Here is a 144,179-nt window from a genome sequence, read left to right as displayed (position 1 = left end):
TCTGGACTCACAGCACTGCATCCCCAGTGGTGCCAGTGCACTCTCTGGACTCACTGCACCGCATCCCCAGTGGTGCCAGTGCACTCTCTGGACTCACTGCACTGCATCCCCAGTGCTGCCAGTGCACTCTCTGGACTCACTGCACTGCATCCCCAGTGGTGCCAGTGCTCTCTCAGGACTCACCGGGGTGCATCCTCAGTTGTGCCAGTGCACTCTCTGGACTCACCGGGGTACATCCCCAGTGGTGCCAGTGCACTCTCTGGACTCACTGCACCGTATCCCCTGTGGTGCCAGTGCACTCTCTGGACTCACTGCAGCTGCATCCCCAGTGGTGCCAGTGCACTCTCTGGACTCACTGCACCGCATCCCCAGTGGTGCCAGTGCACTCTCTGGACTCACTGCACCGCACCCGCAGTGGTGCCAGAGCACTCTCTGGACTCACTGCACTGCATCCCCAGTGGTGCCAGTGCACTCTCTGGACTCACTGCACTGCATCCCCAGTGGTGCCAGTGCTCTCTCAGGACTCACCGGGGTGCATCCCCAGTTGTGCCAGTGCACTCTCTGGACTCACTGCAGTGCATCCCCAGTGGTGCCAGTGCACTCTCTGGACTCACAGCACTGCATCCCCAGTGGTGCCAGTGCACTCTCTGGACTCACTGCACTGCATCCCCAGTGGTGCCAGTGCACTCTCTGGACTCACTGCAGTGCATCCCCACTGGTGCCAGTGCATCCTCTGGACTCACCGGGGTGCATCCCCAGTGGTGCCAGTGCACTCTCTGGACTCACTGCACTGCATCCCCAGTGGTACCAGTGCACTCTCTGGACTCACTGCACTGCATCCCCAGTGGTGCCAGTGCACTCTCTGGACTTACTGCACTGCATCCCCAGTGGTGCCAGTGCACTCTCTGGAGTCACTTCAGTGCATCCCCAGTGGTGCCAGTGCACTCTCTGGACTCACTGCACTGCATCCCCAGTGTTGTCAGTGATCTCTCTGGACTCACTGCAGTGCATCCCCAGTGGTGCCAGTGCACTCTCTGAACTCACTGCACCGCATCCCCAGTGGTGCCAGTGCACTCTCTGGACTCACTGCACTGCATCCCCAGTGGTGCCAGTGCACTCTCTGGACTCACTGCAGTGTATCCCCAGTGGTGCCAGTGCACTCTCTGGACTCACTGCACCGCATCACCACTGGTGCCAGTGCACTCTCTGGACTCACTGCACTGCATCCCCAGTGGTGCCAGTGCACTCTCTGGACTCACTGCAGTGCATCCCCAGTGGTGCCAGTGCACTCTCTGGACTCGCTGCACTGCATCCCCAGTGGTGCCAGTGCACTCTCTGGACTCGCTGCACTGCATCCCCAGTGGTGCCAGTGCACTCTCTGGACTCACCGGAATGCATCCCCAGTGGTGCCAGTGCACTCTCTGGACTCACCGTGGTGCACCCCCAGTGGTGCCAGTGCACTCTCTGGACTCACTGCAGTGCATCCCCAGTGGTGACAGTGCACTCTCTGGACTCGCTGCACTGCATCCCCAGTGGTGCCAGTGCACTCTCTGGACTCGCTGCACTGCATCCCCAGTGGTGCCAGTGCACTCTCTGGACTCACTGCACTGCATCCCCAGTGGTGCCAGTGCACTCTCTGGACTCACTGCACTGCATCCCCAGTGGTGCCAGTGCTCTCTCAGGACTCACCGGGGTGCATCCCCAGTTGTGCCAGTGCACTCTCTGGACTCACCGGGGTACATCCCCAGTGGTGCCAGTGCACTCTCTGGACTCACTGCACCGTATCCCCTGTGGTGCCAGTGCACTCTCTGGACTCACTGCACTGCATCCCCAGTGGTGCCAGTGCACTCTCTGGAGTCACTTCAGTGCATCCCCAGTGGTGCCAGTGCACTCTCTGGACTCACTGCACTGCATCCCCAGTGTTGTCAGTGATCTCTCTGGACTCACTGCAGTGCATCCCCAGTGGTGCCAGTGCACTCTCTGAACTCACTGCACCGCATCCCCAGTGGTGCCAGTGCACTCTCTGGACTCACTGCACTGCATCCCCAGTGGTGCCAGTGCACTCTCTGGACTCACTGCAGTGTATCCCCAGTGGTGCCAGTGCACTCTCTGGACTCACTGCACCGCATCACCACTGGTGCCAGTGCACTCTCTGGACTCACTGCACTGCATCCCCAGTGGTGCCAGTGCACTCTCTGGACTCACTGCAGTGCATCCCCAGTGGTGCCAGTGCACTCTCTGGACTCGCTGCACTGCATCCCCAGTGGTGCCAGTGCACTCTCTGGACTCGCTGCACTGCATCCCCAGTGGTGCCAGTGCACTCTCTGGACTCACCGGAATGCATCCCCAGTGGTGCCAGTGCACTCTCTGGACTCACCGTGGTGCACCCCCAGTGGTGCCAGTGCACTCTCTGGACTCACTGCAGTGCATCCCCAGTGGTGACAGTGCACTCTCTGGACTCGCTGCACTGCATCCCCAGTGGTGCCAGTGCACTCTCTGGACTCGCTGCACTGCATCCCCAGTGGTGCCAGTGCACTCTCTGGACTCACTGCACTGCATCCCCAGTGGTGCCAGTGCACTCTCTGGACTCACTGCACTGCATCCCCAGTGGTGCCAGTGCTCTCTCAGGACTCACCGGGGTGCATCCCCAGTTGTGCCAGTGCACTCTCTGGACTCACCGGGGTACATCCCCAGTGGTGCCAGTGCACTCTCTGGACTCACTGCACCGTATCCCCTGTGGTGCCAGTGCACTCTCTGGACTCACTGCAGCTGCATCCCCAGTGGTGCCAGTGCACTCTCTGGACTCACTGCACCGCATCCCCAGTGGTGCCAGTGCACTCTCTGGACTCACTGCACCGCACCCCCAGTGGTGCCAGAGCACTCTCTGGACTCACTGCACTGCATCCCCAGTGGTGCCAGTGCACTCTCTGGACTCACTGCACTGCATCTCCAGTGGTGCCAGTGCTCTCTCAGTACTCACCGGGGTGCATCCCCAGTTGTGCCAGTGCACTCTCTGGACTCACTGCAGTGCATCCCCAGTGGTGCCACTGCACTCTCTGGACTCACTGCTGCTGCATCCCCAGTGGTGCCAGTGCACTCTCTGGACTCACTGCACTGCATCCCCAGTGGTGCCAGTGCACTCTCTGGACTCACTGCAGTGCATCCCCACTGGTGCCAGTGCACTCTCTGGACTCACCGGGGTGCATCCCCAGTGGTGCCAGTGCACTCTCTGGACTCACTGCACTGCATCCCCAGTGGTACCAGTGCACTCTCTGGACTCACTGCACTGCATCCCCAGTGGTGCCAGTGCACTCTCTGGACTTACTGCACTGCATCCCCAGTGGTGCCAGTGCACTCTCTGGAGTCACTTCAGTGCATCCCCAGTGGTGCCAGTGCACTCTCTGGACTCACTGCACTGCATCCCCAGTGTTGTCAGTGATCTCTCTGGACTCACTGCAGTGCATCCCCAGTGGTGCCAGTGCACTCTCTGGACTCACTGCACCGCATCCCCAGTGGTGCCAGTGCACTCTCTGGACTCACTGCACTGCATCCCCAGTGGTGCCAGTGCACTCTCTGGACTCACTGCAGTGTATCCCCAGTGGTGCCAGTGCACTCTCTGGACTCACTGCACCGCATCACCACTGGTGCCAGTGCACTCTCTGGACTCACTGCACTGCATCCCCAGTGGTGCCAGTGCACTCTCTGGACTCACTGCAGTGCATCCCCAGTGGTGACAGTGCACTCTCTGGACTCGCTGCAGTGCATCCCCAGTGGTGCCAGTGCACTCTCTGGACTCACTGCAGTGCATCCCCAGTGGTGCCAGTGCACTCTCTGGACTCACTGCACTGCATCTCCAGTGGTGCCAGTGCACTCTCTGGACTCAATGCAGTGCATCCCCAGTGGTGCCAGTGCACTCTCTGGACTCACCGGGGTGCACCCCCAGTGGTGCCAGTGCACTCTCTGGACTCACCGGGGTGCACTCCCAGTGGTGCCAGTGCACTCTCTGGACTCACTGCACTGCATCTCCAGTGGTGCCAGTGCACTCTCTGGACTCACTGCACTGCATCCCCAGTGGTGCCAGTGCACTCTCTGGACTCACCGGGGTGCACCTCCAGTGGTGCCAGTGCACTCTCTGGACTCACTGCAGTGCATCCCCAGTGGTGCCAGTACACTCTCTGGACTCACTGCACTGCACCCCCAGTGGTGCCAGTGCACTCTCTGGACTCACTGCACTGCATCTCCAGTGGTGCCAGTGCACTCTCTGGACTCACCGGGGTGCACCCCCAGTGGTGCCAGTGCACTCTCTGGACTCACTGCAGTGCATCCCCAGTGGTGCCAGTGCACTCTGTGGACTCGCTGCACTGCATCCCCAGTGGTGCCAGTGCACTCTCTGGACTCGCTGCACTGCATCCCCATTGGTGCCAGTGCACTCTCTGGACTCACCGGGGTGCATCCCCAGTTGTGCCAGTGCACTCTCTGGACTCACTGCACCGTATCCCCAGTGGTGCCAGTGCACTCTCTGGACTCACTGCAGCTGCATCCCCAGTGGTGCCAGTGCACTCTCTGGACTCACCGGGGTGCATCCACAGTGGTGCCAGTGCACTCTCTGGACTCACTGCACCGCACCCCCAGTGGTGCCTGAGCACTCTCTGGACTCACTGCACTGCATCCCCAGTGGTGCCAGTGCACTCTCTGGACTCACTGCACTGCATCCCCAGTGGTGCCAGGGCTCTCTCAGGACTCACCGCGGTGCATCCCCAGTTGTGCCAGTGCACTCTCTGGACTCACTGCACTGCATCCCCAGTGGTGCCAGTGCACTCTCTGGACTCACTGCTGCTGCATCCCCAGTGGTGCCAGTGCACTCTCTGGACTCACCGGGGTGCATCCCCAGTGGTGCCAGTGCACTCTCTGGACTCAGTGCACTGCATCTCCAGTGGTGCCAGTGCACTCTCTGGACTCACTGCAGTGCATCCCCAGTGGTGCCAGTGCACTCTCTGGACTCACAGCACTGCATCCCCAGTGGTGCCAGTGCACTCTCTGGACTCACTGCACCGCATCCCCAGTGGTGCCAGTGCACTCTCTGGACTCACTGCACTGCATCCCCACTGGTGCCAGTGCACTCTCTGGACTCACCGGGGTGCATCCCCAGTGGTGCCAGTGCACTCTCTGGACTCACTGCACTGCATCCCCAGTGCTGCCAGTGCACTCTCTGGACTCACTGCACTGCATCCCCAGTGGTGCCAGTGCACTCTCTGGACTCACTGCACTGCATCCCCAGTGGTGCCAGTGCACTCTCTGGACTCACTGCACTGCACCCCCAGTGGTGCCAGTGCCCTCTCTGGACTCACCGGGGTGCACCCCCAGTGGTGCCAGTGCACTCTCTGGACTCACTGCAGTGCATCCCCAGTGGTGCCAGTGCACTCTCTGGACTCGCTGCACTGCATCCCCAGTGGTGCCAGTGCACTCTCTGGACTCACTGCACTGCATCCCCAGTGGTGCCAGTGCACTCTCTGGACTCACTGCACCGCATCACCACTGGTGCCAGTGCACTCTCTGGACTCACTGCACTGCATCCCCAGTGGTGCCAGTGCACTCTCTGGACTCACTGCAGTGCATCCCCAGTGGTGCTAGTGCACTCTCCGGACTCACTGCACTGCATCCCCAGTGGTGCCAGTGCACTCTCTGGACTCGCTGCACTGCATCCGCAGTGGTGCCAGTGCACTCTCTGGACTCGCTGCACTGCATCACCAGTGGTGCCAGTGCACTCTCTGGACTCACTGCACTGCAGCCCCAGTGGTGCCAGTGCACTCTCTGGACTCACTGCAGTGCATCCCCAGTGGTGCCAGTGCACTCTCTGGACTCGCTGCACTGCATCCCCAGTGGTGCCAGTGCACTCTCTGGACTCACCGGGGTGCACCCCAGTGGTGCCAGTGCACTCTCTGGACTCACTGCAGTGCATCCCCAGTGGTGCCATTGTACTCTCTGGACTCACCCGGGTGCATCTCCAGTGGTGCCAGTGCACTCTCTGGACTCACTGCACTGCATCCGCAGTGGTGCCAGTGCACTCTCTGGACTCACTGCAGTGCATCCCCAGTGGTGCCAGTGCACTCTCTGGACTCACTGCACCGCATCCCCACTGGTGCCAGTGCACTCTCTGGACTCACTGCACTGCATCCCCAGTGGTGCCAGTGCACTCTCTGGACTCGCTGCACTGCATCCCCAGTGGTGCCAGTGCACTCTCTGGACTCGCTGCACTGCATCCCCAGTGGTGCCAGTGCACTCTCTGGACTCACCAGGGTGCACCCCCAGTGGTGCCAGTGCACTCTCTGGACTCACTGCAGTGCATCCCCAGTGGTGACAGTGCACTCTCTGGACTCACTGCAGTGCATCCCCACTGGTGCCAGTGCACTCTCTGGACTCACCGGGGTGCATCCCCAGTGGTGCCAGTGCACTCTCTGGACTCACTGCACTGCATCCCCAGTGGTACCAGTGCACTCTCTGGACTCACTGCACTGCATCCCCAGTGGTGCCAGTGCACTCTCTGGACTCACTGCACTGCATCCCCAGTGGTGCCAGTGCACTCTCTGGAGTCACTTCAGTGCATCCCCAGTGGTGCCAGTGCACTCTCTGGACTCACTGCACTGCATCCCCAGTGTTGTCAGTGATCTCTCTGGACTCACTGCAGTGCATCCCCAGTGGTGCCAGTGCACTCTCTGGACTCACTGCACCGCATCCCCAGTATTGCCAGTGCACTCTCTGGACTCACTGCACTGCATCCCCAGTGGTGCCAGTGCACTCTCTGGACTCACTGCAGTGTATCCCCAGTGGTGCCAGTGCACTCTCTGGACTCACTGCACCGCATCACCACTGGTGCCAGTGCACTCTCTGGACTCACTGCACTGCATCCCCAGTGGTGCCAGTGCACTCTCTGGACTCACTGCACTGCATCCCCAGTGGTGCCAGTGCACTCTCTGGACTCGCTGCACTGCATCCCCAGTGGTGCCAGTGCACTCTCTGGACTCGCTGCACTGCATCCCCAGTGGTGCCAGTGCACTCTCTGGACTCACCGGAATGCATCCCCAGTGGTGCCAGTGCACTCTCTGGACTCACCGGGGTGCACCCCCAGTGGTGCCAGTGCACTCTCTGGACTCACTGCAGTGCATCCCCAGTGGTGACAGTGCACTCTCTGGACTCGCTGCACTGCATCCCCAGTGGTGCCAGTGCACTCTCTGGACTCGCTGCACTGCATCCCCAGTGGTGCCAGTGCACTCTCTGGACTCACTGCACTGCATCCCCAGTGGTGCCAGTGCACTCTCTGGACTCACTGCACTGCATCCCCAGTGGTGCCAGTGCTCTCTCTGGACTCACCGGGGTACATCCCCAGTGGTGCCAGTGCACTCTCTGGACTCACTGCACCGTATCCCCTGTGGTGCCAGTGCACTCTCTGGACTCACTGCAGCTGCATCCCCAGTGGTGCCAGTGCACTCTCTGGACTCACTGCACCGCATCCCCAGTGGTGCCAGTGCACTCTCTGGACTCACTGCACCGCACCCCCAGTGGTGCCAGAGCACTCTCTGGACTCACTGCACTGCATCCCCAGTGGTGCCAGTGCACTCTCTGGACTCACTGCACTGCATCCCCAGTGGTGCCAGTGCTCTCTCAGGACTCACCGGGGTGCATCCCCAGTTGTGCCAGTGCACTCTCTGGACTCACTGCAGTGCATCCCCAGTGGTGCCAGTGCACTCTCTGGACTCACTGCTGCTGCATCCCCAGTGGTGCCAGTGCACTCTCTGGACTCACTGCACTGCATCCCCAGTGGTGCCAGTGCACTCTCTGGACTCACTGCAGTGCATCCCCACTGGTGCCAGTGCACTCTCTGGACTCACCGGGGTGCATCCCCAGTGGTGCCAGTGCACTCTCTGGACTCACTGCACTGCATCCCCAGTGGTACCAGTGCACTCTCTGGACTCACTGCACTGCATCCCCAGTGGTGCCAGTGCACTCTCTGGACTTACTGCACTGCATCCCCAGTGGTGCCAGTGCACTCTCTGGAGTCACTTCAGTGCATCCCCAGTGGTGCCAGTGCACTCTCTGGACTCACTGCACTGCATCCCCAGTGTTGTCAGTGATCTCTCTGGACTCACTGCAGTGCATCCCCAGTGGTGCCAGTGCACTCTCTGGACTCACTGCACCGCATCCCCAGTGGTGCCAGTGCACTCTCTGGACTCACTGCACTGCATCCCCAGTGGTGCCAGTGCACTCTCTGGACTCACTGCAGTGTATCCCCAGTGGTGCCAGTGCACTCTCTGGACTCACTGCACCGCATCACCACTGGTGCCAGTGCACTCTCTGGACTCACTGCACTGCATCCCCAGTGGTGCCAGTGCACTCTCTGGACTCACTGCAGTGCATCCCCAGTGGTGCCAGTGCACTCTCTGGACTCGCTGCACTGCATCCCCAGTGGTGCCAGTGCACTCTCTGGACTCACTGCAGTGCATCCCCAGTGGTGCCAGTGCACTCTCTGGACTCACTGCACTGCATCTCCAGTGGTGCCAGTGCACTCTCTGGACTCAATGCAGTGCATCCCCAGTGGTGCCAGTGCACTCTCTGGACTCACCGGGGTGCACCCCCAGTGGTGCCAGTGCATTCTCTGGACTCACCGGGGTGCACTCCCAGTGGTGCCAGTGCACTCTCTGGACTCACTGCACTGCATCTCCAGTGGTGCCAGTGCACTCTCTGGACTCACTGCACTGCATCCCCACTGGTGCCAGTGCACTCTCTGGACTCACCGGGGTGCACCTCCAGTGGTGCCAGTGCACTCTCTGGACTCACTGCAGTGCATCCCCAGTGGTGCCAGTACACTCTCTGGACTCACTGCACTGCACCCCCAGTAGTGCCAGTGCACTCTCTGGACTCACTGCACTGCATCTCCAGTGGTGCCAGTGCACTCTCTGGACTCACCGGGGTGCACCCCCAGTGGTGCCAGTGCACTCTCTGGACTCACTGCAGTGCATCCCCAGTGGTGCCAGTGCACTCTCTGGACTCGCTGCACTGCATCCCCAGTGGTGCCAGTGCACTCTCTGGACTCGCTGCACTGCATCCCCATTGGTGCCAGTGCACTCTCTGGACTCACCGGGGTGCATCCCCAGTTGTGCCAGTGCACTCTCTGGACTCACTGCACCGTATCCCCAGAGGTGCCAGTGCACTCTCTGGACTCACTGCAGCTGCATCCCCAGTGGTGCCAGTGCACTCTCTGGACTCACCGGGGTGCATCCACAGTGGTGCCAGTGCACTCTCTGGACTCACTGCACCGCACCCCCAGTGGTGCCAGAGCACTCTCTGGACTCACTGCACTGCATCCCCAGTGGTGCCAGTGCACTCTCTGGACTCACTGCACTGCATCCCCAGTGGTGCCAGGGCTCTCTCAGGACTCACCGCGGTGCATCCCCAGTTGTGCCAGTGCACTCTCTGGACTCACTGCACTGCATCCCCAGTGGTACCAGTGCACTCTCTGGACTCACTGCTGCTGCATCCCCAGTGGTGCCAGTGCACTCTCTGGACTCACCGGGGTGCATCCCCAGTGGTGCCAGTGCACTCTCTGGACTCACTGCACTGCATCTCCAGTGGTGCCAGTGCACTCTCTGGACTCACTGCAGTGCATCCCCAGTGGTGCCAGTGCACTCTCTGGACTCACAGCACTGCATCCCCAGTGGTGCCAGTGCACTCTCTGGACTCACTGCACCGCATCCCCAGTGGTGCCAGTGCACTCTCTGGACTCACTGCACTGCATCCCCACTGGTGCCAGTGCACTCTCTGGACTCACCGGGGTGCATCCCCAGTGGTGCCAGTGCACTCTCTGGACTCACTGCACTGCATCCCCAGTGCTGCCAGTGCACTCTCTGGACTCACTGCACTGCATCCCCAGTGGTGCCAGTGCACTCTCTGGACTCACTGCACTGCATCTCCAGTGGTGCCAGTGCACTCTCTGGACTTACTGCACTGCATCCCCAGTGGTGCCAGTGCACTCTCTGGACTCACTGCACTGCACCCCCAGTGGTGCCAGTGCCCTCTCTGGACTCACCGGGGTGCACCCCCAGTGGTGCCAGTGCACTCTCTGGACTCACTGCAGTGCATCCCCAGTGGTGCCAGTGCACTCTCTGGACTCGCTGCACTGCATCCCCAGTGGTGCCAGTGCACTCTCTGGACTCACTGCACTGCATCCCCAGTGGTGCCAGTGCACTCTCTGGACTCACTGCACCGCATCACCACTGGTGCCAGTGCACTCTCTGGACTCACTGCACTGCATCCCCAGTGGTGCCAGTGCACTCTCTGGACTCACTGCAGTGCATCCCCAGTGGTGCTAGTGCACTCTCCGGACTCACGGCACTGCATCCCCAGTGGTGCCAGTGCACTCTCTGGACTCGCTGCACTGCATCCGCAGTGGTGCCAGTGCACTCTCTGGACTCGCTGCACTGCATCACCAGTGGTGCCAGTGCACTCTCTGGACTCACTGCACTGCAGCCCCAGTGGTGCCAGTGCACTCTCTGGACTCACTGCAGTGCATCCCCAGTGGTGCCAGTGCACTCTCTGGACTCGCTGCACTGCATCCCCACTGGTGCCAGTGCACTCTCTGGACTCACCGGGGTGCACCCCAGTGGTGCCAGTGCACTCTCTGGACTCACTGCAGTGCATCCCCAGTGGTGCCATTGTACTCTCTGGACTCACCCGGGTGCATCTCCAGTGGTGCCAGTGCACTCTCTGGACTCACTGCACTGCATCCGCAGTGGTGCCAGTGCACTCTCTGGACTCACCGTGGTGCACCCCCAGTGGTGCCAGTGCACTCTCTGGACTCACTGCAGTGCATCCCCAGTGGTGACAGTGCACTCTCTGGACTCGCTGCACTGCATCCCCAGTGGTGCCAGTGCACTCTCTGGACTCGCTGCACTGCATCCCCAGTGGTGCCAGTGCACTCTCTGGACTCACTGCACTGCATTCCCAGTGGTGCCAGTGCACTCTCTGGACTCACTGCACTGCATCCCCAGTGGTGCCAGTGCTCTCTCAGGACTCACCGGGGTGCATCCCCAGTTGTGCCAGTGCACTCTCTGGACTCACCGGGGTACATCCCCAGTGGTGCCAGTGCACTCTCTGGACTCACTGCACCGTATCCCCTGTGGTGCCAGTGCACTCTCTGGACTCACTGCAGCTGCATCCCCAGTGGTGCCAGTGCACTCTCTGGACTCACTGCACCGCATCCCCAGTGGTGCCAGTGCACTCTCTGGACTCACTGCACCGCACCCCCAGTGGTGCCAGAGCACTCTCTGGACTCACTGCACTGCATCCCCAGTGGTGCCAGTGCACTCTCTGGACTCACTGCACTGCATCCCCAGTGGTGCCAGTGCTCTCTCAGGACTCACCGGGGTGCATCCCCAGTTGTGCCAGTGCACTCTCTGGACTCACTGCAGTGCATCCCCAGTGGTGCCACTGCACTCTCTGGACTCACTGCTGCTGCATCCCCAGTGGTGCCAGTGCACTCTCTGGACTCACTGCACTGCATCCCCAGTGGTGCCAGTGCACTCTCTGGACTCACTGCAGTGCATCCCCACTGGTGCCAGTGCACTCTCTGGACTCACCGGGGTGCATCCCCAGTGGTGCCAGTGCACTCTCTGGACTCACTGCACTGCATCCCCAGTGGTACCAGTGCACTCTCTGGACTCACTGCACTGCATCCCCAGTGGTGCCAGTGCACTCTCTGGACTTACTGCACTGCATCCCCAGTGGTGCCAGTGCACTCTCTGGAGTCACTTCAGTGCATCCCCAGTGGTGCCAGTGCACTCTCTGGACTCACTGCACTGCATCCCCAGTGTTGTCAGTGATCTCTCTGGACTCACTGCAGTGCATCCCCAGTGGTGCCAGTGCACTCTCTGGACTCACTGCACCGCATCCCCAGTGGTGCCAGTGCACTCTCTGGACTCACTGCACTGCATCCCCAGTGGTGCCAGTGCACTCTCTGGACTCACTGCAGTGTATCCCCAGTGGTGCCAGTGCACTCTCTGGACTCACTGCACCGCATCACCACTGGTGCCAGTGCACTCTCTGGACTCACTGCACTGCATCCCCAGTGGTGCCAGTGCACTCTCTGGACTCACTGCAGTGCATCCCCAGTGGTGACAGTGCACTCTCTGGACTCGCTGCAGTGCATCCCCAGTGGTGCCAGTGCACTCTCTGGACTCACTGCAGTGCATCCCCAGTGGTGCCAGTGCACTCTCTGGACTCACTGCACTGCATCTCCAGTGGTGCCAGTGCACTCTCTGGACTCAATGCAGTGCATCCCCAGTGGTGCCAGTGCACTCTCTGGACTCACCGGGGTGCACCCCCAGTGGTGCCAGTGCACTCTCTGGACTCACCGGGGTGCACTCCCAGTGGTGCCAGTGCACTCTCTGGACTCACTGCACTGCATCTCCAGTGGTGCCAGTGCACTCTCTGGACTCACTGCACTGCATCCCCAGTGGTGCCAGTGCACTCTCTGGACTCACCGGGGTGCACCTCCAGTGGTGCCAGTGCACTCTCTGGACTCACTGCAGTGCATCCCCAGTGGTGCCAGTACACTCTCTGGACTCACTGCACTGCACCCCCAGTGGTGCCAGTGCACTCTCTGGACTCACTGCACTGCATCTCCAGTGGTGCCAGTGCACTCTCTGGACTCACCGGGGTGCACCCCCAGTGGTGCCAGTGCACTCTCTGGACTCACTGCAGTGCATCCCCAGTGGTGCCAGTGCACTCTCTGGACTCGCTGCACTGCATCCCCAGTGGTGCCAGTGCACTCTCTGGACTCGCTGCACTGCATCCCCATTGGTGCCAGTGCACTCTCTGGACTCACTGCAGTGCATCCCCAGTTGTGCCAGTGCACTCTCTGGACTCACTGCACCGTATCCCCAGTGGTGCCAGTGCACTCTCTGGACTCACTGAAGCTGCATCCCCAGTGGTGCCAGTGCACTCTCTGGACTCACCGGGGTGCATCCACAGTGGTGCCAGTGCACTCTCTGGACTCACTGCACCGCACCCCCAGTGGTGCCAGAGCACTCTCTGGACTCACTGCACTGCATCCCCAGTGGTGCCAGTGCACTCTCTGGACTCACTGCACTGCATCCCCAGTGGTGCCAGGGCTCTCTCAGGACTCACCGCGGTGCATCCCCAGTTGTGCCAGTGCACTCTCTGGACTCACTGCACTGCATCCCCAGTGGTGCCAGTGCACTCTCTGGACTCACTGCTGCTGCATCCCCAGTGGTGCCAGTGCACTCTCTGGACTCACCGGGGTGCATCCCCAGTGGTGCCAGTGCACTCTCTGGACTCAGTGCACTGCATCTCCAGTGGTGCCAGTGCACTCTCTGGACTCACTGCAGTGCATCCCCAGTGGTGCCAGTGCACTCTCTGGACTCACAGCACTGCATCCCCAGTGGTGCCAGTGCACTCTCTGGACTCACTGCACCGCATCCCCAGTGGTGCCAGTGCACTCTCTGGACTCACTGCACTGCATCCCCACTGGTGCCAGTGCACTCTCTGGACTCACCGGGGTGCATCCCCAGTGGTGCCAGTGCACTCTCTGGACTCACTGCACTGCATCCCCAGTGCTGCCAGTGCACTCTCTGGACTCACTGCACTGCATCCCCAGTGGTGCCAGTGCACTCTCTGGACTCACTGCACTGCATCCCCAGTGGTGCCAGTGCACTCTCTGGACTCACTGCACTGCACCCCCAGTGGTGCCAGTGCCCTCTCTGGACTCACCGGGGTGCACCCCCAGTGGTGCCAGTGCACTCTCTGGACTCACTGCAGTGCATCCCCAGTGGTGCCAGTGCACTCTCTGGACTCGCTGCACTGCATCCCCAGTGGTGCCAGTGCACTCTCTGGACTCACTGCACTGCATCCCCAGTGGTGCCAGTGCACTCTCTGGACTCACTGCACCGCATCACCACTGGTGCCAGTGCACTCTCTGGACTCACTGCACTGCATCCCCAGTGGTGCCAGTGCACTCTCTGGACTCACTGCAGTGCATCCCCAGTGGTGCTAGTGCACTCTCCGGACTCACTGCACTGCATCCCCAGTGGTGCCAGTGCACTCTCTGGACTCGCTGCACTGCATCCGCAGTGGTGCCAGTGCACTCTCTGGACTCGCTGCACTGCATCACCAGTGGTGCCAGTGCACTCTCTGGACTCACTGCACTGCAGCCCCAGTGGTGCCAGTGCACTCTCTGGACTCACTGCAGTGCATCCCCAGTGGTGCCAGTGCACTCTCTGGACTCACTGCACCGCATCCCCAGTGGTGCCAGTGCACTCTCTGGACTCACCGGGGTGCACCCCAGTGGTGCCAGTGCACTCTCTGGACTCACTGCAGTGCATCCCCAGTGGTGCCATTGTACTCTCTGGACTCACCCGGGTGCATCTCCAGTGGTGCCAGTGCACTCTCTGGACTCACTGCACTGCATCCGCAGTGGTGCCAGTGCACTCTCTGGACTCACTGCAGTGCATCCCCAGTGGTGCCAGTGCACTCTCTGGACTCACTGCACCGCATCCCCACTGGTGCCAGTGCACTCTCTGGACTCACTGCACTGCATCCCCAGTGGTGCCAGTGCACTCTCTGGACTCGCTGCACTGCATCCCCAGTGGTGCCAGTGCACTCTCTGGACTCGCTGCACTGCATCCCCAGTGGTGCCAGTGCACTCTCTGGACTCACCAGGGTGCACCCCCAGTGGTGCCAGTGCACTCTCTGGACTCACTGCAGTGCATCCCCAGTGGTGACAGTGCACTCTCTGGACTCACTGCAGTGCATCCCCACTGGTGCCAGTGCACTCTCTGGACTCACCGGGGTGCATCCCCAGTGGTGCCAGTGCACTCTCTGGACTCACTGCACTGCATCCCCAGTGGTACCAGTGCACTCTCTGGACTCACTGCACTGCATCCCCAGTGGTGCCAGTGCACTCTCTGGACTCACTGCACTGCATCCCCAGTGGTGCCAGTGCACTCTCTGGAGTCACTTCAGTGCATCCCCAGTGGTGCCAGTGCACTCTCTGGACTCACTGCACTGCATCCCCAGTGTTGTCAGTGATCTCTCTGGACTCACTGCAGTGCATCCCCAGTGGTGCCAGTGCACTCTCTGGACTCACTGCACCGCATCCCCAGTGGTGCCAGTGCACTCTCTGGACTCACTGCACTGCATCCCCAGTGGTGCCAGTGCACTCTCTGGACTCACTGCAGTGTATCCCCAGTGGTGCCAGTGCACTCTCTGGACTCACTGCACCGCATCACCACTGGTGCCAGTGCACTCTCTGGACTCACTGCACTGCATCCCCAGTGGTGCCAGTGCACTCTCTGGACTCACTGCAGTGCATCCCCAGTGGTGCCAGTGCACTCTCTGGACTCGCTGCACTGCATCCCCAGTGGTGCCAGTGCACTCTCTGGACTCGCTGCACTGCATCCCCAGTGGTGCCAGTGCACTCTCTGGACTCACCGGAATGCATCCCCAGTGGTGCCAGTGCACTCTCTGGACTCACCGGGGTGCACCCCCAGTGGTGCCAGTGCACTCTCTGGACTCACTGCAGTGCATCCCCAGTGGTGACAGTGCACTCTCTGGACTCGCTGCACTGCATCCCCAGTGGTGCCAGTGCACTCTCTGGACTCGCTGCACTGCATCCCCAGTGGTGCCAGTGCACTCTCTGGACTCACTGCACTGCATCCCCAGTGGTGCCAGTGCACTCTCTGGACTCACTGCACTGCATCCCCAGTGGTGCCAGTGCTCTCTCAGGACTCACCGGGGTGCATCCCCAGTTGTGCCAGTGCACTCTCTGGACTCACCGGGGTACATCCCCAGTGGTGCCAGTGCACTCTCTGGACTCACTGCACCGTATCCCCTGTGGTGCCAGTGCACTCTCTGGACTCACTGCAGCTGCATCCCCAGTGGTGCCAGTGCACTCTCTGGACTCACTGCACCGCATCCCCAGTGGTGCCAGTGCACTCTCTGGACTCACTGCACCGCACCCCCAGTGGTGCCAGAGCACTCTCTGGACTCACTGCACTGCATCCCCAGTGGTGCCAGTGCACTCTCTGGACTCACTGCACTGCATCCCCAGTGGTGCCAGTGCTCTCTCAGGACTCACCGGGGTGCATCCCCAGTTGTGCCAGTGCACTCTCTGGACTCACTGCAGTGCATCCCCAGTGGTGCCAGTGCACTCTCTGGACTCACTGCTGCTGCATCCCCAGTGGTGCCAGTGCACTCTCTGGACTCACTGCACTGCATCCCCAGTGGTGCCAGTGCACTCTCTGGACTCACTGCAGTGCATCCCCACTGGTGCCAGTGCACTCTCTGGACTCACCGGGGTGCATCCCCAGTGGTGCCAGTGCACTCTCTGGACTCACTGCACTGCATCCCCAGTGGTACCAGTGCACTCTCTGGACTCACTGCACTGCATCCCCAGTGGTGCCAGTGCACTCTCTGGACTTACTGCACTGCATCCCCAGTGGTGCCAGTGCACTCTCTGGAGTCACTTCAGTGCATCCCCAGTGGTGCCAGTGCACTCTCTGGACTCACTGCACTGCATCCCCAGTGTTGTCAGTGATCTCTCTGGACTCACTGCAGTGCATCCCCAGTGGTGCCAGTGCACTCTCTGGACTCACTGCACCGCATCCCCAGTGGTGCCAGTGCACTCTCTGGACTCACTGCACTGCATCCCCAGTGGTGCCAGTGCACTCTCTGGACTCACTGCAGTGTATCCCCAGTGGTGCCAGTGCACTCTCTGGACTCACTGCACCGCATCACCACTGGTGCCAGTGCACTCTCTGGACTCACTGCACTGCATCCCCAGTGGTGCCAGTGCACTCTCTGGACTCACTGCAGTGCATCCCCAGTGGTGCCAGTGCACTCTCTGGACTCGCTGCACTGCATCCCCAGTGGTGCCAGTGCACTCTCTGGACTCACTGCAGTGCATCCCCAGTGGTGCCAGTGCACTCTCTGGACTCACTGCACTGCATCTCCAGTGGTGCCAGTGCACTCTCTGGACTCAATGCAGTGCATCCCCAGTGGTGCCAGTGCACTCTCTGGACTCACCGGGGTGCACCCCCAGTGGTGCCAGTGCACTCTCTGGACTCACCGGGGTGCACTCCCAGTGGTGCCAGTGCACTCTCTGGACTCACTGCACTGCATCTCCAGTGGTGCCAGTGCACTCTCTGGACTCACTGCACTGCATCCCCAGTGGTGCCAGTGCACTCTCTGGACTCACCGGGGTGCACCTCCAGTGGTGCCAGTGCACTCTCTGGACTCACTGCAGTGCATCCCCAGTGGTGCCAGTACACTCTCTGGACTCACTGCACTGCACCCCCAGTAGTGCCAGTGCACTCTCTGGACTCACTGCACTGCATCTCCAGTGGTGCCAGTGCACTCTCTGGACTCACCGGGGTGCACCCCCAGTGGTGCCAGTGCACTCTCTGGACTCACTGCAGTGCATCCCCAGTGGTGCCAGTGCACTCTCTGGACTCGCTGCACTGCATCCCCAGTGGTGCCAGTGCACTCTCTGGACTCGCTGCACTGCATCCCCATTGGTGCCAGTGCACTCTCTGGACTCACCGGGGTGCATCCCCAGTTGTGCCAGTGCACTCTCTGGACTCACTGCACCGTATCCCCAGAGGTGCCAGTGCACTCTCTGGACTCACTGCAGCTGCATCCCCAGTGGTGCCAGTGCACTCTCTGGACTCACCGGGGTGCATCCACAGTGGTGCCAGTGCACTCTCTGGACTCACTGCACCGCACCCCCAGTGGTGCCAGAGCACTCTCTGGACTCACTGCACTGCATCCCCAGTGGTGCCAGTGCACTCTCTGGACTCACTGCACTGCATCCCCAGTGGTGCCAGGGCTCTCTCAGGACTCACCGCGGTGCATCCCCAGTTGTGCCAGTGCACTCTCTGGACTCACTGCACTGCATCCCCAGTGGTGCCAGTGCACTCTCTGGACTCACTGCTGCTGCATCCCCAGTGGTGCCAGTGCACTCTCTGGACTCACCGGGGTGCATCCCCAGTGGTGCCAGTGCACTCTCTGGACTCACTGCACTGCATCTCCAGTGGTGCCAGTGCACTCTCTGGACTCACTGCAGTGCATCCCCAGTGGTGCCAGTGCACTCTCTGGACTCACAGCACTGCATCCCCAGTGGTGCCAGTGCACTCTCTGGACTCACTGCACCGCATCCCCAGTGGTGCCAGTGCACTCTCTGGACTCATTGCACTGCATCCCCACTGGTGCCAGTGCACTCTCTGGACTCACCGGGGTGCATCCCAGTGGTGCCAGTGCACTCTCTGGACTCACTGCACTGCATCCCCAGTGCTGCCAGTGCACTCTCTGGACTCACTGCACTGCATCCCCAGTGCTGCCAGTGCACTCTCTGGACTCACTGCACTGCATCTCCAGTGGTGCCAGTGCACTCTCTGGACTTACTGCACTGCATCCCCAGTGGTGCCAGTGCACTCTCTGGACTCACTGCACTGCACCCCCAGTGGTGCCAGTGCCCTCTCTGGACTCACCGGGGTGCACCCCCAGTGGTGCCAGTGCACTCTCTGGACTCACTGCAGTGCATCCCCAGTGGTGCCAGTGCACTCTCTGGACTCGCTGCACTGCATCCCCAGTGGTGCCAGTGCACTCTCTGGACTCACTGCACTGCATCCCCAGTGGTGCCAGTGCACTCTCTGGACTCACTGCACCGCATCACCACTGGTGCCAGTGCACTCTCTGGACTCACTGCACTGCATCCCCAGTGGTGCCAGTGCACTCTCTGGACTCACTGCAGTGCATCCCCAGTGGTGCTAGTGCACTCTCCGGACTCACTGCACTGCATCCCCACTGGTGCCAGTGCACTCTCTGGACTCGCTGCACTGCATCCGCAGTGGTGCCAGTGCACTCTCTGGACTCGCTGCACTGCATCACCAGTGGTGCCAGTGCACTCTCTGGACTCACTGCACTGCAGCCCCAGTGGTGCCAGTGCACTCTCTGGACTCACTGCAGTGCATCCCCAGTGGTGCCAGTGCACTCTCTGGACTCACTGCACCGCATCCCCACTGGTGCCAGTGCACTCTCTGGACTCACTGCACTGCATCCCCAGTGGTGCCAGTGCACTCTCTGGACTCGCTGCACTGCATCCCCAGTGGTGCCAGTGCACTCTCTGGACTCGCTGCACTGCATCCCCAGTGGTGCCAGTGCACTCTCTGGACTCACCAGGGTGCACCCCCAGTGGTGCCAGTGCACTCTCTGGACTCACTGCAGTGCATCCCCAGTGGTGACAGTGCACTCTCTGGACTCGCTGCACTGCATCCCCAGTGGTGCCAGTGCACTCTCTGGACTCGCTGCACTGCATCCCCAGTGGTGCCAGTGCACTCTCTGGACTCACTGCACTGCATCCCCAGTGGTGCCAGTGCACTCTCTGGACTCACTGCACTGCATCCCCAGTGGTGCCAGTGCTCTCTCAGGACTCACCGGGGTGCATCCCCAGTTGTGCCAGTGCACTCTCTGGACTCACTGCACCGTATCCCCAGTGGTGCCAGTGCACTCTCTGGACTCACTGCAGCTGCATCCCCAGTGGTGCCAGTGCACTCTCTGGACTCACTGCACCGCATCCCCAGTGGTGCCAGTGCACTCTCTGGACTCACTGCACCGCACCACCAGTGGTGCCAGAGCACTCTCTGGACTCACTGCACTGCATCCCCAGTGGTGCCAGTGCACTCTCTGGACTCACTGCACTGCATCCCCAGTGGTGCCAGTGCTCTCTCAGGACTCACCGGGGTGCATCCCCAGTTGTGCCAGTGCACTCTCTGGACTCACTGCAGTGCATCCCCAGTGGTGCCAGTGCACTCTCTGGACTCACTGCTGCTGCATCCCCAGTGGTGCCAGTGCACTCTCTGGACTCACTGCAGTGCATCTCCAGTGGTGCCAGTGCACTCTCTGGACTCACTGCAGTGCATCCCCACTGGTGCCAGTGCACTCTCTGGACTCACCGGGGTGCATCCCCAGTGGTGCCAGTGCACTCTCTGGACTCACTGCACTGCATCCCCAGTGGTACCAGTGCACTCTCTGGACTCACTGCACTGCATCCCCAGTGGTGCCAGTGCACTCTCTGGACTTACTGCACTGCATCCCCAGTGGTGCCAGAGCACTCTCTGGAGTCACTTCAGTGCATCCCCAGTGGTGCCAGTGCACTCTCTGGACTCACTGCACTGCATCCCCAGTGGTGTCAGTGATCTCTCTGGACTCACTGCAGTGCATCCCCAGTGGTGCCAGTGCACTCTCTGGACTCACTGCAGTGCACCCCCAGTGGTGCCAGTGCACTCTCTGGACTCACTGCACTGCATCCCCAGTGGTGCCAGTGCACTCTCTGGACTCACTGCAGTGTATCCCCAGTGGTGCCAGTGCACTCTCTGGACTCACTGCACCGCATCACCACTGGTGCCAGTGCACTCTCTGGACTCACTGCACTGCATCCCCAGTGGTGCCAGTGCACTCTCTGGACTCACTGCAGTGCATCCCCAGTGGTGCCAGTGCACTCTCTGGACTCGCTGCACTGCATCCCCAGTGGTGCCAGTGCACTCTCTGGACTCACTGCACTGCATCCCCACTGGTGCCAGTGCACTCTCTGGACTCACTGTACTGCATCCCCAGTGGTGCCAGTGCACTCTCTGGACTCACTGCACTGCATCCCCAGTGGTACCAGTGCACTCTCTGGACTCACTGCAGTGCATCCCCAGTGGTGCCAGTGCACTCTCTGGACTCACTGCACTGCATCTCCAGTGGTGCCAGTGCACTCTCTGGACTCACTGCAGTGCATCCCCAGTGGTGCCAGTGCACTCTCTGGACTCACCGGGGTGCACCCCCAGTGGTGCCAGTGCACTCTCTGGACTCACCGGGGTGCACTCCCAGTGGTGCCAGTGCACTCTCTGGACTCACTGCACTGCATCTCCAGTGGTGCCAGTGCACTCTCTGGACTCACTGCACTGCATCCCCAGTGGTGCCAGTGCACTCTCTGGACTCACCGGGGTGCACCCCCAGTGGTGCCAGTGCACTCTCTGGACTCACTGCAGTGCATCCCCAGTGGTGCCAGTACACTCTCTGGACTCACTGCACTGCACCCCCAGTGGTGCCAGTGCACTCTCTGGACTCACTGCACTGCATCTCCAGTGGTGCCAGTGCACTCTGGACTCACCGGGGTGCACCCCCAGTGGTGCCAGTGCACTCTCTGGACTCACTGCAGTGCATCCCCAGTGGTGCCAGTGCACTCTCTGGACTCGCTGCACTGCATCCCCAGTGGTGCCAGTGCACTCTCTGGACTCGCTGCACTGCATCCCCATTGGTGCCAGTGCACTCTCTGGACTCACCGGGGTGCATCCCCAGTTGTGCCAGTGCACTCTCTGGACTCACTGCACCGTATCCCCAGTGGTGCCAGTGCACTCTCTGGACTCACTGCAGCTGCATCCCCAGTGGTGCCAGTGCACTCTCTGGACTCACCGGGGTGCATCCCCAGTGGTGCCAGTGCACTCTCTGGACTCACTGCACCGCACCCCCAGTGGTGCCAGAGCACTCTCTGGACTCACTGCACTGCATCCCCAGTGGTGCCAGTGCACTCTCTGGACTCACTGCACTGCATCCCCAGTGGTGCCAGGGCTCTCTCAGGACTCATCGCGGTGCATCCCCAGTTGTGCCAGTGCACTCTCTGGACTCACTGCACTGCATCCCCAGTGGTGCCAGTGCACTCTCTGGACTCACTGCTGCTGCATCCCCAGTGGTGCCAGTGCACTCTCTGGACTCACCGGGGTGCATCCCCAGTGGTGCCAGTGCACTCTCTGGACTCACTGCACTGCATCTCCAGTGGTGCCAGTGCACTCTCTGGACTCACTGCAGTGCGTCCCCAGTGGTGCCAGTGCACTCTCTGGACTCACAGCACTGCATCCCCAGTGGTGCCAGTGCACTCTCTGGACTCACTGCACTGCATCTCCAGTGGTGCCAGTGCACTCTCTGGACTCACCGGGGTGCACCCCCAGTGGTGCCAGTGCACTCTCTGGACTCACTGCAGTGCATCCCCAGTGGTGCCAGTGCACTCTCTGGACTCGCTGCACTGCATCCCCAGTGGTGCCAGTGCACTCTCTGGACTCGCTGCACTGCATCCCCATTGGTGCCAGTGCACTCTCTGGACTCACCGGGGTGCATCCCCAGTTGTGCCAGTGCACTCTCTGGACTCACTGCACCGTATCCCCAGAGGTGCCAGTGCACTCTCTGGACTCACTGCAGCTGCATCCCCAGTGGTGCCAGTGCACTCTCTGGACTCACCGGGGTGCATCCACAGTGGTGCCAGTGCACTCTCTGGACTCACTGCACCGCACCCCCAGTGGTGCCAGAGCACTCTCTGGACTCACTGCACTGCATCCCCAGTGGTGCCAGTGCACTCTCTGGACTCACTGCACTGCATCCCCAGTGGTGCCAGGGCTCTCTCAGGACTCACCGCGGTGCATCCCCAGTTGTGCCAGTGCACTCTCTGGACTCACTGCACTGCATCCCCAGTGGTGCCAGTGCACTCTCTGGACTCACTGCTGCTGCATCCCCAGTGGTGCCAGTGCACTCTCTGGACTCACCGGGGTGCATCCCCAGTGGTGCCAGTGCACTCTCTGGACTCACTGCACTGCATCTCCAGTGGTGCCAGTGCACTCTCTGGACTCACTGCAGTGCATCCCCAGTGGTGCCAGTGCACTCTCTGGACTCACAGCACTGCATCCCCAGTGGTGCCAGTGCACTCTCTGGACTCACTGCACCGCATCCCCAGTGGTGCCAGTGCACTCTCTGGACTCACTGCACTGCATCCCCACTGGTGCCAGTGCACTCTCTGGACTCACCGGGGTGCATCCCCAGTGGTGCCAGTGCACTCTCTGGACTCACTGCACTGCATCCCCAGTGCTGCCAGTGCACTCTCTGGACTCACTGCACTGCATCCCCAGTGGTGCCAGTGCACTCTCTGGACTCACTGCACTGCATCTCCAGTGGTGCCAGTGCACTCTCTGGACTTACTGCACTGCATCCCCAGTGGTGCCAGTGCACTCTCTGGACTCACTGCACTGCACCCCCAGTGGTGCCAGTGCCCTCTCTGGACTCACCGGGGTGCACCCCCAGTGGTGCCAGTGCACTCTCTGGACTCACTGCAGTGCATCCCCAGTGGTGCCAGTGCACTCTCTGGACTCGCTGCACTGCATCTCCAGTGGTGCCAGTGCACTCTCTGGACTCACTGCACTGCATCCGCAGTGGTGCCAGTTCACTCTCTGGACTCACTGCAGTGCATCCCCAGTGGTGCCAGTGCACTCTCTGGACTCACTGCACCGCATCCCCACTGGTGCCAGTGCACTCTCTGGACTCACTGCACTGCATCCCCAGTGGTGCCAGTGCACTCTCTGGACTCGCTGCACTGCATCCCCAGTGGTGCCAGTGCACTCTCTGGACTCGCTGCACTGCATCCCCAGTGGTGCCAGTGCACTCTCTGGACTCACCAGGGTGCACCCCCAGTGGTGCCAGTGCACTCTCTGGACTCACTGCAGTGCATCCCCAGTGGTGACAGTGCACTCTCTGGACTCGCTGCACTGCATCCCCAGTGGTGCCAGTGCACTCTCTGGACTCGCTGCACTGCATCCCCAGTGGTGCCAGTGCACTCTCTGGACTCACTGCACTGCATCCCCAGTGGTGCCAGTGCACTCTCTGGACTCACTGCACTGCATCCCCAGTGGTGCCAGTGCTCTCTCAGGACTCACCGGGGTGCATCCCCAGTTGTGCCAGTGCACTCTCTGGACTCACTGCACCGTATCCCCAGTGGTGCCAGTGCACTCTCTGGACTCACTGCAGCTGCATCCCCAGTGGTGCCAGTGCACTCTCTGGACTCACTGCACCGCATCCCCAGTGGTGCCAGTGCACTCTCTGGACTCACTGCACCGCACCCCCAGTGGTGCCAGAGCACTCTCTGGACTCACTGCACTGCATCCCCAGTGGTGCCAGTGCACTCTCTGGACTCACTGCACTGCATCCCCAGTGGTGCCAGTGCTCTCTCAGGACTCACCGGGGTGCATCCCCAGTTGTGCCAGTGCACTCTCTGGACTCACTGCAGTGCATCCCCAGTGGTGCCAGTGCACTCTCTGGACTCACTGCTGCTGCATCCCCAGTGGTGCCAGTGCACTCTCTGGACTCACTGCACTGCATCCCCAGTGGTGCCAGTGCACTCTCTGGACTCACTGCAGTGCATCCCCACTGGTGCCAGTGCACTCTCTGGACTCACCGGGGTGCATCCCCAGTGGTGCCAGTGCACTCTCTGGACTCACTGCACTGCATCCCCAGTGGTACCAGTGCACTCTCTGGACTCACTGCACTGCATCCCCAGTGGTGCCAGTGCACTCTCTGGACTTACTGCACTGCATCCCCAGTGGTGCCAGAGCACTCTCTGGAGTCACTTCAGTGCATCCCCAGTGGTGCCAGTGCACTCTCTGGACTCACTGCACTGCATCCCCAGTGGTGTCAGTGATCTCTCTGGACTCACTGCAGTGCATCCCCAGTGGTGCCAGTGCACTCTCTGGACTCACTGCAGTGCACCCCCAGTGGTGCCAGTGCACTCTCTGGACTCACTGCACTGCATCCCCAGTGGTGCCAGTGCACTCTCTGGACTCACTGCAGTGTATCCCCAGTGGTGCCAGTGCACTCTCTGGACTCACTGCACCGCATCACCACTGGTGCCAGTGCACTCTCTGGACTCACTGCACTGCATCCCCAGTGGTGCCAGTGCACTCTCTGGACTCACTGCAGTGCATCCCCAGTGGTGCCAGTGCACTCTCTGGACTCGCTGCACTGCATCCCCAGTGGTGCCAGTGCACTCTCTGGACTCACTGCACTGCATCCCCACTGGTGCCAGTGCACTCTCTGGACTCACTGTACTGCATCCCCAGTGGTGCCAGTGCACTCTCTGGACTCACTGCACTGCATCCCCAGTGGTACCAGTGCACTCTCTGGACTCACTGCAGTGCATCCCCAGTGGTGCCAGTGCACTCTCTGGACTCACTGCACTGCATCTCCAGTGGTGCCAGTGCACTCTCTGGACTCACTGCAGTGCATCCCCAGTGGTGCCAGTGCACTCTCTGGACTCACCGGGGTGCACCCCCAGTGGTGCCAGTGCACTCTCTGGACTCACCGGGGTGCACTCCCAGTGGTGCCAGTGCACTCTCTGGACTCACTGCACTGCATCTCCAGTGGTGCCAGTGCACTCTCTGGACTCACTGCACTGCATCCCCAGTGGTGCCAGTGCACTCTCTGGACTCACCGGGGTGCACCCCCAGTGGTGCCAGTGCACTCTCTGGACTCACTGCAGTGCATCCCCAGTGGTGCCAGTACACTCTCTGGACTCACTGCACTGCACCCCCAGTGGTGCCAGTGCACTCTCTGGACTCACTGCACTGCATCTCCAGTGGTGCCAGTGCACTCTGGACTCACCGGGGTGCACCCCCAGTGGTGCCAGTGCACTCTCTGGACTCACTGCAGTGCATCCCCAGTGGTGCCAGTGCACTCTCTGGACTCGCTGCACTGCATCCCCAGTGGTGCCAGTGCACTCTCTGGACTCGCTGCACTGCATCCCCATTGGTGCCAGTGCACTCTCTGGACTCACCGGGGTGCATCCCCAGTTGTGCCAGTGCACTCTCTGGACTCACTGCACCGTATCCCCAGTGGTGCCAGTGCACTCTCTGGACTCACTGCAGCTGCATCCCCAGTGGTGCCAGTGCACTCTCTGGACTCACCGGGGTGCATCCCCAGTGGTGCCAGTGCACTCTCTGGACTCACTGCACCGCACCCCCAGTGGTGCCAGAGCACTCTCTGGACTCACTGCACTGCATCCCCAGTGGTGCCAGTGCACTCTCTGGACTCACTGCACTGCATCCCCAGTGGTGCCAGGGCTCTCTCAGGACTCATCGCGGTGCATCCCCAGTTGTGCCAGTGCACTCTCTGGACTCACTGCACTGCATCCCCAGTGGTGCCAGTGCACTCTCTGGACTCACTGCTGCTGCATCCCCAGTGGTGCCAGTGCACTCTCTGGACTCACCGGGGTGCATCCCCAGTGGTGCCAGTGCACTCTCTGGACTCACTGCACTGCATCTCCAGTGGTGCCAGTGCACTCTCTGGACTCACTGCAGTGCGTCCCCAGTGGTGCCAGTGCACTCTCTGGACTCACAGCACTGCATCCCCAGTGGTGCCAGTGCACTCTCTGGACTCACGGCACCGCATCCCCAGTGGTGCCAGTGCACTCTCTGGACTCACTGCACTGCATCCCCACTGGTGCCAGTGCACTCTCTGGACTCACCGGGGTGCATCCCCAGTGGTGCCAGTGCACTCTCTGGACTCACTGCACTGCATCCCCAGTGGTACCAGTGCACTCTCTGGACTCACTGCACTGCATCCCCAGTGGTGCCAGTGCACTCTCTGGACTCACTGCACTGCATCCCCAGTGGTGCCAGTGCACTCTCTGGACTTACTGCACTGCATCCCCAGTGGTGCCAGTGCACTCTCTGGACTCACTGCACTGCATCCCCAGTGGTGCCAGTGCCCTCTCTGGACTCACCGGGGTGCACCCCCAGTGGTGCCAGTGCACTCTCTGGACTCACTGCAGTGCATCCCCAGTGGTGCCAGTGCACTCTCTGGACTCGCTGCACTGCATCCCCAGTGGTGCCAGTGCAATCTCTGGACTCACTGCACTGCATCCCCAGTGGTGCCAGTGCACTCTCTGGACTCACTGCACCGCATCACCACTGGTGCCAGTGCACTCTCTGGACTCACTGCACTGCATCCCCAGTGGTGCCAGTGCACTCTCTGGACTCACTGCACTGCATCCCCAGTGGTGCCAGTGCACTCTCTGGACTCACTGCACTGCATCCCCACTGGTGCCAGTGCACTCTCTGGACTCACTGTACTGCATCCCCATTGGTGCCAGTGCACTCTCTGGACTCACTTCACTGCATCCCCAGTGGTACCAGTGCACTCTCTGGACTCACTGCAGTGCATCCCCAGTGGTGCCAGTGCACTCTCTGGACTCACTGCACTGCATCTCCAGTGGTGCCAGTGCACTCTCTGGACTCACTGCAGTGCATCCCCAGTGGTGCCAGTGGAGTCTCTGGACTCACCGGGCTTCATCCCCAATTGTGCCAGTGCACTCTCTGGACTCACTGCACTGCATCCCCAGTGGTGCCAGTGCACTCTCTGGACTCACTGCACTGCATCCCCAGTGGTGCCAGTGCACTCTCTGGACTCACTGCAGTGCATCCCCAGTGGTGCCAGTGCACTCTCTGGACTCACTGCACTGCATCCCCAGTGGTGCTAGTGCACTCTCTGGACTCACTGCAGTGCATCCCCAGTGGTGCTAGTGCACTCCCCGGACTCACTGCACTGCATCCCCAGTGGTGCCAGTGCACTCTCTGGACTCGCTGCACTGCATCCGCAGTGGTGCCAGTGCACTCTCTGGACTCGCTGCACTGCATCACCAGTGGTGCCAGTGCACTCTCTGGACTCGCTGCACTGCATCCCCAGTGGTGCCAGTGCACTCTCTGGACTCACCGGGGTGAACCCCAGTGGTGCCAGTGCACTCTCTGGACTCACTGCAGTGCATCCCCAGTGGTGCCATTGTACTCTCTGAACTCACCGGGGTGCATCCCCAGTGGTGCCAGTGCACTCTCTGGACTCACTGCACTGCATCCCCAGTGGTGCCAGTGCACTCTCTGGACTCACTGCACTGCATCCCCAGTGGTGCCAGTGCACTCTCTGGACTCACTACCGTGCATCCCCAGTGGTGCCAGTGCACTCTCTGGACTCACTGCACTGCATCCCCAGTGGTGCCAGTACACTCTCTGGAGTCACTTCAGTGCATCCCCAGTGGTGCCAGTGCACTCTCTGGACTCACTGCACTGCATCCCCACTGGTGCCAGTGCACTCTCTGCACTCACTGCACTGCATCCCCACTGGTGCCAGTGCAGTCTCTGGAGTAACAGCAGTGCATCGCCACTGGTGCCAAAGCACTCTCTGGACTCACTGCAGTGCATCCCCAGTGGTGCCACTGCACTCTCTGGACTCACTGCAGTGCATCCCCAGTGGTGCCAGTGCACTCTCTGGACTCATTGAAGTGCATTCTCAGTGGTGCCAGTGCACTCTCTGGACTCACTGCAGTGCATCCCCAGTGGTGCCAGTACACTCACTGGACTCACTGCACTGCATCCCCAGTGGTGCCAGTGCACTCTCTGGACTCACTAAACTGCATCCCCAGTGGTGCCACTGCACTCTCTGGACTCACTGCACTGCTTCCCCAGTGGTGCCAGTGCACTCACTGGACTCACTGCAGTGCATCCCCAGTGGTGCCAGTGCACTCTCTGGGCTCACTGCAGTGCATTCTCAGTGGTGCCAGTGCACTCTCTGGACTCACTGCACTGCATCCGGAGTGGTGCCAGTGCGCTCTCTGGAGTCACAGCACTGCATCCCCAGTGGTGCCAGTGCAATCTCTGGACTCACTGCACTGCATCCCCAGTGGTGCCAGTGCACTCTCTGGACTCACTTCAGTGCATCCCCAGTGGTGCCAGTGCACTCTCTGGACTCGCTGCACTGCATCCCCAGTGGTGCCAGTGCACTCTCTGGACTCACTGCACTGCATCCCCTGTGGTGCCAGTGCACTCTCTGGACTCACTGTACTGCATCCCCAGTGGTGCCAGTGCACTCTCTGGACTCACTGCACTGCATCCCCAGTGGTACCAGTGCACTCTCTGGACTCACTGCAGTGCATCCCCAGTGGTGCCAGTGCACTCTCTGGACTCACTGCAGTGCATCTCCAGTGGTGCCAGTGCACTCTCTGGACTCACTGCACCGCACCCCCAGTGGTGCCAGTGGAGTCTCTGGACTCACCAGGCTTCATCCCCAATTGTGCCAGTGCACTCTCTGGACTCACTGCACTGCATCCCCAGTGGTGCCAGTGCACTCTCTGGACTCACTGCACTGCATCCCCAGTGGTGCCAGTGCCCTCTCTGGACTCACCGGGGTGCACCCCCAGTGGTGCCAGTGCACTCTCTGGACTCACTGCAGTGCATCCCCAGTGGTGCCAGTGCACTCTCTGGACTCACTGCACCGCATCCCCACTGGTGCCAGTGCACTCTCTGGACTCACTGCACTGCATCCCCAGTGGTGCCAGTGCACTCTCTGGACTCACTTCAGTGCATCCCCAGTGGTGCCAGTGCACTCTCTGGACTCGCTGCACTGCATCCCCAGTGGTGCCAGTGCACTCTCTGTACTCACTGCACTGCATCCCCACTGGTGCCAGTGCACTCTCTGGACTCACTGTACTGCATCCCCAGTGGTGCCAGTGCACTCTCTGGACTCACTGCACTGCATCCCCAGTGGTGCCAGTGCACTCTCTGGACTCACTGCAGTGCATCCCCAGTGGTGCCAGTGCACTCTCTGGACTCACTGCACTGCATCTCCAGTGGTGCCATTGCACTCTCTGGACTCACTGCAGTGCATCCCCAGTGGTGCCAGTGGAGTCTCTGGACTCACCGGGCTTCATCCCCAATTGTGCCAGTGCACTCTCTGGACTCACTGCACTGCATCCCCAGTGGTGCCAGTGCACTCTCTGGACTCACTGCACTGCATCCCCAGTGGTGCCAGTGCACTCTCTGGACTCACTGCAGTGCATCCCCAGTGGTGCCAGTGCACTCTCTGGACTCACTGCACTGCATCCCCAGTGGTGCTAGTGCACTCTCTGGACTCACTGCACTGCATCCCCAGTGGTGCCAGTGCACTCTCTGGACTCGCTGCACTGCATCCGCAGTGGTGCCAGTGCACTCTCTGGACTCGCTGCACTGCATCACCAGCGGTGCCAGTGCACTCTCTGGACTCACTACCGTGCATCCCCAGTGGTGCCAGTGCACTCTCTGGACTCACTGCACTGCATCCCCAGTGGTGCCAGTGCACTCTCTGGACTCACTACCGTGCATCCCCAGTGGTGCCAGTGCACTCTCTGGACTCACTGCACTGCATCCCCAGTGGTGCCAGTACACTCTCTGGAGTCACTTCAGTGCATCCCCAGTGGTGCCATTGCACTCTCTGGACTCACTGCACTGCATTCCCAGTGGTGCCAGTGCACTCTCTGGACTCACTGCACTGCATCCCCAGTGGTGCCAGTGCAATCTCTGGACTCACTGCACCGCTTCCCCAGTGGTGCCAGTGCACTCTCTGGACTCACTGCACTGCACCCCCATTGGTGCCAGTGCACTCTCTGGACTCACTGCACTGCATCCCCAGTGGTGCCAGTGCACTCTCTGGACTCACTGCACTGCATCCCCAGTGGTGCCAGTTCACTCTCTGGACTCACCGGGGTGCACCCCCAGTGGTGCCAGTGCACTCTCTGGACTCACTGCAGTGCATCCCCAGTGGTGACAGTGCACTCTCTGGACTCGCTGCACTGCATCCCCAGTGGTGCCAGTGCACTCTCTGGACTCGCTGCACTGCATCCCCAGTGGTGCCAGTGCACTCTCTGGACTCACCGGAATGCATCCCCAGTGGTGCCAGTGCACTCTCTGGACTCACCGGGGTGCACCCCCAGTGGTGCCAGTGCACTCTCTGGACTCACTGCAGTGCATCCCCAGTGGTGACAGTGCACTCTCTGGACTCGCTGCACTGCATCCCCAGTGGTGCCAGTGCACTCTCTGGACTCACTGCACTGCATCCCCAGTGGTGCCAGTGCACTCTCTGGACTCACTGCACTGCATCCCCAGTGGTGCCAGTGCTCTCTCAGGACTCACCGGGGTGCATCCCCAGTTGTGCCAGTGCACTCTCTGGACTCACCGGGGTACATCCCCAGTGGTGCCAGTGCACTCTCTGGACTCACTGCACCGTATCCCCAGTGGTGCCAGTGCACTCTCTGGACTCACTGCAGCTGCATCCCCAGTGGTGCCAGTGCACTCTCTGGACTCACAGCACCGCATCCCCAGTGGTGCCAGTACACTCTCTGGACTCACTGCACCGCACCCCCAGTGGTGCCAGAGCACTCTCTGGACTCACTGCACTGCATCCCCAGTGGTGCCAGTGCACTCTCTGGACTCACTGCACTGCATCCCCAGTGGTGCCAGTGCTCTCTCAGGACTCACCGGGGTGCATCCCCAGTTGTGCCAGTGCACTCTCTGGACTCACTGCAGTGCATCCCCAGTGGTGCCAGTGCACTCTCTGGACTCACTGCTGCTGCATCACCAGTGGTGCCAGTGCACTCTCTGGACTCACTGCACTGCATCCCCAGTGGTGCCAGTGCACTCTCTGGACTCACTGCAGTGCATCCCCACTGGTGCCAGTGCACTCTCTGGACTCACCGGGGTGCATCCCCAGTGGTGCCAGTGCACTCTCTGGACTCACTGCACTGCATCCCCAGTGGTACCAGTGCACTCTCTGGACTCACTGCACTGCATCCCCAGTGGTGCCAGTGCACTCTCTGGACTTACTGCACTGCATCCCCAGTGGTGCCAGTGCACTCTCTGGAGTCACTTCAGTGCATCCCCAGTGGTGCCAGTGCACTCTCTGGACTCACTGCACTGCATCCCCAGTGGTGCCAGTGATCTCTCTGGACTCACTGCAGTGCATCCCCAGTGGTGCCAGTGCACTCTCTGGACTCACTGCACCGCATCCCCAGTGGTGCCAGTGCACTCTCTGGACTCACTGCACTGCATCCCCAGTGGTGCCAGTGCACTCTCTGGACTCACTGCAGTGTATCCCCAGTGGTGCCAGTGCACTCTCTGGACTCACTGCACCGCATCACCACTGGTGCCAGTGCACTCTCTGGACTCACTGCACTGCATCCCCAGTGGTGCCAGTGCACTCTCTGGACTCGCTGCACTGCATCCCCAGTGGTGCCAGTGCACTCTCTGGACTCACTGCACTGCATCCCCACTGGTGCCAGTGCACTCTCTGGACTCACTGTACTGCATCCCCAGTGGTGCCAGTGCACTCTCTGGACTCACTGCACTGCATCCCCAGTGGTACCAGTGCACTCTCTGGACTCACTGCAGTGCATCCCCAGTGGTGCCAGTGCACTCTCTGGACTCACTGCACTGCATCTCCAGTGGTGCCAGTGCACTCTCTGGACTCACTGCAGTGCATCCCCAGTGGTGCCAGTGCACTCTCTGGACTCACCGGGGTGCACCCCCAGTGGTGCCAGTGCACTCTCTGGACTCACCGGGGTGCACTCCCAGTGGTGCCAGTGCACTCTCTGGACTCACTGCACTGCATCTCCAGTGGTGCCAGTGCACTCTCTGGACTCACTGCACTGCATCCCCAGTGGTGCCAGTGCACTCTCTGGACTCACCGGGGTGCACCCCCAGTGGTGCCAGTGCACTCTCTGGACTCACTGCAGTGCATCCCCAGTGGTGCCAGTACACTCTCTGGACTCACTGCACTGCACCCCCAGTGGTGCCAGTGCACTCTCTGGACTCACTGCACTGCATCTCCAGTGGTGTCAGTGCACTCTCTGGACTCACCGGGGTGCACCCCCAGTGGTGCCAGTGCACTCTCTGGACTCACTGCAGTGCATCCCCAGTGGTGCCAGTTCACTCTCTGGACTCGCTGCACTGCATCCCCAGTGGTGCCAGTGCACTCTCTGGACTCGCTGCACTGCATCCCCATTGGTGCCAGTGCACTCTCTGGACTCACCGGGGTGCATCCCCAGTTGTGCCAGTGCACTCTCTGGACTCACTGCACCGTATCCCCAGTGGTGCCAGTGCACTCTCTGGACTCACTGCAGCTGCATCCCCAGTGGTGCCAGTGCACTCTCTGGACTCACCGGGGTGCATCCCCAGTGGTGCCAGTGCACTCTCTGGACTCACTGCACCGCACCCCCAGTGGTGCCAGAGCACTCTCTGGACTCACTGCACTGCATCCCCAGTGGTGCCAGTGCACTCTCTGGACTCACTGCACTGCATCCCCAGTGGTGCCAGGGCTCTCTCAGGAATCACCGCGGTGCATTCCCAGTTGTGCCAGTGCACTCTCTGGACTCACTGCACTGCATCCCCAGTGGTGCCAGTGCACTCTCTGGACTCACTGCTGCTGCATCCCCAGTGGTGCCAGTGCACTCTCTGGACTCACCGGGGTGCATCCCCAGTGGTGCCAGTGCACTCTCTGGACTCACTGCACTGCATCTCCAGTGGTGCCAGTGCACTCTCTGGACTCACTGCAGTGCATCCCCAGTGGTGCCAGTGCACTCTCTGGACTCACAGCACTGCATCCCCAGTGGTGCCAGTGCACTCTCTGGACTCACTGCACCGCATCCCCAGTGGTGCCAGTGCACTCTCTGGACTCACTGCACTGCATCCCCACTGGTGCCAGTGCACTCTCTGGACTCACCGGGGTGCATCCCCTGTGGTGCCAGTGCACTCTCTGGACTCACTGCACTGCATCCCCAGTGGTACCAGTGCACTCTCTGGACTCACTGCACTGCATCCCCAGTGGTGCCAGTGCACTCTCTGGACTCACTGCACTGCATCTCCAGTGGTGCCAGTGCACTCTCTGGACTTACTGCACTGCATCCCCAGTGGTGCCAGTGCACTCTCTGGACTCACTGCACTGCATCCCCAGTGGTGCCAGTGCCCTCTCTGGACTCACCGGGGTGCACCCCCAGTGGTGCCAGTGCACTCTCTGGACTCACTGCAGTGCATCCCCAGTGGTGCCAGTGCACTCTCTGGACTCGCTGCACTGCATCCCCAGTGGTGCCAGTGCACTCTCTGGACTCACTGCACTGCATCCCCAGTGGTGCCAGTGCACTCTCTGGACTCACTGCACCGCATCACCACTGGTGCCAGTGCACTCTCTGGACTCACTGCACTGCATCCCCAGTGGTGCCAGTGCACTCTCTGGACTCACTGCAGTGCATCCCCAGTGGTGCCAGTGCACTCTCTGGACTCGCTGCACTGCATCCCCAGTGGTGCCAGTGCACTCTCTGGACTCACTGCACTGCATCCCCAGTGGTACCAGTGCACTCTCTGGACTCACTGTACTGCATCCCCAGTGGTGCCAGTGCACTCTCTGGACTCACTGCACTGCATCCCCAGTGGTACCAGTGCACTCTCTGGACTCACTGCAGTGCATCCCCAGTGGTGCCAGTGCACTCTCTGGACTCACTGCACTGCATCTCCAGTGGTGCCAGTGCACTCTCTGGACTCACTGCAGTGCATCCCCAGTGGTGCCAGTGGAGTCTCTGGACTCACCGGGCTTCATCCCCAATTGTGCCAGTGCACTCTCTGGACTCACTGCAGTGCATCCCCAGTGGTGCCAGTGCACTCTCTGGACTCACTGCACTGCATCCCCAGTGGTGCTAGTGCACTCTCTGGACTCACTGCAGTGCATCCGCAGTGGTGCTAGTGCACTCCCCGGACTCACTGCACTGCAATCCCAGTGGTGCCAGTGCACTCTCTGGACTCGCTGCACTGCATCCGCAGTGGTGCCAGTGCACTCTCTGGACTCGCTGCACTGCATCACCAGTGGTGCCAGTGCACTCTCTGGACTCACTGCACTGCAGCCCCAGTGGTGCCAGTGCACTCTCTGGACTCAATGCACTGCATCCCCAGTGGTGCCAGTGCACTCTCTGGACTCGCTGCACTGCATCACCACTGGTGCCAGTGCACTCTCTGGACTCACCGGGGTGCACACCAGTGGTGCCAGTGCACTCTCTGGACTCACTGCAGTGCATCCCCAGTGGTGCCATTGTACTCTCTGAACTCACCGGGGTGCATCCCCAGTGGTGCCAGTGCACTCTCTGGACTCACTGCACTGCATCCCCAGTGGTGCCAGTGCACTCTCTGGACTCACTACCGTGCATCCCCAGTGGTGCCAGTGCACTCTCTGGACTCACTGCACTGCATCCCCAGTGGTGCCAGTACACTCTCTGGAGTCACTTCAGTGCATCCCAGTGGTGCCAGTGCACTCTCTGGACTCACTGCAGTGCATCCCCACTGGTGCCAGTGCACTCTCTGGACTCACTGCACTGCATCCCCAGTGGTGCCAGTGCAGTCTCTGGAGTAACTGCAGTGCATCCCCACTGGTGCCAAAGCACTCTCTGGACTCACTGCAGTGCATCCCCAGTGGTGCCACTGCACTCTCTGGACTCACTGCAGTGCATCCCCAGTGGTGCCAGTGCACTCTCTGGACTCATTGAAGTGCATTCTCAGTGGTGCCAGTGCACTCTCTGGGCTCACTGCAGTGCATCCCCAGTGGTGCCAGTACACTCACTGGACTCACTGCACTGCATCCCCAGTGGTGCCAGTGCACTCTCTGGACTCACTAAACTGCATCCCCAGTGGTGCCACTGCACTCTCTGGACTCACTGCACTGCTTCCCCAGTGGTGCCAGTGCACTCATTGGACTCACTGCAGTGCATCCCCAGTGGTGCCAGTGCACTCTCTGGGCTCACTGCAGTGCATTCTCAGTGGTGCCAGTGCACTCTCTGGACTCGCTGCACTGCATCCCTAGTGGTGCCAGTGCACTCTCTGGAGTCACAGCACTGCATCCCCAGTGGTGCCAGTGCAATCTCTGGACTCACTGCACTGCATCCCCAGTGGTGCCAGTGCACTCTCTGGGCTCACTGCAGTGCATTCTCAGTGGTGCCAGTGCACTCTCTGGACTCACTGCACTGCATCCGGAGTGGTGCCAGTGCGCTCTCTGGAGTCACAGCACTGCATCCCCAGTGGTGCCAGTGCAATCTCTGGACTCACTGCACTGCATCCCCAGTGGTGCCAGTGCACTCTCTGGACTCACTTCAGTGCATCCCCAGTGGTGCCAGTGCACTCTCTGGACTCGCTGCACTGCATCCCTAGTGGTGCCAGTGCACTCTCTGGACTCACTGCACTGCATCCCCTGTGGTGCCAGTGCACTCTCTGGACTCACTGTACTGCATCCCCAGTGGTGCCAGTGCACTCTCTGGACTCACTGCACTGCATCCCCAGTGGTACCAGTGCACTCTCTGGACTCACTGCACCGCACCCCCAGTGGTGCCAGTGGAGTCTCTGGACTCACCGGGCTTCATCCCCAATTGTGCCAGTGCACTCTCTGGACTCACTGCACTGCATCCCCAGTGGTGCCAGTGCACTCTCTGGACTCACTGCACTGCATCCCCAGTGGTGCCAGTGCCCTCTCTGGACTCACCGGGGTGCACCCCCAGTGGTGCCAGTGCACTCTCTGGACTCTCTGCAGTGCATCCCCAGTGGTGCCAGTGCACTCTCTGGACTCACTGCACCGCATCCCCACTGGTGCCAGTGCACTCTCTGGACTCACTGCACTGCATCCCCAGTGGTGCCAGTGCACTCTCTGGACTCACTTCAGTGCATCCCCAGTGGTGCCAGTGCACTCTCTGGACTCGCTGTACTGCATCCCCAGTGGTGCCAGTGCACTCTCTGGACTCACTGCACTGCATCCCCACTGGTGCCAGTGCACTCTCTGGACTCACTGTACTGCATCCCCAGTGGTGCCAGTGCACTCTCTGGACTCACTGCACTGCATCCCCAGTGGTGCCAGTGCACTCTCTGGACTCACTGCAGTGCATCCCCAGTGGTGCCAGTGCACTCTCTGGACTCACTCCACTGCATCTCCAGTGGTGCCAGTGCACTCTCTGGACTCACTGCAGTGCATCCCCAGTGGTGCCAGTGGAGTCTCTGGACTCACCGGGCTTCATCCCCAATTGTGCCAGTGCACTCTCTGGACTCACTGCACTGCATCCCCAGTGGTGCCAGTGCACTCTCTGGACTCACTGCACTGCATCCCCAGTGGTGCCAGTGCACTCTCTGGACTCACTGCAGTGCATCCCCAGTGGTGCCAGTGCACTCTCTGGACTCACTGCAATGCATCCCCAGTGGTGCTAGTGCACTCTCTGGACTCACTGCAGTGCATCCCCAGTGGTGCTAGTGCACTCTCTGGACTCACTGGACTGCATCCCCAGTGGTGCCAGTGCACTCTCTGGACTCGCTGCACTGCATCCGCAGTGGTGCCAGTGCACTCTCTGGACTCGCTGCACTGCATCACCAGTGGTGCCAGTGCACTCTCTGGACTCACTGCACTGCATCCCCAGTGGTGCCAGTGCACTCTCTGGACTCACTGCAGTGCATCCCCAGTGGTGCCAGTGCACTCTCTGTACTCGCTGCACTGCATCCCCAGTGGTGCCAGTGCACTCTCTGGACTCACCGGGGTGCACCCCAGTGGTGCCAGTGCACTCTCTGGACTCACTGCAGTGCATCCCCAGTGGTGCCATTGTACTCTCTGGACTCACCGGGGTGCATCCCCAGTGGTGCCAGTGCACTCTCTGGACTCACTGCACTGCATCCCCAGTGGTGCCAGTGCACTCTCTGGACTCACTGCACCGCATCCCCACTGGTGCCAGTGCACTCTCTGGACTCACTGCACTGCATCCCCAGTGGTGCCAGTGCACTCTCTGGACTCACTTCAGTGCATCCCCAGTGGTGCCAGTGCACTCTCTGGACTCGCTGCACTGCATCCCCAGTGGTGCCAGTGCACTCTCTGGACTCACTGCACTGCATCTCCAGTGGTGCCAGTGCACTCTCTGGACTCACTGCACTGCATCCCCAGTGGTGCCAGTGGAGTCTCTGGACTCACCGGGCTTCATCCCCAATTGTGCCAGTGCACTCTCTGGACTCACTGCACTGCATCCCCAGTGGTGCCAGTACACTCTCTGGACTCACTGCACTGCATCTCCAGTGGTGCCAGTGCACTCTCTGGACTCACTGCAGTGCATCCGCAGTGGTGCCAGTGCACTCTCTGGACTCACTGCACTGCATCCCCAGTGGTGCCAGTGCACTCTCTGGACTCACTGCAGTGCATCCCCAGTGGTGCTAGTGCACTCCCCGGACTCACTGCACTGCATCCCCAGTGGTGCCAGTGCACTCTCTGGACTCGCTGCACTGCATCCGCAGTGGTGCCAGTGCACTCTCTGGACTCGCTGCACTGCATCACCAGTGGTGCCAGTGCACTCTCTGGACTCACTGCACTGCAGCCCCAGTGGTGCCACTGCACTCTCTGGACTCACTGCACTGCATCCCCAGTGGTGCCAGTGCACTCTCTGGACTCACTGCACCGCATCCCCAGTGGTGCCAGTGCACTCTCTGGACTCACTGCACCGCATCCCCAGTGGTGCCAGTGCACTCACTGGACTCACTGCACCGATCCCCAATGGTGCCAGTGCACTCTCTGGACTCACTGCACCGCACCCCCAGTGGTGCCAGTGCACTCTCTGGACTCACTGCACTGCATCCCCAGTGGTGCCAGTGCACTCTCTGGACTCACCGGGGTGCACCCCCAGTGGTGCCAGTGCACTCTCTGGACTCACTGCACTGCATCTCCAGTGGTGCCAGTGCACTCTCTGGACTCACTGCACTGCATCCCCAGTGGTGCCAGTGCACTCTCTGGACTCACCAGGGTGCACCCCCAGTGGTGCCAGTGCACTCTCAGGACTCACTGCACTGCATCCCCAGTGGTGCCAGTGCACTCTCTGGACTCGCTGCACTGCATCCCCAGTGGTGCCAGTGCACTCTCTGGACTCACCGGGGTGCATCCCCAGTGGTGCCAGTGCACTCTCTGGACTCACTGCACTGCATACCCAGTGGTGCCAGTGCACTCTCTGAACTCACTGCACCGTATCCCCGGTGGTGCCAGTGCACTCTCTAGACTCACTGCACTGCATCCCCAGTGGTGCCAGTGCACTCTCTGGACTCACTGCACTGCATCCCCAGTGGTGCCAGTGCACTCTCTGGACTCACTGCACTGCATCCCCAGTGGTGCCAGTGCTCTCTCAGGACTCACCGGGGTGCATCCCCAGTTGTGCCAGTGCACTCTCTGGACTCACTGCACTGCATCCCCACTGGTGCCAGTGCACTCTCTGGACTCACTGCAGCTGCATCCCCAGTGGTGCCAGTGCACTCTCTGGACTCACTGCACTGCATCCCCAGTGGTGCCAGTGCACTCTCTGGACTCACTGCACTGCATCCCCAGTGGTGCCAGTGCAATCTCTGGACTCACTGCAGTGCATCCCCAGTGGTGCCAGTGCTCTCTCAGGACTCACCGGGGTGCATCCCCAGTTGTGCCAGTGCACTCTCTGGACTCACTGCACTGCATCCCCAGTGGTGCCAGTGCAATCTCTGGACTCACTGCAGTGCATCCCCAGTGGTGCCAGTGCACTCTCTGGACTCACTGCACTGCATCTCCAGTGGTGCCAGTGCACTCTCTGGACTTACTGCACTGCATCCCCAGTGGTGCCAGTGCACTCTCTGGACTCACTGCACTGCATTCCCAGTGGTACCAGTGCAATCTCTGGACTCACCGGGGTGCATCCCCAGTGGTGCCAGTGCACTCTCTGGACTCACTGCACTGCATCCCAAGTGGTGCCAGTGCACTGTCTGCACACACTGCACTGCATCCCCAGTGGTGCCAGTGCACTCTCTGGATTCACTGCAGTGCATCCCCAGTGGTGCCAGTGCACTCTCTGGACTCACTGCACTGCATCCCCAGTGGTGCCAGTGCTCTCTCAGGACTCACCGGGGTGCATCCCCAGTTGTGCCAGTGCACTCTCTGGACTCACCAGGGTGCATCCCCAGTGGTGCCAGTGCACTCTCTGGACTCACTGCACCGTATCCCCAGTGGTGCCAGTGCACTCTCTGGACTCACTGCAGCTGCATCCCCAGTGGTGCCAGTGCACTCTCTGGACTCACCGGGGTGCATCCCCAGTGGTGCCAGTGCTCTCTCAGGACTCACTGGGGTGCATCCCCAGTTGTGCCAGTGCACTCTCTGGACTCACTGCACTGCATCCCCAGTGGTGCCAGTACACTCTCTGGACTCACTGCACTACATCCCCAGTGGTGCCAGTGCACTCTCAGGACTCACTGCACTGCATCCCCAGTGGTGCCAGTGCACTCTCTGGACTCGCTGCACTGCATCCCCAATGGTGCCACTGCACTCTCTGGACTCGCTGCACTGCATCCCCAGTGGTGCCAGTGCACTCTCTGGACTCACCGGGGTGCATCCCCAGTGGTGCCAGTGCACTCTCTGGACTCACTGCACTGCATACCCAGTGGTGCCAGTGCACTCTCTGAACTCACTGCACCGTATCCCCGGTGGTGCCAGTGCACTCTCTAGACTCACTGCACTGCATCCCCAGTGGTGCCAGTGCACTCTCTGGACTCACTGCACTGCATCCCCAGTGGTGCCAGTGCACTCTCTGGACTCACTGCACTGCATCCCCAGTGGTGCCAGTGCTCTCTCAGGACTCACCGGGGTGCATCCCCAGTTGTGCCAGTGCACTCTCTGGACTCACTGCACTGCATCCCCACTGGTGCCAGTGCACTCTCTGGACTCACTGCAGCTGCATCCCCAGTGGTGCCAGTGCACTCTCTGGACTCACTGCAGTGCATCCCCAGTGGTGCCAGTGCACTCTCTGGACTCACTGCACTGCATCCCCAGTGGTGCCAGTGCAATCTCTGGACTCACTGCAGTGCATCCCCAGTGGTGCCAGTGCTCTCTCAGGACTCACCGGGGTGCATCCCCAGTTGTGCCAGTGCACTCTCTGGACTCACTGCACTGCATCCCCACTGGTGCCAGTGCACTCTCTGGACTCACTGCAGCTGCATCCCCAGTGGTGCCAGTGCACTCTCTGGACTCACTGCAGTGCATCCCCAGTGGTGCCAGTGCACTCTCTGGACTCACTGCACTGCATCCCCAGTGGTGCCAGTGCAATCTCTGGACTCACTGCAGTGCATCCCCAGTGGTGCCAGTGCACTCTCTGGACTCACTGCACTGCATCCCCAGTGGTGCCAGTGCACTCTCTGGACTCACTGCACTGCATCTCCAGTGGTGCCAGTGCACTCTCTGGACTTACTGCACTGCATCCCCAGTGGTGCCAGTGCACTCTCTGGACTCACTGCACTGCATTCCCAGTGGTACCAGTGCAATCTCTGGACTCACCGGGGTGCATCCCCAGTGGTGCCAGTGCACTCTCTGGACTCACTGCACTGCATCCCAAGTGGTGCCAGTGCACTGTCTGCACACACTGCACTGCATCCCCAGTGGTGCCAGTGCACTCTCTGGATTCACTGCAGTGCATCCCCAGTGGTGCCAGTGCACTCTCTGGACTCACTGCACTGCATCCCCAGTGGTTCCAGTGCTCTCTCAGGACTCACCGGGGTGCATCCCCAGTTGTGCCAGTGCACTCTCTGGACTCACCAGGGTGCATCCCCAGTGGTGCCAGTGCACTCTCTGGACTCACTGCACCGTATCCCCAGTGGTGCCAGTGCACTCTCTGGACTCACTGCAGCTGCATCCCCAGTGGTGCCAGTGCACTCTCTGGACTCACCGGGGTGCATCCCCAGTGGTGCCAGTGCTCTCTCAGGACTCACTGGGGTGCATCCCCAGTTGTGCCAGTGCACTCTCTGGACTCACTGCACTGCATCCCCAGTGGTGCCAGTGCACTCTCTGGACTCACTGCACTACATCCCCAGTGGTACCTGTGCACTCTCTGGACTCACTGCAGTGCATCCCCAGTGGTGCCAGTGCACTCTCTGGACTCACTGCACTGCATCTCCAGTGGTGCCAGTGCACTCTCTGGACTTACTGCACCGCACCCCCAGTGGTGCCAATGCACTCTCTGGACTCACTGCACTGCATCCCCAGTGGTGCCAGTGCCCTCTCTGGACTCACCGGGGTGCACCCCCAGTGGTGCCAGTGCACTCTCTGGACTCACTGCAGTGCATCCCCAGTGGAGCCAGTGCACTCTCTGGACTCACTGCACCGCATCCCCACTGGTGCCAGTGCACTCTCTGGACTCACTGCACCGCAACCCCTGTGGTGCCAGTGCACTCTCTGGACTCACCGGGGTGCACCCCCAGTGGTGCCAGTGCACTCTCTGGACTCACTTCAGTGCATCCCCAGTGGTGCCAGTGCACTCTCTGGACTCGCTGCACTGCATCCCCAGTGGTGCCAGTGCACTCTCTGGACTCACTGCACTGCATCCCCTGTGGTGCAAGTGCACTCTCTGGACTCACTGTTCTGCATCCCCAGTGGTGCCAGTGCACTCTCTGGACTCACTGCACTGCATCCCCAGTGGTACCAGTGCACTCTCTGGACTCACTGCAGTGCATCCCCAGTGGTGCCAGTGCACTCTCTGGACTCACTGCACTGCATCCCCAGTGGTGCCAGTGCACTCTCTGGACTCACTGCACCGCACCCCCAGTGGTGCCAGTGGAGTCTCTGGACTCACCGGGCTTCATCCCCAGTGGTGCCAGTGCACTCTCTGGACTCACTGCACTGCATCCCCAGTGGTGCCAGTGCACTCTCTGGACTCACTGCACTGCATCCCCAGTGGTGCCAGTGCACTCTCTGGACTCACTGCACTGCATCTCCAGTGGTGCCAGTGCACTCTCTGGACTTACTGCACTGCATCCCCAGTGGTGCCAGTGCACTCTCTGGACTCACTGCACTGCATCCCCTGTGGTACCAGTGCAATCTCTGGACTCACCGGGGTGCATCCCCAGTGGTGCCAGTGCACTCTCTGGACTCACTGCACTGCATCCCCAGTGGTGCCAGTGCACTCTCTGGACTCACTGCACTGCATCCGCAGTGGTACCAGTGCACTCTCTGGACTCACTGCACTGCATCTCCAGTGGTGCCAGTGCACTCTCTGGACTCACTGCAGTGCATCCCCAGTGGTGCCAGTGAACTCTCTGGACTCACTGCACTGCATCCCTAGTGGTGCCAGTGCACTCTCTGGACTCACTGCACTGCATAACCAGTGGTGCCAGTGCACTGTCTGCACACACTACACTGCATCCCCAGTGGTGCCAGTGCACTCTCTGGATTCACTGCAGTGCACCCCCAGTGGTGCCAGTGCACTCTCTGGACTCACTGCACTGCATCCCCAGTGGTGCCAGTGTTCTCTCAGGACTCACCGGGGTGCATCCCCAGTTGTGCCAGTGCACTCTCTAGACTCACCGGGGTGCATCCCCAGTGGTGCCAGTGCACTCTCTGGACTCACTGCACCGTATCCCCAGTGGTGCCAGTGCACTCTCTGGACTCACTGCAGCTGCATCCCCAGTGGTGCCAGTCCACTCTCTGGACTCACCGGGGTGCATCCCCAGTGGTGCCAGTGCACTCTCTGGACTCACTGCACCGCACCCCCAGTGGTGCCAGAGCACTCTCTGGACTCACTGCACTGCATCCCCAGTGGTGCCAGTGCACTCTCTGGACTCACTGCACTGCATCCCCAGTGGTGCCAGTGCTCTCTCAGGACTCACCGGGGTGCATCCCCAGTTGTGCCAGTGCACTCTCTGGACTCACTGCACTGCATCCCCAGTGGTGCCAGTGCACTCTCTGGACTCACTGCTGCTGCATCCCCAGTGGTGCCAGTGCACTCTCTGGACTCACCGGGTTGCATCCCCAGTGGTGCCAGTGCACTCTCTGGACTCACTGCACTGCATCTCCAGTGGTGTCAGTGCACTCTCTGGACTCACTGCAGTGCATCCCCAGTGGTGCCAGTGCACTCTCTGGACTCACTGCACCGCATCCCCAGTGGTGCCAGTGCACTCTCTGGACTCGCTGCACTGCATCCCCACTGGTGCCAGTGCACTCTCTGGACTCACCGGGGTGCATCCCCAGTGGTGCCAGTGCACTCTCTGGACTCACTGCACTACATCCCCAGTGGTACCAGTGCACTCTCTGGACTCACTGCAGTGCATCCCCAGTGGTGCCAGTGCACTCTCTGGACTCACTGCACTGCATCTCCAGTGGTGCCAGTACACTCTCTGGACTTACTGCACCGCACCCCCAGTGGTGCCAATGCACTCTCTGGACTCACTGCGCTGCATCCCCAGTGGTGCCAGTGCCCTCTCTGGACTCACCGGGGTGCACCCCCAGTGGTGCCAGTGCACTCTCTGGACTCACTGCAGTGCATCCCCAGTGGTGCCAGTGCACTCTCTGGACTCACTGCACCGCATCCCCAGTGGTGCCAGTGCACTCTCTGGACTCACTGCACCGCAACCCCTGTGGTGCCAGTGCACTCTCTGGACTCACTGCACTGCATCCCCAGTGGTGCCAGTGCACTCTCTGGACTCACTTCAGTGCATCCCCAGTGGTGCCAGTGCACTCTCTGGACTCGCTGCACTGCATCCCCTGTGGTGCCAGTGCACTCTCTGGACTCACTGTACTGCATCCCCAGTGGTGCCAGTGCACTCTCTGGACTCACTGCACCGCACCCCCAGTGGTGCCAGTGCACTCTCTGGACTCACTGCACTGCATCTCCAGTGGTGCTAGTGCACTCTCTGGACTCACTGCAGTGCATCCCCAGTGGTGCTAGTGCACTCTCTGGACTCACTGCACTGCATCCCCAGTGGTGCCAGTGCACTCTCTGGACTCGCTGCACTGCATCCGCAGTGGTGCCAGTGCACTCTCTGGACTCGCTGCACTGCATCACCAGTGGTGCCAGTGCACTCTCTGGACTCACTGCACTGCATCCCCAGTGGTGCCAGTGCACTCTCTGGACTCACTGCAGTGCATCCCCAGTGGTGCCAGTGCACTCTCTGGACTCGCTGCACTGCATCCCCAGTGGTGCCAGTGCACTCTCTGGACTCGCCGGGGTGCACCCCAGTGGTGCCAGTGCACTCTCTGGACTCACTGTACTGCATCCCCAGTGGTGCCAGTGCACTCTCTGGACTCACTGCACTGCATCCCCAGTGGTGCCAGTGCACTCTCTGGACTCACTACCGTGCATCCCCAGTGGTGCCAGTGCACTCTCTGGAGTCACTGCACTGCATCCCCAGTGGTGCCAGTACACTCTCTGGAGTCACTTCAGTGCATCACCAGTGGTGCCAGTGCACTCTCTGGACTCACTGCACTGCATCCCCAGTGGTGCCAGTGATCTCTCTGGACTCGCTGCACTGCATTCCCAGTGGTGCCAGTGCACTCTCTGGACTCACTGCACTGCATCCCCAGTGGTGCCAGTGCAATCTCTGGACTCACTGCACCGCTTCCCCAGTGGTGCCAGTGCACTCTCTGGACTCACTGCACCGCACCCCCATTGGTGCCAGTGCACTCTCTGGACTCACTGCACTGCATCCCCAGTGGTGCCAGTGCACTCTCTGGACTCACTGCAGTGCATCCCCAGTGGTGCCAGTTCACTCTCTGGACTCACTGCAGTGTATCCCCAGTGGTGCCAGTGCTCTCTCTGGACTCACCGGGTGCATCCCCAGTGGTGCCAGTGCACTCTCTGGACTCACTGCACTGCATCCCCAGTGGTGCCAGTGCACTCTCTGGACTCACTGCACTGCATCCCCTGTGGTGCCAGTGCACTCTCTGGACTCACTACCATGCATCCCCAGTGGTGCCAGTGCACTCTCTGGAGTCACTTCAGTGCATCCCCAGTGGTGCCATTGCACTCTCTGGACTCACTGCACTGCATCCCCAGTGGTGCCAGTGATCTCTCTGGACTCACTGCACTGCATTCCCAGTGGTGCCAGTGCACTCTCTGGACTCACTGCACTGCATCCCCAGTGGTGCCAGTGCAATCTCTGGACTCACTGCACCGCTTCCCCAGTGGTGCCAGTGCACTCTCTGGACTCAGCCGGGTTGCATCCCCAGTGGTGCCAGTGCACTCTCTGGACTCACTGAAGGGCATCCCCAGTGGTGTGAGTGCACTCTCTGGACTCACTGCAGTGTATCCCCAGTGGTGCCAGTGCACTCTCTGGACTCACTGCACCGCATCCCCAGTGGTGCCAGTGCACTCTCTGGACTCACTGCACTGCATCCCCACTGCTGCCAGTGCACTCTCTGGACTCACCGGGGTGCATCCCCAGTGGTGCCAGTGCACTCTCTGGACTCACTGCACTACATCCCCAGTGGTACCAGTGCACTCTCTGGACTCACTGCAGTGCATCCCCAGTGGTGCCAGTGCACTCTCTGGACTCACTGCACTGCATCTCCAGTGGTGCCAGTGCACTCTCTGGACTCACCGGGGTGCACCCCCAGTGGTGCCAGTGCACTCTCTGGACTCACTTCAGTGCATCCCCAGTGGTGCCAGTGCACTCTCTGGACTCACTGCACCGCATCCCCACTGGTGCCAGTGCACTCTCTGGACTCACTGCACCGCAACCCCTGTGGTGCCAGTGCACTCTCTGGACTCACTGCACTGCATCCCCAGTGGTGCCAGTGCACTCTCTGGACTCACTTCAGTGCATCCCCAGTGGTGCCAGTGCACTCTCTGGACTCGCTGCACTGCATCCCCAGTGGTGCCAGTGCACTCTCTGGACTCACTGCACTGCATCCCCTGTGGTGCCAGTGCACTCTCTGGACTCACTGCACTGCATCCCCAGTGGTGCCAGTGCACTCTCTGGACTCACTGCACTGCATCCCCAGTGGTACCAGTGCACTCTCTGGACTCACTGCAGTGCATCCCCAGTGGTGCCAGTGCACTCTCTGGACTCACTGCACTGCATCTCCAGTGGTGCCAGTGCACTCTCTGGACTCACTGCACCGCACCCCCAGTGGTGCCAGTGGAGTCTCTGGACTCACCGGGCTTCATCCCCAATTGTGCCAGTGCACTCTCTGGACTCACTGCACTGCATCCCCAGTGGTGCCAGTGCACTCTCTGGACTCACTGCACTGCATCCCCAGTGGTGCCAGTGCACTCTCTGGACTAACTGCAGTGCATCCCCAGTGGTGCCAGTGCACTCTCAGGACTCACTGCACTGCATCCCCAGTGGTGCTAGTGCACTCTCTGGACTCACTGCAGTGCATCCCCAGTGGTGCTAGTGCACTCTCTGGACTCACTGCACTGCATCCCCAGTGGTGCCAGTGCACTCTCTGGACTCACTGCACTGCATCCGCAGTGGTGCCAGTGCACTCTCTGGACTCGCTGCACTGCATCACCAGTGGTGCCAGTGCACTCTCTGGACTCACTGCACTGCATCCCCAGTGGTGCCAGTGCACTCTCTGGACTCACTGCACTGCATCCCCAGTGGTGCCAGTGCACTCTCTGGACTCGCTGCACTGCATCCCCAGTGGTGCCAGTGCACTCTCTGGACTCACCGGGGTGCACCCCAGTGGTGCCAGTGCACTCTCTGGACTCACTGCACTGCATCCCCAGTGGTGCCAGTGCACTCTCTGGACTCACTGCACTGCATCCCCAGTGGTGCCAGTGCATTCTCTGGACTCACTACCGTGCATCCCCAGTGGTGCCAGTGCACTCTCTGGAGTCACTGCACTGCATCCCCAGTGGTGCCAGTGCACTCTCTGGAGTCACTTCAGTGCATCCCCAGTGGTGCCATTGCACTCTCTGGACTCACTGCACTGCATCCCCAGTGGTGCCAGTGATCTCTCTGGACTCACTGCACTGCATTCCCAGTGGTGCCAGTGCACTCTCTGGACTCACTGCACTGCATCCCCAGTGGTGCCAGTGCAATCTCTGGACTCACTGCACCGCTTCCCCAGTGGTGCCAGTGCACTCTCTGGACTCACTGCACCGCACCCCCATTAATGCCAGTGCACTCTCTGGACTCACTGCACTGCATCCCCAGTGGTGCCAGTGCACTCTCTGGACTCACTGCACTGCATCCCCAGTGGTGCCAGTTCACTCTCTGGACTCACTGCAGTGTATCCCCAGTGGTGCCAGTGCTCTCTCTGGACTCACCGGGGTGCATCCCCAGTGGTGCCAGTGCACTCTCTGGACTCACTGCACTGCATCCCCAGTGGTGCCAGTGCACTCTCTGGACTCACCGGGGTGCATTCCCCGTTGTGCCAGTGCACTCTCTGGGCTCACTGCACTGCATCCCCACTGGTGCCAGTGCACTCTCTGGACTCACCGGGGTGCATCCCCAGTGGTGCCAGTGCACTCTCTGGACTCACTGCAGTGCATCCCCAGTGGTACCAGTGCACTCTCTGGACTCACTGCAGTGCATCCCCAGTGGTGCCAGTGCACTCTCTGGACTCACTGCACTGCATCTCCAATGGTGCCAGTGCACTCTCTGGACTCACTGCACTGCATCCCCAGTGGTGCCAGTGCACTCTCTGGACTCACTGCACTGCATCCCCAGTGGTACCAGTGCACTCTCTGGACTCACCGGGGTGCATCCCCAATGGTGCCAGTGCACTCTCTGGACTCACTGCACCGCACCCCCAGTGGTGCCAATGCACTCTCTGGACTCACTGCACTGCATCCCCAGTGGTGCCAGTGCCCTCTCTGGACTCACCGGGGTGCACCCCCAGTGGTGCCATTGCACTCTCTGGACTCACTGCACTGCATCCCCAGTGGTGCCAGTGATCTCTCTAGACTCACTGCACTGCATTCCCAGTGGTGCCAGTGCACTCTCTGGACTCACTGCACTGCATCCCCAGTGGTGCCAGTGCAATCTCTGGACTCACTGCACCGCTTCACCAGTGGTGCCAGTGCACTCTCTGGACTCACCGGGTTGCATCCCCAGTGGTGCCAGTGCACTCTCTGGACTCACTGCACTGCATCTCCAGTGGTGTCAGTGCACTCTCTGGACTCACTGCAGTGTATCCCCAGTGGTGCCAGTGCACTCTCTGGACTCACTGCACCGCATCCCCAGTGGTGCCAGTGCACTCTCTGGACTCACTGCACTGCATCCCCACTGCTGCCAGTGCACTCTCTGGACTCACCGGGGTGCATCCCCAGTGGTGCCAGTGCACTCTCTGGACTCACTGCACTACATCCCCAGTGGTACCAGTGCACTCTCTGGACTCACTGCAGTGCATCCCCAGTGGTGCCAGTGCACTCTCTGGACTCACTGCACTGCATCTCCAGTGGTGCCAGTGCACTCTCTGGACTCACCGGGGTGCACCCCCAGTGGTGCCAGTGCACTCTCTGGACTCACTGCAGTGCATCCCCAGTGGTGCCAGTGCACTCTCTGGACTCACTGCACCGCATCCCCACTGGTGCCAGTGCACTCTCTGGACTCACTGCACCGCAACCCCTGTGGTGCCAGTGCACTCTCTGGACTCACTGCACTGCATCCCCAGTGGTGCCAGTGCACTCTCTGGACTCACTTCAGTGCATCCCCAGTGGTGCCAGTGCACTCTCTGGACTCACTGCACTGCATCCCCAGTGGTGCCAGTGCACTCTCTGGACTCACTGCACTGCATCCCCTGTGGTGCCAGTGCACTCTCTGGACTCACTGCACTGCATCCCCACTGGTGCCAGTGCACTCTCTGGACTCACTGCACTGCATCCCCAGTGGTACCAGTGCACTCTCTGGACTCACTGCAGTGCATCCCCAGTGGTGCCAGTGCACTCTCTGGACTCACTGCAGTGCATCTCCAGTGGTGCCAGTGCACTCTCTGGACTCACTGCACCGCACCCCCAGTGGTGCCAGTGGAGTCTCTGGACTCACCGGGCTTCATCCCCAATTGTGCCAGTGCACTCTCTGGACTCACTGCACTGCATCCCCAGTGGTGCCAGTGCACTCTCTGGACTCACTGCACTGCATCCCCAGTGGTGCCAGTGCACTCTCTGGACTAACTGCAGTGCATCCCCAGTGGTGCCAGTGCACTCTCAGGACTCACTGCACTGCATCCCCAGTGGTGCTAGTGCACTCTCTGGACTCACTGCAGTGCATCCCCAGTGGTGCTAGTGCACTCTCTGGACTCACTGCACTGCATCCGCAGTGGTGCCAGTGCACTCTCTGGACTCGCTGCACTGCATCACCAGTGGTGCCAGTGCACTCTCTGGACTCACTGCACTGCATCCCCAGTGGTGCCAGTGCACTCTCTGGACTAACTGCAGTGCATCCCCAGTGGTGCCAGTGCACTCTCAGGACTCACTGCACTGCATCCCCAGTGGTGCTAGTGCACTCTCTGGACTCACTGCACTGCATCCCCAGTGGTGCCAGTGCACTCTCTGGACTCACTGCACTGCATCCGCAGTGGTGCCAGTGCACTCTCTGGACTCGCTGCACTGCATCACCAGTGGTGCCAGTGCACTCTCTGGACTCACTGCACTGCATCCCCAGTGGTGCCAGTGCACTCTCTGGACTCACTGCAGTGCATCCCCAGTGGTGCCAGTGCACTCTCTGGACTCGCTGCACTGCATCCCCAGTGGTGCCAGTGCACTCTCTGGACTCACCGGGGTGCACCCCAGTGGTGCCAGTGCACTCTCTGGACTCACTGCACTGCATCCCCAGTGGTGCCAGTGCACTCTCTGGACTCACTGCACTGCATCCCCAGTGGTGCCAGTGCACTCTCTGGACTCACTACCGTGCATCCCCAGTGGTGCCAGTGCACTCTCTGGAGTCACTGCGCTGCATCCCCAGTGGTGCCAGTACACTCTCTGGAGTCACTTCAGTGCATCCCCAGTGGTGCCATTGCACTCTCTGGACTCACTGCACTGCATCCCCAGTGGTGCCAGTGATCTCTCTGGACTCACTGCACTGCATTCCCAGTGGTGCCAGTGCACTCTCTGGACTCACTGCACTGCATCCCCAGTGGTGCCAGTGCAATCTCTGGACTCACTGCACCGCTTCCCCAGTGGTGCCAGTGCACTCTCTGGACTCACTGCACCGCACCCCCATTAATGCCAGTGCACTCTCTGGACTCACTGCACTGCATCCCCAGTGGTGCCAGTGCACTCTCTGGACTCACTGCACTGCATCCCCAGTGGTGCCAGTTCACTCTCTGGACTCACTGCAGTGCATCCCCAGTGGTGCCAGTGCACTCTCTGGACTCACCGGGGTGCATTCCCCGTGGTGCCAGTGCACTCTCTGGACTCACTGCACTGCATCCCCACTGGTGCCAGTGCACTCTCTGGACTCACCGGGGTGCATCCCCAGTGGTGCCAGTGCACTCTCAGGACTCACTGCACTGCATCCCCAGTGGTACCAGTGCACTCTCTGGACTCACTGCAGTGCATCCCCAGTGGTGCCAGTGCACTCTCTGGACTCACTGCACTGCATCTCCAGTGGTGCCAGTGCACTCTCTGGACTCACTGCACTGCATCCCCAGTGGTGCCAGTGCACTCTCTGGACTCACTGCACTGCATCCCCAGTGGTACCAGTGCACTCTCTGGACTCACCGGGGTGCATCCCCAATGGTGCCAGTGCACTCTCTGGACTCACTGCACCGCACCCCCAGTGGTGCCAATGCACTCTCTGGACTCACTGCACTGCATCCCCAGTGGTGCCAGTGCCCTCTCTGGACTCACCGGGGTGCACCCCCAGTGGTGCCAGTGCACTCTCTGGACTCACTGCAGTGCATCCCCAGTGGTGCCAGTGCACTCTCTGGACTCACTGCACCGCATCCCCAGTGGTGCCAGTGCACTCTCTGGACTCACTGCACCGCAACCCCTGTGGTGCCAGTGCACTCTCTGGACTCACTGCACTGCATCCCCAGTGGTGCCAGTGCACTCTCTGGACTCACTGCACTGCATCCCCAGTGGTGCCAGTGCACTCTCTGGACTCGCTGCACTGCATCCCCAGTGGTGCCAGTGCACTCTCTGGACTCACTGCACTGCATCCCCACTGGTGCCAGTGCACTCTCTGGACTCACTGTACTGCATCCCCAGTGGTGCCAGTGCACTCTCTGGACTCACTGCACTGCATCCCCAGTGGTACCAGTGCACTCTCTGGACTCACTGCACTGCATCCCCAGTGGTGCCAGTGCACTCTCTGGACTCACTGCAGTGCATCTCCAGTGGTGCCAGTGCACTCTCTGGACTCACTGCACCGCACCCCCAGTGGTGCCAGTGGAGTCTCTGGACTCACCGGGCTTCATCCCCAATTGTGCCAGTGCACTCTCTGGACTCACTGCACTGCATCCCCAGTGGTGAAAGTGCACTCTCTGGACTCACTGCACTGCATCCCCAGTGGTGCCAGTGCACTCTCTGGACTCACTGCAGTGCATCCCCAGTGGTGCCAGTGCACTCTCTGGACTCACTGCAGTGCATCCCCAGTGGTGCTAGTGCACTCTCTGGACTCACTGCACTGCATCCCCAGTGGTGCCAGTGCACTCTCTGGACTCGCTGCACTGCATCCGCAGTGGTGCCAGTGCACTCTCTGGACTCGCTGCACTGCATCACCAGTGGTGCCAGTGCACTCTCTGGACTCACTGCACTGCAGCCCCAGTGGTGCCAGTGCACTCTCTGGACTCACTGCAGTGCATCCCCAGTGGTGCCAGTGCACTCTCTGGACTCACTGCACTGCATCCCCAGTGGTGCCAGTGCACTCTCTGGACTCACCGGGGTGCACCCCAGTGGTGCCAGTGCACTCTCTGGACTCACTGCAGTGCATCCCCAGTGGTGCCATTGTACTCTCTGGACTCACCCGGGTGCATCCCCAGTGGTGCCAGTGCACTCTCTGGACTCACTGCACTGCATCCCCAGTGGTGCCAGTGCACTCTCTGGACTCACTGCACTGCATCCCCAGTGGTGCCAGTGCACTCTCTGGACTCACTACCGTGCATCCCCAGTGGTGCCATTGCACTCTCTGGACTCACTGCACTGCATCCCCAGTGGTGCCAGTGATCTCTCTGGACTCACTGCACTGCATTCCCAGTGGTGCCAGTGCACTCTCTGGACTCACTGCACTGCATCCCCAGTGGTGCCAGTGCAATCTCTGGACTCACTGCACCGCTTCCCCAGTGGTGCCAGTGCACTCTCTGGACTCACTGCACCGCACCCCCATTGGTGCCAGTGCACTCTCTGGACTCACTGCAGTGCATCCCCAGTGGTGCCAGTGCACTCTCTGGACTCACTGCACTGCATCCCCACTGGTGCCAGTTCACTCTCTGGACTCACTGCAGTGTATCCCCAGTGGTGCCAGTGCTCTCTCTGGACTCACCGGGGTGCATCCCCAGTGGTGCCAGTGCACTCTCTGGACTCACTGCACTGCATCCCCAGTGGTGCCAGTGCACTCTCTGGACTCACAGAGGTGCATGCCCCGTGGTGCCAGTGCACTCTCTGGACTCACTGCACTGCATCCCCAGTGCTGCCAGTGCACTCTCTGGACTCACCGGGGTGCATCCCCAGTGGTGCCACTGCACTCTCTGGACTCACTGCACTGCATCCCCAGTGGTGCCAGTGCACTCTCTGGACTCACTGCACCGCATCCCCAGTGGTGCCAGTGCACTCTCTGGGCTCACGGCACCGCATCCCCAGTGGTGCCAGTGCACTCTCTGGACTCACTACACTGCATCCCCAGTGGTACCAGTGCACTCTCTGGACTCACCGCAGTGCATCCCCAGTGGTGCCAGTGCACTCTCTGGACTCACTGCACCGATCCCCAATGGTGCCAGTGCACTCTCTGGACTCACTGCACCGCACCCCCAGTGGTGCCAGTGCACTCTCTGGACTCACTGCACTGCATCGCCAGTGGTGCCAGTGCACTCTCTGGACTCACCGGGGTGCACCCCCAGTGGTGCCAGTGCACTCTCTGGACTCACTGCACTGCATCTCCAGTGGTGCCAGTGCACTCTCTGGACTCACTGCACTGCATCCCCAGTGGTGCCAGTGCACTCTCTGGACTCACCGGGGTGCACCCCCAGTGGTGCCAGTGCACTCTCTGGACTCACTGCAGTGCATCCGCAGTGGTGCCAGTGCACTCTCTGGACTCGCTGCACTGCATCCCCAGTGGTGCCAGTGCACTCTCTGCACTCACTGCACTGCATCCCCAGTGGTGCCAGTGCACTCTCTGGACTCACCGGGGTGCATCCCCAGTGGTGCCAGTGAACTCTCTGGACTCACTTCAGTGCATCCCCAGTGGTGCCAGTGCTCTCTCTGGACTCACTGCACTGCATCCCCAGTGGTGCCAGAGCACTCTCTGGACTCACTGCACTGCAGCCCCAGTGGTGCCAGTGTACTCTCTGGACTCACCGGCGTGCATCCCCAGTGGTGCCAGTGCACTCTCTGGAGATACTACACTGCATCCCCAGTGGTGCCAGTGCACTCTCTGTACTCACTGCACTGCATAACCAGAGGTGCCAGTGCACTCTCTGGACTCACTGCACCGCACCCCCAGTGGTGCCAGTGCACTCTCTGGACTCACTGCACTGCATCCGCAATGGTGCCAGTGCACTCTCTGGACTCACTGCACCGCACCCCCAGTGGTGCCAGTGCACTCTCTGGACTCACTGCTCTGCATCCCCAGTGGTGCCAGTGCACTCTCTGGACTCACCGGGGTGCACCCCCAGTGGTGCCAGAGCACTCTCTGCACTCACTGCACTGCATCCCCATTGGTGCCAGTGCACTCTCTGGACTCACCGGGGTGCATCCCCAGTGGCGCCAGTGCACTCTCTGGACTCACTGCAGTGCACCCCCAGTGGTGCCAGTGCAATCTCTGGACTCACTGCACTGCATCCCCAGTGGTGCCAGTGCACTCTCTGGACTCACTGCAGTGCTTCCCCAGTGGTGCCAGTGCACTCTGTGGACTCACCGGGGTGCATCCCCAGTGGTGCCAGTGCACTCTCTGGACTCACTGCAGTGCATCCCCAGTGGTGCCAGTGCACTCTCTGGACTCACTTCAGTGCATCCCCAGCGGTGCCAGTGCACTCTCTGGACTCACTGCACTACATCCCCAGTGGTGCCAGTGCACTCTCTGGAGTTACGACACTGCATCCCCAGTGGTGCCAGTGCACTCTCTGTACTCACTGCACTGCATAACCAGTGGTGCCAGTGCACTCTCTGGACTCACTGCAGTGCATCCTCAGTGGTGCCAGTGCACTCTCCGGACTCACTGCACTGCATCCCCAGTGGTGCCAGTGCACTCTCTGGACTCACCAGGGTGCATCCCCACTGGTGCCAGTGCACTCTCTGGACTCACTGCACCGCACCCCCAGTGGTGCCAGTGCACTCTCTGGACTCACCGGGGTGCATCCCCAGTGGTGCCAGTGCACTCTCTGGACTCACCGGGGTGCATCTCCAGTGGTGCCAGTGCACTCTCTGGACTCACTGCAGTACATCCCCAGTGGTGCCATTGCACTCTCTGGACTCACTGCACTGCATCCCCAGTGGTGCCAGTGCACTCTATGGACTCACCGGGGTGCATCCCCACTGGTGCCAGTGCACTCTCTGGACTCACTGCACTGCATTCCCAGGGGTGCCAGTGCGCTCTCTGGACTCACTGCACTGCATCCCCACTGGTGCCAGTGCACTCTCTGGACTCACTGCACTGCATCCCCAGTGGTGCCAGTGCACTCTCTGGACTCACTGCAGTGCATCCCCAGTGGTGCAGTGCACTCTCTGGACTCACTGCAGTGCATCCCCAGTGGTGCCAGTGCACTCTCTGGACTCACTGCACTGCATCCCCCGTGGTGCCAGTGCACTCTCTGGACTCACTGCACTGCATCCCCAGTGATGCCAGAGCACTCTCTGGACTCACTGCACTGCATCTCCAGTGGTGCCAGTGCACTCTCTGGACTCACTGCAGTGCATCCCCAGTGGTGCCAGTGCACTCTCTGGACTCACTGCACTGCATCCCCAGTGGTGCCAGTGCACTCTCTGGACTTACTGCAGTGCATCCCCAGTGGTGCCAGTGCACTCTCTGGACTCACTGCACTGCATCCCCCGTGGTGCCAGTGCACTCTCTGGACTCACTGCACTGCATCCCCAGTGGTGCCAGTGCACTCTCTGGACTCACCGGGGTGCATCCCCAGTGGTGCCAGTGCACTCTCTGGACTCACCGGGGTGCATCTCCAGTGGTGCCAGTGCACTCTCTGGACTCACTGCAGTACATCCCCAGTGGTGCCATTGCACTCTCTGGACTCACTGCACTGCATCCCCAGTGGTGCCAGTGCACTCTATGGACTCACCGGGGTGCATCCCCACTGGTGCCAGTGCACTCTCTGGACTCACTGCACTGCATTCCCAGGGGTGCCAGTGCGCTCTCTGGACTCACTGCACTGCATCCCCACTGGTGCCAGTGCACTCTCTGGACTCACTGCACTGCATCCCCAGTGGTGCCAGTGCACTCTCTGGACTCACTGCAGTGCATCCCCAGTGGTGCAGTGCACTCTCTGGACTCACTGCAGTGCATCCCCAGTGGTGCCAGTGCACTCTCTGGACTCACTGCACTGCATCCCCCGTGGTGCCAGTGCACTCTCTGGACTCACTGCACTGCATCCCCAGTGATGCCAGAGCACTCTCTGGACTCACTGCACTGCATCTCCAGTGGTGCCAGTGCACTCTCTGGACTCACTGCACTGCATCCCCAGTGGTGCCAGTGCACTCTCTGGACTCACTGCAGTGCATCCCCAGTGGTGCAGTGCACTCTCTGGACTCACTGCAGTGCATCCCCAGTGGTGCCAGTGCACTCTCTGGACTCACTGCACTGCATCCCCCGTGGTGCCAGTGCACTCTCTGGACTCACTGCACTGCATCCCCAGTGATGCCAGAGCACTCTCTGGACTCACTGCACTGCATCTCCAGTGGTGCCAGTGCACTCTCTGGACTCACTGCAGTGCATCCCCAGTGGTGCCAGTGCACTCTCTGGACTCACTGCACTGCATCCCCAGTGGTGCCAGTGCACTCTCTGGACTCACTGCAGTGCATCCCCAGTGGTGCCAGTGCACTCTCTGGACTCACTGCACTGCATCCCCAGTGGTGCCAGTGCACTCTCTGGACTCACCGGGGTGCATCCCCAGTGGTGCCAGTGCACTCTCTGGACTCACTGCACTGCATCCCCAGTGGTGCCAGTGCACTCTCTGGAGTCACTGCAGTGCATCCTCAGTGGTGCCAGTGCACTCTCTGTACTCACTGCACTGCATAACCAGAGGTGCCAGTGCACTCTCAGGACTCACCGGGGTGCATCCCCAGTGGTGCCCGTGCACTCTCTGGACTCACTGCACTGCATCCCCAGTGGTGCCAGTGCACTCTCTGGACTCACCGTGTGCATCCCCAGTGGTGCCAGTGCACTCTTCTGGACTCACTGCACTGCATCCCCAGTGGTGCCAGTGCACTCTAGGGACACACTTCAGTGAATCCCCAGTGGTGCCAGTGCACTCTCTGGACTCACTGTACCGCATCCCCAGTGGTGCCAGTGCACTCTCTGGAGTCACTGCACTGCTTCCCCTGTGGTGCCAGTGAACTCTCTGGACACACTTCAGTGCATCCCCAGTGGTGCCAGTGCACTCTCTGGACTCACTGCACTGCATCCCCAGTGGTGCCAGTGCACTCTCTGGACTCACCAGGGTGCATCCCCACTGGTGCCAGTGCACTCTCTGGAGTTACTACACTGCATCCCCAGTGGTGCCAGTGCACTCTCTGGACTCACTGCACTGCATCCCCAGTGGATCCAGTGCACTCTCTGGACTCACTGTACTGCATCACCAGTGGTGCCAGTGCACTCTATGGACTCACCGGGGTGCATCCGCAGTGGTGCCAGTGCACTCTCTGGACTCACTGCACCGCATCCACAGTGGTGCCAGTGCACTCTCTGGACTCACTGCACCACATCCCCGGTGTTGCCAGTACACTCTCTGGAACACTGCACTGCATCCCCAGTGGTGCCAGTGCACTCTCTGGACTCACTGCACCGCATCCACAGTGGTGCCAGTGCACTCTCTGGACTCACTGCACCGCATCCTCAGTGTTGCCAGTGCACTCTCTGGACTCACTGTACTGCATCACCAGTGGTGCCAGTGCACTCTATGGACTCACCGGGGAGCATCCCCAGTGGTGCCAGTGCACCCTCTGGACTCACTGCACCGATCCCCAATGGTGCCAGTGCACTCTCTGGACTCACTGCACCGCACCCCTAGTGGTGCCAGTGCACTCTCTGGACTCACTGCACGGCATCCCCAGTGGTGCCAGTGCACTCTCTGGACTCACCGGGGTGCACCCCCAGTGGTGCCAGTGCACTCTCTGGACTCACTGCACTGCATCCCCAGTGGTGCCAGTGCACTCTCTGGACTCACCGGGGTGCACCCCCAGTGGTGCCAGTGCACTCTCTGGACTCACTGCACTGCATCCCCACTGGTGCCAGTGCACTCTCTGGACTCGCTGCACTGCATCCCCAGTGGTGCCAGTGCACTCTCTGGACTCGCTGCACTGTATCCCCAGTGGTGCCAGTTCACTCTCTGGACTCACTGCAGTGCATCCCCAGTGGTGCCAGTGCACTCTCTGGACTCACTGTACTGCATCCCCAGTGGTGCCAGTGCACTCTCTGAACTCACTGCACCGTATCCCCAGTGGTGAAAGTGCACTCTCTGGACTCACTGCACCGCACCCCCAGTGGTGCCAGTGCACTCTCTAGACTCACTGCACTGCATCCCCAGAGGTGCCAGAGCACTCTCTGGACTCACTGCACTGCATCCCCAGTGGTGCCAGTGCACTCTCTGGACTCACTGCACTGCATCCCCAGTGGTGCCAGTGCTCTCTCAGGACTCACCGGGGTGCATCCCCAGTTGTGCCAGTGCACTCTCTGGACTCACTGCACTGCATCCCCAGTGGTGCCAGTGCACTCTCTGGACTCACTGCAGCTGCATCACCAGTGGTGCCAGTGCACTCTCTGGAGTCACCGGGGTGCATCCCCAGTGGTGCCATTGCACTCTCTGGACTCACTGCACCGCATCCCCAGTGGTGCCAGTGCACTCTCTGGACTCACTGCACCGCACCCCCAGTGGTGCCAGTGCACTCTCTGGACTCACTGCACTGCATCCCCAGTGGTGCCAGTGCACTCTCTGGACTCACTTCACTGCATCTCCAGTGGTGCCAGTGCACTCTCTGGACTTACTGCACTGCATCCCCAGTGGTGCCAGTGCACTCTCTGGACTCACTGCACTGCATCCCCAGTGGTACCAGTGCAATCTCTGGACTCACCGGGGTGCATCCCCAGTGGTGCCGGTGCACTCTCTGGACTCACTGCACTGCATCCCCAGTGGTGCCAGTGCACTCTCTGGACTCACTGCACTGCATCCCCAGTGGTGCCAGTGCACTCTCTGGACTCACTGCACTGCATCTCCAGTGGTGCCAGTGCACTCTCTGGACTCACTGCAGTGCATCCCCAGTGGTGCCAGTGCAACCTCTGGACTCACTGCAGTGCATCCCCAGTGGTGCCAGTGCACTCTCTGGACTCACTGCAGTGCATCCCCAGTGGTGCCAGTGCACTCTCTGGACTCACTGCACCGCATTCCCAGTGGTGCCAGTACACTCTCTGGACTCACTACACCGCATCCCCAGTGGTGCCAGTGCACTCTCTGGACTCACTGCACCGCACCACCAGTGGTGCCAGTGTACTCTCTGGACTCACCGGGGTGCATCCCCAGTGGTGCCAGTGCACTCTCTGGACTCACTGCACTGCATCTCCAGTGGTGCCAGTGCACTCTCTGGACTCACTGCACTGCATCCCCAGTGGTGCCAGTGCACTCTCTGGAGTCACTGCACTGCATCCCCAGTGGTGCCAGTGCACTCTCTGGACTCACTGCAGTGCATCGCCAGTGGTGCCAGTGATCTCTCTGGACTCATTTCAGTGCATCCCCAGTGGTGCCAGTGCACTCTCTGGACTCACTGCACTGCATCCCCAGTGGTGCCAGTGCACTCTCTGGACTCACCGGGGTGCATCCCCAGTGGTGCCAGTGCACTCTCTGGAGTTACTACACTGCATCCATAGTGGTGCCAGTGCACTCTCTGGACTCACCGGGGTGCATCCCCAGTGGTGCCAGTGCACTCTCTGGACTCACTGCACTGCATCCCCACTGGTGCCAGTGCACTCTCTGGACTCACTGCAGTGCATCCTCAGTGGTGCCAGTGCACTCTCTGGACTCACTGCACTGCATCCCCAGTGGTGCCAGTGCGCTCTCTGGACTCATTGCAGTGAATCCGCAGTGGTGCCAGTGCAGTCTCTGGACTCACTGCACTGCATCCCCAGTGGTGCCAGTGCACTCTCTGGAGTCACTGCACTGCATCCCCAGTGGTGCCAGTGAACTCTCTGGACTCATGCACTGCATCCCCAGTGGTGCCAGTGCACTCTCTGGACTCACCGGGGTGCATCACCAGTGGTGCCAGTGCACTCTCTGGACTCACTGCACTGCAACCCAGTGGTGCCAGTGCACTCTCTGGAGTCACTGCACAGCATCCACAGTGGTGCCAGTGCACTCTCTGGACTCACTGCAGTGCATCCCCAGTGATGCCAGTGCACTCTCTGGACTCACTGCACTGCATCCCCAGTGGTGCCAGTGCACTCTCTGGACTCACTGCACTGCATCCCCAGTGGTGCCAGTGCACTCTCTGGACTCACCGGGGTGCATCCCCAGTGGTGCCAGTGCACTCTCTGGAGTTACTACACTGCATCCATAGTGGTGCCAGTGCACTCTCTGTACTCACTGCACTGCATAACCAGTGGTGCCAGTGCACTCTCTGGACTCACTGCACCGCACCCCCAGTGGTGCCAGTGCACTCTCTGGACTCACTGCACTGCATCCCCAGTGGTGCCAGTACACTCTCTGGACTCACTGCAGTGCATCCCCAGTGGTGCCAGTGCACTCTCTGGACTCACTGCAGTGCATCCCCAGTGGTGCCAGTGCACTCTCTGGACTCACTGCACTGCATCAACTGTGGTGCCAGTGCACTCTCTGGACTCACTGCACTGCATCCCCAGTGGTGCCAGTGCACTCTCTGGACTCACCGGGGTGCATCCCCAGTGGTGCCAGTGCACTCTCTGGACTCACTGCACTGCATCCCCAGTGCTGCCAGTGCACTCTCTGGACTCACTGCACTGCATCCCCACTGGTGCCAGTGCACTCTCTGGACTCACTGCACTGCATCCCCAGTGGTGCCAGTGCACTCTCTGGACTCACCGGGGTGCATCCCCAGTGGTGCCAGTGCACTCTCTGGAGTTACTACACTGCATCCCCAGTGGTGCCAGTGCACTCTCTGGACTCACTGCACTGCATACCCAGTGGTGCCAGTGCACTCTCTGGACTCACTGCACCGCACCCCCAGTGGTGCCAGTGCACTCTCTGGACTGACTGCACTGCATCCCCAGTGGTGCCAGTGCACTCTCTGGACTCACTGCAATGCATCCCCAGTGGTGCCAGTGCACTCTCTGTACTCACTGCACTGCATAACCAGTGGTGCCAGTGCACTCTCTGGAATCACTGCACTGCATCCCCAGTGGTGCCAGTGCACTCTCTGGACTCACTGCACTGCATCCCCAGTGGTGCCAGTGCGCTCTCTGGAGTCACCGGTGTGCATCCCCAGTGGTGCCAGTGCACTCTCTGGACTCACTGCACTGCATCCCCAGTGGTGCCAGTGCACTCTCTGGACTCACTGCACTGCATCCCCAGTGGTGCCAGTGAACTCTCTGGACTCATTGCACTGCATCCCCAGTGGTGCCAGTGCACTCTCTGGACTTACTTCAGTGCATCCCCAGTGGTGCCAGTGCACTCTCTGGACTCACTGCACTGCATCCCCAGTGGTGCCAGTGCACTCTCTGGACTCACTGCACTGCATCCCCAGTGGTGCCAGTGCACTCTCTGGAATCACTGCACTGCATCCCCAGTGGTGCCAGTGAACTCTCTGGACTCACTTCAGTGCATCCCCAGTGGTGCCAGTGCTCTCTCTGGACTCACTGCACTGCATCCCCAGTGGTGCCAGTGCACTCTCTGGACTCAACGCACTGCAGCCCCAGTGGTGCCAGTGCACTCTCTGGACTCACCGGCGTGCATCCCCAGTGGTGCCAGTGCACTCTCTGGAGATACTACACTGCATCCCCAGTGGTGCCAGTGCACTCTCTGTACTCACTGCACTGCATCCCCAGTGGTGCCAGTGCACTCTCCGGACTCACTGCACTACATCCCCAGTGGTGCCAGTGCACTCTCTCGACTCACCAGGGTGCATCCCCACTGGTGCCAGTGCACTCTCTGGACTCACTGCACCGCACCCCCAGTGGTGCCAGTGCACTCTCTGGACTCACCGGGGTGCATCCCCAGTGGTGCCAGTGCACTCTCTGGACTCACAGGGGTGCATCTCCAGTGGTGCCAGTGCACTCTCTGGACTCACTGCAGTACATCCCCAGTGGTGCCATTGCACTCTCTGGACTCACTGCACTGCATCCCCAGTGGTGCCAGTGCACTCTATGGACTCACCGGGGTGCATCCCCACTGGTGCCAGTGCACTCTCTGGACTCACTGCACTGCATCCCCACTGGTGCCAGTGCACTCTCTGGACTCACTGCACTGCATCCCCAGTGGTGCCAGTGCACTCTCTGGACTCACCGGGGTGCATCCCCAGTGGTGCCAGTGCACTCTCTGGAGTTACTACACTGCATCCCCAGTGGTGCCAGTGCACTCTCTGGACTCACTGCACTGCATACCCAGTGGTGCCAGTGCACTCTCTGGACTCACTGCACCGCACCCCCAGTGGTGCCAGTGCACTCTCTGGACTGACTGCACTGCATCCCCAGTGGTGCCAGTGCACTCTCTGGACTCACTGCAATGCATCCCCAGTGGTGCCAGTGCACTCTCTGGACTCACTGCACTGCATTCCCAGTGGTGCCAGTGCACTCTCTGGACTCACCGGGGTGCATCCCCAGTGGTGCCAGTGCACTCTCTGGACTCACTGCACTGCATCCCCAGTGATGCCAGAGCACTCTCTGGACTCACTGCACTGCATCTCAAGTGGTGCCAGTGCACTCCCTGGACTCACTGCAGTGCATCCCCAGTGGTGCCAGTGCACTCTCTGGACTCACTGCACTGCACACCCAGTGGTGCCAGTGCACTCTCTGGACTTACTGCAGTGCATCCCCAGTGGTGCTAGTGCACTCTCTGGACTCACCCGGGCGCATCCGCAGTGGTGCCAGTGCACTCTCTGGACTCACTGCACTGCATCCACAGTGGTGCCAGTGCACTCTCTGGACTCACTTAGTGAATCCCCAGTGGTGCCAGTGCACTCTCTGGACTCACTGCAGTGCATCCCCAGTGGTGCCAGTGCACTCTCTGGACTCACTGCACTGCATCCCCAGTGGTGCCAGTGCACTCTCTGGACTCACCGGGGTGCATCCCCAGTGGTGCCAGTGCACTCTCTGGACTCACTGCACTGCATCCCCAGTGGTGCCAGTGCACTCTCTGGAGTCACTGCAGTGCATCCTCAGTGGTGCCAGTGCACTCTGTGTAATCACTGCACTGCATAACCAGAGGTGCCAGTGCACTCTCAGGACTCACCGTGTGCATCCCCAGTGGTGCCAGTGCACTCTTCTGGACTCACTGCAATGCATCCCCAGTGGTGCCAGTGCACTCTAGGGACACACTTCAGTGAATCCCCAGTGGTGCCAGTGCACTCTCTGGACTCACTGCACCGCATCCGCAGTGGTGCCAGTGCACTCTCTGGAGTCACTGCACTGCTTCCCCTGTGGTGCCAGTGAACTCTCTGGACTCACCCGGGTGCATCCCCAGTGGTGCCAGTGCACTCTCTGGACTCACTGCACTGCATCCCCAGTGGTGCCAGTGCACTCTCTGGACTCACCAGGGTGCATCCCCACTGGTGCCAGTGCACTCTCTGGAGTTACTACACTGCATCCCCAGTGGTGCCAGTGCACTCTCTGGACTCACTGTACTGCATCACCAGTGGTGCCAGTGCACTCTATGGACTCACCGGGGTGCATCCCCAGTGGTGCCAGTGCACTCTCTGGACTCACTGCACCGCTTCCACAGTGGTGCCAGTGCACTCTCTGGACTCACTGCACCGCATCCCCAGTGGTGCCAGTGCACTCTCTGGACTCACTGCACCGCATCCCCAGTGGTGCCAGTGCACTCTCTGGACTCACTGCACCGCATCCACAGTGGTGCCAGTGCACTCTCTGGACTCACTGCACCGCATCCTCAGTGTTGCCAGTGCACTCTCTGGACTCACTGTACTGCATCACCAGTGGTGCCAGTGCACTCTATGGACTCACCGGGGAGCATCCCCAGTGGTGCCAGTGCACCCTCTGGACTCACTGCACCGATCCCCAATGGTGCCAGTGCACTCTCTGGACTCACTGCACCGCACCCCTAGTGGTGCCAGTGCACTCTCTGGACTCACTGCACTGCATCCCCAGTGGTGCCAGTGCACTCTCTGGACTCACCGGGGTGCACCCCCAGTGGTGCCATTGCACTCTCTGGACTCACTGCACTGCATCCCCAGTGGTGCCAGTGCACTCTCTGGACTCACCGGGGTGCACCCCCAGTGGTGCCAGTGCACTCTCTGGACTCACTGCACTGCATCCCCAGTGGTGCCAGTGCACTCTCTGGACTCGCTGCACTACATCCCCAGTGGTGCCAGTGCACTCTCTGGACTCGCTTCACTGTATCCCCAGTGGTGCCAGTGCATTCTCTGGACTCACTGCAGTGCATCCCCAGTGGTGCCAGTGCACTCTCTGGACTCACTGTACTGCATCCCCAGTGGTGCCAGTGCACTCTCTGAACTCACTGCACCGTATCCCCAGTGGTGAAAGTGCACTCTCTGGAATCACTGCACTGCATCCCCAGTGGTGCCAGTGCACTCTCTGGACTCACCGTGTGCATCCCCAGTGGTGCCAGTGCACTCTTCTGGACTCACTGCACTGCATTCCTAGTGGTGCCAGTGCACTCTCTGGACTCACTGCACTGCATCCCCAGTGGTGCCAGTGCACTGTCTGCACACACTGCACTGCATCCCCAGTGGTGCCAGTGCACTCTCTGGATTCACTGCAGTGCATCCCCAGTGGTGCCAGTGCACTCTCTGGACTCACTGCACTGCATCCCCAGTGGTGCCAGTGCAACCTCTGGACTCACTGCAGTGCATCCCCAGTGGTGCCAGTGCACTCTCTGGACTCACTGCAGTGCATCCCCAGTGGTGCCAGTGCACTCTCTGGACTCACCGGGGTGCATCCCCACTGGTGCAAGTACACTCTCTGGACTCACTACACCGCATCCCCAGTGGTGCCAGTGCACTCTCTGGACTCACTGCACCGCACCCCCAGTGGTGCCAGTGTACTCTCTGGACTCACCGGGGTGCATCCCCAGTGGTGCCAGTGCACTCTCTGGACTCACTGCACTGCATCTCCAGTGGTGCCAGTGCACTCTCTCGACTCACTGCACTGCATCCCCACTGGTGCCAGTGCACTCTCTGGACTCACTGCACCGCACCCCCAGTGGTGCCAGTGCACTCTCTGGACTCACTGCAGTGCATCCCCAGTGGTGCCAGTGCACTCTCTGGACTCACCGGGGTGCATCCCCAGTGGTGCCAGTGCACTCTCTGGACTCACTGCACTGCATCTCCAGTGGTGCCAGTGCACTCTCTGGACTCACTGCACTGCATCCCCAGTGGTGCCAGTGCACTCTCTGGACTCACTGCACCGCACCCCCAGTGGTGCCAGTGCACTCTCTGGACTCACTGCAGTGCATCCCCAGTGGTGCCAGTGCACTCTCTGGACTCACCGGGGTGCATCTCCAGTGGTGCCAGTGCACTCTCTGGACTCACTGCAGTACATCCCCAGTGGTGCCATTGCACTCTCTGGACTCACTGCACTGCATCCCCAGTGGTGCCAGTGCACTCTCTGGACTCACCGGGGTGCATCCCCAGTGGTGCCAGTGCAGTCTCTGGACTCACTGCACTGCATTCCCAGGGGTGCTAGTGCACTCTCTGGACTCACTGCACTGCATCCCCACTGGTGCCAGTGCACTCTCTGGACTCACTGCACTGCATCCCCAGTGGTGCCAGTGCACTCTCTGGACTCACTGCACTGCATCCCCAGTGGTGCCAGTGCACTCTCTGGACTCACTGCAGTGCATCCCCAGTGGTGCCAGTGCACTCTCTGGACTCACTGCACTGCATCCCCAGTGGTGCCAGTGCACTCTCTGGACTCACCGGGGTGCATCCCCAGTGGTGCCAGTGCACTCTCTGGACTCACCGGGGTGCATCCCCAGTGGTGCCAGTGCACTCTCTGGAGTCACTGCAGTGCATCCTCAGTGGTGCCAGTGCACTCTCTGTACTCAATGCACTGCATAACCAGAGGTGCCAGTGCACTCTCAGGACTCACCGGGGTACATCCCCAGTGGTGACCGTGCACTCTCTGGAATCACTGCACTGCATCCCCAGTGGTGCCAGTGCACTCTCTGGACTCACCGTGTGCATCCCCAGTGGTGCCAGTGCACTCTTCTGGACTCACTGCAGTGCATCCCCAGTGGTGCCAGTGCACTCTCTGGACTCGCTGCACTGCATCCCCAGTGGTGCCAGTGCACTCTCTGGACTCACTGCACCGCATCCCCAGTGGTGCCAGTGCACTCTCTGGAGTCACTGCACTGCTTCCCCTGTGGTGCCAGTGAACTCTCTGGACTCACTTCAGTGCATCCCCAGTGGTGCCAGTGCACTCTCTGGACTCACTGCACTGCATCCCCAGTGGTGCCAGTGCACTCTCTGGACTCACCAGTGTGCATCCCCACTGGTGCCAGTGCACTCTCTGGAGTTACTACACTGCATCCCCAGTGGTGTCAGTGCACTCTCTGGACTCACTGCACTGCATCCCCAGTGGATCCAGTGCACTCTCTGGACTCACTGTACTGCATCACCAGTGGTGCCAGTGCACTCTATGGACTCACCGGGGTGCATCCCCAGTGGTGCCAGTGCACTCTCTGGACTCACTGCACCGCATCCACAGTGGTGCCAGTGCACTCTCTGGACTCACTGCACCGCATCCCCAGTGTTGCCAGTGCACTCTCTGGACTCACTGCACCGCATCCCCAGTGGTGCCAGTGCACTCTCTGGACTCACTGCACCGCATCCACAGTGGTGCCAGTGCACTCTCTGGACTCACTGCACCGCATCCTCAGTGTTGCCAGTGCACTCTCTGGACTCACTGTACTGCATCACCAGTGGTGCCAGTGCACCCTCTGGACTCACTGCACCGATCCCCAATGGTGCCAGTGCACTCTCTGGACTCACTGCACCGCTCCCCTAGTGGTGCCAGTGCACTCTCTGGACTCACTGCACTGCATCCCCAGTGGTGCCAGTGCACTCTCTGGACTCACCGGGGTGCACCCCCAGTGGTGCCAGTGCACTCTCTGGACTCACTGCACTGCATCCCCAGTGGTGCCAGTGCACTCTCTGGACTCACCGGGGTGTACCCCCAGTGGTGCCAGTGCACTCTCTGGACTCACTGCACTGCATCCCCACTGGTGCCAGTGCACTCTCTGGACTCGCTGCACTGCATCCCCAGTGGTGCCAGTGCACTCTCTGGACTCGCTTCACTGTATCCCCAGTGGTGCCAGTGCACTCTCTGGACTCACTGCAGTGCATCCCCAGTGGTGCCAGTGCACTCTCTGGACTCACTGTACTGCATCCCCAGTGGTGCCAGTGCACTCTCTGAACTCACTGCACCGTATCCCCAGTGGTGAAAGTGCACTCTCTGGACTCACTGCACCGCACCCCCAGTGGTGCCAGTGCACTCTCTAGACTCACTGCACTGCATCTCCAGTGGTGCCAGTGCACTCTCTGGACTCACTGCACTGCATCCCCCAGTGGTGCCAGTGCACTCTCTGGACTCACTGCACCGCACCCCCAGTGGTGCCAGTGCACTCTCTGGACTCACCGGGGTGCATCTCCAGTGGTGCCAGTGCACTCTCTGGACTCACTGCAGTACATCCCCAGTGGTGCCATTGCACTCTCTGGACTCACTGCACTGCATCCCCAGTGGTGCCAGTGCACTCTATGGACTCACCGGGGTGCATCCCCACTGGTGCCAGTGCACTCTCTGGACTCACTGCACTGCATTCCCAGGGGTGCCAGTGCACTCTCTGGACTCACTGCAGTGCATCCCCACTGGTGCCAGTGCACTCTCTGGACTCACTGTACTGCATCCCCCGTGGTGCCAGTGCACTCTCTGGACTCACTGCACTGCATCCCCAGTGGTGCCAGTGCACTCTCTGGACTCACCGGGGTGCATCCCCAGTGGTGCCAGTGCACTCTCGGTACTCACTGCACTGCATCCCCAGTGATGCCAGAGCACTCTCTGGACTCACTGCACTGTATCTCCAGTGGTGCCAGTGCACTCTCTGGACTCACTGCAGTGCATCCCCAGTGGTGCCAGTGCACTCTCTGGACTCACTGCACTGCATCCCCTGTGGTGCCAGTGCACTCTCTGGACTTACTGCAGTGCATCCCCAGTGGTGCTAGTGCACACTCTGGACTCACCCGGGCGCATCCGCAGTGGTGCCAGTGCACTCTCTGGAGTCACTGCACTGCATCCACAGTGGTGCCAGTGCACTCTCTGGACTCACTGCACTGCATCCCCAGTGGTGCCAGTGCACTCTCTGGACTCACTGCAGTGCATCCCCAGTGGTGCCAGTGCACTCTCTTGACTCACTGCACTGCATCCCCAGTGGTGCCAGTGCACTCTCTGGACTCACCGGGGTGCATCCCCAGTGGTGCCAGTGCACTCTCTGGACTCACTGCACTGCATCCCCAGTGGTGCCAGTGCACTCTCTGGAGTCACTGCAGTGCATCCTCAGTGGTGCCAGTGCACTCTCTGTACTCACTGCACTGCATAACCAGAGGTGCCAGTGCACTCTCAGGACTCACCGGGGTGCATCCCCAGTGGTGCCCGTGCACTCTCTGGACTCACTGCACTGCATCCCCAGTGGTGCCAGTGCACTCTCTGGACTCACCGTGTGCATCCCCAGTGGTGCCAGTGCACTCTTCTGGACTCACTGCACTGCATCCCCAGTGGTGCCAGTGCACTCTCTGGACTCGCTGCACTGCATCCCCAGTGGTGCCAGTGCACTCTCTGGACTCACGGCACCGCATCCCCAGTGGTGCCAGTGCACTCTCTGGAGTCACTGCACTGCTTCCCCTGTGGTGCCAGTGAACTCTCTGGACTCACTTCAGTGCATCCCCAGTGGTGCCAGTGCACTCTCTGGACTCACTGCACTGCATCCCCAGTGGTGCCAGTGCACTCTCTGGACTCACCAGGGTGCATCCCCAGTGGTGCCAGTGCACTCTCTGGAGTTACTACACTGCATCCCCAGTGGTGTCAGTGCACTCTCTGGACTCACTGCACTGCATCCCCAGTGGATCCAGTGCACTCTCTGGACTCACTGTACTGCATCACCAGTGGTGCCAGTGCACTCTATGGACTCACCGGGGTGCATCCCCACTGCTGCCAGTGCACTCTCTGGACTCACTGCACCGCATCCACAGTGGTGCCAGTGCACTCTCTGGACTCACTGCACCGCATCCCCAGTGTTGCCAGTGCACTCTCTGTACTCACTGCACCGCATCCCCAGTGGTGCCAGTGCACTCTCTGGACTCACTGCACCGCATCCACAGTGGTGCCAGTGCACTCTCTGGACTCACTGCACCGCATCCTCAGTGTTGCCAGTGCACTCTCTGGACTCACTGTACTGCATCACCAGTGGTGCCAGTGCACTCTATGGACTCACCGGGGAGCATCCCCAGTGGTGCCAGTGCACCCTCTGGACTCACTGCACCGATCCCCAATGGTGCCAGTGCACTCTCTGGACTCACTGCACCGCACCCCTAGTGGTGCCAGTGCACTCTCTGGACTCACTGCACTGCATCCCCAGTGGTGCCAGTTCACTCTCTGGACTCACCGGGGTACACCCCCAGTGGTGCCAGTGCACTCTCTGGACTCACTGCACTGCATCCCCAGTGGTGCCAGTGCACTCTCTGGACTCACCGGGGTGCACCCCCAGTGGTGCCAGTGCACTCTCTGGACTCACTGCACTGCATCCCCACTGGTGCCAGTGCACTCTCTGGACTCGCTGCACTGCATCCCCAGTGGTGCCAGTGCACTCTCTGGACTCGCTTCACTGTATCCCCAGTGGTGCCAGTGCACTCTCTGGACTCACTGCAGTGCATCCCCAGTGGTGCCAGTGCACTCTCTGGACTCACTGTACTGCATCCCCAGTGGTGCCAGTGCACTCTCTGAACTCACTGCACCGTATCCCCAGTGGTGAAAGTGCACTCTCTGGACTCACTGCACCGCACCCCCAGTGGTGCCAGTGCACTCTCTAGACTCACTGCACTGCATCCCCACTGGTGCCAGAGCACTCTCTGGACTCACTGCACTGCATCCCCAGTGGTGCCAGTGCACTCTCTGGACTCACTGCACTGCATCCCCAGTGGTGCCAGTCCTCTCTCAGGAGTCACCGGGGTGCATCCCCAGTTGTGCCAGTGCACTCTCTGGACTCACTGCAGTGCATCCCCAGTGGTGCCAGTGCACTCTCTGTACTCACTGCACTGCATCCCCAGTGGTGCCAGTGCACTCTCTGGACTCACTGCACCGCACCCCCAGTGGTGCCAGTGCACTCTCTAGACTCACTGCACTGCAGCCCCAGAGGTGCCAGAGCACTCTCTGGACTCACTGCACTGCATCCCCAGTGGTGCCAGTGCACTCTCTGGACTCACTGCACTGCATCCCCAGTGGTGCCAGTCCTCTCTCAGGACTCACCGGGGTGCATCCCCAGTTGTGCCAGTGCACTCTCTGGACTCACTGCACTGCATCCCCAGTGGTGCCAGTGCACTCTCTGGACTCACTGCAGCTGCATCCCCAGTGGTGCCAGTGCACTCTCTGGACTCACCGGGGTGCATCCCCAGTGGTGCCAGTGCACTCTCTGGACTCACTGCACCGCATCCCCAGTGGTGCCAGTGCACTCTCTGGACTCACTGCACCGCACCCCCAGTGGTGCCAGTGCACTCTCTGGACTCACTGCACTGCATCCCCAGTGGTGCCAGTGCACTCTCTGGACTCACTTCACTGCATCTCCAGTGGTGCCAGTGCACTCTCTGGACTTACTGCACTGCATCCCCAGTGGTGCCAGTGCACTCTCTGGAGTTACTACACTGCATCCCCAGTGGTGCCAATGCACTCTCTGGACTCACTGCACTGCATACCCAGTGGTGCCAGTGCACTCTCTGGACTCACTGCACCGCACCCCCAGTGGTGTCAGTGCACTCTCTGGACTGACTGCACTGCATCCCCAGTGGTGCCAGTGCACTCTCTGGACTCACTGCACTGCATCCCCAGTGGTGCCAGTGCACTCTCTGTACTCACTGCACTGCATAACCAGTGGTGCCAGTGCACTCTCTGGAATCACTGCACTGCATCCCCAGTGGTGCCAGTGCACTCTCTGGACTCACCGGGGTGCATCCCCAGTGGTGCCAGTGCGCTCTCTGGAGTCACCGGGGTGCATCCCCAGTGGTGCCAGTGCACTCTCTGGACTCACTGCACTGCATCCCCAGTGGTGCCAGTGCACTCTCTGGACTCACTGCACTGCATCCCCAGTGGTGCCAGTGAACTCTCTGGACTCACTGCACTGCATCCCCAGTGGTGCCAGTGCACTCTCTGGACTTACTTCAGTGCATCCCCAGTGGTGCCAGTGCACTCTCTCGACTCACTGCACTGCATCCCCAGTGGTGCCAGTGCACTCTCTGGACTCACTGCACCGCACCCCCAGTGGTGCCAGTGCACTCTCTGGACTCACTGCACTGCATTCCCAGTGGTGCCAGTGCACTCTCTGGACTCACTGCAGTGCATCCCCAGTGGTGCCAGTGCACTCTCTGGACTCACTGTACTGCATCTCCGGTGGTGCCAGTGCACTCTCTGGACTCACTGCACTGCATCCCCAGTGGTGCCAGTGCACTCTCTGGACTCACCGGGGTGCATCCCCAGTGGTGCCAGTGCACTCTCTGGACTCACTGCACTGCATCCCCAGTGGTGCCAGTGCACTCTCTGGACTCACTGCACTGCATCCCCAGTGCTGCCAGTGAACTCTCTGGACTCACTTCAGTGCATCCCCAGTGGTGCCAGTGCTCTCTCTGGACTCACTGCACTGCATCCCCACTGGTGCCAGTGCACTCTCTGGACTCAATGCACTGCAGCCCCAGTGGTGCCAGTGCACTCTCTGGACTCACCGGCGTGCATCCCCAGTGGTGCCAGTGCACTCTCTGGAGATACTACACTGCATCCCCAGTGGTGCCAGTGCACTCTCTGTACTCACTGCACAGCATAACCAGAGGTGCCAGTGCACTCTCTGGACTCACTGCACCGCACCCCCATTGGTGCCAGTGCACTCTCTGGACTCACTGCACTGCATCCGCAATGGTGCCAGTGCACTCTCTGGACTCACTGCAGTGCATCCCCAATGGTGCCAGTGCACTCTCTGGACTCACTGCAGTGCATCCCCAGTGGTGCCAGTGCACTCTCTGGACTCACTGCACTGCATCCGCAGTGGTGCCAGTGCACTCTCTGGACTCACTGCACTGCATCCCCATTGGTGCCAGTGCACTCTCTGGACTCACCGGGGTGCATCCCCAGTGGCGCCAGTGCACTCTCTGGACTCACCGGGGTGCACCCCCAGTAGTGCCAGTGCTCTCTCTGGACTCACTGCACTGCATCCCCAGTGGTGCCAGTGCAATCTCTGGACTCACTGCACTGCATCCCCAGTGGTGCCAGTGCACTCTCTGGACTCACTGCAGTGCTTCCCCAGTGGTGCCAGTGCACTCTGTGGACTCACCGGGGTGCATCCCCAGTGGTGCCAGTGCACTCTCTGGACTCACTGCAGTGCATCCCCAGTGGTGCCAGTGCACTCTCTGGACTCACTTCAGTGGATCCCCAGTGGTGCCAGTGCACTCTCTGGACTCACCGGGGTGCATCTCCAGTGGTGCCAGTGCACTCTCTGGACTCACTGCAGTACATCCCCACTGGTGCCATTGCACTCTCTGGACTCACTGCACTGCATCCCCAGTGGTGCCAGTGCACTCTCTGGACTCACCGGGGTGCATCCCCACTGGTGCCAGGGCACTCTCTGGACTCACTGTACTGCATCCCCCGTGGTGCCAGTGCACTCTCTGGACTCACTGCACTGCATCCCCAGTGGTGCCAGTGCACTCTCTGGACTCACTGCACTGCATCCCCAGTGGTGCCAGTGCACTCTCTGGACTCACTGCACTGCATCCCCAGTGGTGCCAGTGCACTCTCTGGACTCACTGCACTGCATCCCCAGTGGTGCCAGAGCACTCTCTGGACTCACTGCACTGCATCTCCAGTGGTGCCAGTGCACTCTCTGGACTCACCAGGGTGCATCCCCACTGGTGCCAGTGCACTCTCTGGACTCACTGCACTGCATCCCCAGTGGTGCCAGTGCACTCTCTGGACTTACTGCAGTGCATCCCCAGTGGTGCTAGTGCACTCTCTGGACTCACCCGGGCGCATCCGCAGTGGTGCCAGTGCACTCTCTGGAGTCACTGCAGTGCATCCACAGTGGTGCCAGTGCACTCTCTGGACTCACTTAGTGAATCCCCAGTGGTGCCAGTGCACTCTCTGGACTCACTGCAGTGCATCCCCAGTGGTGCCAGTGCACTCTCTGGACTCACTGCACTGCATCCCCAGTGGTGCCAGTGCACTCTCTGGACTCACCGGGGTGCATCCCCAGTGGTGCCAGGGCACTCTCTGGACTCACTGCACTGCATCCCCAGTGGTGCCAGTGCACTCTCTGGAGTCACTGCAGTGCATCCTCAGTGGTGCCAGTGCACTCTCTGTACTCACTGCACTGCATAACCAGTGGTGCCAGTGCACTCTCAGGACTCACCAGGGTGCATCCCCAGTGGTGCCAGTGCACTCTCTGGACTCACTGCACTGCATCCCCAGTGGTGCCAGTGCACTCTCTGGACTCACCGTGTGCATCCCCAGTGGTGCCAGTGCACTCTTCTGGACTCACTGCACTGCATCCCCAGTGGTGCCAGTGCACTCTAGGGACACATTTCAGTGAATCCCCAGTGGTGCCAGTGCACTCTCTGGACTCACTGCACCGCATCCCCAGTGGTGCCAGTGCACTCTCTGGAGTCACTGCACTGCTTCCCCTGTGGTGCCAGTGAACTCTCTGGACTCACTGCACTGCATCCCCAGTGGTGCCAGTGCACTCTCTGGACTCACTTCAGTGCATCCCCAATGGTGCCAGTGCACTCTCTGGACTCACTGCAGTGCATCCCCAGTGGTGCCAGTGCACTCTCTGGACTCACTGCACTGCATCCGCAGTGGTGCCAGTGCACTCTCTGGACTCACTGCACTGCATCCCCATTGGTGCCAGTGCACTCTCTGGACTCACCGGGGTGCATCCCCAGTGGCGCCAGTGCACTCTCTGGACTCACCGGGGTGCACCCCCAGTAGTGCCAGTGCTCTCTCTGGACTCACTGCACTGCATCCCCAGTGGTGCCAGTGCAATCTCTGGACTCACTGCACTGCATCCCCAGTGGTGCCAGTGCACTCTCTGGACTCACTGCAGTGCTTCCCCAGTGGTGCCAGTGCACTCTGTGGACTCACCGGGGTGCATCCCCAGTGGTGCCAGTGCACTCTCTGGACTCACTGCAGTGCATCCCCAGTGGTGCCAGTGCACTCTCTGGACTCACTTCAGTGCATCCCCAGTGGTGCCAGTGCACTCTCTGGACTCACTGCACTACATCCCCAGTGGTGCCAGTGCACGCTCTGGAGTTACGACACTGCATCCCCAGTGGTGCCAGTGCACTCTCTGTACTCACTGCACTGTAAAACCAGTGGTGCCAGTGCACTCTCCGGACTCACTGCACTACATCCCCAGTGGTGCCAGTGCACTCTCTCGACTCACCAGGGTGCATCCCCACTGGTGCCAGTGCACTCTCTGGACTCACTGCACCGCACCCCCAGTGGTGCCAGTGCACTCTCTGGACTCACCGGCGTACATCCCCAGTGGTGCCAGTGCACTCTCTGGAGTTACTACACTGCATCCCCAGTGGTGCCAGTGCACTCTCTGTACTCACTGCACTGCATAACCAGAGGTGCCAGTGCACTCTCTGGACTCACTGCACCGCACCCCCAGTGGTGCCAGTGCACTCTCTGGACTCACTGCACTGCATCCGCAATGGTGCCAGTGCACTCTCTGGACTCACTGCACTGCATCCCCAGTGGTGCCAGTGCACTCTCTGGACTCACTGCAGTGCATCCCCAGTGGTGCCAGTGCACTCTCTGGACTCACTGCACTGCATCCGCAGTGGTGCCAGTGCACTCTCTGGACTCACTGCACTGCATCCCCATTGGTGCCAGTGCACTCTCTGTACTCACCGGGGTGCATCCCCAGTGGTGCCAGTGCACTCTCTGGACTTACTGCACTGCATCCCCACTGGTGCCAGTGCTCTCTCTGGACTCACTGCACTGCATCCCCAGTGGTGCCAGTGCAATCTCTGGACTCACTGCACTGCATCCCCAGTGGTGCCAGTGCACTCTCTGGACTCACTGCAGTGCTTCCCCAGTGGTGCCAGTGCACTCTCAGGACTCACCGGGGTGCATCCCCATTGGTGCCAGTGCACTCTCTGGACTCACTGCACTGCATCCCCAGTGGTGCCAGTGCACTCTCTGGACTCACTGCACTGCATCCCCAGTGGTGCCAGTGAACTCTCTGGACTCACTTCAGTGCATCCCCAGTGGTGCCAGTGCACTCTCTGGACTCACTGCACTGCATCCCCAGTGGTGCCAGTGCACTCTCTGGACTCACTGCAGTGCATCCCCAGTGGTGCCAGTGCATTCTCTGGACTCACTGCACTGCATCCCCAGTGGTGCCAGTGCACTCTCTGGAGTTACGACACTGCATCCCCAGTGGTGCCAGTGCACTCTCTGTACTCACTGCACTGCATAACCAGTGGTGCCACTGCACTCTCTGGACTCACTGAAGTGCATCCGCAGTGGTGCCAGTGCACTCTCTGGACTCACTGCACTGCATCCCCAGTGGTGCTAGTGCACTCTCTGGACTCACAGGACTGCATCCCCAGTGGTGACAGTGCACTCTCTGGACTCACTGCAGTGCATCCCCAGTGGTGCCAGTGCACTCTCTGGACTCACTGCAGTGCATCCCCAGTGGTGCCAGTGCACTCTCTGGACTCATTGCAGTGCATCCCCAGTGGTGCCAGTGCACTCTCTGGACACACTTCAGTGAATCCCCAGTGGTGCCAGTGCACTCTCTGGACTCACTGCACCGCATCCCCAGTGGTGCCAGTGCACTCTCTGGACTCACCAGGGTGCATCCCCACTGGTGCCAGTGCACTCTCTGGACTCACTGCACCGCACCCCCAGTGGTGCCAGTGCACTCTCTGGACTCACAGGGGTGCATCCCCAGTGGTGCCAGTGCACTCTCTGGACTCACTGCACTGCATCCCCAGTGGTGCCAGTGCACTCTCTGGACTCACTGCAGTGCATCCCCAGTGGTGCCAGTGAACTCTCTGGACTCACTTCAGTGCATCCCCAGTGGTGCCAGTGCTCTCTCTGGACTCACTGCACTGCATCTCCAGTGGTGCCAGTGCACTCTCTGGACTCACTGCACTGCATCCCCAGTGGTGCCAGTGCACTCTCTGGACTCACCGGCGTGCATCCCCAGTGGTGCCAGTGCACTCTCTGGAGTTACTACACTGCATCCCCAGTGGTGCCAGTGCACTCTTTGGACTCACTGCACTCCATAACCAGAGGTGCCAGTGCACTCTCTGGACTCACTGCACCGCACCCCCAGTGGTGCCAGTGCACTCTCTGGACTCACTGCACTGCATCCCCAGTGGTGCCAGTGCACTCTCTGGACTCACTGCAGTACATCCCCAGTGGTGCCATTGCACTCTCTGGACTCACTGCACTGCATCCCCAGTGGTGCCAGGGCTCTCTCAGGACTCACCGCGGTGCATCCCCAGTTGTGCCAGTGCACTCTCTGGACTCACTGCACTGCATCCACAGTGGTGCCAGTGCACTCTCTGGACTCACTGTACTGCATCCCCAGTGGTGCCAGTGCACTCTCTGGACACACTTCAGTGAATCCCCAGTGGTGCCAGTGCACTCTCTGGACTCACTGCACCGCATCCCCAGTGGTGCCAGTGCACTCTCTGGACTCACCAGGGTGCATCCCCACTGGTGCCAGTGCACTCTCTGGACTCACTGCACCGCACCCCCAGTGGTGCCAGTGCACTCTCTGGACTCACAGCACTGCATCCCCAGTGGTGCCAGTGCACTCTCTGGACTCACTGCACTGCATCCCCAGTGGTGCCAGTGCACTCTCTGGACTCACTGCAGTGCATCCCCAGTGGTGCCAGTGAACTCTCTGGACTCACTTCAGTGCATCCCCAGTGGTGCCAGTGCTCTCTCTGGACTCACTGCACTGCATCCCCAGTGGTGCCAGTGCACTCTCTGGACTCACTGCACTGCATCCCCAGTGGTGCCAGTGCACTCTCTGGACTCACCGGCGTGCATCCCCAGTGGTGCCAGTGCACTCTCTGGAGTTACTACACTGCATCCCCAGTGGTGCCAGTGCACTCTTTGGACTCACTGCACTCCATAACCAGAGGTGCCAGTGCACTCTCTGGACTCACTGCACCGCACCCCCAGTGGTGCCAGTGCACTCTCTGGACTCACTGCAGTGCATCCCCAGTGGTGCCAGTGCACTCTCTGGACTCACTGCAGTACATCCCCAGTGGTGCCATTGCACTCTCTGGACTCACTGCACTGCATCGCCAGTGGTGCCAGTGCACTCTATGGACTCACCGGGGTGCATCCCCACTGGTGCCAGTGCACTCTCTGGACTCACTGCACTTCATTCCCAGGGGTGCCAGTGCACTCTCTGGACTCACTGCACTGCATCCCCAGTGGTGCCAGGGCTCTCTCAGGACTCACCGCGGTGCATCCCCAGTTGTGCCAGTGCACTCTCTGGACTCACTGCACTGCATCCCCAGTGGTGCCAGTGCACTCTCTGGACTCACTGCACTGCATCCCCAGTGGTGCCAGTGCACTCTCTGGACTCACTGCACTGCATCCCCAGTGGTGCCAGTGCACTCTCTGGACTCACTGCACTGCATCCGCAGTGGTGCCAGTGCACTCTCTGGACTCACTGCACTGCATCCCCAGTGGTGCCAGTGCACTCTCTGGACTCACTGCACTGCATCCCCAGTGATGCCAGAGCACTCTCTGGACTCACTGCACTGCATCTCCAGTGGTGCCAGTGCACTCTCTGGACTCACTGCACTGCATCCCCAGTGGTGCCATTGCACTCTCTGGACTCACTGCACTGCATCCCCAGTGGTGCCAGTGCACTCTCTGGACTTACTGCAGTGCATCCCCAGTGGTGCTAGTGCACTCTCTGGACTCACCCGGGTGCATCCCCAGTGGTGCCAGTGCACTCTCTGGAGTCACTGCACTGCATCCCCAGTGGTGCCAGTGCACTCTCTGGACTCACTGCAGTGCATCCCCAGTGGTGCCAGTGCACTCTCTGGACTCACTGCACTGCATCCCCAGTGGTGCCAGTGCACTTTCTGGACTCACAGCACTGCATCCCCAGTGGTGCCAGTGCACTCTCTGGACTCACTGCACTGAAGCCCCAGTGGTGCCAGTGCACTCTCTGGACTCACTGCAGTGCATCCCCAGTGGTGCCAGTGCACTCTCTGTACTCACTGCACTGCATAACCAGTGGTGCCAGTGCACTCTCAGGACTCACCGGGGTGCATCCCCAGTGGTGCCAGTGCACTCTCTGGACTCACTGCACTGCATCCCCAGTGGTGCCAGTGCACTCTCTGGACTCACCGTGTGCATCCCCAGTGGTGCCAGTGCACTCTTCTGGACTCACTGCACTGCATCCCCAGTGCTGCCAGTGCACTCTAGGGACACACTTCAGTGAATCCCCAGTGGTGCCAGTGTACTCTCTGGACTCACTGCACCGCATCCCCAGTGGTGCAAGTGCACTCTCTGGAGTCACTGCACTGCTTCCCCTGTGGTGCCAGTGAACTCTCTGGACTCACTGCACTGCATCCCCAGTGGTGCCAGTGCACTCTCTGGACTCACTTCAGTGCATCCCCAGTGGTGCCAGTGCACTCTCTGGACTCACTGCACTGCATCCCCAGTGGTGCCAGTGCACTCTCTGGACTCACCAGGGTGCATCCCCACTGGTGCCAGTGCACTCTCTGGAGTCACTACACTGCATCCCCAGTGGTGCCAGTGCACTCTCTGGACTCACTGCACTGCATCAACTGTGGTGCCAGTGCACTCTCTGGACTCACTGTACTACATCACCAGTGGTGCCAGTGCACTCTGTGGACTCACCGGGGTGCATCCCCAGTGGTGCCAGTGCACTCTCTGGACTCACCGCAGTGCATCCCCAGTGGTGCCAGTGCACTCTCTGGACTCACTGCACTGCATCCCCAGTGGTGCCAGTGCACTCTCTGGACTCACTGCACTGCATCCCCAGTGGTGCCAGTTTACTCTCTGGACTCACCGGGGTGCATCCCCACTGGTGCCAGTGCACTCTCTGGACTCACTGCACTGCATCCCCAGTGGTGCCGGTGCACTCTCTGGACTCACTGCACTGCATCCCCACTGGTGCCAGTGCACTCTCTGGACTCACTGCAGTGCATCCCCAGTGGTGCCAGTGCACTCTCTGGACTCACTTCACCGCATCCCCAGTGGTGCCAGTGCACTCTCTGGACTCACTGCACCGCACCCCCAGTGGTGCCAGTGCACTCTCTGGACTCACTGCACCGCACCCCCAGTGGTGCCAGTGCACTCTCTGGACTCACTGCACTGCATCCCCAGTGGTGCCAGTGCACTCTCTGGACTCACTGCACTGCATCCCCAGTGGTGCCAGTGCACTCTCTGGACTTACTGCAGTGCATCCCCAGTGGTGCTAGTGCACTCTCTGGACTCACCCGGGTGCATCCGCAGTGGTGCCAGTGCACTCTCTGGACTCACTGCACTGCATCCCCAGTGGTGCCAGTGCACTCTCTGGACTCACTGCAGTGCATCCCCAGTGGTGCCAGTGCACTCTCTGGACTCACTGCACTGCATCCCCAGTGGTGCCAGTGCACTCTCTGGACTCGCTACACTGCATCCCCAGTGGTGCCAGTGCACTCTCTGGACTCACTGCACTGCATCCCCAGTGGTGCCAGTGCACTATGAAAGAAGAAAAGCAAAGAGCATTGTGCGTAATTTATGTTTAATGATGGTTTTACACCTGAAAGAGAATGGAAGTGAGAGTATGGGGAGTACAAACGTGTTCTAAAATCCTCTATGAATTCAAAATTTCCGTAGAGAATGTTGTTACAGTAATGCTTATCCCTTCTATACATTTCTTTTTTTTATATATATAGGTAAAGCTTCCTTCTTGGTTTGTTCTGACTGCACAAATGCTGTGTGTCCCCCTCCTCTTCTTTTAATAGTAACTTTTTTTTCTGTGGGGTGGATAATGTTGTCTTTTGATATAATCTTCATGGCATTTTCTTTTCTTTGCCTCTTTCTGTAGATATATTAAGGTAGTCTATGTAATGTGCTTTATTATACTGATTGTGTGGTGATTTATAAACTATATGATCTTTCATGTATATTTGACAATGTGTTAATTTTTTGTTAGGTTTGGGAGACCCTGCTTCCTTTTATGTTGCTGTGATTTTTCTTTTGAATGGATTAATGATGTCACTGTTCTTCCTATATGGCACATACCTCAGGTAAGGCAGTTGAGACTATTTAATTAGTACTGGTAGTCTGCTTTTACAGTATAATTAAAAAAAAGGTAGATGCTAAAATATTTTGATGGTATATTGTTTGTTTGTACAGTAGTAGTATTTTTACTGTAATGTATACATTGTCACTGAAAACTAGTGGGACAGAAGCTTGTTGATTAAAGTAAAATGTTGATGCTACAAAAACATGGAAAATTTCAGTGAAGTGGTATCTCATTGATACCACTGTGTTGTGGATAAAATTTACTATTATGCAATTTTTAAATAACTTTTGTCCTGATGGTGTTCTTAAAATTACCAGTGTTACTCATTTTTAAACAAAGTTTAAATGACACTGCACTTGTTGAATGACAAGACTGGGGTTTTTAGAATGCTTTTCCTCCAGTAATACTGCATTTCTTTCAATTTTAATATAACTGACAAGGCAAAATGTTTTTTAAGATAATGCATTCTTTTGCAGGCATACATATACTTCCCTTTTTCAGTGAATTTCTGTTTTCAGTATCTGACCTTAAATTTCAGGAACCATAATATACTTTCATACAAAAGAGATTCCACGTTCTGCAGAAAAAAAGAAGCAGAAATATTTGTACCTCTATTTTCATTCGTCTGTTGTGCAAAAAGCTGCTACTTTTTTTAAAGAGATGTGTTTTTTCCCTCCACATCATTATGTGGCTTCACTGACATTTGTTCTCTTTCTGCTTTCTCTGAAGCATATGGTGATGGTTCAGATAAAGAATAGCACAGGGCAGGAGCTGAATGTGATACTGAGAAGAGGAAGTTGTGTAGTACAACTGTCAGACATTTGGGAGTAAAGCATGTATGTGTTTCTTAACAAAGAAAGTAAATCCCTCATTTTTTGAGGAAGTAGGTAATCTTTGAATATTCGTATGACTAACTTGTCATGTTTCTCTTAAGTTAGGTGCATGGAAAGCCACATTTCATGTATTAATGTCACTGAAGAGTCAGTAATGTCTTATCCAAGGAAAGTACTGAGAAATTAACTACTGAGTATTGAAAGTAATTCAGTTTTAAATGCAAATGATCTGCAATGTACGTAGTCAAAATGACTAGAATGTAAATGCAGTTCTTTCAAATTGTAAGCCACTAGCTAGCTGGGGTTATGAAAAATAACTAATGACTATGCAATTTTCTGGAGGTAGGATTTTGATCTTTTTTATTTCTTCTAAAGAAGTTCATAGTTTGATACCAAATCTAGATGGCTGCTTAGTCATTATATCTGTATGAAGGTTCCTTGTAGTCAAGGAAAGCTGGAATACAAAGGCTTTTATTTAGGTGTGAAAAATTGAAGAACTGAATCTTGAGTGATGCAATTCTGCTATGCTGAAGTAGGAATCTTATGAATTGGTGTAGGTCTCCTTCCTAAAGCTGATTTTTTTTCTATGCCTTTTGAAAGACTTTTTCACAGCACCTGACTCATTTGATGGTGGGAAACTATCCTCTAATATTTTCTTCAACTTTTCATTTATGAATTTGTTAGCAACGATCATCTCAAGTTTACATAATTGTTTTTTTCTAGCTTTTTTTTCCTCCCTAGGTGTTTGTGAAACATATAGTCTTTTTATTTCAGCCTTATTTGCTTTTAGTCTCCTTGTAACTTTGTCTAGTGACGGCAGGTAATAGCATAGTGGAAGACCACTCTCTTACTTTCCAAGCTAGCATGTGTTCCCATCTGTGCTTGCCGTCCATACTCTATTGTTCCAGGAGTTCAGATAGCAGAAAGGTAGTTGCTTTTGTAGGACTACTTTTTGCTGTTTAACTCCTTAAACAATTTCCTCTTCAAGGTTAGAAGATCACCAGACAGTATTTCCCTGTCCTAGCACGCTGTGTGTGGCCAAGGTTAAGAAGGGGAACACAACCATCCTTTTCAAAAGTGAGCTGACGTTGCATTTGGTTAGCTGTAGTGTGAAACTGCAACCTCTGGTTATGCAAAGGCACTTGGGAATCTTCTGGTATGATGCAAGTTAGCTTCAAGCTCTGGAGCATTCTCTGTTAAGACAATCAAAGGGATATGTTGAAAACTCATGCTTAGGTTTTGTTTTGTTTTGTTTTATTTTTATTGGTAAAGGAATGGTGTTCAGGTAAGTGGTTTATGCAGTTGTCAGGTTCCCCCTGTTCCCTCTGTTCTTGCAGTTGAGGGACAGAATGCATAAGTTGATTGTCAAATACTGGATCTCAAGGAGCTACCAGTAAATTTCCCCAATCTCCTTCTGACAGTGTTTTTTCAGTATTCTGTTTCTTGCATGTTAATTAACAATGAATTAGTGCAAGTCCCTGGTGCCTTTCTTTAGGCTTCATCTTATTGTACCTGGGGATTCAAAATACAAGTTCTTTTATTATTCCAGACCTGACTCCACTAGACTAAGAATTAACTGTTCAGGTCATCTGCAGTTCTTTGAAACAGAATAATCTAAATTTAATAAAGAATTAGTAGTTTTTTAAACATGGGAGCTATAACTCCCAACAGAAGGGCCTTTTCAAAAGCTATTTTTTGTATGTACTCCACCAATCATAATATGGTATGAGAATTTCAATGGGAAGAGTTACTGTATCTCCTACATGATATCATTGCACTATTAGAAAATAACCCATTTTACTCTATACTAAATATATCCCTCTGTGAAATAGACTGTGTTCATTTGCTTTTCTTGAAAAGATAGTGACAAGGTGCATTTCCCTATTATGTGCTACAGATTTTCTGATCTATTCTCATGTGGTAGAATAACAAGGCATGATGGATCTGAAACATTCATAATAGAATTAAGACCTTATGTTCTAGACTGTAAGGTTTTATCACAATGTTAATACTTCCCATAAATCTTGATATTTTTTTAAGCAAATTTTTAGTTTTCTTTATTTTTAAAGACTTTTTTAATAATAAACATATCCTCTTGGTCATTTTGGGCTTTTAGCATTAGATGCTTTTAGTATTTGCAGAATTAAAAGTTGAGTTTTATGTGCAAGAATGCATGTTTTCTGGAGATTGTTTTAGGACTCAGCTGGTATCTTTAATCCCCTGATATTGTACCCAGAACCTACTGATTCTGTTTGACCTGTATATTAGTGATGGGTGAAGATCTGAGAGGACTTTTTTTTTTTGAAATCTTAACAGCTGGCTGCTATTGCAAAAATTGTATTTCCTGTCAAATTCACAGTAGAAATGCACTTTTTTATGTACAAAAGGGTTGCTTGATTTATATCACAGAACGTCAGTAATAACAAATCTAGCCAAACAGGTAGGAACATTATCTATTGCTGTTTTGAGGTGGAAAAAGTACTAAGTACTATCTTTGGTTTTAGTGTTGAATCCATGATACTAATTTTTCAACAGGTAAGCTTGGTTTATTTAGAAACCTATAAAAATCCTTAAGTCAAGGGCTTAAAAAACTTCTACATGTCAATGTCAGAGTACTTTGCATAAGAATTAAATTATAGCTTGCATTGACTGTGTTGCATGAATTAATTTTTGTGTATGTTTTTGAGCACATTTGATTTGGTTATTTAACAAAGTATTAGGTTCAGATCAGTATTTGCAAAGATGCCCTTTGGGTGACTGAGCATGCCAGTTCTCCATTTGTATTGCTTGGAGTTTTGTTGAAACAATCAATTGAACAAAAACAAACAAACAATAAACAAAATTCAAAAAACATTCTTTACTTCTCATGACTGAAGTCTAGGTATGGTTGATTAAGTAGCTGCAATTGCAGGCTGTAACTACTAGGATTCATTGTTACTGCTGATGAAATAATATAAACCAAAGCTTGTGACAAGCAGAATAACTATTTCACGTGTTATTTACATTGAAATGGGTGCTCTACAGAAGAAAAAAAAATGATGTGGAAAGAGTGGTCTGCTCTGGAGTAAACACTAGCTGACTGCCTAGTATTTTAATATTTTGTGTACTCTACAGATTGCTTTTCCTTGGTGCCTGGAAGCATTTTTGTTTTCCCCAATAAACTTAGCTGTAAGTTAGTGTTGCTTCATATTTTTGAAGCAGCATTGGCCGTTAAGAGTTTGTTGTACCTGTCTTGCATGTTCTTTTCACAGTGGGAGCCGTCTAGGAGGCCTCATTACTGTGATGTGTTTCTTTTTCAACCATGGAGAGGTAGGTCTTCCACAGTTTTTTTTTTTCTTTTTTTTTTTAAGACTAAGATTGATCTCATTTCCTTGAAGATATCGACGTTGCTTATCTACTTGGGGATGAGTGCACAAGGTTAATAAGAAAGGAATAAAACCTTACTGAAAGCAAAATACGCTACAACTTTTATGTATCACTGTCCAATGTGTCACCTTAGATTAAAAACAAAACAAAACAAACAAACAAAAAGCCCAACAAAGTAAATATATTGTAAAGTGGTTCTGAGATTGAAATCTCAGCAGGACATTAAGTTCAAGTTTCAAAACATCAAAATCTCTTTTTGTCTGTGTTCCAGACATAACTGGGCTAGATGTACCATGTGAATAAGCTACAGAAACAGAGGAGGTTTTATTTAGATTGCTACGTATTTTACCAGAAATTCATGAATACCAAACCAGCAAAGAAACCCATTAGTACTGCTGTACTATATTCTATAGCCAGGACGCATAGAATTTAGAAACTGTAAACATACAGAGACCCCATAGGAGAGCTTCCCTCTCTGTGGATGACAGGACCTGAGGGAGGGGCAGGGGAGAACAGAGATAATACATGCTTTAGGGAAAAGACATGTTAGTATATATATTTATGAAATATTTATTTTATTTGTAATTGGAGTGCAACTTTGCATTTAATTTATACTTTATAAGCATTTATTTTACACTATTAATTTAACATATTTGTAAAATAGCAAAGCAAGCAAAGAATTGAATGGTGCTGATTCTAGTGACTTCTCTGGTAAAACAGTATTTTAAAAAATGTCTTTAAGATTCTAGGAACTGAAGTAGAAGGGACGTCATGGCATAAACATGCTATAAACTTCTATAAATTCATGATGGTCCATGTTAAAATAAACTATTTCTTTGTCCTGTAGTAGTAAAGTGTGGGAAAGGAATTCGCAGGGAGCTTTGTGCTGTTTCACACGTCCCTGAGTTAATGAGAACAAGTTAGTGAGATAATGAGGAAAACAGTGGTAGAACCAAAAACTTGAGCAAGGTCGAGATAAAGTAAATTGGCTACAGTGTTAAAGATGAGCTTTGGGCAGTGGCCAATTGCTGGCTGGCTCAAGGCGCGTGTCTGAGGGTCTCTAACCAATTGTAAGACAGATTCGGGCGCGTGGACAGCGCGTGGGGCTACGGGGAAAGTATATGTAGTAGTGAAAAAGGGCAATAAATGTCTCCTGTTCAAGAACCATCAGGAGTCTGTGTCTTGCATCCCTTCAGTAAAGAACCTGTGATGATGAGTATTCAGTGCCTAACTTAGCCATTATATTTGAGGCATGAAGTCTCTATTACCATACAAATACAGTTTATGTTAAAACACATTTCGCTTTTAGACCTAGATGGGAAGAAAAGAGAGTTCTGACCTTCCCAGTCATTTCTGAGCTTCCTTAGGCTGTGTGGTTGCATTAACAGTTACAGAGCTCTTCCTTGTCTATGTACAGTCAGGGGTGTACCCTGGCATATGCATCTATCTCAGAAGCAAAAAGCTTCTTAAAGAAAGGAGCTGCCAAAGCTTGCTTTGCCTTGAATGTGTCCTGCCTCCATGCTTCCATTTCCCCTGTAACTTCCATTCCTCAAAATACCTGAATTCCTCGAGTCCTCTCCTCCAACCTTTGTTACAGTCGCGTGTTTTTTACTGCCGCCTTGGCTGTGGCCCGTTTGGAGCTCCTTGCACGATGATCCTGCTGTGTCAGTTGGCTGGTGCCAGGTCAGCACTCTCTCAGTTCCCATTGTTGCCCATTCCCAGTACCCTGAGCTGGTGGAAGGGGATGGGGAGCAGGATGTGGCCCTCTCTATCCATGAGGAAATGGTTGGCGACCTGCTACAGCACTTGGATGTACGCAAGTCAATGGGGCCAGATGGGATCCACCCGAGGGTACTGAGTGAACTGGCGGAGGAGCTGGCCAAGCTGCTTTCCATCATTTATCGGCAGTCCTGGCTGTCAGGGGAGGTCCCAGTCGACTGGCGGCTAGCAAACATCTACAAGAAGGGCCGGAGGGTAGACGCGGGGAACTATAGGCCTGTTAGTTTGACCTCAGTGCCAGGGAAGCGCGGCACTTGCAGGACAACCAGGTGATCAGGCCCAGTCAGCATGGGTTTATGAAAGGCGGGTCCTGCTTGACGAACCTGATCTCCTTCTATGACAAAGTGACACGCTTAGTGGATGAGGGAAAGGCTGTGGATGTGGTCTACCTTGACTTCAGTAAGGCTTTTGACACAGTTTCCCACAGCATTCTCCTGAAGAAACTGGCTGCTCGTGGCTTGGACTGGCATACGCTTCGTTGGGTTAAAAACTGGCTGGATAGCTGGGCCCAAAGAGTTGTGGTGAATGGAGTCAAATCCAGTTGGAGGCCGGTCACTAGTGGAGTCCCCCAGGGCTCAGTGCTGGGGCCAGTTCTCTTTAATATCTTTATCAATGATTGGATGAGGGGATTGAGTGCACCCTCAGTAAGTTTGCAGATGACACCAAGTTAGGTGCGTGTGTCGATCTGCTCGAGGGAAGGAAGGCTCTGCAGGAGGATCTGGATGGGCTGGACCGATGGGCTGAGGTCAACTGTATGAAGTTCAACAAGGCCAAGTGCCGGGTCCTGCATCTGGGGCGCAACAACCCCAAGCAGCGCTACAGGCTGGGAGAAGAGTGGTTGGAAAGCTGCCTGCAGAGAAGGACCTGGGAATACTGGTTGAGAGTCGGCTGAATATGAGCCAGCAGTGTGCTCAGGTGGCCAAGAAGGCCAACAGCATCCTGGCTTGCATAAGAAACAGTGTGGCCAGCAGGTCTAGGGAAGTGATTGTCCCCCTGTACTCGGCTCTGGTGAGGCCGCACCTCGAGTACTGTGTTCAGTTTTGGGCCCCTCGCTACAAGAAGGACATGGAGGTGCTCGAGAGAGTCCAGAGAAGGACAATGAAGCTGGTGAGGGGTCTGGAGATCAAGTCTTACGAGGAGCAGTTGAGGGAGCTGGGCTTGTTCAGCCTGGAGAAGAGGAGGCTCAGGGGCGACCTTATCACTCTTTATAGGTACCTTAAAGGAGGCTGTAGCGAGGTGGGGGTTGGTCTATTCTCCCATGTGCCTGGTGACAGGATGAGGGGGAATGGGCTAAAGTTGTGCCAGGGGAGGTTTAGGTTGGATATTAGGAGGAACTTCTTTACCAAAAGGGTTGTTAGGCATTGGAATGGGCTGCCCAGGGAGGTGGTTGAGTCACCATCCCTGGAGGTCTTTAAGAGATGTTTAGATGTTGGACTTAGTGATATGGTTTAGTGGAGGACTTGTTAGTGTTAGGTCAGAGGTTGAACTAGATGATCTTGGAGGTCTCTTCCAACCTAGACCATTCTGTGATTCTGTAAAGAAAAGTATTAGTTTGTGTCCACCCCTTGTGGAGCAGACATGGCTCCCTTAGGAAACCAGATAAAAAGATTTCAACTTAGAGGTATTCTGTTGACAGGATTGTGAGGTTTCACTGAAGTACAGAAACAAGAAAGGGTCTTTAAAGAATTTTTGACCTAAAAAACTACTGTCTTTCACATACTGGCTGTGTAGATTCAACATGTTCCAGTGATGATGTCTACAGAGCATTAAAATTGATAGCTTAATACTTGCCCCTAACCAATGAGACACACCCCCAAAGCAAGACACGTAGAATTCAGGAGAACTTGCGAATGTGGATGTGCAAGGTGCAGGAAACTGGTGAAGCCTAGGATGGAGCCGGGGTATTCCTAAAGGTGACACATACCTTCGGGATAATCGCTGTTGTTGGAGTAACACCTCACCACAGAATCACAGAATGGCCAAGGCTGGAAGGGACCATCTAGTCCAACGCCCCTGCCATAGGCAGTGATGCCACCCACTAGATCAGGTTGGCTGAGGCCCCATCCAGCCTGGCCTTGAACACCTCCAGGGATGGGGCATCCACAGCTTCTCTTGGCAACCTGTTCCAGTGCCTCACCACCCTTCTACAGGGAAGAATTTCCTCCTAATGCCTAGTCTATCCTCTTTTAGTTTTAAGACCATTCCTCCTTGTCCTATGCCTTCTTACTGGTAAGAGGTATAAATGGTGTAAAATGGGCCTGATTTCTACCCTAAACAGAGCTCCTTTTGTCTGAGAAACTTCCTGTGCTGCTCTGTGGAGAGCAGCCCATGCTGGAGCAGTCCGCTCCTGAAGGACTGCTCCCTGTGGTACGGCTCCTGGGCTGGCACTTCTCAGGCCGGCTGGCATTTGCTTCTGCCCCAGGTTCAGGAGACTCTTTCTGTCAGCCTTTTTCCTGCTAGAGCATGGTCACCTTTATGGCTGCTGCCCTCACCCAGTGACCCAATCCCATGATAATTTCCCATCCCCCAAATGACTTCAATCTCGGTTGCTTTTTAGGTTTTATTTATTTTTTTTCTTAAATGTGGGGTGCGAGCTGGCAGCCTGCATGGTCACCAGCTGGCTCCTCCTGCTGGGCTCTACGCAGCCATGATGGAGAGTGTCCAGAGTGTCTCTACTGTCCAGAGAGCGTCCATACGAAGATGGTGAAGGGCCTAGAGGGGAAGACATATGAGGAGTGGCTGAAGTCACTTGGCCTCTTCAGCCTGGAAAAGAGGAGGCTGAGGGGAGACCTCATCGAGATCTACAGCTTCCTCACGAGGGGGAGTGGAGGGGCAGGCACTGATCTATTCTCTTTAGTCACCAGTGATAGGGCCCAAGGGAATGGTGTCAAGCTGTGACAGGAGACATTCAGGCTGGATATGGGGAAAAGGTTCTTCAGTGATAGGGTGGTCACGTGCTGGAACAGGCTCCTCAGGGATGTTGTCACGGCATCAAGCCTGTCGGAGTTTAAAAAGCGTTTAGATTATGCTCTCAGTCATGTGGTCTGAATTTTGGGATAGACCTAGGGGGATGCTAGGAGTTGGACTCAATGATCCTTGTGGGTCCCTTCCAATTCAGAGTATTCTATTCTATGATTCTATTGCATTTTATTTCTAATTTTTAGTGGGAATAGCCATTTTGATTCCTTTTGTTTGCATGTCAAAATTATCCACTCTTTAAAATATTTTTTTCTTTCGTAATGCTTATATCAAAAAATATTTACTTGAAACAATTTTATTCCTTGTCAACCTTGACTGAAGGTGTTTGAATGGACCAACCCTCCCCATTTCTCCTCTTGAGTTAGAAAGTTCATAGGTTTCGTCAGCACCTCTTTTAGTTGATTCTGTTCATTTTTTGAACAGAACTCTCTTTTCAGCAGTCTTTTCTGGAGCATGTGTTAACATCCATCAGAGTATTTTTCCTTCAGCTTTTTTTCACGATTAAGTCTATACTAATTCTCACTTGCATTCATTTATTTTGGCCTTCTGTCACTTACACAGTCAATTTTGTCATGTGTGCAACAGAAGAGATGTACAGGAACCGATGTGTTTTCCTCATTGAAATTGCTTTATTTGCTTTCGATTACATGTTGTGCTAACTGATTGCAGCAATGGGAAATGGTATTTCAGACTGGGGGAGAAACTCTTAATCTCCTGAGGGTTGTATTTGTATGTTTCCTGGCCACAGGTTCAATGCTACCTATCTTACAGAGGCTGGCTAATTAAAATGGAATTAGACAAAGGAGATGGGTAATACTGTTGTATAAGCTAGGTCTGTGTAAGAAAAGCTATATAAATATTTTGTAAAAGCATACTTAGCAATTTACAAAAAGTCGAGTGCTAAATATGTATAAGCATGATTCTCTCTGTTGCAACCGTAAATAAATAGGATTTCAGGATGTAGTTTTTTGAAACTATTTCTGCTAAATGCTGGGTGAAAGCCTTCTAGATGTTAGCTACATAGTGGTAATCAAAGCTTTCTTTTACTTTTGCTGGTAAACCTTGGATTTCAAAGTGATTGTATTTCCTTTTGTTGAGACTTCTGGTGTTCTTTACAACAGATTCCATTTAAAGTATGATTTCCTGCAGGTTAACTGTTTATGCATCTGAAACACCTCTGTATGTAAAATTGAAATAGTGTGATGAATATTATTTGATCATGTAGGAACATCAATTTAAATTGGAAAAAGGATATAAAGTAATGTGCTTAACTGTGAAGTTAATATATATTATTATATATTATTATATATATTATATATATTATATATATAGTTATATTTTTTTTTTGATGGTCATTGCCATCTGTAAGCATTTTCTAAAGAGCTGAATAGAAAGATAGAGGATGGCAGTTAAGTAGTTGAGCTGTTTGCCACAAACCCCAAGAAATTCATGAAAAAGCTATTTGGTTGATGTCACTGTGTTATCCTTTGCTTTAGGAGAGTTCAAGAGTGAAAGATGTGAATAAGAACAGCTGTGTAAGAGCTTAATTTAATCATTAGGTTTTATTGGCCTATTTTGAAGAGCCCATTCTATAAAATTTTCCGTGTTGATGCTGCTAGAAATGTAAAATATTTGCAGCCTAAATAACTAGTGTAATGAAGAGTATGTTGGTTTCTTCTTCAGATCCTTTCCTCACACACTTTCTCCATGTAAGTGTGGCAAGTCACTGCATGAATTTGAGAATGATTTCAGTTACCTGAATAACTTTTTACGTTCAGCAGAAGCAGAGCCAAGCAGCTGCTTTCCTGTCTGTTTCTTGGGATATTCTCTAGCTGTCATACTTAATTTTGGAAAAGCAGTAATCTATTTTAATTAAACAGTGCGTCATACACCTTAAGTCTGAAAGCTGCATCCTTTTTCCTTCTCTATTCTGCTTCTTGGCTTATGTTTTGTTTGTTTGTGTTTTGTTTTTTGGTTTGTTTTTAAGCTTGTGAATAAAAGCTCGTGTAGTTTGGGTTCTGCTTTACTGAAGTACCTGTGGTCATTCATTTTGAAATACAAATGCATTGCTTTATGAAAATACAGCAGCAAACATTATCAGCTAACCCGGTTCTTATTTTTAGTGCACTCGTGTCATGTGGACTCCGCCTCTTCGTGAAAGTTTCTCATACCCATTCCTTGTGCTTCAGATGTTGCTTTTGACCTATATTCTCAGGTACCTCTCAATTTATACTTAGCTTTTTACAGCGACTTTAAAAGAGAATGTCACAGGGCATGTATTTAAGAACATTTATTTAAGTATTTATTTATGTGCCTTGCTATGCTGTAGGAGTGATATCATTAACGTGGAAACCTTCCTGTGGCTGTTATGTTGCAGACTCTGCACCAGTAAAACTGCAGTCATGTTACTCATGTATTAAAAGGAAAATTTTTGCAACTTGAAGACATGATTAAAATAAAAATCAGAATCACTAATTCGGCAAATACATGTGTAAACTAAAAAAAAAAAATCGGACTTTTTGGTTGATGTCACTTCCTTCCTTTGAGAAACAAGCTGATAACCCCATCAATTGGTTATGGCCCTCTTGGAGAGTGGTATGTTGATTGCACGTAGCGTAAGCTTATGCTATGCAACAGAGGATTCTATAGCACCCATAAGCTAGAATGTTCTTGCAGTTTTTGTGTTTATTAATTCAGTCTTTTAAAGCAATCTAGTTATAATAATGCAGGGATGCCCCTGAATTTGTTAGCCCTGCTTTTCAGTGGCTGTTTCTGGCCCGCAAGGTGATCGTGTTACTGTTTTGCCTTTGGTTTGAAAATAAGCATGACTGGTTGAAAAGCCCTCAAGTATTAACAAACTCCAGCACATCACATTTGCAGTATATTTGTGATTTAGCTGAATTTTGTTGTAGTTATTGATGATTAAACCAAAACATGTTTCTATCATCTGTCACTAATGTGTGTTTGTTAGGTAAGGAAGAAATGCGTGCTGTCTAGAAAAATACTTTGAGGAATAGTTTGTAGAGTGATTGCTAGATTTCATATTATAATGACACCTCCTCATTTAATGTTAAATTGTGAAGTCAAACAAAAGCCAAGAAAATTAAACTTCAAGTTAGGTTGATTCTAGTGTATATAATCTGTATCCATAACTGACTTTTAATTAGATACATGCACTTCTGTTCTTCAAATGCTGGTACTTAAAATAGTCTTTGATCTTGCTTACCAATGAAGAAGCAAGGTATTTAGCCTAGGCGTTTCAGCACGAGGATCTGAAAAGGTGATAAAAAACATAAAGACTTAACTTTCAGGTTCTCAGTTAGAGATCCTGCTTCAAGAGCAGCTCTGTTTTACGTATAGCAGTCTCCTAATGTAATATAGGAAGTATATTTGAAAAAGAGACTAGAACTTAAATTCTCTGTTATTTGCATCACTTAAATAATAGCTTAAACTCATGCTTAGCAGGACTTCCGATAGTTAATCTTGAGAGATTTTAGGAGAAACCAAAGAGTATTTTGCAGAATTTGTTCAGACTGCTGTGATCTGTTGGGTTTGGGTTCTTTTCGGAAGAATATTTATGATATCCTGAGTTTTGGAGGCCACTTGGGGAAACTTGAATCATGACATATTTCTGATCTGATCTCAAAGCTAGGAGTAAATAAATAAAACTTTTCTAGGAAGACATGGAAAATAGAGTGTTTTCAGTCAAAGGTGAGTTTCATATACTTGTGATTGTGCTGAAATCCTTTATCAGGATTGCTGGCAAAAAAAGAGTTGCAGAAAGTAAATATGAAAGAAGGGTGAGATAGAATGCTAGAGGAGTAAAATCACTGTTGGGTGCAGACTGTTGTGAGAATAGTTGTGAATTCAGCTGAAAAGAAAATGGTTGTGACCTGACTGTACTTGTTACATGAAGGTGGACCGCTGCATGGAATATAGTTTTGACTTGCTGTATTACATATTGCCAGGAAAAGACAAACTTGGTAATGTTATATCATATCGTTAAGAAACACTAAGCATCAGAACTATTGTTTTTGGAAACCGATGGAAAAATGATACTAAATTTACTTGAACATTGTTACTTTTAGTGGATCAGTATTGCTAGCTAAATTCCAAGGTAACTTTATTATTATTTTTTTATTCCATTCTCTGTTTTACTTTTTGATAATATGCAAATATCTGTGTAATTTAACTTACTGATACCTATTCTGTCTCTTTTTCCCAAGGATTCCGAATATTAATACAGGAAGCTTGATTGCACTGTGTGTTTCTAATATCTTTTTCATGCTTCCCTGGCAGTTTGCTCAGTTTGTTCTTCTAACTCAGGTAAGACCGTGTCCACCTCTGCATAGCCTCTTTGTCTTCTTTAGGCAAATTAACTACTTTCTATAGACAGTCACTGAGTTCACAACTATTGTTGCTTTCATTTTAGCCAGGCTTTACTCTTGCTCTTAGGAAAGATTCACCCCATTTATCACACCATTTTTTTTTCTATTCTTAAATTTAAAATTGGACACCACGCAGTCTTCTTTTTCCAGGACTAAATAATTTACTTATTTCTTAAAAGCAGCCTCCATCCTAAGGTCACTGCATTTGAACAAGTGCAGAACATGGGAAAACTTTGTATATTGAAGTACAAAAATAAAAGGTGTTGATCTTGCATTGCTTTGGGCTATTCAGATATTTATTTATTTATTTATTTATTTTACAGAGGGCAAAGTTTGCATGGCATGTGATATTTGGCATGATTTTGCATGATTTCCTATTTAATTTTAATAAACCTGAGAGTAGTGGCAGAATTTCTCTGTCTGAGAGCTCAAGCAGTTGAGTTAACTTGAACTAGCGCTGACATGTAGCATATGCTAATGTGAGCAATAGGATACTGGTCATACAGCACAATATCTTAATGCTTAAGTTGACTGAAATGTAACCTGTTGATTGAAATCCGTCCATGTTTCCATACTTTTTCCCTTGTCTGTTGCACTCAAAAGAGATGTTGCTCGGTTTGAGTTGATAGTATATATCAATTGTTCAAAACTGTGTATGCAAATATCCTAAGTGGAGAAGAAGAAGCCATTAAACTCTGTAAGACATTATAAGAAATCCATTGCTATAACCATTATAAGATGTTGGGTCTGACACTTATAGGTTCGATTCATAATTTCATGAATTTTCCATGTGACTTTTAGCAAGCTACCTAATCAGTGAATCTCATTTTCCTCAGCAGCAAATTGTGATGTTTTAGTGCTTTGCAAAAATTTGGGGTTAGTTAATGTTAATGAATGCTTTTTTTTTTTTTTTTCTAAAAAGTGAAAGATGTGTTTAGTGCTGTGTTGTGATAACTTCCATTTTTGGAAAACCAAGTACCTACTTCTTAAATACTCAAATATGTTTGATAACTGTTATTCAGAGCAGCAAAATTAAAGTTTCTTGAAAGAAGCTGTTATAAAATGCCTAAGTATGCACTTAGCAAAAAAGCACCAGTAAAAGTTGGTTTATAATTGTTTGAGTAATTAGTTTTTGTATGAATATGTATTTGCTAGAGCAAGTACAACACTGTAAATTGTTAACTATTTTTTTTTGCTTTTCATTCTAGATAGCTTCATTATTTGCTGTGTGTATTATGGGTTATATTGACGCCTGCAAATTACAGAAGATACTCTCTGTTCATATGGTAACTTTTTTTTTCAAATTAAAACTTCTCAAACAGGTTAAAGTATCAAAACAGTGTGTCTGAAGTGTTTTCATTAGTTTCAAAGTGATTAGAAATGTGCAATAACAGAATAGAATAGTTCATTTGGAAGGGACCTTCAAAGATCATCAAGTCCAACTGCCTGACCACTTCAGGGCTAACCAAAAGTTAAAGCATATAATTAAGGGCATTATACAAATGCCCCTTGAACATTGACAGGCATGGAGCATCAACCACCTCTCTAGAAAGCCTGTTTCCGTGTTTGACCACTGTCATGGTAAAGAAATTATTCCTAATATCCATTCTGAACCTTCCCCAGCATAGCTTTGTGTCATTCTCTTCCATTTTATTGTTGGTTACCAGGGAGGAAAGACAGGTGCCTCCCTCTCCACTTCTTCCTCAAGAAGTTGTAGAGAGCAATGAGGTGACCTCTTAGCTTCCTCTTCTCCAAGCTAGCCAGCCCAATTGTCCCCAGCCTCTCCTCACAGGACATACTTTCCAGCCATTTTACCAGCTTTGTTGCCCGTCTCTGTATGCTTTCAAGTAACTTAACATCCTTTTTATATTGTGAAGACCAGAACTGCATGCAGTAGTCAAGGTGAGGCTTCATCATTACTAAATAGAGCAGGAGAATCATCTCTTTTGGCCAGCTGGCTATATTGTGTTTAATGCATCCAAAAATGCAGTTTGTTGTCTTGGCTGCCAGGGCAAACTGCTGACTCGTGTTGAGCCTGCTGTCAACCAGCACCCCCAGATCCCTTTCTAGAGAACTGTTCTCTGGCCACTCATCTCCTAGTCTGTACTTGTAACAAACATTACTCCGTCCCAGGTGCAGAACCTGGTATTTACCTTTGCTGAACTTCATGCTGTTGATAATTGCCCAATGCACCAATCTATCTAGATCCCTCTGCATGGCCTGTCATCACTTGAGGGAGTCAACAGCAGGGGTTGGAGGGGCCTGGATTTGAACATTTGATCTTAAATGTTTTTTATCATAGTGTCAGAAAGTAGGATCTGTCCGATGCATCGTAATTGTTGAACTCCATAAAAATTATTGACCTAAAAGATTTGTAGAAATATTTGCCTTGCCTTTTTGTTTCTACTTATTTCATGAATTCAAAGATACATGCATTCTCAAACAGCAGAATAGAAAATATACTAAAAATAGAGTATGAACAATAAAAAGTTGAAAAGATAGCGTTCATCTTATGCCATTAGTTAATGGAAACAATAAATGAGGTGTTTGCAAGTCAAAATTAGGAAACCCCAACTAGAACTTGGTTTTGAAGACTACGGACATCTGGACCACGAGAAGATGTTCTGCTCAAACTATTTAGAGAAATGTTTAGAATGAAGGGCAAAAAAAGATAAAATGTTAGTCTGAAAAAAACTTATTTTGTCAAATTGATAAGAAAGTCAAAGGCAGGAGATAATAAGTAAAAGGCAAATGGGTTTCAGCATAATATACCTGGTCTTCATTTTTGAAACTAAGATAATGATCAAGTTCTGTTGCTAGGATTTTCTGCTGTTTGAAGAAAGACCACAGTCTTAAATATATAGGAAGATGTAAACTTTTTTTTCCTTTTTAAGAAATATGTCTATTTTTAAAAATACACTTTTGATAAAATTTTGCAATGCAAACTCAGTGGGCAGAAAGTGTTTTTGCCACACGAAAGAAGCTTTTATCTAAATGATATTTCATACTTTTTTCCAAACATTTTGAAATACTGCAAACGGTAAATGAAAGGCAGTAGTAAGTTCTATTCAGCTCAATTTCTATCTAAAACTATATATAAAATGCTTGTTCCCAGTCACACTTATAAGGAAAATTTGCAAATAAGCATCTTGGTTTAGTAAATTTTGGCAGAAGCAGGATGAAATATTTGTGTCATTTGGCTTATAGTAGTAAGTGTATAATATTGGTGCCAAAGTGCCATAAAAGCCTAATTTCAGATCATTAAATAGTTGTGTACCATTATAGAGAAAGCTTTCTGAGGCTGGGTAAACTGCTGGTCTGTCTTTGTGGTGTTTCTGATTCTGTCCCCAACCTCCAGTTTTTGTAGAAAATTACAGCCTAGCTATGGAAAAAAGAAAATAAATCAAAAGGCTGAACATTTTACTACTTTTCCTTATTCCTGTGCACAGTAGAAGGTAGAGATTGATCATTGATATGGCTTTCCCAAGTTGGGAAATGTAATTCAGCTTGCTTTCTCTTAATCAGAAAGCACAGTAGGAGATCAGGATGGTGCAAAAAAGTTTTTTGTGTATTTCAGCCTTGACTTTCAACCTGATATAGCTGTTCATATGATTGAACAGTCAGAATGCTGCTTCATTTAATTCAGTAATGATTATTTTTTAAATATATGCTTCTCACTTTGGAAGAAAGAAAACAAGCATTTATTCAGTTATTCAGTACTTTTAATGTTTGTCCAGGACTCTGAAAGATAACAAACAGAATAGAGAAATACTTTTTTTTTTTTTCCCCAAATTATTGCATTATGTTAGGAATAACTTCAAAAATATAACAGGTGTATCGGGCAAGATGAGTTAGTCTTAATCTATGTGTACTTTATAATATAAAATAATACTGTACACTTGGCTATCTGTCACAATTATGTCGTACTCAGTGTTTTCAGAACAGTTCTCTAAGCCAAATATCAAGCTTGCACTTGTTGCCAGGGTTGTGTCTTTAATTATAAAGCTGTTTGTGTTACAACGTAATTTATATAGTTAGGCAATTCTTAACCTTTTCTATTGTAAATTTAATAATTTTAATTTTCTTTTTTCAGGTATCTCTTGTAGTATGTTTTATTTTGATGTTCGGTAATTCGATGTTATTAACATCATATTATGCTGCATCTTTAGTAGTTATATGGGTAAGTTGTTTAAGAAAAAGAAAATTAATCACGTACTGTTCTGTATGTATTGATATAAAATGTAAAACTGCTGCATTACCAGACAGTTGACAAATCTTTTATGTCACAAACAGACCTTAAAGATATTAGGAGAATAATTAAATACTAAGATTTTTCACACCAAGACCTCTTCCAAAGGGAAGCTGAGTTAGGGGTCAGCTGTCTTCTTTATTTAGGCCAGGTTAAATTTTACAGGATCCACACCATTGTTAACACCATCATAATATTTGACCAAAATAATTATGAAATGAGAACATGAGCAAGAAGTCTTGTTTTAAATGCTTCTTTCTCTGAAACTGCAAATACAGAACAAATGACTGTAACTTACATAACAAAATTCCGTAGAATCATTAAGGTTGGAAAAGACCTCCAAGATCATCTGGTCCAACCATCCACCTACCACCAATGTCACCCACTAAACCATGTCCCTAAGCACCACCTCCAACCTTTCTTTGAACACCCCCAGGGACGGTGACGCCACCACCTCCATGGGCAACCCGTTCCAATGCCTGACTGCTCTTTCTGAGAAGAAATGTCTCCTAATTTTGAACCTGAACCTCCCTTGGCACAACTTGAGGCCATTCCCTCTTGTCCTATCACTAGCTACCTGTGAGAAGAGGCTGACCCCCAGCTCCCCACACCTTCCCTTCAGGTACTTGTAGAGAGCAATAAAGTCTCCCCTGAGTCTTCTCTTCTCCAGACTGAACAACCCCAGTTCCCTCAGCTGCTCCCCATAGGACTTGTGTTCCAGGCCCTTCATCAGCTTTGTAGCCCTTCTCTGGGCGTGCTCCAGGGCCTCGATGCCCTTCTGGTACTGAGGGGCCCAAAACTGAACACAGCACTTGAGGTGAGGCCTCACCAGAGCAGAGTAAGGGAAACTGTAGTTCAAATAGTACACAGTACTATTTGAAGCTATTGAGCCATATTCCCAAGTGTGAAATTATTCACTAAAGACTCATCTCAACATTCGCTATCTTCATTTATACGTAAGAGGAAAAACCACCTCTAACCTCTTCTAGTTTCATATGGTTTCTGCTAAGGGAATTATGTACATGAAATAGGAGATAAGATTGTATAAACAGATCTGCTTTAGCATGCTACAAGTAATCTCAATTTCTGAATCCTTTTGCCCCTGCTAGAAGCATGGGGTGACCTCAGTGATTTTTGTTTGTTTTCTTTTTTGTTTTATTTATATTTTGTCCTTCAGTAAAAGAGTGGTAATTTCTCACCTGTGTTAAGAATTATCTCCTTTCACTACTGGTAGTTGTTGGAATAGTTTTTCTTATAAACTTACTGTACTTGCTTGTAGCAACTTCTGTAATTATATACTAAGTGTAGTTACATTGAGTTTCTTGCCTATTTTCTGCTTAGAAAAAAACATTTGTTGTTTGTCTGTTATTTGACTGTATATAGTGGCCTCAGTCCATGTCACATACAGACGGGGTTCTAAAAGCTTTTAAGTTCATTCTCTGTTTTTCTTAATGCTGTTGTTTGTCAAGGCATCTTAGAACGGATTTTCTGTGTGTCATAAATCAGGAACAATGTGAAACAGAAAAATACTGATTATTTTTTCCCCACTTGTGTTCTCTTGCCTTGTATGAAAAATTTGTGTTATGCTGCCAGTAATTTATTTGTTGCTTCAGAAGGCTGTTGTTCATGAAAGCAGACATAATTGTTTCCTGTTGTCTTTGATTTAAAGAAACTTAGAACTGTATAATATAGAATTTTACTTGGTAAAAAGTAGAGTAGTCGTCCATTAATCATATATAAACTGCAGTAGGAATTTTTATTTTGGCATGTTTTGCCAATGCAGGGTAAAATCACAATACCGTATGTTGATTCTGTTCATTCATGTTTCATGTGTTGATTCCGGAATCTGGTGTGTGGTGGTGTGTGTGTTTATTTATTTACTTTAAGTAGCTGCATGCTAAAGCAGGTGCTTATTAAAATAAAATAAAAAGTCATCTAAGATACTGGAACATCTTCTTGTTATATCTTACCTGGAAATATATTTTCATTTTATTATTAGGGAATTCTGGAACTGAGTCCAAGAGTCTTTAAAAGGTGCAGAAGTCAAGTCTATCTGTGGGTAAGGAATTTCATACATCTTGAATTTTAGAAAATAATTATGACTTTTGTTTTAATGAAACTGAACTAACTTTTGTTTTCTAACAGCAGAAAATCAAGAAATACAGATAAACTGCCCTTTTCAAGTAAATTGTCCCTATTCCTAGGAATTCATTTTAAAATACTGAAGGATGAAAAAGGGCATAAATAAGCATTTATTTCACAAAATTAAAATAACATTCAAATGGCAGCACATTTAATTTAAACCTGTTTGCAAAACCTAAGATCTGTATGAAAATCTCTCTGAAACAGAAAGCAATTTAGAAGAGGCAGTTAAAAGAATAACAGTGCCTGGTGATTTGATGGGGATTAAGACACTACACTAGTGATTCATTAAAAATATGTCCTATATCACCATTCTTTCAGAATATTTTTGATAACATCAAGCAACTTACAATTACATAACTAAGTACAAGAAAAGAGTCAGACTAAAACGATGTAGGGGCATGTAGTTGGGGTTTGAGGGCAGTTGAAATAATGTCCAAATGTGGAGGAAACCCCCAAAACTCTGACAAATAAAATACAACACTGTAGAAAACATGAGAAACAACTTGCTGCTTAAGATACAACGTTAACTGGTAAAGATATCTTTAATGGGAGACTACTAAGACTACCCAGGTGCTTAAGACCATTCTCATTAAAATGAATGGTAACCTCTTGCCAAAACTGGATGAAATTCATACAGTTATTATGCAGGCATTAGAATATAAAGGCATTAAAATGAAAAAAAAAATTATAACAAACTGCATCGCGTGTGTAACCTGTCAATGTAACTAGTTACCTGTGGTACCAGGGAATTGGGAATGTAGACAGATCTTGTGTCAGGTTTTTAAAACTGAGATCCAAGACATTTGTGGAACTACAGACCAGTAAGTCCAACTTTGTAGAAGAATAAATAGATGAATAAAGTTGTTAAAGATACATGTACATGTGATATAACAAAAGATAAGTCCGATGCAGCCTCTCTAAAGGAAGTCATGCCTGGCAAATGTATTTGACTTCTTTGAAGGATATAGATAAGGGTGTATGGGTGAATGTAATGCACTTGAATTTCAGAAACCTTTTGGGGAAGATAACTAACGGGAACTGTAAAAGAAAATAAGCTCCATGTGATAAGGTGTGAATGTTAGAAGGTAAGAAACAAAGGGTGGGATTAAATGGTAAGTTTTCAAAAGAAGACCACCACCACCCAAATTATATGTATAAAATATTTGAACCTAAATAAGCAGAAAAATTTTGGTATTCTTATGAAAAGTTCTCTGAATACATCATTGCATTTCTGAGCAGGCATCAAAAAGGAAAGTAAACAATGGAAGTTATGGAGAGTGGACTCCTTCCAGAAAAAGCAGTAAATTTTCTTATTTTTTAAACTCATTCTTGCCATCCTAAATATTATATGCAATCTCAGTCAGCATATCTTTCTTAAAAAAAAAAAAAAAGGCACATGAAAGAATGCCCTCCCCCCAAATGCAAAACGTACCACAATCAAATATAAGAAGAGAGGATATGAAGATAATTATTAATAAAGAATTGCTAAATAGCACAGATTTTAAAATAAGTTAGAATTCTACATCTTCGAAGGTGGAGGTAAGCATAAGAAAGCTAGTGAGTAGAAACAGGTTATAATTACAGTTTATTTGGTGCTCCTTATGTTGGCAGCAGTAAATTTATAAGAGAGAATTATTATATTGTGGAAGCAAAAAATAAAGAGTCAGAAAAGGATTAGGTACCTCTCAGGCATTTAGGTTCATTTTCAGCCATTAAACATGATGATTGAATGCAACCCACAGTCACATAAATATCATGGTTACATTAGGGTAAAGATCAGTTTGCATGTTTTTATTATATTCTCTGTGAATGTATCTGCTGCTGGTCCCTGTCATATGCATGATGCTGAGCCAGGCTTTCCTACTCAGCTGGGCTCGTTTTATAAGGAACTAAGTAAAACGAGACTACCTAGAATTTTCTCCTTTTTAGTAGTTTTAGTTACATTTCATAAACATGGTATGTAACCCTTTCTATCTCCTTGAAGTTCTATTTTGAGATTATCTTCAAAAGGTACTATAAATCAGCAAATTCCTTCAAAGGTTTGGATTAGTGGGGTAGTACAACCTGATAATTACAGAGAGGCTGATGGTGGAAAATAATCATGGTACACCACTGTATGCAAAACAGATGGAATTGACAGTTTGGCTGCCCCATTTAAAGTTTACTTTGCTACATCCTCTGCTACATTGTCATGTGCAGTGATACAGCCAAAATATCAGTTAATCCAAAAATATTTCAGTTGAACTAAGGGAGGGGGAAAAAAGAGAAAACAAAACATAAAACCATCCAGTGTGTTCAAATTTCAGAAGTGTAACTGGTTAGAAATGATTGTATATCTTGGTGATAACGTAGAGTTTTGAGCTAGTCACTAAATTTAGTAATCTTTCTGAGAAAGGATGGCTTTATTTAAAAGTTTGTTGAGACATGTTTATTTCATTCTGAATGTATTTTTAAGGTCATTGAAGGATGTGCCTGGTTATTTGGGACAGTCACCTTGAAATACCTAACTTCTTTAGCATTTGGAATAGCTGATGATGTACGTCTTCTTTCTCTTATGCAAGTATATGGTGTCTTTTAAAAATATTTTGTCTTAAAACTTTGATTTCAGTCTCTTATTGATATATTTTCCCGAGATTCCAAGACTTCTTTTGCAGAAATGGGAATGGGCTTGTGTATTTGCTTTCTCATTCAATATGAATGAAGACTTTGAGGTTTTATGACCTAAGTTTGTGAAAAGACCAATGTGTTTACTGTTGAGTTGATAAATGCTCTGTGTTTGTTATGAAATTTGGCTTTATAGAGCTCTGTTTATTTTTGGTATCTTTTTCCTACATCTTTATTTACTCTATTTCTTGATTCAATTTCTTCTGAAACTCATTTTTAAGGCAATTCTGAAATGCTTGTTGTAACTAGAACTCCTAATTGCACTTTAGTGCTTTTATTATTAAATTATATTTTTTAAACCCTGTCTATGAAGATGCTGCACACCTAAATGTAGGGGCAAGAGGTGGGAAGCTCATATCTTAAAATATGCATATGCAAACTGTACTCTTGTTCAACCCAGTTGCAGTGGTAACATTCTTTTTCTGCTGCTTTCTGCTTTTTCTTTTGTCTAATCTGTTATGATCAAATATATCATTTAATCTACTCAAATACATTTTTGGTGCATTTATAACATTATTGTAAATTATATAATCTTCTGTTTTAATTTAAAAAAATGATATATATTTACACTACTTGTTTGCAGAAAACAGTTTTTTTTTTTTTCTTACTGCAGCTCTTTTTTTTGTATTTCCTACCAGGCTCATATAGGTAACATACTAAAATCTAAATTTATTGGCTACAAGGATTTTGATACATTAATGTATACCTGTGCTGCAGAGTTTGACTTCATGGAAAAAGAGGTAATCTGATCAAATTAGATGTTTGTGGAAAAGGGAGCTTTTTGATTTATCTCCATTTATAACTTGAAACATCTGTGAGCCATAACATACTACTGCTGTCGTAAGAATTCTTTCTTTTTTTTCCAAGCGCTTACTGATGAAGTTAGAGATGTTAATGAACTTCAGCTAAATTTAAATGGTTTTATTGCTTTTAAATTTGCTAACACTAAAAGTGTTTTGATTTCATATCTAAGAAGCATGCTTACTTTACTAAAAGAAGTGCTTGTTCAGGGATATATGAAAGGTCAAAGTCCTGCAAAATTAAGATTTTGTGTCTGTCAGTAACTGATGCTGAGTAAACGGAAAATGTGATGAGAGCCACGAAGGTGAAGTAGATTTAGTTTACAGAAAAGTATCGAGGTTTCCATGTGTGTTGTTAGTAGACTTTTCTGGTTCATCAGTATCTAAATGTGTTCAGAACATTTATAGATTAGTCAACCCAGAACACTCGAATTCTTTTGAGATACCATCTACTTCAAGTCTTTGGGTAGTTTGCCAAAGAAAGGGGAATAATTTTTTAATGACCCTAGTATTAAGACCTCTAGTGAGATTGCTGGGTGGAGTTTAAATTTAAGTTTCTTCTAGCTTGTTTTGTTCTTGTTGTGTGTTTATATTTGTTTCACTTGAGGAAAAACTCCTTTATATTATTTTTTTCAAAATGAACATCGATGTAACTCTAGATGACTGGAAAGCAATTAATGCATTGTATTTCCATTGTAGACTCCAGTTAGATACACAAAGACTCTACTACTACCAGTTGTTCTGGTGGTTTTGGGGGTAATCATCAAAAAGGTAAGTGATTTAGTGAATCACCTTTAACTTGAATTTACTTTTTTCGTGTTTCTAAGGGACCAGTATTTATTTTGAGACAGGAAAAAGTTAAACAAAATACAGATTGTCAAAAATATTTGTATACAGTTCTGTATTTCCTTTACATAAGTTTTTACAAAGTTCTGGTCCTGCGTCAGTGAGAAAACTTGCTTTGATGTTAAGCACCAAAAAAAATTCTGTCACTTAGCTGATGAGTACTATAACTAAAGTTTACAACTGTTTTTGTAAATTTGATTATGTATAGTTTGTGTGAAAACAACTTACAGACACAAGAACACAAGAACAGATGGGATAACTGCTAACTGCCTGGCTAATTAAACATCCTCAGAAAGAATTTTTAGGTAAAGCATTGTGTGCCTTTATCTTAGCATTATCTGAAAACGAGATACTCAGGTGTAATTTAATTTAACGAATGTTGGAAATGCTCTATAATGCTTTTGAAAATTTATTCATAATTTTGCTGGCTTCTGTGTTCTTCAGGCAATTAAATATCTTAGGTGGACTTTATCTCATACAGGCCAATATGAAAGGTAAGTATTCTTTTTGAATGTCAAACTGATCTTCCTGCTGGAAGTTCATTTGATTTGACATACACTAAATAGCTACATTACGTTGACCCTTTTTGAAGGGTAAATTATGTAACTGAATGGCTTGGATGTACTATTTGTAGTATTTTTATAGACTAAGTTTTATCTGCTGAACTTAGTTTCAGACATCTTAGCCCCCCTCGCCCACAAATATTCTATTTCATCATTTATATTTCTACTTTGTTCCTAAATCAGTGTTTACTTATGTGTCTATTCACTTTTCTCCTATAAACAGTGAACACAAGCTGTTTCTTCCCCGTTATTTTTTTCCAGGTTATAAAAATACTTGAATTTCATCTTTAGGAAGGGATCCCAGCTGTATTAATTTTATTTTCTAAGCGTCTGTAATACGTGCTCTGCCTGTTACAGGCATTTGGCATCACTTCTTGAAGTGCTTAAGGGCAGTGAATTTGGCCAATTGCATGTTGTCATTTCCCTAACAAAGGAAATCTTTTTGCTTCCATTTTTTTTTGTCACTAGTCATTTCAGTAATATCTGCTTTCCATAGTCTTAATGGCATATATCAAAATTAAAAAAATAAAAAATTGATGCAGCATTCTGCCCTCAGAGGGTTTTTATTTAAAAAAAAAAAAAAAAAAGTATACCTTGTTTTCACTGTATTCACATTTATATTTCCCATAAAGCCAAAACCAGTCTGAGTAAATGTCTGACATTTTGGTAACAGTTCTTTGCCTCTGTTATGTTACTGAGGTTTCATTCTCAAAATAAACTGTTCAACTCTTCTATATGTGAAATAATTCATGAAAGTGATTAAAAAACTTCTATAATTAATTTTCAGATATCCAAGTAGACATAGGGATGGAGGATAGTTCCTAATCTGCAGTGTATATATATAAGCTTCTTAGAAAAAAAAATCTGTACAGGTGCTGACTCTTGCTTACTGTAAAGTAAAAGTGCTGCATCTATATGATAGAAACAAATCATGATTTTTTTCCTTTTTTCTTTATTCAGAGAGGAACGTTTTAACCAGGGTGAGGTAAGATATTTTTTTCTGCACAATTTTATTCATATGTTAATGAGAATAGTTGGCCCATTGCAAGCTGTATTTCAATATTAATGCTGGTAGATGGTTTATTTGTAGCTAATTATTTGCGTCTTTTATTCCATTGTCTTAAATTGAATCCAATATGTCACCAAAATAGCTCTGGAATGCTGAACAGAAAATAATGCTAATTAATGGTGGGGTGGCAGTGCAGGATAGGAGTCCTTTGGGCTTTTGCTGTACCAGTGCAGAAAGGCACTGATTGTGAAAATGCCTCTGTGATTTACCACAGCACTTCCACAGGTGATGTAGATTCACTGTTAGGAGGGCTGAACTACATGTCTGATGCCTTCTAACTGTTTTTTTTCTAACAAGTTGCCTGTGGTAGTGTGAGTAGCCGAGATTATAGAATCATTTAAATCATTTAGGTTGGAAAAGACCTCCTCTAAGATCATCTGGTCCAACCTTTAACCTAGCACTGACAAGTCCACCATTAAACCATGTCACTAAGCTCTACGGTACACATCTTTTGAAGATCTCCAGGGGTGGTAACTCAACTACTTCTCTGGGCAGCCTGTTCCAACACTTCGGAACAGTGAAGATTTTTTTCCTAATATCCAACCTAAACTTCCCTTGGCATAACTTAGGGTCATTTCCTCTTGTTTTATTGCTTGGTGCTTGGGAAGAGACTGATCCCCACCTTGCTTATAGCCTCCTTTAAAGTAATTATAGAACATGATACAGAGTAGATACATGATACAGGTGTAGAGTCTCCCCTGAGTCTCCTTTTCTCCAGGTTAGATGACTATATTTGCTTCTTCCATCTCATACGTCAATATTTTAGGTATTAGACAAGGTATTAGCAAGGTCTCTTCACTTCTATAAAGAGATAATATAACAAATTTTAGCTGTTTCTGCCTGTGTTCTAGAATCTTTTGAAGAGCTAGCCATTTCTCAAATTCCTTCTAGTTTTATTGTTAATGTTTCTCCTGCTGTTGTTCCATACTTTGACAGACTAGACGCACTTTAAAAAAAAGATGACAAAGTTCTGTTCACCATCTGAAATGTGAAGATCTTTACTTTCACTTTGACTCTTTTTCAGACAAACTTGTCATTTAAGCTATACTGAAAATGAAGTTACAGTTTTGAGAGAAATTAAAAGTATGTAAATACAATTGTTTGTGGTTTTGTTTGTTTATTTTGCAGGTGGTATACCATGCATTGCAGCTGTTGGCATACAGTGTCCTAGCGATTTTAATCATGAGGCTAAAGTTGTTTTTGACACCACACCTGTGTGTTATGGCTTCCTTGGTGTGTTCAAAACAGGTAAGATTTAGTGCTGCAGCTATCTCAGTACTTACACTATTACCTATATATTTATTCTAAATCAAATTTGTGTGATTGCTGAATCTGAGTATCACAGTTAAAAATAAACTAAATTAAGTTGCCTGTCTAAAAGTATGATTACATGTTCCTTTTTCCCCTCACCCTAAATAAAATAAGCATCCTGTTTTATGCAACTTGTCCAACTGCATTACTATACAAATTAGTATGCTGTGCATTGAACTTGAGCATAAAGAGACATACAATGGATTTTACTAATGCTGTTGCAAATTTTTATTAGCTATTGATTTTATCCAGAACATGTTTGAATTAGTTTAAGTTGTGTTTTCACAGCTCTTTTGAGCTTACAGCATTGCACTTATTCTTTCCAAAAATGCGGTTTTAAGTAGTCTTTCATCTTGAAAATATTTTAGCCTTAAAAATCAAAAGCCATGTGCCTAACTCAGTGTACTAGGTTTGGCTGGGATGTTAATTTTCCCTGCAGCAGCCCATACAGTGCTGTGCTCCACACTTGTAGCTAGAACAGCAGTGGTATCACACCAGTGTTGTGTCTGCTGCTGAGCAGCGCTGGCACAGCATCAGGACTCCCTCTAACCCTCCTAGGCAGTGGGCAAAGAAGTGAGAAAAGAACATCACCAGGGCAGCTGACCTAAACCAACCAAAGGGATATTCCATACCATATGATGTCACACTCAGCAATAAAAGGTGGAAAAAGGAAGATGAGGGGAGGGGTGGGCTCTCGTTGCAAAAACATCTGATTAGAGATTATGGTAGAGATTATGGTCCAAAGAGTTGCTAAGTGTTGCTAACAGTTTGCTGTGATGGAGGATGAAAAATAAATTAGATAAACTTTATCATTCAAGTTGGGTGACATTTAGAAAATGCTAAATTAACCTTCAGAATGTCCCCAGACATCTTGTCTGGGGAGGAGGATGGGGTGAGAAAGAAGGAAAGACAAAGACATTCAATCTGGTTAAGACTGACAATGAATGAATGCATGTAAACAAATTCCCTCAGGCATTCATGAATACGTTTCCTCATGCTCCAGTATTTCATCAGGTAATGAATAATTTCCACATCTGTCTTACTGAACAAAACCCACCGTGGTCTGAGCTTGCAGGTGAGGAGGGAGCAATATATTTAGATTTAACATGGATGCAGCTGAATACAGAGGTTAGGGAAGAAAAAAAACAAAACACCTTGAACTCTACGACTATCACTTTTTGCAGTTAGGAGAAATGAAAACAAGCATAACTGTATTTTTGTTGATAGCACAACTTTACCATTGGTTTGTGAGGTTCGAATTTCAGGCCTTAAAACAATGAAATGAGAACTGAATGAAAAGTCAGCATGGGTTAACTTGCAAAGACCCTTACCAGCATGCCTGGTGTTCGTATGTGCCATGTTTTTGCTCCCATGCATGAGATGCATGTACTTTTTCAGGGAGAGGCGCTCTGTCATGCACAGCTCAAGCATGCTAAAGCCCTGATATCTTTCTCTGGCTGAGCCCTGGAGGGAACAGACTTTTCCCTTTCTGCCCAAGGCACTCATGTCCCACGCGTTGAGGTCCTCCCAAGGGGTGGCCTGGCCCATCGCTGATTGGCTGCAGGTGTCCTGGCATTCAGACAAGGGTGGTTGTCAAGTTGTTTCTGAAGCAGAACATCTCAATAATCACAGTGGACCACGTTCCCCGTAGGAATCTGCTGAATATAGTGCCTTCAGGAAGGATTAGCTCCCACTAATCCCTCATTCAGGAGGAAAGTCTCAGGTGTTGGTCAAGTACCAGTGGGCCAGTTTCGAACTCCTTTTGCTTTTTTTTCCTCTTTTGACAAATCCTTCTCAAAATTGCAGAAGCAGATCCAAGCAATCACACAGTGACTCAGCTGTAGAGCTAAAAGCAGTCCACATTGCAGATTAAATTTGCAATTGGCGATATTGTTGTGCTGCACTGTAAAAAGGAAAAATGACACTCTTCCTATTTGCTACATGTGAAGTGCCATATGCAAAGATTTATGTTTAGCCAGAGAGTTGCTAGAAGAGGAAAGTGAGGAACAGACATCCTCTGACAGGCTGAGAGACCATCCCCACCAATGTCTTGCTTTGCCAGTAGAGTGGTCTTGGCTGGGTGTATCAGTAGAAGAAAAGGGAGACATACACAAAAGCATTAAGAGCCCAGGCATTCATTCACAGCTAGATGTTGCAGGGAATGGAAGATTATTTCTGATCTAACCTGTGGTGTTTTTTGCCTGGAGATATAATGCTCATGATATTTTCAATCTGAAACTCCCCCAGAGCTACAGCAACTGCGGATGCTGCTGTTGCTCAGTTAAGCATTGAAAAGTTCATAAAAATTTAAACTGATTAAATGTTAGCATGGAGTAATGATTCCAAGTACCGATGTGTTAATTATAATATTACATTTAGTGTGATTGCCTTTGTAATTGAATTTAATGCACTCTCTTTTCGTTATGGGATAATGGATAGGAGTGTCCACTCTGTTCTGTGTCTCTATTTTATATACCTTATTCCTCTCCTTTAAGGTATCTGTCCCAGCTGTACATAAAACGTGTAACAACAGTGTCAAGATTTTGTCTTTTTTCAGTGTATAGTAGGCAATGTCTGTGTGAATTTCTGGTTCATTTTGAAATCAAAGGCAGAATTTCCACTGATTGCAGGAGGGCCAGATCTTTCATAGCATCAAAGTTTGTTCCCATTACCTCGATGTTGCCTTTTAACATGTTCTGTTTTTACTGCCTCCTCCCAGGATGAGGTTAGGAATCTGCTTCACCTGGACTGGAAGTACCTCTGCTGTTTTCCTATGTCACCTTAACATGGTCTAAAAGATACCCAGACATTTTGCTCATTTTCATTAGATACAAGCAATCAACGTTTTGAGTTTGTTCCTGTCCAAAAACAAGAATATCAGGCTGTGGGACCTGTTAAAAGCTAGCCAACTATTTTACATTTGGTTCTTACGCTACCCAATGCAACTAATTATCACTAGGAGAGGTGATGCAAAGCCATGTGGAATATACCTTTTCAAAGATTTTAAACTGTTGATTTCTGTTTCTAAAACATAAACACCTCAGCTTTGGTTAGAGAAATCAAAGATGAAGAATACAGTATTTCTCATGATGATTCCTTCTACTAGTTAAACATTTTCACTATTAAAATCTGATCCTGATGTATGGTTTGACTTTGTACTACTGATGTGTTACGTCTTGCTCCACTAAACTTATTTTTTAGCACTTTTTCTTCCTGTGAAAGTTCTTAGATTTTGTTATTGGCAATCTTTTCATAAGGAAAAGAGATTGATTCTGAAATTTACTACAGTAGATATTTTCTTCTATTCTCAGGTTTGTTTAAGGCTTTTTGGGGACAGCCTACCCAAGTTTTGTAAATGCTTTTTGAAAAAGATGTGATATCCACACCAGTCCTTCCCATTGTGTATGGAAGGGTATAGAACAGCTCCTTTCTTCTACCTGATCTCTTTTGAGCCTTAGATCACACTGGGAGCTCATGCTACGTTGCTAATTTGTCATTATTCTCTCTAGATCCTTTCTAGTCTTGGGATTTCCAGCTGCAGTGCTACTTTCCCTTGATAAAGGGGGCATTTTTCGCACCTCTATGCATAGGCTGGCATTTGACTTTATTAAAATGCCTTTTGTCTGTGTAAGACTAACTTACTGTATGTCCTTGCCATGGTTTTGTGAAGACTCAGCCTTTGTCTGTACTTATTTATATGACATTAGCATCGTTTTGCAGAAGAGATATCTTTATTTTCAAATGGATGATGAGCGTACAGAATCAGATGACCACTATGAAACTGGGATGGACAGTGAAATATGTTATTTCTACATGCCCTTTTTGGCCTGCCTTCAGGCTTCAGACTGCATAACATCTGGTGGCAAAGTGACTGCTGGGGAAAAGACCTTCAGCAGAGAGCAATTGCCCTGAGCGTCCCCTGCTAGTCTCCTCGTTTTCTTCTGAGATGCCTGCCCTTTGTCTTTATAGTAAGTGGGGTTGGAGGATTGGGTGGAAAGGGCACCATGGCCACCAGGATAGCGTGCTCCAGGCAAATGACACCCTGCAACGAGGCGATGGGAGGGTTCCTGATGTGCCCTAAGGGATTAAAGGGGCCACAATGGGGTGGAAGGGAAAAGCCTCAAATGTGAGAGGAGAAGAGGCTTAATATGCCAAAATATGCTGCAGTCCTGTTGGTGCCTGGAGGGTGCTGTAAACAAACTTTCTTGGGAATCACTCTCTACTAGAAACTTTTTTTTTTTCTTTTTTCCCCTCTCCTTTTCTGCAATGCATTACAGGAGAGGAGTTAAAAGGCACTTTAGAACAGAAGTGCCACTTCTGCCTCTGCTTGCAGGTATGCCACCTAAAATAGTACAAACCATAAATCACTTTAATAGAATCACTTTAATAGATAACAGCAGAAGCTTCACGAATCCTTGTGATTCAAACATCAGAGGAGGCTAATGTAACAATTCAGAAGAGGAGAACTGCAGTCGTGCATTTCGTGATTGAAAAGATCATGAACTGAATTCAGCTGATCGCATAAGGGATGTCAGTCAATAAAACAATGGTAATACGTTTGAAGGGATTAATGACTCCAGTGGTGAACATCCTGTAGCTTGATAATCATTTGTCCTTGAGTTAATTATCTGAGCCACATTAGCTTTGTGCAGCAGAGATGGAGTGGTGGGTGGCTTTCATACACCACTGAAATACTAAAATCAGATTGCTGTATCATGAATCTCAAAAAACAATGTCATGGCACTTTTATTTTGAAGCTTGGCTTTTGCTAGTGTCTCTCAAACCATCAGCAAAGCAATCAGGTATGCTGACTCTTACCCAAAAGCCTTCACTTCATTAAAAAGACAATCCTCAGACTTGGTTTGACTGTGGCCTGGATATGAGAGTGGCACATGAGCAGAGGCAGTGTCTGAGGTTGCTGTGTGGTGTGGGAGCATGCAGAGGTGTCCAGACCAGCTCTGAATCTGAAGCAGGATGGTCAGGGTCCTATTGTCCCCACTTTCTTGCCTGTTCCCTTAACCGCACACATGCACAAGGGTGCCAGAAAGCTACTCAAATGATGGACTTGAAAGTGGATTTTGACTTGTGAGTAAATCTTTCCTGGATTCTTTCCAGCCTCCTTCCCTCTCTCTCTCCAGTCTGGAGTTTAAGCTGCAGTTACCCTACAGCAACCAAGGTTTCCCCGGGGTGCGAGGAGATGCAGAAGTGACTCTTCCAACTTCTTCATGAAGGCACTGGCAACTGTGAAATACTCCAGACCTGCTTTTGAAAGTCAATGGCTTTTGTTCACAGTCTGAGGCCAGGGCAGCAATTTATTTTTTTTTCTTTCAGGACCTTTGCATCGTGTCCTATGGAGCTTGTGTTGCTTAATCCCAGTTAAGGGTGAGAAGGAGTGAAATTCAGCAGAGCTCTTATCTTGAGTAGAGAGAGGCCTATGCTGTTCCTCATTGCTTTGGGTTGTTTTTCAGTTGGTAGTTAAGTTTTATGCTTACTTGTTACTCTAAGTATACTCAATGAGCCAGGAATTACGTTATACCAATGCTGAGCCCACAGAAATACCAAGAGCAGGTAGGAAGTTGATGCAATAGTCTCGGTGTGCTCTGTGCCCTGTACTGACATTGAATATCTGGCTTCCAGATTGTTGGTATTTTATGATTTTCCTTTCTGTAGCGTAATTTGAATCCGCTTTTCTTTCTTTCTTTTTTTTTTTGTTTTGTTATCAGGGCAGTTTTTCAGGAAGTAGGAATGAGCTTCTAGGAAGTACGGATTCTTTTTTTCCTTTCTGGCACCTTTTAAGTGATGCTTGATTCTTAGGTTTTCTTAAACGATTGCATGTCAATGTGCACTATTTTCTATCAGTGTTTTGCTTGACTAACCTGAAAAAGTCTCTGCAACCTGTTTTTTAAATGTCAGTTTGATTTGAGATGCCAGTTAATTTGGTTCAGTGCTGCCTGAAATAGTAAATGTAAACATGTTAAAGAGGTCTTGTGCTCTCGAACAGAGCCTACATCAAGGCCTACAAGAACCAGCAAGAAGAATTTTCTTGACCTGTGACAGGGCTGGATTGACCTACCACTGATGTTTATTTGTCACCCAACATGCCTCCTCTGACAATGCAAACTGAAGTTCATGCTGCTTTATATAAGAAAAGAAATTAAATTGATTAGATACTTTCAAAATATAGCAGCTTAATTGCCTTCAGGCTTTTGCGAAGTCTCCAGCTGGGTAGAATACTAATCTTTTCCAATTATTCTCATAATTATAAAATTATAATCATGTCTGTTTTCTGATGATTGATCATAGCTCATAATAGTTCACACTTATATTCCTTAATGCATGAATGTAGTCCTGGTGTAAAAAGCAACATAGCTTCAACTGAAGGTGACAAAGCCATGCTGAGATGCAAGAATTGAGTGTCTGGCTCAGAATATTAAACAGGTTCAGACATGTAACGCTGGATTCCCAACTGGCCCTTTCTTATACCTTACTGAGCCATATTAACAGTGTCTCTCCATACATTAAGTGTGTATCTCGCTCGTGGCTGTGGGATTTGAAATGAGTATTTACTGTAGACATCAAATACTGTATGCTGCAATTCTTTCCTATCAACCTTTCTTTTTAGGGAACTGAGGCAGTGCCCTGTTACCCCCCTCTCAACTCCTGGATTAAACTAACTTGCATAAATACTTTTTTTTTTTTTTTTTAAGAATTCAGACATTTTTCCAGCATCAATGAGAAGTCCCAAAGCACATGAAAATCTTGTCTTGGGAGTGAAGAAAGACTGAGAAAGAGGGGTGAGAAAGCAAAGGCAGCACCAGGGTGCTCCTCGGTGTGGGTCTTCCCCCTTTTTGAATGGGGATTCATGAGCCCAAGAGGTTTTGTCGCCACAAGGCCAGGGCCTTGCTGAAATGTCTCCCCGAGTGTGTTTCATCCAGAAGATGCTCTCTGTGTGCAAAAACCTAAATTAAAGCTTTCTAAAAACTAGTAATTTCCTGCTCAAGTTTGTTAGATAATAAATATTCCCAGATAACTTTACACCCTGCTCCATGGTAATAACCATGTTAACTGCCCATTCTCTAGGAGAGATTCAGGTGAATTTTCAAGTGTTCCTGAAAGAGTGACTGCATTTGCTTTTCCTCTGTGAATTATTCTGCATTCATGTCATTTTATGAACAGTGCTAAGCAGTCACCTTTAAATTGTTATTTTGGTGGCATATCAACACTGAGCACGCTTCTTCCAACTACCTGATGTCTATGCAAATCAGTAATTCCCCGTCTAGATTTTTAAAAACTCTCTTGCAGTAATCCTTCTCTCCCAAATAAGGAGATTAAGCTATGGAATCCAAATGGGACTTACTTAGTGATATTTTCCTATTTGATCACTTTAAAGTCTCTTTTTGCTCTATGGTAGCTTCATAAAGTAGCTTTTAGCATGATCATGAGAGTCTGACTTCTCTTTAATTTTCTGTGTAATACATTTAAGGGACCCAAATCCTTTAAGTCAGGGATGCTTTGTTAATTTACAGCTACATGAATTTTTCCCTTTGGCATTAGTCTGTACTGCCCGGGAGGTGCAGTCATGCATAAATGTGTGCCACTTTTCAGGCTCTTAATTGCTGCTTTGCAGAACCATGAACATGTGTGAAGTTAGTACAGTGGCAACTCGGCTACCAGGTGTGGGGGGCCAGGTTGTATGCAAGCCTCTAGCATGGCATGAGCCATGGTATCTTGAGCAAAGAGGAAAAAGGATTATGCTTCAAAGAGTAATATTTGCATAAGTATTCTACCATCAGTATTGGGCTCAACCTGAAAGTCTGAGCATCAGCAAAAAGGTCAGCTGCTACCTTGCACTTTTCTAAAACCTGTGATGTGAGCTGGTACAGCAGAGATGGTGAGGGCATGCACACATCTGAAAGTTTTTTTGCTTTTCCAGCTTCATCAGTTTGACTACAGAAGATATGATGTCTGCAAATAAATGTCCCCTACTGATATTGTTCATATTATATCTTCTTGCTGCACAGTTGCAAAGGTATGGCCATTAGCTTGATGCAAAATGAGAGGAACCAACACCTTCCTCTCCTTCCCTTCTGTGTAAAGCACAAAGATATGTGCTTTGCCTTGTGTTTAAATCTCAATAAACAGCCATAACACAAAATAGAAAGTCTTATTCCCCAAAAGTTTGTTACTGAATTATACAATAAGACCCAAGCAAGCTGATAATTATGTCTGTCAAATTTATTCATGGTAAAATTATTCTAGGGGGTGGTGTTTGTGGCAAATGTATCACTTAAGTAGTTCTCTTCTCTTGCTCCTTTTCCCCAGTCAACATTCCAGATGTATTAACAGTCAAAATAAATATCCCTCTTCTGCTTTCTGCTTTACTAGCCCCAACAAGCCACAACCAGAGACTGTTTTTTTTTTTTCCTTGTCCCTTCTTTTTCACGTTTCATGCTGAGTAGTCTCAACAGGGGCTCACAATGGTGCTAATGCAGCCTTAGCTCTTCTGACTAGTGCTTTACCAGATACATGTTGGGATCGTGTTAGCCCCTGCTACCACTGACTGCATTGCTGTCAATAACCAGGCACTATCTGAGCTATGGACGCACCCAACATTTTCTCCTCCACAGATGTTTCCAGCTGATGAGCTCCCAATCCGTAGTTGAATTTCTTGTAATTGATGCAAATGATTATTAGCACATATGATGGTACATTTCATAAGATTTCTGCTAATCCACTGGTAAAGATAATCCAGTTCTTCCTATGAGATGCCTCAGTCTGCTCATTTTTACTGAATTTTTTAAAGCTGCTGAATTTTAGCCTCTTTTCATTTGCATCACTTGAGTCTAAATTAACAGTTGAGCTTCTAATTATGTACCACTATAAGTAAGTCAGTATGAGGAATAAGCAACGTCTATTTGTAAATTCATGCCTGTGTTTGTATGCCTAACCCTCTACCCCCATATTTTATGCATACTCAGAATAAGATGCCATCAAACATGACAGAAGATTATCTGATGAACCATTCAGCTATAATGCTTATCTAAATTGAATGCTATGTACAATAAATTACAGTTTGCTAAAGAAAATGAAACATATTTTACCTTACAGAAAAAATTGCATCTACTCCCCAGATCAATCATGTTTCCCAAGGGTTGGTGCATAAACTGAAATCTCTCCTCCTGTAAGCACCAGGCTGTTATGTGGAATTTAGATAGCTTCTGCTGTGATTTATTTTTATCATGGAATGATTCCTCACTTGAAGAAAAAAAAAAAAGGTATTTAAGACAACAATGTATATACACTTTTTTTGTTGTGCTTTCTGCAGTTTCTTTCTTTTGTAGTTCCTATGTTTTCATCAAGTACTTCTGAAGAGCGCATGCAGTCCTTGTGATGAGTAAAGTGAAATGGCAGGTAACGTTATGCCTTCTGGCTTCTTGTGTGAAACGAATCTGTACAAACAGCATGGGTAGGACTTTCTGAAGAGACTCATAACTTGGGGCATCTTGCCAACAAGCATGTTCCTTGTGAATGCCAAGAGACTATTCTCAAGTATCTCAGGCTGGTGTTGCCCGAAAGCGCTCATCTCTTCAGAAATTCTCCACCAAAGCTGTGTTGAAAATGTTCTTTTTTTATTGAGCCACTTGTTCCTATGCTTTGAATAGAGGCTCTTGTTTTGGGAGAGGATTTTGCTGATTCCCTGTGTCTTGAAGTGTCAAAAAATATGAAATCTTAACAACTGTAAAGCTTTCTTTCTTTTTTTTTTTTTTTTTTTCTGGACACCAGGTCTTGAACTAAAATAAGTACTAGTCTCACTTCTTCTGCTTATGTGGCCTTCTTAGAGACTGCTACCAGTATGGGTGTGATGTTTGCAATATCTAGTGTTGTAAAGCCATATTGCATAAGCCTACTTCTGTAATCATACTTGTGGCCCTGATTCCCCTTAAAAAAAATTCATATTTAAATGTTTATGTGACTTGTAGAATAGAGACCTTCATTCACTCATGCCTTTCGAATCTTAGAGACATTTAAGGAGTCTCGGTGGAAGACAAATCAATCTGTATCATAGCAAAATATATTTGTCAGTGATATGCACAGGGGGATCAAGTGCACCTTCAGCTAGTTTGCCGATGATGCCAAGCTGTGTGGTGAAGCCAACGTACTGGTAGAAAGGGATGCTGTCCAGAGGGACCCTAACAGGCTTCAGAGTTGGGTGTGTGCTGAACCTCATGAGGTTCAGCAAGGGCAAGTACAAGGTCCTGCATCTGGGGCAGGATGATCCCAAGCTAAACACAGGCTGGAGTATGGGTTAAGAGCAGCCCTGAGGAGAAGAACCTAACTGTATTGATAAGAGAAGCCTGATATGAGCCTGCAACATGTGCTTGCAATCCAGACAGCCAACAATATCCTGGACTGCATTAAAAGAATTGTGGCCAGCAGGTGGAGGGAGGTGATTGTCCTCCTCTGCTCTGCTCTAGTGAGGCTCCGCCTGGAATGCTGTGTTCGGCCCTGGGGCCCGCAGCACAAGGACATCGAAGTATTAGAACAAGTCCAGAGGAGGGAGGCAAAGATGATCAAGGGGCTGGAGCACCTCTCCTATGAAGACAGGCTGAGGGAGTTGCAGTTGTTCAGCCTGGAGAAGAAAAGGCTCCTATCAAGTCTATGAACTCCGCTAAATGTCCAAAAATAGGCAACCAGTGTATTTGTATCAAATGGAAAAATAAAAAACAAAGAAAAGCCCATATCATTATGAAGCTTAAACCAACCAGTCCATTTTTGGGAATGTTATGAGAGGCCCACAAAATAAATGTTGTCTAGTTCTTACATACAATCTATGCAAGGTAGCTGCAGTAAAGGGTGGTGGGGATTCGTGGTTTTAATTAAGCTGGTACTGAAATTGAGATGTAACAGAACTTCATCATAATAAAAAGAGAAACCTTACTTATTTTCTTGACAATGTAAAGTCCTATGATTCTATATATCTCTTACTTAGGAAAAAAGATTTTTGTAACATAGGTAATTAAATCAATTTTATTCAGTTCTTGTTTTGCAGTGAACAAACCCAGTGTAAAGAGTCATTTAAAAAAAAAAAAAAGCTGTTTAAATAGATTCCACTTGAGTAAGATTGCTAATTTTGCACAGAGAGGAGTAAAACCATGCCATGCAGCTGGTTAAAGTGCATTATTATGCAAACACTTCAAGCTGCCTTATAGTAAAATGAGTGTTGAAATCAATAGCTTTCACCCAGCTGCTAAACCCATTTGAGACCATTTGTCTTCAAACCCAGGGGCTTGGGGAAGGGGATGTCCCTTCCAACCCCTACAATTCTGTGATTCTGTGATGTCCCAATAGCTAGGGGCGTTTTACAGCAAAGCTCTGCCTGGCGGCTGGTGCTCTGTGGACCCTACAAGGAATACACAAGGCTGGATCATCAACACAACTTCTCCTGAATGTCATATGAGTTTTAAAATTTCACCCAGGCCTTTCTCCACCTCTAAAGTTCCCTAACAGCATACATGGTTCCCTCCATGATTTAAGTGGCATGAATAATGTATGTAGGGCATGAGACTGAGAAATGCTGCTGTGTGGTGGCAAGATTGATCTGTACAGCTGGAGTGCCCTGTATGGCAGCTCTCTTTAGGTAGTATAAGCGTAGTATCCCCAAAAGACTGCTTAAAAAGGGAAGGGAAACATGAGCTATGTGGATGGGAGGACCAGCTTGAGCTGAGAAGCACAGCCAGGAGAGGCAGGGGACAGCCACCCAGCCCTGCAGTCCCTTCCTCTCTGGAAAAGAGATTGTAAGTTGTGGTTACATGTGAAGCCAAGATGTAATTACATAGATCAACACTGGTGTGTTATCATTGGGAAAGTGCCTGTGCCTTTATTTTAAGAATGGTCTCCTCCCATAATTATTTGTAAATACTTTTTACTAGTTCTGTGAGTTACATGGTACAATAGATGGCTTTAAGACCCTCTTGAAGAATAGAGAGAAGACTCTGACTAGACACTGTTTAATTTTTTTTTTTTTTTTTTATTTTTTTGCGTTTGGAGTGCATATACATTACAGCTTGCTTGAAAACAGATGGTCAAAATGAGCCATCATGAAAGTGGCATGCAAACCCCACACAGCGAGCTTGGTCCTGGCGGCATGCAATGGCTGAAGATGCAGCGCTAGTCCAAACACTCATGCTGTTCAACAACAACAAGGCACAGGCTCTGTCCAGTTGGCTTGTGCATGGTGTCCTTCTGTGCTCAGGGAAAATCTCCACCCTCCTCGGTACTGGTCCTGGTGTGGCTATGTGGGGCATAATTTGCACTAGATGTATTCTGGTTTGGACAGGACCTGCATCTCCTGCCCTCCATCACTTCGGTCACGAAAGGTTCCCTCCAGCCTTCGTGTTCTTCTTTCCCTAAGGAAAATAAGGAACGGTCAGGATTAAAACAGGAGAGAACAGGTGGAGAGTTTAGCAACTGTGTTTATGTGTTCCCTCCCTTCCTAAGGGATAGTTAGGGTGAGAGTAAAGGAGCAGTACTCGAAGGGCGGGCAGAGGCGATTGCTGAACACGCAGTAGATGAGGGGGTTGATTGCACTGTTCAAGGCTGGCAGGTTCTGAATAATCACGGAGGCAAAGAAGCGCTCTTTGGTCTCAGGGAGGATGTTGAAGTTGTCCAGGATATCAAACAGAAAGTAAGGGCTCCAACAGAGAACAAATGCTGCAACAGAGACAGAGGAAGAGCTTGACATCAGACAGTATAACAATTTAGGGAGTTAATCACAGACACACATAGAGAGACTGTCATAACACAAATATTTTTCATGCAAGAAATATCTCTCCCTATTTGGGGTCTTATTTAAGAGAATAGTTATTAGATTGTGTTTCTATTTGTCTTTATCTTTATTTTAATGCCCATAAAAAAAAGATTATGTGTGCTCCTTTAAGTGTTTAGAGTGCTCCCTCTAGACATATCGAGGCACTCTGAACACTGCACAACACATAAAGGGTAAATAGGTAGCCAGTTAAAGCATCATCACTTATAGAGAAGTGCCCTTTTAATGGTCCCGTGAGTGAGCACCGAGTCTAGAAGCACACAGCACCAAAGTGCCGCTTTGTGACAGCACTGCCTGTCACAGCCACCTGTTAAGAAAAGGCTCTTAAACACCCAGCAGCAAGGCCTGGCACATTCACACCAAATTATAGTAGGCCAACATGTCATTTTGCATGCTGGTTGGAGGTGCTGTGTAGGTGGGGCATGCAGGAAGATTTTCGTGATTCCTGTACTGCTATTTGAGAGGCATATCTGAGGAAGCTAAGAGAAGGCTGCATCATTCGTAGCTTTTGTTTGGAGGGGCTTGAAGTGAAGTGGCCATGGGTTTATCTTTATTTGCAGGAATAGGGAATGAATCTGTTTCTCATAAATTTCTGTCAAATCCTGTCACAAAGGTTATTGAAAATGATGGGACAGACAGGTCACTCAAATTGTAGGCACCTGGGTTGCAAATGTGCAGTTTTCTGTGAGATCAAACATATGTGCTCTCCCTGATGCAAATGAGTCAGCAGAAGCAGAAGTCGTGCTTCCTTTCTTGTTATATTAAGCAGCATCTCTTAGTTGGCGTATAGCTGGGTGCTCGGTGAGTGTGCGAGGAAGAGGTGAGCACTCCTGTTTTCTAGGGTAACCAAACTAATGGTGTCCATGCACAGGTACCAGCAGAACAACAAAGCACAGTGTCAACATGTGGATCATAGCACTGACTGTGAAGAACTTTAGGTGGCTTCAGAGAAAGTCCTGATTGTTAGGTGTCTTAATCTGCTTGCACATTGAGAGATGCTGTGTGCCTGATGTTATCAAGGTCCTTTGAAATATTGAGCACCCCGGTGAGCTCTTGACATCTGATGGCATTGCAATAGCAGCCAGTTCTGACAAAAGCTCTCTCTAACTGTCACACAGAAAAGGTGCTCTTGGTCTTCTGAAAGGCATGAATCACACTGGCATCTCTCATGTCTAAGGACACTACTGCTAACCGGTGAACTAAGCACCTCCAGTAGTAGCTATTATCGTGGTATCAATCAATCTGAATTTTTCCTAGGGTTGGAAAGAGAAATGATCTTTCTTGCAGTGGTAGCTGAAGGTTGTCAGCCCTGGGGAGTAAATAGCTTCTGCCGCCTCCCTGCCCGTCTCTGGCAGCTAATCACAAGCCCTGTGTGACGCTGTCTTTATTTATCAAGATAAAATGTCAGCCTCATAATTCCATCAGGATAATGTCATCTCCCTGGGAGACGGAGGACACCTGCACTGAGTCATACACGGCCTGGTTGGGCAAGGAGAGCTCGTCTTCCCACCTCGACAGGGAACATGCTTCTGACATCAAATTCAATTGCTCTGCATCTCTTGCCTCTCCTTCCTTTCCCTGCCCTGCCCCAGCAGCTTATGCAGGCTATATTCTCTAAATCTAGAAGACAACTCAGCTGTCAGGTCTCTTAGCACACTGGATTAGAAGGAGGTGACATCTTCCTTTGCTCTTTTTAGGCAATGTCCCTCCTTTACTTTCATTGCATGCATGAGAGGCTGTGAGATCACTGCACCTGAGGTGTATGTCAAGTGCCTAAAATAGGATCCTATCAGTCAGAGGAGAGCAGGGGACACGGTCAGAAGGCAAGTCAGGGGTTTAAGTAAAGCTCCTTCTTTGAACCACTTAATGCACTTTGTTTGCTGGTGATAGAGGGATCTAAGGAAAACCAGCTTCCTAACTTGAACATCATCCTCCCTCCTTCCCAGCTGCCAGCTGTGAGGCTTTTACTCTTATGTTTTTACTTACCAAGAATAATTACAATGCTGTACTTGATGGCTTTCACTTTTGCTCTGGATATGAACCCACGACTGGTGTAGCCAGCAGAGGAGGTTTTCCCATCTGGGAAGAGAATAGTTCAGTTAGTGAAAGAGCAAGGTTGGTGCATGGATGTGTCAGCAGGCACTTTCACAGTCAGGACAGTGATATGCAGCATGTCCTTCCCCAGTGTAAGGAAGCAGGGGCTCAGTATTTCCTGAAATTCAGATGCTTGCAAGTCTGCTTAAGTTGGACACTCAAAACCTGAGCCCTCCAAAATCAAAAGTGGAAATGTAAGCAAAGGAGATCTCTTGAAGTATTGTGGCAGCTGCATATCCCTGGTCCTCAACACTTGGGCACATGGTCAGGAGAAACACTGATGACATGCCCAACAGTATCAATCTAACAAAAACCATTGGCCATCACAGATGCAAAAATGCAGCTAAAGTGGTGTCATAAGAGAGGTTTTCTGAAAGGAACTGGCAACTGCAGTTAAGAAAACATGAGAGAGAACCTGTCAAAACAGACTACCTGTTCACTTTTTAACTGCATTTCAATTAGATGGATTTTGAAAGCTACATACTCCATTCCCTTGACCTCTTAGTCTTTTTGATGCCTTAGATAATCGGTCATGCATTTTACTCTTCATGTTGACTCAGTAATGAAATATGAAATGCTGTTAGGTTAGCTTTTCAGAAATGAAATGTGCCTTGAATTGAGAAACAAATTCTATTCAGTCTTACACCAAGGCTGGTTGATCTAATTTCCTCTGAAGCCACACTAATGTCTATGAGAATCAAGTGCTGTATTTAAATAGCAGTACCAGCATGATTTTAATAATATGCTTGATTTCATTATTAATGTCAATTTGCTGCTCATGTTGCTGGATGAGAATAATGAGGTTCACCATAGTGAATACTTAAGAAGGTTATTTTTTGTCAAAACATATCTCAGCTCCAGTAGTCCGAGCTGAGAACTGAAATTTTAATGAATGTCACTGGAAATAAGTCTGTGTACATGACTTTTGGCACCTCTTACAAAAACAGCATATCCAGGCTTTGTAATTTGCAAGAAAAAAGTGTAAATAAAATTAATGTGGGCTTGTTATCAGTGAAACATGTTATCAGTGAAACATCCAATAGAGAAGCTTGAAAATTGTCCATACTTAATACTTCTGGAAATTACTTGACTTCCAGAGCAAAATATACCTCTTGGGTGAGGAGAATGACATTTTTTTTTTCAAGGCTAGTTGATACTTATTGTGTCACGAAGGCAAGATAATTAGAAATGGGTCCTGTTCAAGCATTTCAATGGAGGAATAAATCTTTTCAAGATTATAGTTAACAGATGTCAGGTTATGATGAAAGGATATCTGAGTAGGCACAGCAACACGTTTGGACATTTCCTCCTAAAACAGCCATGATCCTACTTCAGGCAAGTATTGGCAGCTTGGTCACCATGGTCTGATGTGTCACCACTCCCCACTTAGCTGCACTAACTACTTGTGTGCACTGCAGTCTTTGAGTTGTGTTGTAAAAAGGATTAGTGTAAATGAACATACTTCATAACTAACAGGAACGTCCTCTGGCAAGTGAGGTTCTTGTAACGATTTGTGGTCAGACTCCTTGGTCTTGACCAAAATCCAAACTTGCAAAGGCATGTGAAAACACTGCAAAAGTTTTATCTAAGTGTCTGCTATAAAATAAGTCATTTTAGAAATGAGCAAAGTTCTCAGATCTAGGATTCTGAGTTCTAGAATAACGATTTTTACCTTTTATTTCTCTCCTTGCAGATGTTTTCTATAATTTCTTGAAAGCAGATTTAGTGTCAAGTGTGGAAAAGAGTTATGAATCAGCAGTTTCTATAACCAATTCCCACCGCAGTGATGGGGTCCCAGCTCAACACCACATGTGTGGGCATTCCCAGATTTGATAGGACTGGCCAGATTCAAATCATGCGTCTGGAGACACCTGTGTGCTGACACTCACCAGGGCAGCTGGATATAATGACAGACTGAGCTTTGCTCTTCATCCAGATGGTTCGAATCACGATTGAGTATATGATGCTACAGAAGGGAAAGAGTCATTGATATTATGAAGCACAGTAAACTTAACTGACATCTTGGTCATTCATGCTCTGTCAATATACTTATCGATGTGTAAGGAGCTCACGAAGATGACAGAACTTCATAAGAATTATAATAATAGTAATGACAACAACAATAGTAAATTAAATATGACTGTCCCAAAGTACTTCTCAGAAGCAGACCTGAAGAGTTTTCACAATGGAGATTGTTATCATTGTCCAGGCTTTGCAGGTGTCAAGTCTGAGGTTCAAAGCAATGGCATGGCTTGGCCAAGATCTCTCAGACAAGAGTTCTTTGGGGATTTTGAGCTGTCTGAGGCCAAACATGTCTGGTTACCTGCACCAGGCAGGAGGCACCTTGTCCTGCACTGGGAAGTGCTCGTGAGTGCTTTACATGGGAGCTGCAAGGAGGGAACTCACCCTGAAATGGTGGAAGCAAGAGGAGGGACCTGTTTTGGATGTGTACCCAGCTCTGATCTGGTGTTATTTTGGGAATATGAAGATGATGAATAGTATGGTACCCTGGGGAAGGGAATGGGGCACAATCCATGAGAATGTTAAGTACCATGGTGCTAACTCTCACCTCTTGAGGTCCTGGGACTGAAATTGAGGAGCACAGAAATGTCAGGTATATGGGAAGATTTAGGTGATTCAAAACCAGATCCACTACAGTTTGCATATTTAGAGGGGAATATGCATATAATTTTGATGGGAAGGATGGACAGTGCTCCAGTCCACAACAACCATGGATTGCTATGGTCTCTGCCTAGGTGGTAACTGTGGGATTCTATTCCTTTAACATAGAACAGATAAAAATAGTTCCTCTCAGCTCATGAGCTATTTGAACCCACGCCCCGGATGAGGATATTACCTCTGAAGCAGTTAAAAAGAAATATTAGGCCTTGCTCTGTGTGCCTTTTTACCTGAAAGTTTGGATAATGTGCAGCTAAAATCACTGAGCAAGAGCATGCCTTTGACTGGTGACTTCCTCTTTAGTCTGCTAAGGAAGATGAAAATAATTTTAAAATATTTCAGCTAATGCACTTGGGTTGCCGTATTTTCCTGACATAAAAACCAAGCATCACAACAGAAGTCATCGTGTGCCATTTGCCAGTAATCCACAGTGTTTTGGGGTAACCTTGGGCAGCCTGACCATTAATTGCTGTAGACCTTAGCACTGAGCCTGTGAAAAAGGTACAGCTCTAGAAATTATTGCAAGGTGTTTTATAGAGATGAAAAAAAAATTTCTTACTGTCATACAGCTTATTTTTGTTGTCAGAAGAGACATTATTTTTACTAGAGCTTTCAGACTGATATATGAGCCTTTCCTATAGCAACCTCAATTCTTAGCCACGCTTGCAAAAGCAGTATTTGTGCATCCTGGGGGTTTCCTTTCTGTGCAGGTTTGGGATATCTGGTTCCCAGGCTCAGGATGTGAGAGATGGAAATTCAACGTGCAGACTGGGCTGTGCAGCAGAGCAGTGTTGTACTCACCCAGCAAGGATTTTTCATGCATCTGCCACAGACACCATCTTGCCTCCCTTAATCCCTTCAAAGGTCCAGCATGGCTCCCAGCTGACTTGAATATTTTCCTTTTATCTCCTGGCTTTTCAAGAGCCTGTTTGTTTATCAGCCAGCACACTTGAAAGTTTCTGTGTACTTTGCACTGACAATGGTTGAAAATTCATGTATCATTTCTCCTTTGATTGTTCCAATGAATCAGAATCTATTATGATGATAATTGTTTTTATCTTGAGAAAACTTCAGCCAGCTCCTGCAAGACCTGCTTCTATTTTATCTCCAGCCTGCTATCTCTAGCCTGACCTTTTTATTTGCAGTCAGAACAATATCCCCTCTGACAAAGATCTCTGTGTGTCCAGCAGGACACATTCAGAATTGCCCAAGTACCAGGACAAAGCAGCCCAACTCTGTACTCGAAATATTCAGACTCTGTCCTGCCAGCCAGGTACCACAAGGATTGAATTAGGAAAGCAGGCTCTCCACTTGCTTTCCCTCCTACCCTAGAAATCCTGCCCTCTTGGCTGCAGTCTGGTAAGAGCAGCCCTTTCACAAGGTGCAGTTGTACCAACTTGATTTTTCACACACTGGTCAAGCAACGTAGTGCCAGGTCCTAGAATACACTTGATATTTCATATGTAAGATTACATACTGTTTCATTTGAATCCTTATTTTTTTAGAAGTACGGGGGAAACATTAATTCCTTGTTTAATCTGGTGACTCCTACAGTGCTGTCAACATAGTGGATTTGTATTGGTATTTTTGCCTCTGTTCATCTTTCTTTTCTCTATAGCTGGATCTATGGGAGTCTGCTTTACTAGAAGGAGACCAGAGGTGGCACAGCAGTGCTCAGGGTGGGTGTCAGGGAAGAGGAGTCACTTAGCAGGTTAGGTATGCTTCCTAGTGACCACAGTTAAGCCTTCATCTCTCTGGGATTCCAGATGGTATTACTGCCTAATCTCTATTTTCCAGACTTTCCAGAAATATGTCACACAAAACTTATGATCGTAAGAGGCATCTCTGTGTGTGTGTGTGTGTTTCAAAGCCAAAAAACCAACCACAACAACAAAAAACCCACCCCCAAACTACAACAAAACAAAAGAGCACTTACAGAACAGAAGTTGTATTTTTCTTACAAGAGAAAAGCAGTTTTGTTTTGTTTTCCCAGAATGGACTTGTAGCTTCTTTCTTTCTGTACAAGGTGGTTGCAGGAGGAAGAGATGGTCAGTGACATCTTAAAGGGTGGGAACAAATTCCCACTTGATGGTAAATGAAGTGGCAGATGAAAAAAGAGAGGTACAGATGAGAGATGGTATTCAGATGAACGGGAGATCCAGATGTCAAATATTTTTGTGTCTGTAAGTGCTTAGTCTTCCAACTCTAACTGGGGATTCTTGGGTGCTATATAAATGTGTTGTAGTCATAATGCATACTGTGATACTGAAATATTATATTGTTTATTATTTTATTATTGAGTTGTTGTGGCCTATTATTTGCAAGTAAGGGACTAATGAAAGGGAAGAAAGAGATCAGATGTAGTAGTCACATCTGGATGGAAAAAGAAACCAAACCATTTTGAGAAGGAGTCACTCAGGCTATGAAGACCATAGGACAGAAGGGGCATGCTGTTCATATGAAAATGCAATGATTTTTCTAGCCCTGATAAGAAGCATATGTGTAGAGGTGGCAGAAAAATATAAGAATATGATATAACTCAGCAAATTAAATGCATTGCACCTCCAAAAGCAATTTAGATTGATCCAAATTCTGAAGGACTGAGATGCATGTTCACCTTTGCATGTTATTAGTTAATGGTGTTGGTTAATTTGACCCCATTGGTAATTTTGGCAGTCTTTGTCCATATGAATAACTAACTTAAGGCATTTCCTAGCTCACTTCTGTTTTGGAAAATAAAATGTCCTCTGGTAAACCTACATATTGATATTAACAATCGTAAGAATCATAGATCTATCCACTCTTTAAATTTTTTTTTTTTTTTTTTAATATTTGATTACATCGTCATAGCATCCCATCCAGGCTCAGTATTTCCTATTAAAGTGAACCATTACAATGGCAAAAAGTACACTGAAGCTCCTTGTTAATTGCTTGTATTTATCATCCAGCATTGTCTATTGTTCATCATACTTTAATTGTTCAAAGGGATGCAGCTGCATTGTGTTTTATTGTAGCTAATTTACAGCACTATTTATCCAAAGACAAAAAGCCTATGTAACTTCATCCAGACAAACCATTGTAGGCATACGTAATGGGTAAGTGAATAGACAGGCAAATATTAGAACATATGTGTAAGATCTAGACTTTTTTGTTTTGAAATGGAAATTGCAGGCAAAATGATTGTGCTCATCGAATCAAGCTCAAAATAAGACCTTTGAAATTTTTATTAATATAATTTTTATTTGATTTGATTTAATTCAGATAAATACTTTTCATTTCATCTACTCATCTTTTCATTGTTATGCCTTAATTTTAGTTCCATATTTTTCCTTTCAGCTGATTTTTTTTTTCCTTTCTGACTATTTTTCTTCTGCTCCAAAACACATGTTCTCTTTGGAGTTTTGATTTTAAACAGCAGATGGACATTTTTTTTCCTCTGTACTTTAAGAGGAACTTCTGCATTTTTTTTGTAACTTGAATTTGGACTTATATTAGATGAATGTCGAGATATTGCATTTATCAGGTTAAAATACATAAAACATATTTGACTTTCATGAAAAAAAAAGCTAAAAAGAAAAATCCCTTATAGACTCTGACTTTCTGAATATCCAAGTGACAAAACACGATTATGTTTTGGCACAGATCAGAGAGTAATGATGTAGAACGGAAGCCCAGTAACTTTCCTGTCTCCCCATCACAGAACCAGATAGGCCAGGTGCAAACCCTTGCAGGAAGAAAATCTGTAATCTTGATGTGATGCATGTTTAGCAGTGGCCCAGAGGTATTCGAGTATCACAGGTACCATTCTGAGATATGCTTGGCATTTCATGGTGCAGGAGAAATGGTGTTGGTTGTCACTGATGAGACTTGTCCGTGAATAGGTGAGAACAAATTAGGCAGGTGGCCTAATTTATTTTTCTAAGCAGTCTGTTTTTTTGGAAGGTAGACAATATTAACTGCAGAAAATAATAAATTAACAAAAAAAAAAAAAGTGGTAGAGTAGCCCAAATAAGAGGCGTCCCTCTTATTTAGAGCCACATCTTCAAGCGCTATAAGGAAGAACATGATAAAAGATATTTGCCTCTCTCTGACCAGAACTAAGGAAGAGGAGTGGAGCTTTAATATGAAAACAACAAATGCTCTCCCCTGTTCTCAGCTCTCAAAGATAACCATGTACTTGGGTTAAAAATCTCATTAGTGCTTTTCATTCCCTTTCCATTATTCAGATCCTGTTCATTTGTATTACAATTGGGTTAAAAATTCCCCACAAAACCACAAGCTGTTTGATCACTGATTGCTCTAGTTTAGAAGAAGTGGTGGTGAGAACAGACCTCTCGAGTATGGAAATCTTTCAGGACTGTTGTCGTTTTGTTCACAGATTGCCTTTTTATATATATAATTAAAAAATAATAATAATAAAAGGCAGATTGTTGTTTTCTTATGGTTCATATTTTGGCCTGGATTCTATAGGGTTTGCTCACATAGTGTCTGGGGAGTTTGCTCACCAGTGGAAGGGATTTCTAGGCTGAACATAAAGGTTGTCAGCTAAATATTGTATCCCTTGTGCCGCAGTTTTATGAACGATGCATCTCTTGTGAGTTACTGACTGTGCCAGGAGCATGTGAAATCAGCTTTGTGGAGAGCTGGAGGATGATGAGAGAAGTTTAAAAGATGACAGTACCTGGGCTATAGCAACAGAAAACTGTGCAGCCAGAGCATCAGATCCATGTGGAATTAATTTCTGCGGCTGAAAAGTAAGGTTTTATCCTTTGTATGCACTTTGGATGGATAGTGCCAAAAAACTGCTGCTGTGGGTGAATTGTTTTGCTCTGGAGGTGAGGCTTTCTGCAGATGCAGGTGGCAGAACTAATTAAGAATTAACTCTGCCAGACAGTGTCCCATATTGCATTGGGCAACCACCGTGCAGTTAGGTCGGAGTACTTCAGAAGAGAAAATAAAGGAGCTGTGCAAGCAAATCAAGTTATTGCAGAAAAGGTGTGCAGCCTGCACTCTAAGGCTTTGCTTCCTCACTAAGCACTTGACTGCTGCCTTATTCACAATAAATTAATATTTCATATATGAATTCATTTTATATATGAATTTAATATGAATAAACCTGCTTCTTAGAAACTGTTACTTGACTTTTCAGTTGCACATTTGTGGATCATCTCTCCATTGTCACATTACAGCCTTATTCTTTGTAACATCTTCACCTAAAGACCACTAAATTCAGAAACCACAAAACGCCTTCCTCTCTTGACTAAATAACACCTCTCATTTGTATAATTAATCTTTCAACAGAGTAATGCACATCCACTACATCCGGACATTGTGCCTGTCCTCTCTCTCTTGCTCACTCCTCTGAAACAGTGTCTTGTTTGTGACCAGTCTGAAAGAGCATCTGGAGGTATGTGGTGGAACAGGGATTTTGCAGAGAAATGGAGTCCCTGCAGACAATAATGGCAGTTCTTGCTGCTCTTCAGCTGCAAACTGCACATCAGAATATTTATATGCTGCAGTCATATTAGGTGGATTAGTTTTAAACCTCTGGACTGACAAACAATTTTAAAGAAATAGGTGTTGTCTCTTGAGGCTGCATTAGCAGAGGTCCTGAAGATGTGTCGGATGGGATTTTGCAACCTTTACTTGTATGCTTGAATAGCCAAAACTTGAAAACATGGCTTTAAAAATAGCCAGTTCTTTCTAAACTGTGTGGTATTTGTTCACAATGCTTCTGCTGATGGTCATCCTCTTTGTCTACAGCTCTAGACATCCCTCTCTATTCTGAAGGAAATAATATAATTGACAACAAATAAGTGGCCATAAAGCATCCTTCCATGGCCCACCTGCTTCCATCCTCCTAGTGCCCAGCACCACTTAAGACCTGTAAAAATTTTTTCTTCTTGCTGGCAGGGAGGTGGGAGAGCCTGTGCTGGTATACACTGAATCAGGGACATGTTTGAATCAGGAGCAGGCTCTGCCCCATGACCCTGAGGCCAGTGTTTGAGGTTCCTGCCCTGCCATAAGCTTCTCATGTGGAAGTCACTTAAGGTTAAAGCTGCAGAAATTTTAGGATGTTTTGTTCATCTCTCAGCTGTCAGGGCAATCTTATGAAATGCTGGTTTCACTGCCTTTCCCTTTCCCCTCATGTCTTCATCACCTTCTCGCTTCTGGAGATTTACAGTAAGTCAAGTCACACATTTCTGGCAGGGAGGAGAGGGAGCGTAATGTCAGCAAATCAGAAAAAAATGTTGCTATGTAGCTTGCCTGTCCTTGGGAAAAACAAACAAACAAACACTTTTATACTCCAATAAAAGAAGGATTGTCTGTCATAGAAAATGTATGGATCTGTAAGTCTGAGCATGAAAGAGATGTTTTACACACCGGTGGAATGATAGATAAGTTGTCAGGCTGCTGGCCTTTTCCCTGAAACACTTAAGATGCTGGGTATAATTTCCTGCTTGCTAACTGTTTAAAAATTTCAAAACAAATCTCCTCCAGAAGTGATAGACAGCCTCAAAGTTTTCTGGTGTTATTGCTTTTACCATTAGATTGTGTGTGTGTGTTTGTGTTTATTCTTTCTGCTGGCAATAACAGGCTGCAGATTCACCCACATTTTTACTTATTCCCAAGAATACTTTTTGGTTTATTTAAGACTAGTCAAGCTTTAAGATACAGGAAAAAAAAATACAAAGAGAAATGGTCCTGTCTAAGAACAAAGAGCAATTGGATAACCTAGAAGCTGTTTTTCTCTATTCTATGATGCCCTTTCTTTAAGGAGAAATTTTAATGATTTTGTTCTTTGTCTGTGCATTCTGCACAAGAATGGGAAGTTTAGCAAACTGATGTGTTATAATCAAAATATAGAAGTCATCCCTTCTCTTTAGGGAGCAACACTGAGCAATGTTGAAACCATACTAAAAAGTCAGGTAGATGAATTCAAGCACCAAAATTTCCTTGCTCCCATGCTTTTGGTTCTATCAGAGATAAATCTGTTTCTATTAGAAGCTGCGGAACTTAATCTCTGTGATTAAACTTCACAAAATTAAAAGGTATCACTCAACAGGAAAGGAACTAAAACCATGGCATGGTCTTTAATATTTAGCTTATGTAGCTTTTCCTGTCATCACCTAGAAAAGATCAGCATCCCCCCTGCTCCCACCTGAAGTGTTAATGAACAAGAATCTTATAGAAACTTGGTGGTCTTGAAGGTCTTTTCTAACAAAGATGATTCCATGAGACTCATGCCGGGAGTCTCAGACCCACTGGAAAAGCAGAATGACCAAGAGAGATGTCTGACAAACATGCAAACAGAGCTCCTCTCTCATAGCCCAAGTAGTTGTCACCAAGGTATGCAGAAAAAAAGGAGTCCCAGCAAGTCATCTTTACCACTAAGAAGGAGAGATTGACATGAAGAAATTCTATCGTAACCTTGCTACTGAAAGAGAACATAAGGGAAAGAGAGGTGAAGAATATGTCTTCACTGAGAGCACAAATTACTGCCACCAGCAGCCTTTCAAGGCTTTTAGTTACAAAGCTGCGCTCCTCTTCCACAGGAGTTTTTGACTGCTCATTCCAACCGGTAGCTCCTCAGGGCTAGATCATTTTTGTTTAATGTTGGCTAATGGCAGTACCTGAGAGGAAGGCAATAAATTCACTGATAACCAAGCACAGTTTGGGATATTGGCTGAGCTCAGTTTAAAAGGAGATTCTGCTGCAGATCACCTTTGTTCAAATTTCCCATTACAGAATGGGAAGAATTTCATTTCTTTGTATTTTAGCAGTGTTTGACAGCTTCAGACGTTTAGGGATTTCTTTCTGACCCTGATGAAGAAACACTCTTTTAGTACTATGAAACTTGAGAGCACTTTAAGTTAATTTCAGTTTAATTAGCCTGTGTGGTTTCTGTTCTTTTATTAACACAATGTTTTGTCATAATAGCTAGAATAGATTCATACTGTATTTGTAAAGATATATTTCAAGATATTTCAAGATAATTTCAAAGATATATTTCAAGCCTGAAGGTGCAGAGATAAGTGGACATACTTAGTGATTCAATCCTTGTTCAGAAAGAATGTTCCCAGCTATTAATACTGCATGGAGAGCACCCAGGGCAAGCACAGCGACCCGTGCATTACATGATGCAAACCGAAGCCACTATAAGGCAGGTGTGGAGATGAAACCGTAATGAATGAGTGAAAATAAAGCATTAAGCCGACTGCATGCTTGACAGCTTTCATCATGCACTCCCACCAGCGGGCTTACCTGATAATGATCAGTGGAATGAAGTACACCAGGAAAGCAACCACCGTCATGTAGGGTATCCAGTAGGAGTCATCGGGCCAGAGAGCCCAGCACTGCACTTCCCCATTGGAGAGCTGCCGTTTCCCAAAAATAATCAGAGTCGGTATCGAAAACAGGAAAGAGAGGCTCCAGGCCACTCCAATAAGAACTTTCGCCTGTCTTTCTGTTCAACAGATTCAAATAGACAGTGTTAATGGGGTTGCCAATGAGGCTGTCCCTTTGAAGCAGAACTGAGAGAAAGGTGGGGAGGAGCAGACGGTGTGAAGAAAGGTGTTTTCAGTCTGAAGCCAGTTGGTGCTGAGAAGACTGCAAGGGAGTGTGGGGGTTCGTCTCTTTCTCATGGTAAAAAGTCATTTAGTTATGATTTTTTTCAATATTCTTAGGGCCCATTGAATCTGAAACGCTATGGGAAAGGCATGGATGAGGGTCAGCAAGTCAGAAACCTGAGAAGTAAAACATTCCTCTTGGCCACCAAGGCAACTTCATGAACGAGTGCAAGGGACGACAGGCCTGCCCTGAAGCACGTTCGTATCTGGGCACCGCAAAACAGAAGTCAGTATGGAGACAGACGGAAAAGAAGGAGCCTTTGAGCTACAGGTACCTGAGTAAGGTTGAGACCAGGAAGGGCTACTTAAAATATACCTGGGTTGGAGTGTACTGGATGTACTGGAGGGGGGAAATGTCCTCCTTGGAATGGAAAATTAACATTTTGATGTATCTTGTAGGGAGAAGACTCAAAAAAATATTCCCTCTCAGGAAACAGAAAACACATCTACTTAGGGTGGAAACAAAACTGCACAGCCATCTGCTCTTGACCCCAGCTGCAACTCTACTGCCCCAAGGAGAAGTGATGCTGGAGAGCCCAGGCATGTCCTGCAGTTCCCCATGGCATAGTGGGGACCAAACCCAGCTCCAGTTGATGGACACAAGCCCAACCACGCCAAGGGTGGGCAGCTAACCATGCAACAGGGAAACAGGATTGCGGGCTAGTGCTTGAGTGCTCAGCCCTGCTTTGTTTGCTGCAATAGCCATCCACTAAGAGATCCTGCTGGATTTCATGTTGAGGAATGGAAGTTCAAGGATCCCAAAATACTTGGTAGATTTGGGTTACTGTTTCTACCTTTCTCTCGTCCTCCTCTACTGCCAAATGAAGAAAACCAATAGAAAATCAAATGATGCCCGGTGGCTCCTATGGAATTTTGTAAAAATCAACATGCTGGAGAAAACAGCCCCAAAGATTTAATTTTGACAAATATGTAGCTTTTGGTAAAATCTCTAACTGAAAAGTATGGAGAGGAGGGGCTGATCTGTGGAGTATCAGTGATTCTCAACAGCAGTTATTCCCCCCGCCCCCCGGAGTCATATTGCTACAGAAACAGATGGGGACAAATTTTTGATTTGGGAAGCTTTGGTGCTGAAATACTTTATTGTCCTTCTTGTCTACAAAATACCTGGAGTTGTGTGTGAAACAGAAAATCATTTTAAATTATGTATATCAAGAAGAACATCTTTTCTCCTTGAAGCTCAAAGAGCAATATAAAAGCATGTGGGAGAAGCATTCAAAAAGTAATTTTATGCTTTATAAAACATCACTTGCAAATATTCATTTATCCTGCTCATCTTTAAATGCTACCCACGTTCAGCAAAATACGGTCTTGCTAATCCAGGGCTTAAGGGAACTTTGATGACATCCACTAAGTGAGAGGGTTAGATTAAGTCTATAAATATTGCACAAGCAGAGGAGAACCATAAAGTTTCCCAAAGCATAACAGAATAAACTTAACAAAAGGAATATTAACAGCTTTACAAAATATCTCCTGACAGAAAATGCTTTTAGGTGGTGAGGAAGCTACTTAAACAACATGCTACAAGCCTCAATGGGGCCCAAGTGTCTATTTATAAGGGGGAAAGGTCATTCTTGGATAATGTATCTTATTTTTTGCACTGTGTAGCTACACCCTTAATTTGAAGTGAAGTGGGCAATTTGTGCTTGGCAAAAGCGTTGTTTTATCTACACGTTTTAAAAAATTTTAGCTGCAATGTTCATTTATTCTTTTTTTAAAACATTCTTTGTATTTGGTAGAAAATGACCTTGCCAGTCTAAAGGGCTTTACAGGCTACTGGTAACATATGGATAATTTTTTATTTTATTGGGCTAATGTTAATCAGCTGCCTCATAAGCAGGTTTTTTATTATTATTTTTATTTTATTTTTGCAAATGCTCTAGTATGCTCCAAATGCTAGCAAATTCTATAACTAGGGCTATATAAGTTATAGATGGAATAAGTTATAGACAGAATCAAATAAATAACAGATTTCTAATATTCTGTATAATACTCTATATAATATTCTGTATAATATTCTATTCACCCCTGTCAGTATTTTCCTCTAAACATAATATTGCTCTTTATATGGAGAGTTTTCCTTGCTGGAATGGTCAAGATGAACATCCAGCATTAGGAGGAATCTGTCACAAGCTCTTGTACCGACTCTCCTAATGGACCTGTTCATGTCCCCTTCCCTTTTGTTCTGCTTCTTCCATCTGTATATTGCAGCAGTGTATTTTATGCACATCTGTCTGTTCTCAGCTCCATGTGGAGGAGAAGCACCTTCTGGGGGGAGTTTTGCTCCCTACTGCTATCCTGCTGCAATCCTTTCATCAAGAAAGTGCCATTTCAAAATTAGTTTTTAAGTCTGGAGAGAGCTGTTATGATCTCAATGACCTAATGGACTTGAGCATTTGCACCCCAAAACTGTGCAAGGGACAGTTTCCACCTATTTGGGTTCTGTCTTTTAACTCACAGCTAGTAATTAAACACATATACGTATTTAAAATTGTTTTGACATTTTCTAAACAAAATGATTGACTTTTTTTTCCCCCTGAAATGATATTTCAAGGTTACATTATTTCTAAACAGGGTAAAGATAAATAACTCTTTTGTTTCTTGACTGAAGGATTTTGGGGGATGAGCATTTGATTTTGGAAAGAATATACAAGCGTTTACAAGTGTTATTTTCCACCAGTTGACTCACAATTGTTTTTACCATTTCTTTGTGTCATTACCAATGACAAATTCTTGTAACTCTCTTTGTTCTCCATTTGCAAGACAGCTAAGAGCTGCACACATGGTATCTCTGCTAGGAACAGCCGGGTGCAAAAGGCTAGTGTCTATACATACATATTCCAGGAAGTTTCTGTGGTAAATATGCCTCCTTAGATCATTCTTCTGAATTTACCACTGCCTCCTTTTTCCCATTGAAGATATGCAGGTAGCTGCATGATCTTGGCTCCATGACAAGACATTTGTTGGTGGTACCAGCCCTGCTGGAGGCACGTGGTGCTCATCAAGTCCCCTCTTGCCTCCTGGCATGCCAGATCTTAGCAAATCACCCTGAACCACTTGGGCTCCAGTAAAGGTGATAAGGGGAAGAAGGCATGCTTGTTAATCCTCCTAGGCTTATTATCCCTTTGCTCAGCTCCTGTACGACCCATGTTGACCAGGTGACTTTGGCTGGAGTAATAGTGCAAAGAACATCTTTTGCAATCCATGGGGCACAGGAGGAGTGACCCACGCTGTAGTGGGGCAGGATGAGGTTTGAGATCTCTGAGGATTGCATCCCACCAAGTGTAGGAAGAGTCTGATGGAGAAAAAAAACCTCTTCCAATAAGGGAAGAAGAAAAAGAGCTATTGAATGCAATTTGTTCTTTAACCTTTATCAAATTTTCCGTAGCAGCATCAACAACAAAAGTTCATGGATCAACATCAAAATGGTTGGCAAAAAGTACTGAAAAAAATCTTTACTAAGCCCAGGAGGTAATTTAACAATGTTACTTTTCTCCTATGGTGCCCGAAGAAGAAATATCAGTGGGTCTGTCCGGTAGCTAGCCCTGCTCGGCCAGCAGCCAGTGTTTTAGGTGGTTTATGAACCTTCCCCAGCCCAAGGCTATGGGAGCTGCAGAGCAAAACTGCATCTAAAAACCTACTGATATAAAAACTTGGTATCAATCCTTCCCGCTTTGAAAAAGTCAGTCCGCATGCTGGGGAATATTAGGCTGAACTTCACTCAAGTATTTGAAGTTTTCAGGCCTTAGCATCTGCCAGAGCTGCACCACTGCCTGGGCTGTGTTGGATTCATAGGTTTTTAAGGCCAAAGAGGACCATTATTCTGATCCCCTGAATAGAGCAGACTGTCAAAAATCATCATTATTTGGAAACAAAAATAATATTTCTGTCTGATTGCAATGCATCTTCGAGCCACCATGGCTCTCGTAACCGTACCCCTTCCACCTCACCTGCTATTAATATTTTTCACTCAGTGCAGCATTCTTAAATTCAGACTTTAAGCTCTGTAGGAAAGAACTCACATTCTTTAAATTGTATTGCTAAGCAGACAAGGGGTATTTGAGTGCTGCAAAAATAACAGATGGAATTTCAAAACAGAATAAATATCCAAACTTATTTGCTATAGTTTTCGAAGTTCTCTTATCATATCAATTCTCAATACCATATATTCTCTATCCAAATTTTTTTTTTCACGTGAATAGGTAATATAGTTGTTGTATCTCCTACAGACAGCTTAGCTGTACAAGGGTTACCTTTTGCCCATAATACTTTGCTCAAAATGCTGGAAGATAATGAACCCCCTGTACTTTTTAAAATGTCATTTCGTTCTTTGCTAACACAAAGCTTATAAAAAATTGCCAAGGGCTAAGTGCAGCTTAATACATATTGAAGCCACAACTCTTTTGCCATTTGGAGAAATGTAACAGAGTCCAAATATTGCTACAGCAGGAATAAATAATTCATGGCACAAGGTTAATAATTTTGAAAACTTTCTTAGTAAAATGAAACTAGACAATACTATCCACAGCAATAGCAAGACATGGAAATTCTCCTACCTCCTTGCATGAACTTCATTGGATAGACAATGGCATGATACCGGTCTATGCTTAGTGACACGAGGACATAAGTTGAAGCATATAGAAGGACCACCTGGGGCAGAAGGTATAGAAGACAGAAATGAGACACATATATTGCAGAAAATAATGCCAGCTATAGTACCGGTCTAGGGATATTCTAGGAATATATGAAAGCTTTTACGGGAGAAAAGAAAGAAAAAAAGGAGAGGAAAGGAGAGGGAGGGGAGGGGAGGGGAGGGGAGGGGAGGGGAGGGGAGGGGAGGGGAGGGGAGGGGAGGGGAGGGGAGGGGAGGGGAGGGGAGGGGAGGGGAGGGGAGGGGAGGGGAGGGGAGGGGAGGGAAGGGAAGGGAAGGGAAGGGAAGGGAAGGGAAGGGAAGGGAAGGGAAGGGAAGGGAAGGGAAGGGAAGGGAAGGGAAGGGAAGGGAAGGGAAGGGAAGGGAAGGGAAGGGAAGGGAAGGGAAGGGAAGGGAAGGGAAGGGAAGGGAAGGGAAGGGAAGGGAAGGGAAGGGAAGGGAAGGGAAGGGAAGGGAAGGGAAGGGAAGGGAAGGGAAGGGAAGGGAAGGGAAGGGAAGGGAAGGGAAGGGAAGGGAAGGGAAGGGAAGGGAAGGGAAGGGAAGGGAAGGGAAGGGAAGGGAAGGGAAGGGAAGGGAAGGGAAGGGAAGGGAAGGGAAGGGAAGGGAAGGGAAGGGAAGGGAAGGGAAGGGAAGGGAAGGGAAGGGAAGGGAAGGGAAGGGAAGGGAAGGGAAGGGAAGGGAAGGGAAGGGAAGGGAAGGGAAGGGAAGGGAAGGGAAGGGGATGTATTTTCACCCAGATCTTTTTCTGGTCTACAAAATTTAAAGGATTTAATACGTTTTAATTAATCATGTTTAAACTTTAAATGAATACCTTTAGCATTCAGCATTTCTGATGCTATCAAAACGTCTGTACAGCATTTTGTTTGGGTTTATTGCTGTGGGGGCACAAAGCCATGTGAGCTTGGGCGTATAGGGGAGCATGTGGTTCCTGTACCTGTAAGTAGCGGATGACTCTGCAAACGATATCAGGAGCCATGAAATCTCCTGTGTAGCGCCAGATGATGTCAGTCATTATGTTTATGAGTCCCGTGAATGAATCTGCAAAGGAAAGCCACCAAAGCTATGTGAAAAGAAATGCACACAAGGTGCAGTTTAGTCATGGAGGCAAGGAGGATCCTTGGAAAATAGCAGCTCCCCCAGCCTTGAGGGGGATGCTCAAGGAACTGGGAAAACCTGAGAAAGCAATGGAAGTTTGGTGCTTTTTTGGTCTCATTATTTTCTTAATTTGAAGCCTGTCCATTTGGATAGATAAAGTGAGACTGGTGTAAGTGTCAGAGCCTGCAGCTGTGTTTGTGGTGCGGTCAGGGGAGGACTTGTCACTGCCACTGGGGTTGTGGCTCAGGATGGCTGGCATTTAAAGCAGGCTGGATGAGCTGCACCCTAAAAGTGCCTTTTTCTTTCCATTGCTTATAAAAGAATGTGAAGTGACCATCTGAGAGGGCTTCAACAGCCCTAGGCTGGATGTGGACCCTGGTCTACGCTGGCATCTCTACTGAAGATGCCTAAAATTAACTGAGATCAGTTCACCCTTAAATAACAACTTGCTTTTTGTGAATGGAACTACTTAAGAAATCACCCATGGGCATTACTCCCCTGTATACCTAAATGTTTCAGGTCCTTCCACAGAGATGTGGAGGGCCTGATCCTGCAGCACACCAGATATATGCTCCTCCAGTTCACTGCCTCCTCTTAAGACCCCTGAGCTTTTCCATGAGGAGTGGACAAAGTATGATATTGGGAAGGTGTAAGTTAGTGCTTAAGTGTATCGGCTTGTTCTCAGCTGTACCAAATATTGAACTACCTAATGTCTGTTTTACTTCGCTTTTTATTTCACTGCAAAAAGAAATATGTACCTTGTGAAAGCACCCAAGGTGAAATCCAGATGCTGCTGAAATTAGCTGGAGTTCTGTAAGGATTTTATTTGCAAACTTAATTATTTAATAACTAAGCGCACCCTGTCAGCTTAAAGTTAACCTACTTATGTCTGTACTTCTCCTGCAGTCCTCATGCACCAAAATGAACACACCTCAGGCCACCTTTAATTGTTTGAGGAGATCAGAGGAGATATTCCAGTCTTTGTTCTGCTACTTATTGAACAAATGAGCATTTACAGCAATGCAAGTTGTACAAAGGGATTGCAAAAGCTGTTATTGCTCTTGAGCATATTGGCAATATTAAGTCTTGTACTTAAAAGCAGAATAATAAAATCTCTTTCCCTTTAGGACAGGATAAATGTTTTGAGTGCTGTACATAGACACGATGGTGCATCAGTGTAGTGTTGTGCTGCTTACAGTAACACAACACATTGCTCTTCTTGCACAAGTTAACATAAAGGAAAGGAGCAGGCTGGGAAAATATTCTGTGCAATTTGTGAGGAAAAAAAAAAGCTTCAATCCACATTAAAAAAAAAAAATAGAGCAGTGAGGTAAAATGTTTCATTCTGATACCACCATTTTGCACATTTGAGAACTGTCTGTAAAGTTTTATATAATTATATATTATAATTAATCAGAACATTTTGGTTTGAAATGTGTGTTTTTGGAAATCATACATTTCAAAAATTTCAAAACATCTTTTTTTCAAATAGTAAATTGTTTGAACCAATATTTTCATGCAAACAGGTGTGGTTTTGTCAAAATGTGTCTATTTTAATCCCTTTGAAATTCCAGAAATTCTAGACACTTATAGCTGGAAATTGAGATCTCAACTTAATGCTGTAGAAGCAATGATCTGTTTTGCTTTATTGGAAAACTAAGATTTTATTTTTTTCCTGTATCAGTAATCCTTCATCTCCTTTTTCATCCACTCTTGATTTAAAATGAAATTAGAGCAGAAATATTATTGCTGATGCAAGTGAACACAATATTTCCCTACTTGTGGCTTTATCTTATGGCAATTATTTCAATATCTTTCAATTAATTGTTGTTTGTTCTTTCCTCTCCCAGTATTTCCCAATGCTATTTTCTCTCCCTTCTCTCTTCCCTTGCCTCTGGTGGGAGGCTGGGTCAAGGATGACCTCCAGAAGGCCCCTCCAACCAGCATTTCCATGTTCGCAATTCTCACACCTGCTCAAGGCAGCAGGAAATCCTGTTTTGAAACCATGCCTTAAATTTTGCTCATTGATTATAGTCATGGGGGCAATGGATGGCTGTTTCTCTAACGAGTATTACTGGCTTTAAGATTTTATTGAAAAGATTGTAGGTGTCTGTAATTAAGGTGGTCTTTTGAAGAAACCACAGGGTTTTAAAGGGGAAGCATTTTGAAGTGAAATGTATTCTCTAGCAGTGGTTCGAACCCAGCTCTTTCCCTCTCCTTACTCCTGAATTATTGATTCATATTCCTTCTCTCCAGTAATGAAATATTCATCAGTTCAAAGTAATACACATCAATAGAAGTTCACCTCAGGATATCCCCCAGTTTTTGACTGTCTGAGCATCTGCCAAGCAGACAGTAAATGGGGGCTCAGCTCCCCTGGGGAGGAGGAGGATGAGCAGTCTGCTCTTTCACCTTCCCATCTTAACGCTCTCTAGGGAACAGAGAGGCAGAAGGGAAGGCCTCACCTCTCACCTTCTCTGTTCTGACCAGCATTTTGTCATCCCTTTCTGACTCACTTGGGAAGTATCTTGGAGGTGCATGAAGGGTCGGCATCCTGGCAGTCTCTGGGAGGCTGGCTGTGATGCTGCCCAAAATCTCACTTCCAGCTAATGCCTACCTCAGCTGTTCAGTTCGCATCCCGAGTGTGTTTTTAAACTGCAGGTGGCCCCTACTTCTCTGGCTCATGTCATGGAGCAAGTGAATGAGCTTTCACTTACAAATGATGCCTGAAGGTGCTCTCCACCTCACGTGCCATGCAGCTGCCAGCCAGCGCTGAGACTACAGGGGGAATTACCCTGCTGAAGTGAACCCCCTGCATGCTCAGTGTGGATGTCAGCTCCATCTCCTTCACTCTACAGATCTGATCCAGCTGCACTGCAGCAGCTGCCAGTGTAATAGCGATAGACTTAAGTACTTTAAAGACAACTCAAAACTCTCTTTCCCTTTAGAGCCCTTGAGCGGGGTTTTCAGGTGACTGCAGAGGCTTTTTAAGCAAGGTTTAAACTTCCCAGCTGCCTTGTGCTGTCAGCCAAAGCTCCTCACACCTGGTGGTGTAATTTCGGAACACTTTGTGCTGGGTTTCTGAGTCTCTGGGAAGTGCGCGGTGGGCACTTGGCAGAGCACGTGTCCCTGGGCACAGCGCGCCTCTGTGTGCCAAAGCAGATGCAGCCATCTGTGCGCGCGCACCAAATTAGTCAGAGTTCTCAATTCCCTTTAATTATGGAAACACTGCCCCACATAACAACCTCATGCCCTCTGAACTACCAAGTACTGGGCCAATTTTTTCCCCTATCATTTTCTCCAACACATCTGTTATTCACTCTCTACCCAGCTAACTGATTACCCCTATACCAAGCATACATGTGAGCTCCACTGATAAAAGCACCATGTTCGCTTCTTGCCCTGAATGTGCCATTCGTCTTTTTCTTGCTTTCTGTGTCCTCCTTCCTACAGTACCACAACAACCCATTGCAAATTTTTATTAGTGGTTTAGGCAATAAATGTACTGGACATTATTCTTATGGCTCATCATAGCCATGATAATTAGGCTTCATATTTTCCATACCTTCACAGCATTGCTTTAGCCTTCACACGCAGCCTAAATCTGCCAGTGCTCTACATCTGAGACACAGATCATGAATTGCCAGCAGAGCTTTAGTCACCGGTGGATGAGTCCTCCTCACCCATGTATCATCTCAGACGCAATTACAGTCATTATCATTATGTCTTGAAAATCCTTATCTATCATGTTATTTGAATTGCTTTTGCTACAGATTAGTGTTTAGACATCAGCTATTTCACTTATGTGATCTCAGCAGATCACAAGTTCACCTCAAGACATGTCACTGGAGTACATCACTGACATCCGAAATGGTAAAAGCTGGGTATCAGGAACCAATGTAGCCAATAATTCACCCTAAGTCTCACTGTCCCTTTTGCTGATAAAGTTCTCACTGATCCCCACTGAGCTGGTGGCTTGCTCCTTAGGTACCAGTGTTCTCTTATTGTTCTTTCATTTCCCAGGCCAAAGGATACCAACCTCTTCCCTAAAAACAGCAGTGATCAGCCTTCATTCATAACTATGTGTGAGTTTGTCATTGCCACTGTTTTCTTAATACTATTTTTTACCTAGAGGCGTTTGTACTGTGGTTCTCTGCATTCAATGCTAGGCAAGAGTGTGACTACAGGTTCATTTAATTCCTCAGAAAAACAGGAGAAAAATCAATTAATGACATATATCCTCTTTTGATAGAAAATAAAAAATACCAGTAAGTGATAATTTTGGACTTTTAACATGATCCAAAAGCGTATTCACAAAATTATGCAAACAGAATGTTTCCTTGCTAAAGAGAAGATAACAGCACTAATGTGATGCAGAGTGTAGCCGTCTGCTGTTGAGAGGAGGTGGAGTTTCCAAAAACATGATTTAAAAGAAAAATTCCGTGAGACTTCAGTAATAAGAAAAAGTAGAGGGAGGCAGGCATGGAGCAGAGGTGGATTTGCCTGGGGTGCAGAGGGAAGAAAAAGGGGCTGTGGGGTTCTGCACACACCAGGCAGGTCTGCAGCCCCTCAGCTCTTTCCTCCCCATCACCACCATGGCCACAGCCAGTCCTCCAAGGCACAACTCGTACTTGCTTTATGAATCTGCCAGTGTTT

General features: G+C 51.1%; 2 protein-coding genes across 3 annotated transcripts; one reads left to right on the top strand and one right to left on the bottom strand.

The window, feature by feature from the left end:
* Nucleotides 1–80,301: 80,301 nt before the first annotated feature.
* LOC308186775 (protein C-mannosyl-transferase DPY19L1-like) lies at nucleotides 80,302–107,771 on the top strand. 2 transcript variants are annotated; one of them, XM_080608951.1, is made up of 13 exons: nucleotides 80,304–80,539; nucleotides 84,623–84,680; nucleotides 91,619–91,710; nucleotides 93,722–93,821; nucleotides 95,092–95,169; nucleotides 97,977–98,063; nucleotides 100,132–100,191; nucleotides 102,733–102,813; nucleotides 103,580–103,681; nucleotides 104,441–104,512; nucleotides 105,032–105,081; nucleotides 106,111–106,135; nucleotides 107,348–107,770. In XM_080608951.1, the coding sequence occupies exons 1-13, from the start codon at nucleotides 80,502–80,504 to the stop codon at nucleotides 107,525–107,527; spliced, it is 1,023 nt and encodes a 340-aa protein (XP_080465077.1). In that variant the 5' UTR covers nucleotides 80,304–80,501; the 3' UTR covers nucleotides 107,528–107,770. The 2 variants fall into 2 exon arrangements, with proteins under 2 accessions (XP_080465078.1, XP_080465077.1); XM_080608952.1 differs by lacking the exon at nucleotides 84,623–84,680 and having other exon boundaries at nucleotides 80,302–80,539; nucleotides 107,348–107,771.
* An 11,469-nt stretch (nucleotides 107,772–119,240) lies between these two features.
* On the bottom strand, nucleotides 119,241–141,896 carry LOC308186777 (neuropeptide S receptor-like). Its single transcript, XM_080608953.1, has 7 exons — nucleotides 139,363–141,896; nucleotides 138,334–138,427; nucleotides 133,395–133,596; nucleotides 124,340–124,416; nucleotides 122,343–122,435; nucleotides 120,061–120,241; nucleotides 119,241–119,937 (listed from the first exon to the last, which is right to left on the bottom strand). Exons 1-7 carry the CDS (start codon nucleotides 139,438–139,440, stop codon nucleotides 119,844–119,846), a joined length of 819 nt encoding a protein of 272 aa, XP_080465079.1. The 5' UTR covers nucleotides 139,441–141,896; the 3' UTR covers nucleotides 119,241–119,843.
* Nucleotides 141,897–144,179: the final 2,283 nt, after the last annotated feature.

Source organism: Anser brachyrhynchus (assembly GCF_964034855.1).
Source record: "Anser brachyrhynchus genome assembly, contig: SCAFFOLD_39, whole genome shotgun sequence".
Classification (NCBI taxonomy): domain Eukaryota; kingdom Metazoa; phylum Chordata; class Aves; order Anseriformes; family Anatidae; genus Anser; species Anser brachyrhynchus.
Note: the sequence above shows the minus strand (reverse complement) of the source record. Positions and strands in the feature narration are given on the sequence as shown.

What these genes read in the sequence shown, in the direction of transcription:
- LOC308186775 (XM_080608951.1), top strand. Translation starts at nt 80,502, where the DNA reads ATGATGTCACTGTTCTTCCTATATGGCACATACCTCAG. An exon ending in GAAGTCAAGTCTATCTGTGG is followed by an intron (nt 100,192 to 102,732) that starts GTAAGGAATTTC and finishes TGTATTTTTAAG; the next exon opens with GTCATTGAAGGATGTGCCTG. An exon ending in AACGTTTTAACCAGGGTGAG is followed by an intron (nt 106,136 to 107,347) that starts GTAAGATATTTT and finishes TTTATTTTGCAG; the next exon opens with GTGGTATACCATGCATTGCA.
- LOC308186777 (XM_080608953.1), bottom strand. Translation starts at nt 139,440, where the DNA reads ATGACTGACATCATCTGGCGCTACACAGGAGATTTCATGGCTCCTGAT. An exon ending in GAGTCATCCGCTACTTACAG is followed by an intron (nt 138,428 to 139,362) that starts GTACAGGAACCA and finishes CTTCTGCCCCAG; the next exon opens with GTGGTCCTTCTATATGCTTC. An exon ending in CGCCTCTGCCCGCCCTTCGA is followed by an intron (nt 119,938 to 120,060) that starts GTACTGCTCCTT and finishes TATTTTCCTTAG; the next exon opens with GGAAAGAAGAACACGAAGGC.